Below are 141,181 nucleotides of genomic sequence, written 5' to 3' on the forward strand. Positions count from 1 at the left end.
CACTCACGGAGGGATATGAACTATGAAGCACATGATGGTAAGTACCTGCAAGTTTGCCGTTTATGAATATTCTAACCATATCACGCATGCTATGAATCTTAAGTGTTGGTCTAACTTCATTCTTCTCCCAAAACAAGACGTCTTCATCAGATACATATACCCTGCAGTTTGTCAGACATTAGAACAGACCTCATTTAGTGACAAACGTAGTAAAATTGTCAAATTACTTGAGCAAAGTAAACAACCAGGAAAATATATTCTTAAAGCAAAGAATGTGAATGCAAGCAACCATGGGGTAGGGGAAATCAGTATTTGTAGCAAGTTATCCTCTTTCATTACTGAAGTTCTCAGAAAATCAGATTCTTAAAGTTGAGTTACTACCCAATTGAGACTAATTTCCTTTGCAGACAACCAGAAATTTAATAGAAAAAGTGAGATATCTTTGCATCTTAAATGATGATCAAATAAGCATATAAAGTGAGAGATAATCGAAGATAAAAGCTAAGTAAAACCATAGTTTTCTCAAAGATATCTGAATCACATGAAGATGTACCATTCAAGGAATGACAAATGCATTTGCTCATAATACAAGTACAAAACTAAGTACATATAACAGCCACAAAACCAGTGCTTTAATCAAGCTCCAATAAAAATAAAACAATTACCTAATGCCAAAAAAAAAAAAAGAATTCCTTAAAAAGCTAAAGATTTTGCTATGGAAGTCGATAAGGGATACACATGCAGAAAGAATGAAACTTGACTTGGAGTCACCCTCGATCATTTATGGTCACAAAAGACAAACCGTAAGCGGGATATAACAATTGTATATCGTGAACTGGCAGAAACTAAAATTAAATCAAGAAAATGGCGACATCCCGGAATAAAAAAATGAACATCACCACTCTTGTCACAAGGAAAAAATGGCAAGTTCAATAATAGCAAATTATAATAATCTTGCTGATGACCTCATACTCTGGAAGTGCCATTTATCAAACCTAATCCCACCTCCTTACTCAGCAAAATTAAATTTGAAACTCAAACTAGATGAACACTTTACATTGTCATGCCTTTGAACAACTAAGTTTGTCATCTCATGGACAGCTTAAGCATCATTAAGTTCTAGATGTGAAAGTCAATTTTTACTTTGAGATAGACCAAAACTTTGACGACTCCAAGCAACTACTAGCCATATACTTTCTTCTGGACCTTTACCTTCATTATTTAGATGACACACTTATTTTTAGTAGCTAAATTCCTAGGATTGTCAGTCAGGGAACGATATAGTTGCCTCATATAATTCAACATTCTGCAATGTCAATCGCCTCTAAGCTTGTAGATACCTCTTATCGGAGCAGTAATGTCAAAAATACAAAAGACAAACCATATCATAATAGAGGAGACGTGTTACCAAGATAACTGAATAAAGCCTACAATCCATATCGAGAAAAAGGGTAAAAGTTTCAATTATCTTTAGCCACTAACTAAACCTAGAAGAACTCCACAATTCTTAATCCATTGCCTAAAGTGTTGTGTGCATTATTTTCCCCTAGCATAAACTTTTGTACTTGAAATGGAATTTTTCATTCAAGTTTAACAAGAAAATAGGTAAAAGAATAGCTGCAATTAGAGTAAGATAAATGAACCAGTATTAGTGGTAATAATAAAGCACATATACAACCACCACTTCAATGAAGACATGCATTACAAAGTTCCCCTGGCTAAAGTTTAAATTGCAAAGACCAATTACTTCTAAGTTTGTCCACTAAGCATGAATATTATTATGTTTTACACCTTTTGCTTTGAACAGCAGAAAATGGTTAAAGAGATGAATGCAAGTTCCTGCTGTTGAGATTGATACCCCATCTCAGGTATGCTGCTAGACATATGTCTAACGAATTAGTAAATGAGTAAATAAAAGGCATGAGATTAGGTTACAAAACCCACAACTGCAAGAGTTTAGAAAACGAAAGACTGATTTAAAATAGAAAAGAAAGATTGAACTCCATCCAAGCAAAAAGTTTCTGTTCATCTTACAGAGCCAAAACATTCAAAGTCCACAAACTTACCATTTAGTTCACTAGCTATATTCTGCAGAAGTCTTTTATTTCAAAAGTTGAGAATTCTAAATCTTTTAGATGGACTTTATAGCCTAATGCTTAAAATCCAGCACTAGTTGCTTGGTATCAAATTATTATGTTTACATTAGGGGTGCAGAAGATTCAAGCCACTCGCCTGAAAGCTCGCTAGTAGCTTAGTCAACAGCTCAACTGGAGCTCGGCATTGACCAAGCTCAAGTCGAGTTTGAGCTCACAAGTCGAGCTTGAGCTCCGAATTCTAGTACTCAAAGGCTCGACAAGCTCATTTAAGTAGTTGCATTTTTCTAATTAAATTATTAATATCACAAAATTACTCTTTTAGGTACATTGTTTGTGAGATTTACTAAGGAATTAGAACCACTAACTGAGCTTGAGCTTGAGTAATTGAGCTCGATTAGGCTCAACAACTATTTTGAGCCTTTTCGAGTTGAGCTCGAGCATGAGGAGGAACCTTTCAAGTCAAGCTCGAGCTTCAACTCTCAGGCTCATTCGAGCTTGAGCAACCCTCCAGTCATCAAGTTTGAGCTCAACCATAGTGATACTCGAGCTCGACTCGAATGCACCCCTATTTCACATTGTGTAAAACATATATTTTAGCTGTTTCCATTACACCCTCAACACAGGTGGGATTCTAATTTTCTTGGCGAGAATGTGCATTAGAATAACCAACTACAAGAAGACATGACCACAGCCAATGGAAAGTCATAGGAAAATTGGTCATCAAATTGACAGTATCCAACATATCCAGGTAAAATCTGGATAAACATGATAAAAAGTAAATAAATGATAGCTATTGCACAACCAGACCATATAACCGCTTGGGTAAATTCTACATACCTGGTTGTATACCATAAATAGTCAGATAAGTCTTTTGTCAAATTTAAATGTTCTAGGATGCCTTGGAAAGTGACATTGTTGTCACCCCACACACCAATGGGCTCTTCCAAGCTCAACCAGGATTCTGAGATGTGTGCTACCTTTTCCTGGATTGTTGATTGTGCCAAAAAAGAACCATCTTTTGAAAAGGGAACATCAAACCCGACTGTTTTTATGGAAGTTTGGGCCGCAACCTGTTTTAAAAGTGAACATAGCTATACATTAACTTTTGCTGGTCAAAGTAGAAGGACAATGACATGTGAGAGATGTAGTTTCTTACTTAGAAGGATGAACTACAGGATAAAATAAGTCAACAAAAACAAGCAGCAGGTGAAAAGTTAGCATGTGTCAACTGAAGAGAGTTAAAAAAAAAAAAAGGTTGGTTATGAGCTTCCACCAGAATTTCTCCGCTCGAGTCTCGAACAACAAAAAAAAATGACATTTTTTTAATAGTCTTCTATGCAATTAAAATTACCAGTTGGAGAAATCATGGAATTGAAACAGGGTGAAGCAATAGCCATGGAGGAGCTGATACGCGCTCTTCAAAGTAAAAATAGCTAAGACAGATACCAGCCCTCAATAAGTAGTATAGCATGAATGCTTTCCCTTCATAAGAATCATACCTACATCTACTAGTGATAAACAAGTCCGTATAGATTTTGTACCTTAAAAGAGATATATATATCCCATTGGCAGTAACAATCCCATAGCTAAAAAATAAAAATAAAAAGAAGCCCTATAGCTTCTTTTCTTCGAAATCTTTTTGACAACGTGCAACAGAAGTGAAAAAAAAAATACTAATTGATGCATGGTATGGTTATAAATGAAATTCCAAAATGATATTACATCTCCAAACCTTGGCAGTGTTGAAAGCTGTGTTTCGGCAGTTTGGTAAGATACTCACGGACCATGGTGGCAAAGTATATACTTGACCAAGAAATGTCACTGAAGCTGATTTATGTTCATCAATGTTGGCAAGAAACGCCGAGCAGCTCTCATACAAGGATATATTTTGGCCATGGCTCCTTATGTTTCCACGGTACACGTGTGCCTGAAGTTATTAACATAGGCCCCCCATCAAAATCCAAATTCTGAACAGAAATTGTTCAAAGGTTGCTGCCGGTTTGGTTGAGATTGAAAGATAAACACATGAAGGTAGAAAAATTTCGGGTGTCTTTATCACATAATTGTAAGGAAAATTAGCAATGACCAAAGATCCTCCATCTTTACAACTGTCAAATTTTCTCCAAGCTGACTGCACATGCTTACAGATTTATAAGAAAATTTAAAGCCAGATTATTGCAATAATGAGAGTTCTAGAAACTGTAGACATTCTTGAAACTTAATTGATGGTTTAGCAGTGATCCTGTACTTCTTGACGGAGTAACTTCGGCATGTTAAGTTTTATGACATTAATGAAGGCAATGATTGATACTGACAGAAAATTATAGGCTTTGTTAGAATTAGACAACAGTAAACCAGTAGTTCGCGTGGATCTCTGTCATTACTCTTTTTTTTTTGTTCAGTTTTAAGCTTGTCTTATGATGGACTGCTACAGCAAGGAAATATTGATATCTTCACCCAACTAAAGCCTTAGGAATACTAATACGCAACACGAACTTGGGAGTTTCACATGTCTAAAAGTACTATAAGATAATCATTTAACAACTTACCACTTCATTTGACAATCACCAACCATTATAAACTTTCAAGAAATGGAAGAAGAATATTACCATTCAATGTTTGACTAACAGCAGAAATGATGAATACACCATTTGGAGTTCATTAACACGTGAAATAAGCTCTTTTATGGTTGGTTATTATGGTTGGTTAGAGAAACTCCTCCTTTCTCCTCTACCATTCTCCACCAACCAATAACATTACCAGAAAAGCATAAGAGCGTCCTGCACAATCTCCATACATGTCCACTCACTTCTCAAATAATCTATTTCTGATAAACCTGTAAATAACAACTCCAAGCCTTCTCAAAGCAGGCTGAGCACTTTAGTTTGCAAACATACGCGTGAAAGTATTGACACAGGTGAAGGTCAGTATTTAACCTATGACCTCTTACCAATCAATTAATACCATCAACACCCCAATAAATAGGTAAAACCATTCAAGTATGAGAAAGGAAGAAGTGGTCAGAGAAAGTAAGGTAGTCTTAGGAACCATTACTGCCTTCAAGGCTCCAACTAACCAACAAGCCAAGTCAAAGATTAAAATATAGGATATCTAATGTCAAAATAAAATTAAGAAAGTGAAAAACAGACCAAGTAACAGTACTTAATTGCTGTATCTTGAATATTCTCCTGTAATTTGAAAGGAAGAATTTTTATCTCCAAGACTTCTTTCTAAGAATCATCAGGACTACACCATACTGAAGTTTTTTCTTGTCTCTCAATAGTTCATATTGCTGAGACTGTGTATCAAACACGCCATCTTAGATCCTATCTATTATACACCATAAAGTTAAATGCATAGTAGAAAGGAAGTCAAATGCAGGGATGAGTACTCTCAAGGAGAGAAATACTAAAGCTATACATTTTGCATGTCAGGTAACTACTCGTACCTACAGAAAAAAATAAAAAAAAATGAAAAAAAGAACAAGAAGAAGAAGAAGAAGAAAAGACTAGCAAGCACAATAATGAAGGAACATAACAATCTCAATCAAGAAACTTATACAAACTTTGTCACCCAAACTGTTCCTGTTCCTCTTTGATTTGAGAAATCAAGTATGCTTTAGCATACTTTTGGGTAATACGGTATCCCGACTGACCCAAAGCAAAACAAAAAGAAAATCAAAAACACAAAATCCAAATGATTCTTAAATTCCAAAGGAAGATATCTACTGCAGCATTTGTAATGCTCTTTCAAAACTCATAGAAAAAGGTTAGCAGGGAATTATGACTATCAAAATAAGAATGGTTCGACATATACCAACTGCTAAAGTTTGATGACTTCAGATCCCTACTCACCTCCTGCTTTGGCCCCAATTTAATGTAATGAGCTGAATCAGCAGCAGCAAGAGCTGGTTCACATAGCTTTATAGCAGCATGTAGATCTCTCAAATGACCCCATTTAGGTTGGCTTAGCAGTCCTAGGCAGAGAAGAAAGAGATCGTGTTAACTGCTTTCTAACTGAAACTGAGAAGGAAAATAAAAAAGAAAAATTTAGAGCATTCACCTAAGAAGGAAAAGCCTTAAAGTGAAAAGCAAAAAGTCACAGTCAAGCATTACAAAACCTACCATATTCATCAATTGGAGCATCATAGTCATAACTAGTAATCTGATTTGGGCCCCCTGAAGTACGTCCAAAATTTGTCCCACCAAAAAACTGAAACCACAAGCGAGGAAGCCATTTATTGGCTACATTCCCATTAATCTTTTGGTTAACCCCTTAGGAAACTTGCCATACAACTATCCAAATGTTTAAGAGACATTTAGGATGACCATGACAATAAAAGGCTAACTAAGTCAGCTTAACACTGCAAGTTTATAAGGGAAAAAGGCAAATGGTCAAGAAAAGTAAAACAAAGATTTCTTGTTCTTGCAAGTGACCACAGGTTACTATTGATTCTGAGGTAAATGTCAAAACGTTGATAAAAATATCCTTCTTTTGAACATGGATACTGTATGTTTTGAATATGAAAGAAGAAAAATCAGTTAAAAAATTAACTACCATGAGAAAAGCCTTTGTTGTTAGATGCATTAAACAACTAATCCTGCAACTTTGATGACCAGCACTCATATGTCATCCAGTTTGTAACTGTACCATATAATAATTCATAAGGCTTCCACCACGTTGAAAGAAACGAGCAACCGCAAAAGCAATGTCTTCAACAGGCCTGTGTGGGAGTCTCCCTCCCCAACTTGTATACCTTAAGGAAGACAAAGAAAGCAGAAAGAAACATCAGAGCCTTTATTTTATAATTAGTAAACAACTTTGCCCCAAGTAGGTGACAATCGAATTACAAATTTTTGGAAAATGTTTCAAGCACAATTTCATCCCCCTCCCCCCCCCCCCCCCCCCCACACAAAAAAAAAAAAAAGAAAAGCCAAGATTTTCTCTCTATAATTTTGATATTGTATTGCGACAAGCCTCTCATACCATGTCAAAGTTACAAATCGACCCTCTTAAAAGCATATATCATTTAATAAGCTGTCAATCTCCATCAACAAATCTGAAGTACATGAGAACTTTTTGTTGCTAGATTATCTTTTTTCTCTTGAGCCCATCCTCCTAGTCAGTTGCTCCAGCAAATCTTCATTCAAGTTTCTCAAAAAAAGATAATATGAGTACTTATGCAACAGCTCTTAATTAACTACCATTTAAGATATCAGAGCACGATCTCACAAACTAGCAGAGGCTTAATCCTAGAATCTCTTGGTCAACAGGCCTAATGCTGCAAGTATAAACACCATCAATGTCAAAATATCTATTCACCCTTTTTTAAGATAACTTGCTCATCTATCTTCTAATATGTATCTATTCTACAAATGCAAATGAATAAGGAGTCATCTTAAACAACAAGCAGAGAAGTTTACCTAACATAATGCAGTCACTGGACTTCTCAAATTGAGAATGGGGAGAGAGAGAACAAAGAATATGCATCCTTTACCTCATTCGAGACCACTCTGGCCTGTTGGGATGAATCCCAATGATTTCCCACCCACCCTTTCTGATAGAGGGACCCAAAAGATGACCAAATATGGTCAGCCGAGTATTGAAGCTATATATTTAAGCATGTAATTATTTGATTGTGCACTAGGACATGCAACAGTGTCTAGAATATTAGGGAACACAATCTTATAGTTGGCATCATGAGATGTTTAAATTTGGATTCAGCGTCTAAGAGGTAATTCCTGAAGCACTTCTCACCAAAATTATAAATTAAAAAAAAAAGGTGTCTTGATTTTGTGGTTATTTGTTAACAATAGCATCAAGAGATACAATGACAACATTCCCGGAGTCCTCCTCTTTTGGGATTTCTTTTTGTTTTGTGTCCCCAATTTAACTGTTCCATGTCTTTGTGCCCAAATTAATTAATTGCAACTTTCAAACAAATAGCTGCAATATGAGCTGAGTAATAAAAGTGATGGACTCAGTAATCCCAAAGTACATTATCATGTATATTACTCCTAAAAGGCTTCCAATGGAACCAGAAGTTTGAATTTGAGAAGCTGAAGCAAATCTGTTTCATCTCTCTCTCTCTCTCTCTCTCTCAATTTCTTTCCCCCTTTTCTTGGGTTAAGTACATGTTGGTGATGCACGCTGATAGATTTACTGATGATTACTACCTTAAAAGACACTATATTGCATATTAACCTGCAGTCTCGTACAAACTTTTCCCTATTTTATAACACCTAACCACCCCCCAATTTATCCAGCAAGTTATTGGCTAGGAATGATTTATTTAGGCTCAAATATGTTTCTCTCCATCAAGAGTCTATGGGGAAACCACACAAGAGGATTGAAGTGCTTCTAGCACTGGCCTATATTCCATCACCACTTGCAACATTTACAGCCTTTAGGCCTTAGCTGAGTTACCATTTTTTAAGACAAACTTAATAAGAAAGGATCCTTTTAACTCTAGTTGTGAAACAACCACAAGCAGATCTAAAATTTCTTATTCATATCCAACATTCTCCCGTTTCCACCATACATGCAAAAGTATGATATGAATGCTTTAACCTTAAAAACATCAGAAATACTCATCCTACCATCCATCCCAATTTTCGGTCCAAACCATCGGTTTGTTCTGGGAATTTGGCCTGAAACCATCACAGTAGTACCCATTGCAGGCATCTATCTGTCAGATGAAAAATTAAGCTACACAATCAGAGAAGTCAGAAATTTCAGAATCATGTCCAAGCAAGCCAAAGATCTATTGGTATGAGGTGCAAATGCAAAGACTATCTGGTCAATATTTGACCACTAACCCAAACTAAAGGTGTAAAAGCAAAGACTATCAGGTTATCGCTGACCAGTGACCCAGTACTAAACCTATATATTCAAATAAACGAAGAAATAAACAAAATCAAATTGAATGAAACATGTTAGCAGATCAAGGTCTTACAATGTATTCTGGCGCATCAACTTGCTTGCACATGACCCATGGAACATCAGCACCAAGGCCAACAGCCATTTCAGCAGCCCATTTCATATAAGCTTTCCCTTTAGCACCAAAAGAGCTCTCAACATTTCCATATTCATTTTCAATCTGATCAAAGACATTTACAGGTTACAAGAAGTTATATAACTGCTAAATTAGGGGCAGAAAGACTTGAAGTGTTGGCATTGCGAAGCTAACATGAGAATGTTTGAAAATTTTGTTTTTCTTCTCCAGTTCCCCCCTGCCCCCCCACCAAAAACAAAAAAAAAGTGATTTCCTCAGCAAGAAACTGATTGCTTCAGAGAAGTGTAACACAAGGACAGATGGACAAACTATAATATATACTATAGCACATGCTGAGAATGCACCATGCACCAGCAAAACCACAAATATAAACAAGCAGAAAGACAGACAGAGAGACAGAGAGAGAGAGGAAAATGACAGAATCCAACTCAATTGTATAATAAAACCACAATCACAAACACAGTCCAAGAGTTAAAGCCACTTTAGCTGAGCTAATGTGTGCTTTAGTTAGCAAGCACATTCAGTTATTTGACACGTAATATGTAATTGAGAAAAGATTCTAAAGGTAATAACTTTGTATACCACCTGCAACATAATGATAGGACCACCTTGCCATGAGAAGAGTGACTCTGCTCGCATTAGATCCACAATCTTTTTAACAAACCGCTGCATCTCCTCCTAGCAGAAGTATGACACTGTGTAAATCATAAATGGTGCCAATCCTAGGCTTACAATAGTCCATTCTGATTTGGACCAGGAAAATAGGGATAACAAGGTTCTCTTTCCCGTTGGACAAAGACCACCAATATGGTGATGAAGCAAAAGTAATATAGTAGAGAGCCAGAAGTCTTGTTCTGTTTCTATTTGACAAAGACTGCGATCATATGATGAAACTCGAGTAACATAGTGGAGAAAACCACAAGCAGTAGACATCCAAAAGCAAAAAGTCGAGTTATTACCAGCAATAACTAAGATGCCTAAATAAATCATGAGTGTTACTCGTTGCTTTTACCTTGAAGGGTGCATTATCAGTCCGAAATTCTATACCAGGGATATCGCGCAGCCAAACTGGAAATCCCCTGCAAAAAAAAAGAACATCATAAGCAATCGACATATTAATTGTTTAAATATGCTTTGCTTGGTGAAAATATTTATCATTGAGAGCTATAAACTGTCAACCCATGCATTTCATAGAACAAACCTTCCACTTTTTGCTAGTAGGTGTTAACTGTAGGCTCCAATTATTTGGGCATTATGCAAGTCAAAGTAGGATTTATTTATTGGTTGGGAGCAACTTTTACATATTTGACAATAATTGAAGATGGTTGTGGAGTTCCCTAGTAGGTAAGAGCCTTTGAAAAGGTAAGTACACCAGGTCATTCTTTTTTCTTTTTCTGTTGTGTTACATGAATATAAAAATGGACGACATTGATGATGTATATATAAGGTATCATATGCTCAAAAGAAAAAAAAATCATCAGAATGAGAAAGAAGGTGCAACCCAAAGTTCCATTCTGCACAAACATAAGGACCAATTCGAAGAAGGAGGTAGAGTCCACTTGAACCAACTAGCTTGGCAAATTTGACAATGTCGTATCTGCCTTCAAAGTTGTACTGAAAAGGCAATTCATAAATGTAAACAATGTAAACATGTATGTATGTCCATAAATCCTTCACAAGTAAAGCCATGCACACAAATGCCGAGACATTCCTACCTGTCCTTTAATTGGTTCATGAACATTCCAGAATGCATATGTTTCAATTACATCTGCTCCTCCTTCCTTGCTCTTTGCTATAAGATCTGGCCACATCTAAAATCGCATAACAACTCCCATAAGAACTCAATCAGGACATGAACAAACTTGGCTAACAAACCAGAAATATTACATCTGGACCACAAGGGGAAAGGTGAAAAACAAAAAATTACTAAATTGAGAAGTCAGACAAAGAAAGGTTTTCACCTCTCCAGTTTCAGTTAATCTTTAAATGTAGTTAATCCTTCGTTAGCTGATATAAAGCGGTACTATATGCGAGCACTAACTAATGGTTGATAACAGATATATTCCTTCCTTCCCTTTTCTCCAAGCCTCTCAACTGGATTCTCTAATAATGGTGAAGAAGCTAGTCATAAAAACTTCTAGAAATCATATTTGCAAAAAAACATATAAATTTTCATAAGGCCAGTTTCTACTTTTTATCTTACTATTTCTAGAGTACTCCATAATGAATTAGCAACCCATGAATTGTATTATACAGCTCCAAATGTTTGTGATTTGAATATGATTCTAATCCAAGGTACTAAAAATTCTCAGAAAAGCAAAAGAGAAAAGGAGAAAAATACTTAGAAGATTCAGTGAAAAGGATGCATTTGGAGCTCTATTCTAATTAATAATCCGCAAACAGGGCTAAAAGATGAACAAACTATTCGATGCTTAATTTTGAGCTCAGCTCGGCTATGTTACTGGGATTCTTCACTTCGCCCTGCCGAACCTGTGTCGGAGTCTACATTTTGCACTAGAGTACCCGTGTCAATGGACTCCCATACCCAAGTCCGAGTAACATAGCAGCTCGTTAAGAGCCCTTTCAACCGTGGTTTGCCAACTAATCAAGCCAAACATGAACAACATTGATTGTTCATTAAAGTTTCAAGCTTGGCTCAAGCTCAACTTGATTAGCATAATATTTGAATTTAATATGTAAACACTCAACCTACTTGAGCTCGCTTCAGGCTCAGCTCGATAAAAGCCAGCTTGAGTTTGGCTCCACATATAAAAAAAGCCGATTTTGACCATAATATCAAGGTCATTATAATAAACAAACTACTTGTTAACCTTGATTAGGCTTGTTAACACCCATAACTGTCCATGATGACCCTCACAACCAAATATCAGAAACTAATGCACTATTTATTGATTAACTAAAATAGCGCTCCAAGCTCAAATTTCCAATTATATTCTTATGAAAAAGTATCTAGCATAAATAAATAGCAACCAATTCAAGTGAGGTAATTCAAGCTACTTATCAAGAAAAAAGTAACTAATTCAAGCTGATGATCCAATCATCTAAGAAGGAAATTCACTACTTCCAGCATGGAGAATTATAGCTATGACTTACCTCGGCAGTGGCGCGAGGGTAGTGAATTCCGGCGGAGATGAGCATACGGCGTTTTCCGTCAATAATTACAGCTCTGTGATCGTAACTGACATTAAACGGCTTGAAATACTCGCCGCCGGCGAGGAGTGCCAATTGCAACGTCAACGCCGCCGTAATCATCAGCCATTGCAGCAGCATTCTTCTCCCAACCACCATTTTCCACTTCTGTCTTTTCTCCACAACGAATAAAACACACAATTTTTAGGATAGAATTTCGTAGTAGGAGTATTTAAAAAATGGAAAGAAAAAAAAGAGAGAGAGAGAGAGAGAGAGAGATTAGTACAACGTTACATCAGTGTCAGAGGAAGAGTTCCGGCAGTTGAAGTAAAGGAGTGACGTGGACAAGGAAGACTTGTGAAGTGGATAATGTTGATTGCCTCCAGAAGTAGCAGTACTAATTGACCAATTTACCCCGTCACAAAGAATTTCTTTTTTTTTAATTTTTTGAACAGGATAGAGATGTAAATGAGTCTAATCAAGCAAAATATTCTAATATTAAACTTATTTGATTATTTTAATGAAGTTAAAATTTTATTCAATTTTAACTTATTTATTTGTTGAACATAACTTAAACGAATTTTTTATCTAATTTAAAAGTTATTAAACATAAAATATTATTTATATTTGATTTGACTAGTTGGTAAATCAAAAGTGAACAAACTCTTATCAAGTCGAGATCGATTCGAGTATAAAATAATTGGATTCATCTTTCAGCTCTAATTAACTGGAGTAAAGAAAGAAATAATTTTTCTTTTTCTTTTATATATTAGTATCATATTTTAATTGTAGAAGCAAATGTAGAACACATATGCCGATGGAATAGGATCAAATAAACTTTCACTTCAGAGGTCAATTTTCAATTTTTTGTGGTAACGTTCTTCTAAGTCGGGTTCTAAAATTACTACCACGGGCCATGCCTACCCTCTCAATCCAAGTTGATACTCTCGCCCATTTATATTGCTATTTTCTAGACTTTTTATTAAAAAAAAATGTATATACCATAGGGATTTGATATATGTGAAATAAAAAGATAATTAAAGAATGTGTTCATAAAAAACGTAAAAATTTATTGAAAAAAAATTGCAATACAAACAGGTTGAGAGTACAATATATATATATATATATATATATATATATATATATATACACACACAATTTTTAAATTGAAATTGTATTGATCCCGAAACAATTGTACTAATAAGAAGTTCTTCTTGTTTTGATGCTAATACTCATCAGTGTCCTAGTACTAAGTGAATGTTTTTTTATTTTCGTTTCAATATTTTGTTTAAACAGAACTTTTTAGCACTTTAGTTGTAGTAATGGAACACGTAAAAGAACAAGATTGAAGTAGCTAACCTAACATGGAACTAGAAAAACGTTGAAGCATAGACAATTGAAAGTTCCAATTAAAGGTAGAATAGTCAAGGATGGCAACAAGTAGAGTAGAACAAAAAATAGAGGGTTTTATATCAAAAGTTACTCGTATTTTAGTGCATAATCGACGTAGATATTAGCACAATTAAAAGAATGTGATGACAAATAAGTTAAGAAATTTTCTCTTGTAGTAAGATTAATCTTAGATCACTCTTACAGCTACCAAGTACGAGTTGAAGATGCATGTTCTTTCTTGTGCTTGTGGAAGCTATTATTTACTTGACAAGTAAATAGTCTGTCAAGCAATAATTGGAGAAATATTCTTTTTAAGCAAGATTAGTTTTATTAATCTTTCTTTACATTCATTCTTGTTCGACTGATGTACACTTGAGGGTGCAAAAGGCTTGCCATCCTCAAGTAATGTGTAAGAAGGAAAAGAAAGGGCTGCTTCTGGAGGAAGTGGATGTGATGTTGGAGAAATGATTTTCACCATGTAATTGCAGTTGGAAGAAATTGAGGCACCAAAGACGATGGCTGTGCTTAAAAGCTTGAATGATCAGAAGTGAGGCAAACAGTTTTAATGGTTTCTAATGGGGAATTTGAGGTGTATTAGGTAAGTAAAGATAAATGTTGCACTTGAGGTTTCTATTGATTCACCAACTTCATTCCTCATTGACATCTTTATTACTTCTTCACTGCGTTTTTCCTTTCAATTTTTGCTGGCATAGTCAAGAACTTGCTTCCTTGGTAAAAGGCAAATGCAAAGACATCCTTTAGATGCATGGTCTATAAAATCCAACATATGAGCAGGGAAGGGACATGGTCATATCGATGTCACCCTTAAAAGTTCAAGAATGGAGAGCATATATCGTGACTTTACTCCCCTCAAAGAACAAAAAGTAGAATGAAACCACCACAAATCAATACCAGGTAATGGAGGAGATAAAGAAAATGCAGTAGATTCATTAGATAAAACGCTCAACGATGATCCGAAAAAGAATTAGCACCCAACTTTCCAAATCCCCTAAAAACTGAAGGAAACTGAAATGGATCAATCACATGCATAGAACTAGGTTCTTCGCTAAAGTGACCCCTTTCCTGCTGCAGATAACCATTTAGCTCTCCACAATCTAATTCTCTCACCATTCAGTCAACCACATCGCCAAAGAGCTCTCCTTTTCATCCCAGACAAGCGCTGCCTCCATTTGTTCCCAGCAAAGATAGTGGACCAAAGATTTGCTTGGGCGGTTCTCATGAATAATCCAGCTACATGCAGAACAAAAATAAGCTTGTCTTAGAGAGTACAAGAAGCCAATGCAGAACTATTTCTTGTCTCTGTTAATCTTTTCTTGTGTCTGCAGTGAAAAATATAATGTCATGAGCTTAAGAACTCTAGGGTACCTATAGGTGAAATAAAATCCAGGAGCAGTAGAAACAACACACAAACTAATATTACCATCTGTTTTTGCAGTGGTCAAATACATGTGCAAATATGATACTACCAACATGGTGAACTGCACCTTTCTTTCCAGAAAAATGCACATTTAGTTTTCAAAGCCTAAGATGTTGATGATAAGGGAGTTCCCATTAACTGGATAAGATTAAGACTCATTATGGTCTTGATATTTGTCTGCCAATCCACACTACCAATGTCAATAAATCTGTAATTGCAGAGGAACAAATTGTTTGAACAATAGGTAACCAACTCAGAGAGGCATAACAACATATTCAATGCAAAGAGATCTGCAAGTTCAAGCGTCTTTAACTGCTGCTATTTGGCTTACTGAATCATGACCAGCATATGACCAAATCATCTTTTTCCCCATGAATACTGGATATTCAGAGTCTTTTCAAGAACTATGTCATTCTTGGAAGAAACACTGCATTAAGTACAAAAAAGTAAGAAGACTGAAGTTCATAATACCAAAAGCAGACATTTAATTGCTCACCTCTCCACAATTCTTTAAAACAAGTTGCAAATATAGAATTGAACCATAATCCTTCCCTAACTTATCAGAATGTTCTGAAAGACTTGCATAAGCCTCTTCTGCTATAGCAACTTTCCTTGCAATATCATCATACCAATATAATAATTGACCGCATTACATAAAGAAACCACTAATCTGTTAGAAGTCATTGATAGTAGCAACAGAAACCACCAGTTATCAAGGATCAAGGCCCTGCTCTTATCTGCTTTAGAAGTTCAATTCAACAATTAAAACATCATTTTCCTACCAGCAAACAACCCTATGAATCTGGCAATTCCAACTACAATAAAGAAAAGGACAAAGAAAACAAAGAAGTTAGTCTAAACTGATAAATCTGCACAATCACCAAATCCAATTGAAACTTTGCAGTCACAGAAAGATGGAGCTCACATCATACCTTCCAAATATTGAATCTAAAGCTTACCTTCTGTAACAAGAACATGAATCCTGTCACTCTGCCCGGAAAAGATTATTCCTACAGTGCAAGGTGCACACAACATAACACCAACCATTAATTCGTATCATCTTTGCGTGAGTGGTCCAAAATCCCAGAAATGACACATACCAAATCTTCTTTTCTAGACCTCAATCTCAAATCAAAATTCTTTCTTTTACGGTTTAAAATATATATATACACACACACACACACATATACATACATACACTCTTTGATGAACTTTGATTAGTCTGTTAAAATTAGGTATCAAAAGGAATTGTAATTTGGTAAATACTTTACATACTGTCGCATCAGGAAAGAAATTTAAAGAAGCTTGATAAACCTGAACACTTCAAATAATCAAACTTCTTGACAAGAATTTCTCGTTTAAATTAAAGGGTCATCAATTAAATTCCAAATAAACATGACATGTAAATAAGCAACAAGAAATTTCAAGAAACCCAAAATAAAAGGCTGGTTTTGGAGAAATTAATGAAGGGAAATCAACTTATCTTGCAGGGATAATTGGGAGAACAAGAGCTGAAGGTGAAGGTGGGGAATCAGAGAACCACTGCACGCAAAAATGATAAGAGTTAGCTGCTTGGAAGTGTGAAACCCCTTTGCACTTCCACAGTCAAAGCTCCAGACTTTAGCCAAATGCCCAATTTTTCTTTCTTCCCATCTGCATATAATATTTATAAAAGGAGAAAGGCTACGTTCCACCTAACCCTAGTGGTTTAAGCCAAGGTTAACATGAAATAAAATTGGAATTCATTATGGTGATTCTGTCCATATTTGCAGACTTTGGAGAATTTTTCTTGTGACAGCTAAAAAGGAAGAATCTTGATTTTCAAAATTTTGCCTTAGTCTTGAAGGCGTGATAATATTCTCACGCCTTGTGGGGATAAGGGTATATCTTCTTTTTTTTTTTTTTTTTTTTTACGATAAGGGTTTAGGTTGGTTAATCATAAATACCAATAAGGGGTTATGTGTAATTATCACACATACTGGTCTCCCAAACTACATTGTAAAAATTATTATATAGCCTATTCGGTGACTTCCCATGAGAAAATAAGGCCAGAGAAAAGTTTAATTGGAATAGCTTTTAGGATGAACAATGTAATTTTATAGCCACATAATTATAGCTTAAATTTTTTAGATCTTTCAAAATCATATCCGGTTTGACAATGTATCCAAAAGTAACGTGATGACATATAAACATAATTATATATATATATATATATATATATATATATATATATATATATATATATATATATGTTTATTTGCAATTAAAGTATTTTTGTAATTATTTAGAATCATGTAAACATGGTTATCTAAGCAAAGTTCCACCTTTCAAGAGTAAACATGAGGTTGTAATTATAGAATACTCTATATCACACACCAAAAAAGTACAAACCATGAAGTTTCAACCTAGTTTTCATGAAAAATAAAATAAAATTTATTTTGCTCACATTTTAATTCCATCTTTTGCATCTATCACTATTTCCATGTTGTATTTTAGTTAATTGTTAATTCAAATTAAAACTTGTTTGAACTTTCATTATATTAGAGTTATATCGTAATTACCATTCAATGGTGCAAAATGGGAGTTACAAATATTAATATTGAAGCCTTATTTTCCTTTTTTTTTGTTTTTGATGCATTTCGTTTGCATGAAAGTCGAATGAATAGCTAAAAAAAATTCACTTACACTTTATTCGTAAATCTTTCGTATTTTAGACGATTTTAGGCACTTATATAGTTTTATTACTACCTATAAATTGCAATTTCTCTATAACTTCTTTTATTTGAATATGTTAAGCTATATAAATTTAATTCATTTTTTTTTACAGGCAAAGATGATTTTTTTTGTCCAAAAATTAGTAGTGGTTGCCTAATGTTTACATTAAACACTAACAACCACATCCTATTCTAATCAAAATCTTTTATTAGTTTTTTCAACTTTGCTCTATCACTTTCTAGTATTGCTTTGTTACCATTATCTTGCTAGATGCTTTATCTCCAATTATACTTGCAATGATTGTAAATTTATGCTTATGAAACGCTATATAATCTATCTTTTGCATGTAATGGAGTATACCATGTTACTACATTACATAATTATATTCGAAACATTCATATATTAGAGATAGAAAAATAAAAATAAGGGATCACTAAAAATAAAAAATTTCTTTGTAAAATCTAATATTGGGATATTCTACAAAATGCATTCAAGCTTTGTATCTTAGTTTCCAATGCTCAAAAGTTGATGTTAAATTAACATTTTGATGTCATTCTTTGTTGAGAGTATCTTAGAATAGGATATATAGGTCACTTGCATAAAATATGATCTTTCACTTGTACATACAAGTATTTATTTTACTAAAATATTTATGTGGTCCTGCAAATTTCTTAATATTTATGAGGTATATTAAGCTGACGCCCACTCTTGATTTGCTTTTGATAATAAAAAAAATCATGTATATCTAATATAAAAAATTAAAACATGGTCTTTGAAACAACAGATATTATTTTTCCAACTCTTTCAAATTGCTTATTTGATGAATATGTAAAATATATGCATATATGATAAGTAGAGAAAACTAGTATAACAATGAAGTTATGATTCTTACTACGCTCATGAAATGAAGTGGATTAGACATCGATCATTCAAGTGTAGAATTAATTAACAAGATAAACTAGATTCACTTTGTGTGATTATGGAAGAGGTACTTATTTAACTTTCAATTTTAATGACATTTACTTTGTAGTTTATTCATCTTTGTATTTATCAGCTTATTTCACACTACATGTTATTTATGCACTTGCTATCACCCTTGTCCAAAACCAAAGCTTTGTTTTTCGGAGTCAATAGCAATATTTTTAAATTTATAAAAATTTCAAATATCCTACTTAAAATAACAAAAACTGTTAGAATAATGTTAATGGAGACTTAAAGATTTTACACAATAAGTTTGATTCAACCTAATTTTGTGCATTAAACAAAAACATTTAAGAAGCTTAAATTGGACTACAAAATGATGTAATAATTATATGATCAATGACGAACAAGGTATAGAAGTGATCTAATATTAGAATTTAATTTTGTAACAGTGATCAAGATCTTAAACGTCACTTTTAATTGTACTTGAAATATAAACAAACAAAACACTAGAAGAATGAATATCCTTTATGTGAACTTGCATTTAAAAGAAATAAAATATCGGCTTGTTCTTTATTTTTATTTATTCTTTTCTTACTTTTATTCGTAATATTTTTGTGAAATGTAACATTGCTAAATATTTAGTTTAGCACCTATTAGACACATAAAATTTGAAAGACATTGATCATGCACTATATTATAACAAATACAAATCATATAAAATAGGCACCTATACATATAGAATATTGATTGTTTAAACACAAAAGATGTGGACATCTCTTTAAAGGTAAGACTTGACAAAAAACCATAACTTATAGACTTTCTATTTTTAATTCTATGGAAATATATAAGGACTATAGCTATTTTATATCGATAATTTGTCTAACATAGAGTAATGATCTATCTTAATTTCAAACCATACATTAACATGAGAAAATAAAAAGTATGAATCTAGAAAAATAATTTATTAATTTTCTATTATATTACAAATTCTTTATTATTATTATTATTATTATCACCACCATTATTATTATTATTATTATTATTATTATAAATTAGTAAACTTAATATGTCTAATTTTCATGTTTTATTTACAATTAATGATCCATTTGTTCTTTTCTTAATGATATAAAATAATACTAGTAAGGAATTATAAAAATAAGTTTCAACACGAATTGTTATTCACTTTTCATTTCTAAATAGCTATTTCTATAAATTACAATAAAAATTTTACAGCATATAGTTTCTCAAAGAATAACTAAAATTTGAAATAAATTCCTAAAATACAAACTATTATTTGAACATTTTGTTTCTTCTACTTGAGCTATTGATCCACAAACTAAAATGATGATCTTAAAAAGTCATATAAGAAGTTTGAATTTTGATGAAGAGAGATATTTATGTTTCATCTACGTATGAATCTATCTCAAAAGATTTGTATGAATCACATATTTACAAAGCACATGAGTTTTCAAGAAATATGGCTTTAATAGTAAAAACAGACCACTACTTCTATATCAAACACTAAAAACGAAATTCTTAGAACGAAACATGTCTTAAAATTGATCAAACAGCTTGATAAGTTTAAGTGAAACGAAATATAGTATCTAAATAGTTTTCTCATTATGGAGAGTTCATAAAAAGTTCAAGACAAATCAAGCCTTAATTATCAAAACTAATTAAACCTAGCTGTTTGATTTGACCAATTGATACACCTTTCCACTGCAACCTGCATGATCAAGTATTTAATAGTTTGTGTTAGTAAACAAAGAAAATGATACCAAGGCATTAAGATTTGTATATGAGATTCCATAGTCCATACATTGAAAAAAAAAATAATCAAGTAACTTACAGTATGATTGAGATTTTAACATTGCCAATGGATGGAGCTAGTTATTAGTTTTTGGAAGATAGACACGATGGATGTCTTTCTTTTTTATTTTCCTTCTACAAGTGGGGCATTTTCCTTGTTTCTCAATTGCAGTAGTAATGCAACCATTACAGAAGATATGTCCACACTTGGTTGTTGTTTCTTCAACCATTGTCCCAATGCAAATAGGGCAACGAAAAGTGATCTCTCTTGTTTTAGCCACCAAATTTGATGATTCTCCTACCTCAAAATTTTGGTTGTCCTGTAAATTAGATACTTTATTTATTAGTGATTAGTAAATTATGAAGAACACCATGCAAAAAAAAATTAATGAGATAGAATTAATGACACATATATTGATGCATGTGTACACATTTGTGAATGCATATTTGGATATTGCATAATTGTAAATCATCCCTTTGATTATACTAAATTCAAATTTGTGAGTAGAGTGTCACTGAAAAAAGCATAGTATAAATATGGTTATCCTAGTAGTAATGGTTTAAAGAAACAAATTCTAAGTAATTTGTTTATACTATATTCTTCATAACCATTACTATTATGAGAATTAAGAACCGTAAGATGGAGAGAAAAATAATTACGTGAAAAATTACTAAATTTTTTATGATATAAGATTTGCATTGGTGCGTAATAATATACATTGCAAATACATTATTTCTATGTTCTTCAAATAATTTATTAATAACATATAGTAAAAAAAACTTTAAACTATTGTATTAAAGACCAAAAGAGAAAAAAGAATCCAACTTATTTATAAAAGTAATACAAAAACATTGAAATAAAACTAAAAAAATCTCCATCTCACTAGGCCAAGTTCAGAAGAAAAAAAATGTCGGCACTAAGAATAAAAAGAAGTATATTTTAGTGGAATTGACGATTTAATGTACTTATAAAGAGAAAAATGCATATAGATTTTATAATAACTTAAGAAATATATTCCATATGAGAATCATAAAATATTGGTAATCTCTTAGCGCAATCTTTGTCCTGGATAATAATAATTATTAGGTATTGATGTACATATATCAGTACAAGTTGTTGAGCAAGATAACTAATTATTTACATATATCAATTTATACTCATCAACATTTATGACTAGGGATTTCTTGTTCATTTTATCATATTAGTCAGAAATACACATATACACAATAAATAACCAAGATACATAATCTCACAAAAATACCTTCTTGGATTCTTGAATATCTTTCATCGTTAAATTAACATTGCTTCCATGAACTCTTGAGTTGCTCCAACCATTGAACCTTGCTAGAAATTTTATTTTCAAAAAAAGAGTAATTAATTGTTTCCTTAAAATATTGAATGAGACATACATGTATAAAACATTATTGTGTATATAACATATTTGATAAAATTTAAAAATGTAACATTATACACTAAAAGTACTTTGGGTTAATTTAAACTACTTAAATTAGTATATAGGTATGGTTGGCAATTATATAAGGATAGCAAAAGTTGACAAGTACATACAAGTAGTAGATAGGCCTCTTGGTATTCCTTCAAACTCCATTTCCCTGTTAGGTTGATTAGTTGTTCTGACATTTCTTTCAAGGTTTTCCTAAAATAAAGTGTAATTAATAAAAGATAATTTCTATGTATATATGCTATATTAAAAAAAAAGTCCTTCTCAACATATGGAAAATTTTACCTCCGTCCCAAAACTATTATCAGAAAGAGAACTTAAATCTACTACTGAGAATACACTATCAGAACCAGTGTCCACAATGATGATTTCATGAGCTCCTGGAGGAGGATAATTGAGATCCCAATGGAAAGGCATCTAGATAATACAATGATGAAAGATAATAAGTATACAATAAAAATGACATGAAATATACAACTCAAACATGCGAACTAAATTAAAATGCAGTACTTCTTTATAATAAGCTACTAGAAACTTGGATTTTCATCTCTTTTTTTTTTATGTAACTAATTTAAACATAAAAGAAGTGTGAAGAACATAGTTGTAAGAAGGAGATAAAGAAAGTTAACTTTGTATGAATAAAAAAAATGTATGAAGCTATTCTAGCAAACAGCATTAGTGAAAAAAAAAATTAAAAAGTGCTATACCAAAAATGGGTTTACTCGTGATTACAAAAAATAGTGATTTTTGATAAAAACCCAATTTGAGTACAATTTTCCTAATTTCAAAAGCATATATTTAAGATTAAACTTATATTATTAAAAATTCTTGTTAGGAAAAATAAGTTTTTTGTTAGAATATTTAGAGACAAAAACATGGTGATGCGCATAGTAAGGGATTTCAAACTTACCCTTCTTAAGAACAATGAAATGGAATAAGACCAAAAGTCCCCATCTTGCTTTACTAATAAAAATATTAAAATGTACTAACTCTAATTTACGTAAACTCCATACACATAATTCAATAGAATAATTCATAAGACTATCATTATGTATTAGGTGTCAATTCTTATTAAATAAAAAATATAAGCAAATATAGACTATCTTGAGAAAAAATTCTATTTAAATTTCATATTAAGTGAATAATAAAGCTCAATCATCTAGCCATTTGTTTATGATGGAATTAGTTAATTATTTAGGATGTGTAGTTCAATCAAATTTTAAATAAATGTGTTCACATCTCATATTTGAGTGTATTGGTATTTTTATACTTATAGACAACTAAAACTCTCTTTTATATATATATACATGTGTGTGTGTGTGTGTTAACTATAATGGCACTCGCATCAATGTATAGCTGTACATTAAATTCAATAAGTACATTTTTTTCTAAAGACAATAAATCTACATTTATGATGCATCTCAATGTGTTTTATTATGTACTACAATCAAATTCTATATGCTATTATACTTTTTAGTTAGAGATCTACTAGTGCATATATACGAAAATTCATGGAATAATATATCATTCTAGTAAAAATAGAAAAAATTGATTAATGAGAAGTAATAGAGTACCTTAACCTTTTTGCAGCTTTTTATCTCTTCTACCTGAAAAAAAGAATTAAAACTAGTTAAAGAAAATTATAAAAATATGTAGGATTATAAAATAAATACTCTGAAAGTCCTGAAAAATGAGAAAAAGCACATCATATCTAATGGGTGTTAGAATCATATAAATTGTATGTAAATAAAACATAAATTTGAGAGAAAAAATCTAACAATGAATTGCAAGCTTGAGAAAATAGAGACCTTTTGATATGATACAAATTGATTGAGGACAATATAGGGGCAAAATCACTCAAAAGAAATTCAAGAAAATATATGTTACATACTTGAATTAGAATGCAGATCTAGAGCAGAGATAGCAGGAGCACATTCAAATATCAAGGGCTTTAAAGTGCAATATGTATAAGACAATAGAATTAATTACATACTATATTAGCTCATAAAGCTGGTGCTGATATGTATGTCAATAGTCAGACTTTGGTTTTTAGTAACACAATCAATGTACAGATAATAATAACAAAATTTTCCATTTTTGCATGAAAATATTATAGTACAATTAGGATTAATTATATTTTGCCCTCTTAAACTTAATATATATGCAAATTGTTCCCTAGAATGACTAGTCAAAGTCAAACATTATACATAAAGTTCTCATTTGAAAATTCAAAAAGATGATGGCAATGTCCAAATTTTTTAGCTACGTTTTTGTTTTGGTACATAGGAGGTCTTGAATTCCGAAATTCTTATTTACAATTCCTCCCATCTTACCACCTAATCCAACCTCCGCCTTTAATAAATGATGACAATGTCCACATAAAATTTTTGTATGGACACTATTACCCTCCCTTTATGTAGGATATCCAGCACTTGTTAAGAGGAAAAATATGGGTTTCGCAAGTTTAGATAACCCACCTATCCCCTACCTAGTCACCTAAAAGCTCACCCTGCCCCGCCACGTCCCCCGCTACCTCCATCACTTGACTTCAATCTTGCTACTATTTTTTTTATGTGACTTTATTTTATATACGTATAAAACTAATAAAAGAATTACTAATCATTCCTTTGAATTTTCTAGAAAAAATGTAACATGAGATAAAGTTTAAAAATTATTTTGATCTCGTGAATCCGTTTCTCTATATTTAATATTATATAAATTCTAAATCAATTATCATTATTTTTTATAAACAACATGCCATAACAAAAAAAAAGATCTAACAAAATTATCATTTTACCACAAAAAAAATAACAAAAATATTGTATTATATTATATTATCACAAGAAAATATCATATTATTCATTTCATATTACATATATATATAATTATATTTTATTATGTATTTTATATTATATTATGTGTGTGTGTAAATTAAGGGTGGGAAGTAGGATATGAGATGAGGCAAGGGTATCTTTCCTCACCCCGTTTAAAGCAGGCGAGATTTGCTCCCCACCCTGCATTTTACCCCGGTCTCCATTGTGATCTCGAGGAAAATGGCACACTTAGCTTACATTATATAAACCAATTAATGCGTTAATTAATAACAACATAGTATAGGGAATCTGGTTATATTTTTAGGCTATAAATGTTAAAAAGAATATCATAAAACTACTGTTGGATTCTTGCACCACTCCTCTTTAATGTCAATAACCAATTTGCTTAAATCCATGAAGTAATTGGTTGGATCCTATAATACTGATCAATGACTTTATACCACATTTGCAGCTTATCGAATAGGTAAAATACACTTACCCCCTTGTGGTTTAGCACTTTTACACATAGTTCCCCCTATGGTTTCAAAAACTATACATAACCCTCTTATGGTTTGGATTAAAATGTCAAAATGATAGAATTTGCATTCCATAATGGAATCGACTAAACTGTCAAAAGTACCCTTATATAAAGTTGAAAATTATTTATTAACCATAAGAGTTATGTATTTATTTTGAAAACTATAATGGGGTTATATGATAAAACATAAAATCATATGGGGTTAGAGTGTCATGTATATTATGTTTATATATTTTGGTCACTTCAACCATTTTAGTTTTTAAATAAGCGTAATTTCAACATTTTCATGAGTTTCGTTACAAATGATCATTTCCGTTATTTTGACTCTAAGTTTTTTTCAATTGCTTGAGTTAATAATTTATGGTGACTGAAGTTTGGGCTTTTTTGGTTGTTGTAACACATAATTTTGGATTTCAACAAATCTGTAGTGCATCATTAGTAAATCACAAAATGACTATCACTCAATTTTTAGCTTGTATTCCACATGTAAATCAATTAGCTTGGGGGTAGTTTTGGGGATATAAAAGATAATTTTATTCTCAGTCATTACATAATAACTTGCGCAAAGTGTGTATATCTTAAGTCCATGGCAATATATATACATATACATATATATATATATATATATATTACCCAATCATCAGTGCAATGGGTAAAGTGAACGTATTTTTGAGTTAGGGGCAAAGTATTACTCTATCCCAAGTTTAGGGAGCAAAGTGTAATTAACCATTGTAATTAAATCAAAGGAACAGAAAAAAAAAATATTAACATGTCACTGTAAAACTAGCTGTTGATTTTTATAAAGAATAGTTTCTTTATTTTTATCCTCCCGCCCATCCCATACCTATCCCACACACAAATAGTAAATTGCAGTTTAACTCCCTGAAGTTTGGGTCTTGTAACACATTTTACCGTGCTAATCTTTAGAACTATACACAATTAGAAATAGTATCTCCAAAAGCTAAATATTACTCTTAAGGAAAATTTATTCTTTAGGCACAAAGTTATGGTGGACATGGACAAAAACAACACTTAAATGTAGTGAAAAGCCCACATATTGCCATTTGATAAATTAAGGGCAGAGTATAAACATGAACATACTGTAAAAAGGGATAAGATATAAAAATATTACTGGAAATCTCACCATTTGCAAAAGTAGAAGTATTTCTTGAAGTTTTCCCATGAATACATTTAATTACTTGCAACCGTAATCTTTGCGTTTACTATGCATTCACTTCAATTGCATATATTTTGGCTTTTTACAATTAATCTATTCTTTATTAAAATCTACATTGAGTAATCATTTATACGGCTATCAATGGGGTCGGGCCAATTTGAGTTCGGTCAGTTTGGCCTGAAAAAACCTCAATGAGTCTAAGTTTTAATTGGGTTGGACAGAGTTTGGGCCTGAATATTAGTCCCAAACTAATGTGAGTTGAGGTTAGGCTATACTACACTTAGGTTCGATTAAAGTCTGGTCCATATATGAATATAATTATATAAGTAAAATATATAATATAATATTTATAATTTATAATTATCCATACTATATATAAAGGGAGAGGAGGGAGTTTGGGATAAATAAAGATCTATCTCTTTCTAAATTATCCTTGATGATGAAGGAATTTTTGGTATAAACAAAGATCTTATCTATCTTTAATATCTCCCCACTACTAATATAATATTTTATCAAGTAATATGTACTTTTTATATTCTATTTTTCAACTTATTTAGTAAATATTAAGTTTAATTAGCAACTACCAATTATGGTTATACTACCAAATAACTATTTTTTATAACTTTTATTTTGGTGAATTTTTTACATATGTATTTTCAAAATATAAAACTAATTTTCTTGAAAATGTTTTCAATAAATATACTCAAAATATTTTACAAATATTTTTTCTAGTAGTTGAACATACATTAGTGTGTGCCTTGAATACTAGTGCATATTACAACATAAAATATTAATAATTTATATGTAAATTTGTATTGATTCATAATTATGAAATATATATTATATTTAATTATGAGTTTGGGTCAAGCCCGATTTGAGCCCAAATCTCATATAATAGTGCGAGTTGAGCTTGAGACTTTTAAATATGAGTCTAAAGCTCGAAAGTCCGAAATTTGAAAATTCATATAACTTGTGAATCGAGCTTGAGTTTGCTAAGCTCAACTTAAAAAACTCGATTGACACCTCTAATAATTTATAAGATCATTTTCCACGTTAATTGTAATATTTCATGTAATGTGTATGATAGATGTGGCAATATTTTAAAATCAAAAGAAAATAGTTTCATTTCATGTAACATTTTAATGTGGAAAATTACTTTGAATTCTGAAATATTTGTTTTTGTTTTTTCATTTAAGTTTCTGTAGGCCAAATACTTCTAATGTTTAAAGTATTTAATAAAATTTTATCTTCAATATAGAAATTATTTACATGTGCACACATCCCTCAAGTATGCCGCGGTGAACCGTGATTACACTCAAGGACTAAGGGGGGTCAAGTGTAAATAACCCTATAATAAACTTCCATCAACTTTTCTTCCTATTTTCATTCCACTACATTGTCTTTCCCTTAGAAGTTAATATTTTGATCCTTCTCGGTTTTTCTTCTTTGGTTTTCTTATGTATCTCATCACGCATGACCTGTCTTCTCTATGAAATGGATTGGGGGGTTTCTAGCGTCCCACTTTTTTGACTTGAAGCACAGAAAAAAGGTTCCACAAGAGTACAAAGTCAAATCCACTTCATACATTTATTTACAGTTCTAAGAAAATTATTGAGACAAACATAAAACCAAAATGTGGAGGGGAAAGACATGATCACAAACACTAATGCTATTCTTACAAAAACATCAGTTCACGTTGAGTAAGAAAATGTATAACTAAAAATTTAAATATTGATTCTTTATCTTTACCATCATATATGATGTTAGATTCCTACCAGCTGGTACTTGTGGACATGAGTGTGGTGATACAAGTCTTCAGCTTGCAGATTAAAATCAAAGTTAAAGACTAGATGCATCATCCTCTAAACAACCACACAAGCAAATCCCTCTGATAATTTCCAGTCAAGTTGAAGAGCTGGCAAATTCTCTGTGCAATCTCATGCCAATGAAATTTGTGACACTTGCCACAAACATGCCAAATGCACCAAAAATCAGCTGTGCAAAATGCTCTTCAACTATCTCACTTCTGTGGTAGCTTTCAGAAAGCAGAATACCATCCATAAATCCTATGCCAATGAAAAATTGGTATTTTACACTGAGCAGCAATTTTGCAACATGGCAATAAAAGAAAATGGTTAAGCATGATTTGATGCAGGCAAGCGGTCCTTGGATGCCGTCAGGCTGGTTCGTAAAGGCCTAACATGTGGCCGTCCAAACACCTCATAGCAGCAACCTGCCATAAACATCAAAAGACAAACTACTGATAATGTAGTCGTGACACTGAAACACATAGAATATAAACCTTAAACATTAAGAAAAACAATTTTCAACCAAGGGAATACATATGCAGCAACTCAGAAGTTGGTTCACCTTTCCATGAATCTCATATTTGATTGGACCATCTAACTCCGCACCCAAAGCCATTAGTTTTGTCACTGTACTACTAATGTCGGTTACTGTGAAGGATAGTAGTGATGAGTACCCCTTCTGCAAACTGTAAAACTAGGGTCAGCTGCCACTGAACTTCAAAGGCAGTGGAAAATCATGAACAGGAAAAACAATTTAAGGGGAAAAGTCAAAAGGTCTAATGTGTATATACCAGGATGGAAACACTCCCATCATATGAAAACAAAACCAAAACAAGATCATAGTTCTAATCTTTGAAAATATCAAAATAGTAGGTTAAAGCAACCTTCAAAACATCCAAGGCTTCCTCCTCCAGTGAAGTAGAAAGCAAACAAAGGCCCACCACCAAAAGTGATGTAATCCTGCCTAACTACTACCACATACAGGAGGATACAGTGATGTAAAAGTTTATACTGGTGCTAATCTCCTGTTCATACACTAAAGTTCATGACTGAAGTAACAGCTATTCTTTATTGCTAAATGCTCCAGTGAGTGAAAATCTCAACTAAATAACTGCTATACTAGATTCGCATCTTGCTTCAACTACTGGTGAAGATGGAAGGGGCACATCTGACTGTATCTTAAGGACTATCTCTTCTATCATGATTTTAAGTCTATTACATGTATACGTAAATATTTTTAGAAACTCGTTTGGATTGACCCACAGAAGTGTTACACAAGAAAATCATTAATCACAAGGTGTTCTCATAACCTCTTTCAAACCAAAAGCTTGATGTGTAATCTTCCTCACTGTTAACATACTTTATCTCAGAAGCTCAGACGAAAGAGATTCTGCATAACCATCTATCAGCAAAACTGTAAGCTTTTTTCAAAGATATACTGCATACTACCGTTAAACTCTTGCACTAATGGATAACAAAGGGATGACTGACTTTCTACATTAGACAGCAGAATAATCATTACTCAATCATGCATACCCTCAAAGTTGTACCTACATCTGAGGCAAGGTGCAAGTGACAGGAGAACTTGTTCTCTGTTTGATATTCAATTAAAGTTTACATGAAGCTTCATAACATGAACAGAACTTGCAGAGTTTTCCTCATCAGAATTGCATTCACTAACTCCTACTTCAGGATGGCATTAACAACCCATTCCCTCAGAGGAAAATAGAAAAGGATTTACAGATACTAAAAGCAATGTTTTAAAGTAATAAAAATTAAAAAAAAGTAGTCATTGTAGGGACTTCATTTAAAAGGCATGAGTAAGTAATGATTCGCCTGTTTTCTACCAGCTGGGAAAAATTAAACCATAAAAACAAGAAAAATGAGGAAGAGACCATAGAGTAAAAAGACAGAAACCTGGATGTGGGAGAGTGCAAAAGTGCAAGCTTGAGAGGGCCTGGTTGGAGTTCAAGTTCAGCCCAACGGAGAGTGCACACGTTGACGGTGAAGCCCAATCCCTCTGAGTAGAGCTTTGCTGCTTTTGGCACGTCCTTGTGTAGCTGCAGCACCCATCTCAGTGTGGCTGCCATTCTCTCAATCCGACGTGGATTAATAAGTGATACAGAGACTATTGTCACTCTCCTTTAATCCTCTGCTGAGCTAATAAGTATGGGGATACCATCTTTCAACCTTTTTCATCGCTTTAGATTGACTGTTTCATTTAACAAGTAAAATATTTCCTTCCCTTACATGCAATTTATCTGCCTGTCAAACTACACATCAAAAGAGTAGCAGTTATGGAACAAGTCAAACCTCAAACCAATTTCAAAATGGAAACACCTGGTTGTCCTCCTTTCCCCCTTCCCTTCCTCAACCTTTATCAGGTACTCGATCAACCAATGTGAAGTATAGACAATAAGGAACTAACAATTCTGAAAAAGAGAGACCACACTCCTATAACCTTAGATATAGACTTGAAATGAAAGATGGAGATAAGTTTCTCAATGGTTTCAAACTAACCAAGCCAATCAGCTAAATTTTCAAATGGTTTCTCATAAGTTTCTCAATTTAAAAACCACAAATTGCCTGAAAGCAACATCAGTCTCTTTCTAAAGGTACATCAACCACTGAGCAATAGATGCTCGATTTATCAGCTCAACTTAAAAACCACATAATCAACCTGAATGTTCCAAAGGTACATCAACCACTGAACCACCAAAAAACTTCAGAATGCAACTGGGCAACAAGGGATTTTGTTACACAATTTGCTCCCCCATGGTGCATGCAAGGACTAAAATAAGCGAACTTTTCATATTTTCAGAATCAGAAAATCAAAATAATTTTTTTTTTGAACAAGTGAACTTTTCATCGATAAATTCTTAATGGGTTCACAATCCACATGGCAAAGTAACAAAGAAAAGCATTTCACTCATCCAACCCATCAAAATCAAGAATCAAGCACATGGACTACATAAATATGTCTGACCACCACTTAATTCCGGGACCATATTGAAGACAACAGAAGCCCATTTTGCAATTGATGAAGATCCAAATGTACGACACTAAAGTTTCTAAATACCAAGAATAACAACAATTTCCCCAATAACTTTATCAAAATAACAGGACTGTTGCACAATGACACTGTAAATAGATACATTAACTCACATTAACAGAGTTTCTGAACAATATTTCAAGAAAGTTTATTGGAAAGCAAACGAGAAACAAGGAGAAAGGGCTTACCTTAAAGAAATCAAAATACTTATCAGTCAAAGGGGATAGAGACCACTAGATGAAAAGGGAAATGAAAGACGGGGCTTTAGCCTTCTGGGGATTGGGTGTATTTTTGCTGCAATGTTTTTCGACAAGTGATAATGCCACAGCATAAATCTTACTTCCGCAGCCACCTGTTGCTGCATTACAAAAAATACTCCTCACTAGTCAAATATTGTGACAAAGGATTGCATAAAGGATTTAAATTTTACATGTTAATACGGTAAAATTAGCTCCCTACCTCTTAAAAAAAAGAAAAAGAAAAAAGCCCTGAATGTTAAAACAGGGTTCAAATTCTGCTGGGTACAAATTAGCTTCCCGAACCCCTTCCCCACCCCCAATCGACATAAAGAAAAACAACTCATACCCAAAACTTTTTTTGATTTTTCTGCATGTTTTGCAGCAGCAAAGATTATTCCTTTGTACTCAATCCTTTTATCTATTCACTCATCGAAATGAAACCTCCATACTGATAACAACTGAATGTGCTGATTTTTTATTTTGGTTTACAAATTGCAGTGGATTTGAACATAAAAGTAGAACAATGGGCAAAGAAAATCAGAAGGGAAAGGACTCACCGTAAAAAATATCCAAGTTTGCCAACACAAGTTAGCCGCTTGCTTCGGATTATCTATGTTCAATAAATAGAACTAACTAATCCGGAGGAAAAGGCATCGGAAAATAAAGAATCGCCGAAGAGGAGGCAGATTGAGTCGACGATGGTGAGGAGTGTGGTGGGTCCCTTGAAATTTGATGATGTAATCGGTTTGAATTTTGACAAGAGAAGGGTTTAGTATGTGCAATTTGGAAATAATTATTAATTTTTATGACTATATTAATTTTATTTTTACAAAATTAAAATTTATATGAGTTGGTCATGAAAAATTTTGTAATTTATTAGTAATATTTTTCTTTAACACAGTTATAGTTAATTTGGTAATTACAATTTTTATTTAAGTAAAGGAGTTATAGGAGATTATATTAGCAAATGTAATTAAGTGGTTAGGATAAGATTTAATTTTTTAAGAACAAAATTGAAAGTTCAAAAAAGGACGCAAACTATTTACCCCAACTGCCATCTCTCTCCCTTTGTTGTTGTACTAGGAGATATAAACCGCGCTGTGCGCGGTGGTATAAAAAAAAAAGATGCCCAGACGAGCATATAACGCGGAAATTAAATATCGGACAAGTATATGATTTGTTAGACCAATGGTTAAATTTTTTTTTTAGCTTAAGAATAAGATATAGGAAAGATAGCAACTAAACAGAATACGATATATAATTGACATAATTTTCATATAAAGAAAGATCTTAAGAATAGAGCAAGATACATAAAAGGAAGTGGAATAGAGCATAGTTCTAGTACTCATCAACTACAAATTGTTCTCAAAGAGTAGTGTAATATTCATCAACTTAATACAGGCTAAGTTAGAGGAATAGTGAAATTAAAATGCCATGGATATTGTCTTTCAATGCCAGCTTCGTTGAATACGATAACACCAAAAGAGGTTGTTGATTGTGGAATAAAAAGTAATATGTCTCCCGGGCAAAGAGTATGTTCGGCTGCAAAAGTGGCCCAATTCTTGTCGAAGGATCGGTGTTTCATGCCAATGTAATATGCTTTATAGCCGCTTGTAAGAATTATTGTTGGTGTTGTGCCTTCATGCAGTCGAAGGTCGGCGTATCGTGGTAGGGTCTATTTTAAAAGAAAAAAAAATTTTTGTTAGACAACTGAAAAAATACATTTGTGAAGAAAATTGTATAAAGGAAAGTACTTACCAGCTTGTGCTGTGAGCGACTTGTATAAAACTGATAGAAAGAAACAAATGATGACCAATCATGCTGCAGAAACTGATTTATAGAGGAAGTGATAGTACATAAACAGGCATGCTGGTTGAACAAGAAAGCAGATGCTTCAACATTGGGTGCAATGCTCGGAAACATAGGCAAAGGAAGTGTCCATGGCATGAGAATATGTGATCGGGAAGTGCAGAAAGCCATGGAATCGTAGGATAAAATTCCTTTGATTCTGAGGAAGACCATGTCATTCTCGCGGATTAAATTAGTTGTACAGTACAATTCCCAACCTTCTTCAAAATATCCGTCCTTGATTTTAATGTTCCAGGAGCGAAGGCCATGGTATACCGTAATTGTCATGCCATCTTGGAGTCTAATTGATTCAAATAGATCAGTAGAGATTTTCTATAGAAGGGAAAAACAGGCAAGTAAAAATTAGTATGTGAGAAACAAATAAGCAAAAAAAGAAGAATTTTTTTTTGTTTAACCAACCTGTTTGGTTCTATCTGAACAGAAAAGAACAAAACACCATGGTCGCCCTATTGGTACGTTTTCAAAGAAAGTGGTGGCTGTATCTATAGACAAGGTTATAGCGTGAAACACAAAGGAAACGTAAAAGTAACTAATACAGAAGATGAAAGATATAAGTATACCAGTAGCTGTAAAAGCTTCAGGAGAAAGGTCGATTATGTTCTGCAGCCATTGGGTAATAGAGGCAAAGGAATATAAAGATGGCTCTCCTGTATGGTTTAGTATTTTTGGATAAGTCGAAAGGAATTTTTTTTTGATATAACACATGTTCTGTTCTCCAGGGGTTTCAACCATTGTTGCAGCATGGATTTTTGTTTTGTTGAAAGTGCAGAGAAAGAACCTGGTTTTGTTGCGGTGGGGAACGGCTAACCATTTTTTGAACGGATTCTTTGGCGTAGTCATTGGCAAGTCAGGAAGCACAATAGGAAGAAAACGTGTGGGGAAAATGCTAAGAGGTGATCCACAATAAGAGCTGCGGCAAGGCTAGAGAAATCTAAGCATGCAAAGTGCAGATGTTCAGACATTTGTGTATCCTTATATGCTGGAGAAGTTTTCTGTCTTCAATCATGGAATAGCAAGGAGAGAGTAAATATGGTAGGTGAATGGAAGTACAAAGGAGTAAAGTTGCAGAGGCGTAATCAATGGCTATTGATAAAATGGTGGCAGGTGTATTCAGCTGTATGGTGCTAGACCTGTAACTTAGCTGGAGGTGTCTCTGGCATAGTCACTGAGACAACAAACTGGCAAACCTATATAGAACATGGGTGAAAGTCCAAGAGTGGATCAACATTAACCATGCAAATGGTTATATCTATCATGTTTGGTAAGAACCAGGCACGCTTCTGATGCATTTAATGACCATCTACACTATTATATTGCAGTGGAGTAAAGACACAAGTACCTGCACCCCGGGTAAACAAAATCCTGGGAAAAACTACTTGTTTAAGATCTTCCAGAATACATTGACAAAAGAAAAGGCTAAGGCAATTCCATAGTTTCGAAAAAAAACTGGTAGACTGCAAACTATCCCTAATGCTGTAACACAAGTAACCAGATGCAATACGATAGGAATTTTTAGATAAACAATTTAGTGCTCAGCATTACGAGCTTAATAACAGAAGTAGTTTGAAGAGCCTGTCAGAGATTGCTTCACAACAGTTCCTAATTGACAATCATTTCTTGCGCTGCCTCTTTGGAGTAGTTTCCTCAGATTCATCAAGACTGCTTAGAAGAGAACGGCGTGTTCTAGATGGCAATTCTTCTTTGTCTGCAAAAAAAATATTTCGACATTCAAAACAATTATTTAAAGAAAGTGAGTTAATATACAAAAAAACAAGAAGTACATACCTGGAGGTGAAGCAACACAAGAAGGAGCCTGATCAGTAGTGATTTGAAGGTAGCTTTCATTGGCTTCAAACGGAAATTATAAGGACAGTAAAATTAGGTATTTAATATACGGAAGCAACTATATTGAAAGCATCATATCTACACCCAAAACATAAGAGCTTTAGGGAGTATACCAGTGCTAGCATTTGAACCACGATGCAACTGATTTTCAGCAGAGGTAGTCTCAGCATTTTCCTCAAAATAATACACAATAGTGTAACGCTGATACGATCCATCATTCTTGGTGCTTCCTGGTTTAAGCTGTACAATGAACATCTTATTCTTCAACTCTTCATGGAGCTTGGCTAAAGGTAGGTCTTCATTCTATCAGCCCAAAAACAAGAGGTTCGCAGAAGTTAGAACAATGATATGTCATGGTTTGATATATATATATATATATGTATATGCTCAGCTTCTAGGCATATAAGAACTAAAACAAGCAAAGAAAATGCGAATTCAGACCCTGTTGAAGTAATGCATTGCTTGTGAAGCAGTAAATCCTAGCAATGTCTCAGCTTGTTCACCAAAAATTGAAGCCGTAATAGTGTCAGAATGATCGGTCAGGTCAATATCAAAACGACATCTGCAATAAATGTGCGGCAGGGGGGGAATGAACATCTATGCATGAAATTCAGTAGAATAAAAGAAACTCAGAAACTGCAATAAATATCTTGCCTTGGCTGAGCAGATTGCTTTTCATTGCAATGGTTGCAAGTATAAGTGCATCCATAGTCAGCGGAAGTTAGACGCCGGCACTTTACACATGCCATATACCAATATTTTTGCAGTATGTGCTCAAAAGAGAACATGCACTTGACCCATGAAACCTTTTAGAATGAGAATATTATGACCTAATTTATAATAAACAGTAGAACAGAATGGAAAGTTATTCAATAAAAGACAACTGGAACTTACCTTTTCAGTTGGCAAAACATCTCTTATTTCAGTTAGTTTTTGCCGGGGGCCATAAAACATTTTAGGAGACTGGTTATTGTACGGCTTATCACGACAGAGGGCAAGTAGTTCCTTTTCATTCCTTGATGCCCTGTGTATATATAATAATAGAAATCGGAGCAGATAGATAATCAGAGGAAAAGTATTGTTTGAGAACCTAAATGTGTATCTGAATACTAATGCTCACCAATTTTTGAGACTTCTAGCATCTCTAACAGGGGGATCAACAACAATGACTGAGTCATTTCTTGTTGAGAGTGCTATTCCTGTTACAACAGTAAAAATACAGTGAGTTCAATTAGAAAAACAGTAGTTTCTAAGGATGAACAAAACAGATTAAAGATTCTGTGTACCATTGTATGTGACAACTTTAAGCCTGCGGCATATAAGAACTGGATGCTTGTTGTGGTGATCTGTAAGCAGCTTTCCTTCATTTTCAACAAATGTATTCCATAGAGATAGAACAGTAGGGACCATCCTAGCATTCAAAACGACAGCAAGGAATACTTGCTAGATAAGATTGTTAAATAATTTCTTATTGATGAATGGAAGATTATGGATTGGAGAGAAAATGTATACTCTTCATTCACAATGAGAAATCTCTGGACAAAGGATTCCTGTGAATCCCTTTTGATTGGAATCACAGGCATTGAGTCAACAACCACAGCCATAATATCTGATAAACATTGCAAAGAAGTGAGCAACTGGATTTTCAATCAAAGTTCTTGTATCGATGACATTGCAATTGATTAGAAGAAGAACGCATACTGACCAACAGTTTGTGACTTTGAATCAGCGTAACTGGCCAAGTCTTTAAAGCTTATAGGGGTAAACTCGTTAGTCAAAACACAGCTTCCCTGTTCACTCAGCTCCTCAACCACAGTTTTTGCACTTATTACCCATTGAATAGTAAGGCCATTAGTTTGATACTGTTCCTCAATTTCTTTAACATCGGCATTTGATATCAGATACTTCTTAAAAGTATGAAGCTTTGACCCCATCTTTTCAATAGCAGCATTAAACATAATTCCCTCAACTCTTGATCCCTGATATTAGATTAAAAAAAAATATGCTAACTCCATGGGGTGACTTGGCTAATGCAAAGGATAGGACAGATAAAGTATTGCAGAGTTTGATTCGTACCTGGTTATCAGAGAAAACAAATTTTTGGTATCTTGTAGGGGATTTCTGTGAAGAAGCGATATGCATTTTTTCCTGAACAGTAACATGCGCTGACCAACCCCTCATTTTTGGCTTGATATCAGCAATGGAAAGCAGATTCACCATTCTATAAAAAAAGGGGAAGCTTTAATGTACAATTCATGAGACAATGTAGTAATATAATTGCTAAAGAGAACACAAACCAGAAAATAAAGCATTTAAGGGAACAAAATGACAAATGGGGAAAAAAAAAACAAACCAGAAATAAATGCTACTGTCTAGCTAATTCAAGAACTTCATGAAAGACAACATTTCTAGTTTTGCAAACCTGTAAGAAACCGCACACGGTCATAGCAAACGGTCAAAGCAAACCGGAAAATCGGAGAATTGTTTTGTGGGAATTGTAAGGCATTTAATCGAGACAATGTAGTAATATAATTACTAAAGAGAACACAAACCAGAAAATAAAGCATTTAAGGGAACAAAATGACAAATGGGGGAAAAAAAACCAGAAATAAATGCTACTGTCTAGCTAATTCAAGAACTTCATGAAAGACAACATTTCTAGTTTTGCACTCAGTAACTACGTCTCGATACGTTGCTGGAACTATCAGTGCTTTAACTGCAGATGAACTTTTTGCACGAGAAATGGCAACGTATAATTGGCCGTGAGAGAAAACAGGTTCGCGCAAGTAAATCCCTACATAATCCAGAGTTTGCCCCTGAGACTTGTTAATCGTCATTGCAAAACATAACTTGACAGGAAACTGAGTTCTCTTAAAGGGGATGCCATTCTTTTCGCTGTCAGAAGTTTGGAGAGGAATCTTTGGCAAGAAAACTCTTTTACCGCGGTACTGACCCACTGCAATCTCTGCACAAATAGTGTTGTGGCGCAGCTCTCTACATATAAGCCTGGTACCATTACAAAGGCCTTCCATTGGGTTCAAGTTTCTGAGCAGAATAATTGGACAGTTCTCTTTCAAGATCAACTTATGAGGTGGTAACCCCTTTGGATTTAAAGAATTGAGAAAGTCTTCATAGTCTCCTTGATCTCTTTCGTTAAGAGTTCTGTCAGAACTTATATAAGTATGCGGATCTCTAGGAAATCTATCAATAATGAGCTGGTTAACATCATCAACAGCATTATTTGTTCCTGATAGAATACATCGATTAATCATCTGATATGGATCCGAAGAATACACATTCAGATCACCAAAAACAGATTCGATTAACCTGGCAAGTGAAAACAAAGTCAGAACAAAAAGTGAGGGAAAACTGAAAGCTGTACAATCATATATATACATGATACAAAAATACTATACAAAAAGATGTTCACCTGTTAAGAGAAGCCTCCTTTCCATCATAAGGGATTGTCATATCCTTACATAAAGATATTTTGCCATCTTCGTCTTCTGGTTCGCGTCCCTCACCTATCCGCAGTAAGAATTCAGAGAAAGAATGATCCATGACAGCTCTCATATTTTCTGATAAAATAATCTTCTACAAAGTAGTCCATAGATGCGAGTTGACAAAACTTGACAGAACTAAAACGTCTCTTGTTGCATCTTTAATCACAGGTAGAGTCTGCCTAAAGTCACCTCCAAAAACAACCAGCTTGCCACCAAAAGGATCATCGCATTCCATTATGTCTTTCAGAAGCATATCAAATGCTTCGATTGTTTCCTTTTTAGCCATCGAAGCTTCATCCCACAATATAAGTTTGGCCTCTATAAGCAACTTAGCGGTTGAGCTTTGCTTACTAACTTGGCAAGACTTATTTCCTGATATATCAAGAGGGATTTTAAAGCGTGAATGTGCAGTCCTCCCACCAGGAAGTATAGAGGCAGCAACGCCAGACGATGCAACAGCAATGGCTATATAGCCTTGAGAACGCAAAGTAGCAAGTATTGACCGATAAAGGAAAGTTTTCCCTGTCCCACCTAGCCCATCGATGAAAAAACTTTGTTTTTTTGGTGAGAAAACCTGTTTCATGATAGAGTTGTAGGCAAATTTCTGACCGGCATTAAGCTTCGAAGACAGTAGCAGATCCTCCTCTGTGAACTGAATATTCCTTTCAGTTTCAATTTCTTTTGTAATTCGTTGATCTAATGTAACACCAAGGTAGTCAGGAACCAAGTGAAAGTCATCCATGCTTTTACCCATTTGCTCCAAAAATTTACTGATCTCCTGAAGTACCAGCATTCTGATGTACTGAGGAGTATATCCAGTGAGTGAACTATTTTTTTGATAATCCCTTGATAGCTCAGACTCGTATCTTTCCCACAAGTATTTGGGATTTGACGGGGAGCAGAAACTTAGCATCACAGCAAACAAGCTTCTAAGTGAAGAAGGCATCTGAAAAGTAGCAGCCTCATCAAGGGTGTCTTCGATATATGTATCAGATTGTAACAGACCCATCTGGAAAGCGGCTTCTCTATAAGAAGCCATACGGACTCCATTAACAATCAACAAGCAGTCAAACGAAGTAGGGCCACAGATACAGGATAAAAGCAGTCTCAAGAAATACCTTTCTCCTTCTGCTGGGCTAACTGTCACCAATCTTCCAACAACTTTTCGACGCTTTCTTTTAGACCACCGTTTCTTGTTTGGGCTCCATACAAAAAACTCAGGAAATTGTTTGTAAAGGAGATTGAGTTTCTGAGCATCTTTATTTGTCTGATTCATATAAAAGAACTCAGTTAGCATCGTTTTTGAGAAGTCAACATCAGCAACTAAATCAGCAAGATTGGTTCTTCTGTGAAAAGAAACCATTTGCTCTCCAGGAAGATGAACCTGTAATGCATAGACACTCGGGGTCATTTCGTTTAAAGTAAATCGAAATATCCGCCAAAAAGCCTCTGCAGCAGCCACCCAGCGGCCAGACTGAAAGTCTAAAATTTCATCAACATCTTCAAAGGTATTTTCAGAATGGATATAAAAGCTCACACGATCATGCCCTTTATACACATATTTGTAAAGATACTTAACCAACTTAACAGTGGAACATATCTCTACATTCAAGTGGCAGTCAAACAAAGCCAGAAGATACGGACTGTACGGAACAACCCACCTATTATCCAACAAATGATTCCTCACTCTTACACAGCGACAATCCATCCTTCTTTTATAGTGAGGATAACCATCTTCTGTATAAGTTGTGTAGTCACTAAAACTCTTTGGATAATGGTTCTTGCACACCCCATCTTTCATACAAACATTATCCTTTTTTAATGAACCACATGGACCATGCATCATGTGCTTCATAACCAAAGAGTATAAATGTGGTTGCTTAGAAGGATCTGGTATTTCGGCCGAAACTATCATGTCATAAGCTTCAAGATTGAGGGGCTTATATTCTGGCTTTAAAATAATCAACATATGAGCATGAGGAAGGCCTCTCTTTTGAAACTCAATCACATACACACAGGCAGCCACTTCACCAAATATCTTTTTTTTTGTAACTTCAGCTTTTAATAATTCCAGCTTTGCTCTAAACACTCTTGAAACTAAATCAGGTCTATCTTGAGCCTCTTCTCCATACTTTAGATTGTCCTGTATTTCTTTCCACATCCTATTGCAAGTCATAGTAATGAATATGTCAGGCTTACCAAATCTCTGGACCAAAGACATAGCATCTATATACCTCCGTCTCATGTCCCTTGGACCACCAATAAAGGAAGATGGAAGATAAATGCGTCGCCCAACTTTACCGCCGTTAGTCTGACCAGAAGAGATGCTATCTGTTACACCTTTAAGAATCTCAGTTCTGATTTCTTTTTGTTTTTTCCTATGGAATTCAAGCCTCGAAGTCTCGATCTTAACATAAATATCCACGGAGAATTGCTGCAATAGTCTCCTTGTGTGCAAGAGCATTGAGGTGTCATCATCTCTGATCTGTAATTTGTAGCAATAATACTCTCGAGCAGAAATAGTTTCCCGTTTTTTCTTTCCCTCCTCAGCAACTAAAACAAGAAAAGCAAAAGCTAAGACCCTCAGTTCTTTTTTTAAAAAACTCAGGAATCAAAGAAAATATATATTGAAAGGACAACCTTAAAAGAATTTTAAACAAGAAAGAAAGAATAGATTGAAGTAGCAGAAAGCGATAAGCAAGCATAAAAAAATAAAAGAGAAAAACAGAATTTAGCGAAACTTACCTTCATTTTCCTTTTGAATAAGATCAATAGCATTTCCTATCTTAGGTAAAGCAACATGGCTGTGATCATCAGTTTCTTGCCTTTTTCTTTTGTTAGCAGTAGTGTTTCTTGGAATGCCGTAGTGCCAACCAGATTCACCTCTGGGAAACAATAGTGGGTACTGCAAAGAGTCGTAGCATGCAAAATAGTGTTGGATTCTATGGCTTGTATTTGCATGACTATAAACCTGTATGTTGGTGCCCTTCTCTAAGGTTTCACTATCATGCTCTGTTCATATTGCAGCGACTTCTGAAGCTGTTGGCATATTATATAACCGTTGGTCAAGGCCTGGGTTGGAATTAAGAAATATGCTATGGTTATCTAGATTAGGAAGCTCTCTTAAAGACTTAAAAACTTTGGTATAAGGATTCTGCTCAAGAATACCCATCAGAAGCTTAAGAGTACTCTCCCGTAATCTTGGGGAAGTATTGAGTCTCTGTGACAATTCTTCATCTTGATCATAAAAGTACAGCTGGATACCAGTAGCAGGGTGGCCATTTGGTGTGAGACTATTAAGAAGATGATAAATTTGACCTTGGACGCGGAAAGTGTAAACTCCCTGAGGATTTTTAGTCATTTTTCTATCATATTTTGCAGCAAAAGTGGTGAAGGCAAGGTTGTTATTATAGGTTCGTGCATTCTTGCGGAAGTGAATACACTCCTCATCTGTACCAGAATAAAGGCGGAAGAGGGTATAAGGCATCACAGGATGAACAACAGAAACCTCTCCACCTGAACAGCAAAAATTTGGAGGTTCCAAATGGAATCGATGAGCCCCACAGTGCTGACACTTTGGAGCATCAGGAAGGACCAATGATTCGGTTGGAATCTGCTTCAAGCGAGAAAAACTGGTTTTTTTGGACCTTCGTTGCCTACCTAACACCGCACCAAACAATATATTTATCAATTTATAGGGTAAAAAAGGAAAAACAATATAATCTGCAGCATTTTTAAGGCATAGCAACTTTATACTATAGACTAAAACCAACCTGTGTTCGCAAGTTGGGTGTTAACAACAATTTGTTGGCCACTACTATGTTTAGAAGAAGCACATGGAGCAACATTGACAATACAGGTTCCTTCGTCTACCAAGGAGTTATCATGAACTGGAATAACAAGTTTATCGAATGCCTCATAAGCATTAGAAATGTTTATAAAGAAGGAATGCAAATAAGCAAACACTGCTTTGTTAAGAAACATAGGATAGACTGAGCAGCGTACCTTCACGGACAGTAGCCTGGTTAGTTGAAACAGGTAAAGAAGACTGGAGTTTTGTTGATATGCTATCAAACAGATCAGTTAATTCATTATTGCTAAGAATTGGCTGCGGTTCAGAGCTGCATGGCTCAGGTACTGAACTATTCAGACATTGCCCTGTTGAAGGTTCCTTAGCAGAGGAACTACTGTTTTTTGGGGAGCGGATAGACTTGGGAACATTGCATACAGGAGTAGAGGCCTCAGTAGGGGCAATCTTTTTCAGCTTTTCCAAAGCAGTTAACTCTTTTCTGCATTGACGTTTTCTATTTTTTTGTTCCTCTGGTATAGGTGAATAGACAGAAGCCTCAGCAGGATGCATATCAGTTGTCTTATTTCTAGCATACCGCTCCCGTCTGCGCTGCAACAACTCATCCTTTTTCTCTTTTGGCATATTAGCATAATGCATACGTCTAACGGTATTGCGGTCCATGAAAGAAACTAACTATAGTATTTCATATAGTAAGTTAATAGATTAGAGGGTAACTATTTTTTTAAAGGGTAAAACACTAAAGGGCAGCTATTTTAAAATAAACAATTAGCAAACGAATGCATAAACTGAAACATATAAATGCATAATCAAAAGTGTTTCTAACTAAATAGGAAAAAGGAAAAGTCAACTGGCAAAGTAAAACTCAAAATAGCACAGCATCAGTTGAGACTAAGGCATGAAAAGAGAGAAATGAACTAAGGAACCTGATGGAAAACATAAACAGTATATTTCAACTTAATAATACCTGATTGTCTTCAATGGGTCAAAAAAGAACATGAGAATGGAAAAAAACAAGTTTCAGCAGATTCTCAAGTTCACTTGAACTATGGAGAGCTATCTGACAGGGAAAACAAACAGGAGAAAATGCATGTGAAAACAGAAAAATTATAAGTTGGCAAGCAATCCTCTGTCTAGAAACAGACACAGTCATTAGGGACATTATCATGGCCAAGTAAAGCAAGAAAAAGACTTAGCATGGCAGCTTTCATAGCCAACAAATAGATTGTTTAACTACTCAGTGGCTAAAAAAAAAAAGAAGTATGATATCAGATATACCATGTAAAAAGCTCCAAATAGAACAAGTTGAAATCGTAGCCATAAGAGGTTCATTGATAGAGCAGCATGGTATAAAACAACTAAAGCAAATATATGCAATAGGTCTAGATAAATGTGTCTAAATGCATAGATGGTAATAACAGAAATACTTTCATCTATATTCTATAGAGAATGAACAGAAACAAACCTGTGTTCTAGGTAGGATAAGTATATTCCTGATGAACAAAAAAAAAAGGAGAAGAATCTGCAGGATTCTAACCTTTTCGTTTTCACACCTAACCACAATGGATCACCTAGCAATATCTCCCGTAGCACATACAGCAGCCTACACCATAAATGGGGGGAAAAAAACAAAAGTATCAGCAGGTAAGTACAAGCTGAAATCCATGTTCCAGGGTATTAAATGACTGAGTAACCAAAAGAAGGGGACATAGATGCAGAAATCAGTTTATAGTACCTGTATAACTGCAAGGGAATCAGATTGCTTTACAGGAAAAAGCTGTCTAACTGCAAGAAATTCAGGATACAGCACCTGTATAAGATGGACATTAAAAACAGGTCCATTCAAATTGTCCTTTTTTTTGTTGTTTTGTTTGACACATAGTTGGTCATTTCTTGCAAGACGTTTCTTGTAGGTAAAACAAACTTCTAAATAGATAAAGCTATTTTTATTCTTTTTTGTTTTTCTCTAAAAAATTCTCAAGGTAATCAGTCTATTTGTATAAAGCTTCTGTAACCAACTACTCTACGGGAAAAAATTGCATTTGAACCTTTTCTCCTTGATTCCTTGAACTCAGTTAACCAGCTAATCTGTCATAACTCAAGAGTTTGCACTTTCTAATTGGCTTAGCAGGGAAATATTGATTACGCCATTGCTGAGAATCTTAGTCATTATATTTGTTTTGTCTGGAAACAAACAAATTGCATAGGGATCGAAATCCACAAAGAATACAAAGATACCCAAAATATACTGCATTTGTTCTGATTACACCAATCCTTTCAACCACAGAGGAGTTGATTCTTTATAAGGAAACATAGGCCAATCAATCTAGCTCCTTGAACTCAGTTAACCAGCTAATCTGTCATAACTCAACAGTCTGCGCTTTCTAATTGGCTTATGAAAAAAATATTGATTAGGCTATTGCTGAGAATCTTAGTCATCATCATTGCATTTTCTGGAAACAAACAAACTGCATAGGGATCGAAATCCACAAAGGATACAAAGATACCCAAAAACATACTGCATTCTTCCTGATTACACCAATCTTTTCAACTACAAAGAAGCCAAATTGTATAATAGAAACAAACAGAGATAGAACAAAAGCATGGCCCAAATAACATCTAAGCCATGAGAAACTCAGCATTGATTAAGATCTAAAAGTGCAAAATTCCTGAGCAGTTACAAGCCAAAAAACCAACTCCACTACAAATCTACCATAAGTCAGCCTAACGGAAATAGCCAAACAGAGTTTGATACATTATAGAATATGAGCCATACATCCAAAAGCAATCTACGGAAGCATATACTAAGATCTAAAGGGAATCAGGCAGCGATCGCTTCAACTTCATCGATATCATAGGAAGTGACAATTGTATAGCGAGCACCCTTTGTAGCCCTCACAGCGTGGCTCGAATGCTTAACATAGAACAGCATTACTCTTCCCTTAAGTGCATTTGCCACATGATCAGTAAGATGAACATTCTGTTGACAAATTGGAAGCAATGGCTCATTACCATAGGGAAAAAAACAAAGTAACGACATTAGGGACTAAAACTATATGTACAGCAAGGAAAATAACAGTACCTCTTGGTCAGCTTGATACAAACGGTAAGAATTGATACCTATCAGCTTCTCGGCCTCGTCCCCCATGGCAATTGCATTGACTGAACCGGTCTCATCTTTGATAGTAAGAGTCACACAAGCCCTTACATTACAAACACAAAAGCAACTCAACAAAACAAAGAGGCCTCAAAAAACAGCAACACATAATAAAAATCGCAGGAACAAGCTGAATTCTAAAAAAAACATAACAGAGGCTACCACAAGAGCACTATACCTAGGAAAAGTATAAATGTCTCGGCTGCAATAGCGGCACATAATACCCCAGCTTGAAGAAAAATCATTAGGAAGATAACAATGCGGACAGGCTAGATACCATAGCCTACCCATCCTATATTCAAGAGAAATTGTGCCTTTTATCCAAGCAGTACCTATGTCCTGTGGTGAGTAATATATACAGCAAGGGGAAAAGTTATGGTATACTAAAGGTAGGCATGAAAAAATGTACAGAGAAAGACTATATCGTCATTCAAAAAACATAATAGCGAACTTACAAAGTTGGTTGCCTGACCAATGTATGAGATCTGACTTATACGATTAGAAGCAACTGGGGGAAGCAATACATATGGATTAGCATAACTCCTTTCGTGAACCATTTGTGTGAGCTCCGAACTATTAGCCTGAAACCTAATCAAATTATAGCAGTTTGTTAAAGCAAAGTAATAATAAAAAAAAAAGATAAATAGAGAACAAAAAATAAGGAAACGATCAAAGAAGCCAAAAGCAACAGACCATGACCGCAAGTTCCCAGATTCTTGCACAATCGGCGAGACCAATATCACAGACGAAGACTGAGTTGATAATGATAGATCTGAACATTGAGAGATCAAGAGAACAAAGCTCAGCCAAAACCAAACTAAAAAAAAAAAAAGCACAGATAAAACAAGAAAAGCTATCTATAACATAAAGAACCTTACAGTTATCCGTAAGCACCCTAAGGCGGATACATATCAAAACTGGATTCTGTGCAATATTAGCCATTATTTCAGAACCTTCTACGGATTCAAACTCATTCCAGAGAGTCAAGATTATAGGCCTAAGTCTAAACACAGAAGGAAAAACAAAGAATACTCATTATTAGCCTGAATACAAATGATACAATCAATACACAGAGGGGGGAGAAAAAGCAATACGAACTCATAGTTAACAATAACATAGTCGCGTGCAACAGATGGCCCTCCTTCAAAATACACTTCTCTAGCAGGAAATGCACACAAAACAATTCCCATGACATCTGTGAATCCTCAAACAAGATAAATTCAGAGAAAAGCAAATGTATAGGCACAAGAAATTCAAGAAAAAGAGTGAAAATAACTCAGCAAAAAATAAAGCTACCTATGAAATTTTCTGTGTTAGCAACAGTATCACATGAAGCAATAGAGCGCAAACGAAAATAAGATGGGAGCTTTGGAGGGTCAACTACGATCACCTCCTCAATCACAGTTTCAGCAGTTAAAACCCAATAAAAGCGATAAGAACCAACATCCAAAGAACAGTCAGGTATCTCATGAACACGAGCTCTTGAAATGCGATACTCCTTGAACGGCACAAGAAGATTGGTAACACGATCAATGTTCTCATCGATCGCAAGTGCAGTCACCTTAACACCCTAAAATAGACAAATCCAAAATCAGCAAAAGAACAAAAGAAAAATAAACAAGAAATAACATAAAACTGTACCTGAAAATCAGAAAAAACAAAGATACGAAATCTCTTTGCTAGTCCACTGCCACAAGTTGTCTTAACGTGCGATGCCTCAACAAGTTGGACTTGAGATGTCCAACAAACCATGCAAGAATTAACCTCAGGCACACGTAACACCCTATCAGCATGCTCAGACCACATAGTCTGAAGAAAATAAAATGGAAGTATAAATGTAGGCATTCAAGCAAACCATGAGGCAATAAAAATAGAACTAAAAGGTAAGCAGGAGAAAAGGCAATCAAAATACAATGACAGGCTACAACCTGCAGTTAAACGAACCACACCAGGTTAAAATTTGGGAATGAGTCTCAAGACAAACAGGCATATTCAGCCATACTAAGCATTCTGCAACTTCAAACAGTAGGGAGTTTAACAGCAAATATTTTTTTTTTTGTTTTTTGGTTCCAAGTCTTAAGACAAACAGGCATATTCAGCCACATTAAACATTCTCCAACTTCAAACAGCAGGGAGTTTAACAGGGGATGGGTTTTTCTATTTTTTCCCCTGTGATAGACCAGTTCTACATTTTCTGTAGCAAGTCTTTTGTTAGTCCATTTTTTTTCCCGGATCTAACTTATGCAAAATAATAATGCAGGCCATCCCTCAACCAACAGCTCTAAAAACAAATAGAAAAGTTACACTAACCAAAATAGAAATCCAAACAAGAGGGAGAGGAAGTAAAAGGTAAACGGGAGAAAAGGCAATCAAAGTACAATGACAGGCTACAACCTGCAGTTAAACGAACCACACCAGGTTGGGATTGCCTATCTTAAATGATGATTCGTTTACCATAATCAGCAAAATTTAGGGATGAGTCTTAAGACAAACAGGCATATTCAGCCATACTAAGCATTCTGCAACTTCAAAAAACAGGGAGTTTAACAGGAGATGGTTTTTTTTTTCTGTAGCAAGTCTTTTGTTAGTCCATTTTTTTATTTTCCGGATCGAACCTATGTAAAATAATAAATAGAAATCCAAACAAGAGGGAGAGGAAGTAAAAGAACAAAGAAAAGAGAAAAAAAGATAAAAGGAAAAAATGAAGAGAAAAAAGGAAAATATGTAAGAGCGAAGAACAAGGCAAAAAAAAAACCCAAGCAGTAAACAAAGCTATAGCAAGCATAAAAGGGAAAAAAAGGAACTACGTAGAAGCCAAGAACAAGGTAAAACATACCTGAGCAGCACACAAAAAAATCGCAAAAATACCAGCGAAAAATGTAGAAAAACAGAGCAGCTTTCAACACCGAGGGACGAATCTCTCAGAAGCAAAATAATAACGTCCTTTACCCTGCAACAGCACTCAAGTAATTAGGAAAAAATAAGACTAAACATTAGCTTAGTAAAGGCCGGAGGAATAGGTAAGCAGACCCAACCACCAACAGAGCTAATGGTGAACAGAGGAAAAGGAGGAAAAGAAAGAAAACCTGGGAGAGAAAGCAGCAAGGCGAATAATGCTAGGAGAGTAATAAAAGGCCGAAGAGAATAATGCTGGGAGAATAAGCTCGAACCCATTAATGTTCCGGCTGAAAAGCTGAAAAAAGGCTGAAGAGTAAAAGGAAAAGTAGTACAGTTATTAGATGAATGGGAGCGACCAAGGGCAGACAGGACGAAGGCTAGCTGGATTAGTGAAATGGGAGTGACCAAGTGCAGACTGCCTTTCTGATATACAACAGTGCCGAACGTCATGGAAGAAGAAGACAACAAAGCTAAACAACAACACAAAACGCAAAAGAGGCGAACAACACAAAACGACGTCGTAAGGAATCAATGCTGGGAGAATAAGCTCGAACCCATAAATGTTCCGGCTGAAAAGCTGAAAAAAAGAGTACAGTTATTAGATGAATGGGAGCGACCAAGGGCAGACAGGACGAAGGCTAGCTGGATTAGTGAAATGGGAGTGACCAAGTGCAGACTGCCTTTCTGATATACAACAGTGCGGAACGTCATGGAAGAAGAAGACAACAAAGCTAAACCACCAGCGAAAGAAACGAACAACACAAAACGCGAAAGAGGCGAACAACACAAAACGACGTCGTAAGGACTCACGCACAGCGCACGTGAGAGGACGACGAAAACATCCACGTCGGAAGAGCTCTTCGGCTCTTATTCTACTTATGTTGATAAACTAGTTTTTGGGCCCTGCGCTAAGCGCAGGGCAGCCTGTGTTGGGGTGTTGGGTTTTTTGTGTGATGGGGGTGTTGGGGATGGTAAATTTTGTTATGCGCTGGGGGTGTTTAACAAACAAAGGACGAAAGGACATGGCTTACAGAAAGTTGCAAAAAATGAGTCAAAGACCATACTATTAAATGAGCGTGTTTATTGGTTGTTAGTTATTTACAAATAAATAAATATTAGGGTACAAAATTTTAGTGGTCTCTAAACTATTGGTTAGCTACCAAACTATTTTTTGTTAGTAATTGATCATTAAACAATTTAGTTAGTGAATTTGTGATTATTTAGTGGATAATTGCTTAGTAAGTGTGTAATTAAATTAGCAAAAATCAAGAAATAAATTAAGCATTATATATATACTTTGGTAATATACAGATAACAACGAATATGTAGAGACAAGAAGCAAGAAACAAAAATATGGTATACGTAATAGAATAGATAAAGAAGAAATGGTGTATATATATTCAAAAACAGCATGATAGATATTCACGTGAGTAATGACTAACTATCATATCAAACAAAATATGAGACCAGCAGGTCAATTATTTGGTTTCCAAGCAGAAAAAAGCAATTATATGTACATGTGCATTATATGCCATATGTATCGTTGATGATTGTATCATTTGTAATATAGTGACAAAAATCAAAGAAATAACAATAAAATATTCAATAGATATAGTATCAAATAGGAACAAATTTGCAAAGAGAATAACTAAAATGTTGATGAGAATTTGACTATTCATAAATATTGAAAACAAATAGGCCGACAAAATGAGGAAGTAGAGCTATAAAAGGAGCTTTAACCCTTGATATTGTTTATTCATGAAAGTTTTCCTATGGTAGTATGGATGCGATTCTATCAGGTATGTTTTTGTCTAAGTTCTTACTCCTTGAATAACAGTTTATATATAAGATTATGCTAAATAGAATAAATTCTATTATACTTACTGAAAACCTGATCATCTACAGATACGGCTTCGTCGACAAGACATCAGATTGAAGAGCCAACTCCAAAATTATGCTTTGTAATACGGCAGAACAGCACGTTGAATCCGGTACTCATTGAACCCATATTCATAATTTTTTTGTGAGAAATGTTTGACATAAGTATATGACGTTATGATATTTACAGAAAATTCCAATGTCGTTCTTTAATGCTATTCAACAACAAATTCAAACGACAATATTTCTGAAGCATGGACATAGGGAATGGCAAATCCAATTGCAGGGACGAGATTTGACAGCTGGGTGGAATGCATATATAATGGATAATAATATACAAAACTATTATCTAATTTTATTTTTATATGATACACAAAACAGTTTCGATACAATAATATTTAATGAACACCAATTCGAAAATTATTTACCATGGACAGCTGCTTTCTCAGCAACAAACACGAATCCATTTCCTGTGAACGGAGGTAAGACCATGTTTGTCTACAAAACTATGAACTGTTTGCATAATTAACTGTGTGCTAACAATTTTATCCATTCATCTATTTCAGACCCAGCTGGAGGTTCAGCAATACATAGAACCTATTTCTCATCATTAAGTCCGAACTTTCACCAAGCACTGACAAAAAACATAGCTTTTTACCATGTATACTCGATCGAGGACAGATTGCAATTGGTAATTTTGCCATTTTTGAGCACATTGATAAGACAGAGTTTTTGACAACATAAAACACATCAGATACATTGAGGCTATTTCTCAATTTTTTTGCAGAAAATTCCCAAACCCTTGAGACAAGGAATAAATCCAGAACGGACAGCAGTTCTTAAGCTCACTACAGGCTGCAAAACGATTTCAACGATCGTAGAAGGGAAATATATCACAAACAACTGGAATGTCTTTATCGAGGAACATGATATGAAACCAGGCCACATTATTGTATTTCTTGCCACTGCAAAAGCTGAATATACAGCTTTGATATTCAAAAACACGAATGTAGAAAGAATATATCCTTGGTACCACTGCCATTATACTTGAATAACTACAAAATTCAGATATGCATTCAGCTATAATATGTGAATAGACAGAGTTGTTCGTAGAATAGGTCATGGATATATATATGTTCACAGAACTTGCAGGCAGAGAGGTGAGGAAATCTGAAACATATTTTAGCAAAAGATATGCTGTAAAGGTATTAACAGAGATTGTACACTATTGGTTGAAAGGAGCATTTTTTATACAACATTAGATTGTTAACGATGCTCACAAAAGTTGCAGTTAGAGATACAAGAGAGGTGGAACAGATTGTGGCAAAAGATATAGTCTAAAGGTATTAACAGAGATTATGGAACGTTGGTTCAAAAGAGCTGTTTATTAGATAAGATTACATTGTTAACCTTGTTTTGGCTGTTTGCTATCTTTTTCAGGTTCCAGTTGTAGCTTGCGTTTAGCAGAAGATGTTGGTGTGCATGTGGTGTCTGTGGTAGTGATTTCAGAATCTGTCAGCTTTGAAGTTGGTGTTGGCTCTGTCTTGTTGCTTGGAGGTTCAGCAGATTGTTTTTCAGATGTCAAATATGTGATGGATGGACTTGTGAGAGTGCTGATGGATGATTCTTCATGTGGATTAGCTTCAATTGCAGGGACAGATTGTTGGGAGACAGCAACATATGAGGAGAGAAAGAAGCTTGGCAATCCCTGTGGAGTGGAACGGTTGGAGCTGGTCCTTAGTTGGCAGTAGACAGGTTGTGCAAAGAGTCTATCATTGATTGTTTGAATTGGAATTGTTTGTCCCTGCTGAGGAGAATAAGAAAAGAGAGTTTTTTTGGATTATTGTATATATTTCTGAACTATTGTAAAAATTTGTTTGTGTAATTTAGTGATTCTCACAGATGCTATCTGGTCATAGATTTGTGTTGCTGTGAGCCCAATTATGTTCTCAGCATAACTGTCTTGAACAAATGCATCCAAATGAGCTGAATCATCAGATATTTGGACAAATAGTCTGGCCCTGTGTTAGAGAATTTTTTAGTGTGTTAGGGATGACAAGTAATATACTAATGTAGACGGAGATGTATAATAGAAAAATGATATGTTAATATATGAAAATGGATAATTGTAGATTTGTGTGTTTATAGAAACATTTTTAGACAGATGGATAGATATATGTATATATAGATATAGAGATATATATATGTGTAAGTGTGATAAATAAGAGGTGTTTTTTGCTGTGAATGGGATAATGACTTACTTGGGGATAGGTTTTGTTTGACTCTTGTTACAATTGTGACATGAGAATTCAAAGTCCATAGGTGCATTGGTGGTACAACCACAGTCGGCACAGCTAGCAATATAGAAGTGTTGGCGAGAATTCGTAATCTGAATTGTTCCTTTTATCCAGAAATCTTTTGGCTGGTCATATATAATTTAAAGTGAGTTTGATACATGTCTATAATGGTAGTATTTGAATATAAAGCAAACTTGATGGTTGGAGTTAAGTTAGTGTATTAGCTTACCAGAATGTATGCACCAAGAATTTGTGAGATCTGTCGAATATCTTTTTCAGGTGGTGGCTTGATCTTTTGGTTTGCCTTTTCGTACAGTTTTTGTGCTTTTATCTTGTCAATGTAGTTCTTGTTTTCTTCAATCCTGTAGCAAGCAGTGGTAGTAATAGTAATATATTTACTGATTTGCATTATTGAGTCATGGTTATATAGAAATGTAAGTAATAGACAAGCAAGTTTGAGTGTGAAAGCATGCATACCATTCTGCCAAGGTGCTGATCTGTGGAAATGGGGGATCAAGGAGTATATTTGTACTTCCTTTGGTCCTGAGAGAGATGCCTGTAAGGATATCAAAGCTGTGTTAGAATATTTGGTTTGTAGGTTTTGTAATATAGAAAGAAATGGTTCTGTTCTGCAAAATGTACCATAAAAGGTGGTTACTATAGGCCTGAGAATCACAACAATTGGGTAGGTATGTGCAATTTGAAGAAGCTGAGCTCCTTCATTGTCAACAAAAGGTTCCTAGAGTGTGAGGATAAGTGGACGCTGTCTGTAAAAGTTAGAGAAATAGAATGAAAGTTTAAATCATTTCCTGTTGATGAATAGGTAAGATGAAGTGTATAAAATCTTGTTTTGCTTACTCTTCATTGACAACAATGAATTCTTGGATAATTGATGGCTTGGCTCCAGCAATCAGTCTTTGAGGTAATGCTTGAATGACAATGCACATGATGTCTGTTGAATGGTTAGTATTAATAAAAATGAAAACAGGACATAAACTAATGATTTATATAAAATAAATGTTAGAAGGGATGTGTTGTGTACTGAGTCTTTGGTCATCTTTGCCTTGATATTGGTCCAGGTCCCAGAATGAAGTGAGTGGAAAATACGTTGGTAATGACATTGGTAAAGGACTTGCAGCTGGTTGTATGAAGGACCTTTTGTCAAAGGTTAGCTGAAGAGGTGTTGTACCCATTTGGTGGCGGGAATCTTGAATTTTGCTGATATATGCACCACCAACGTAGTATGATGTCTGGAGCTTGAATATTTCGCCAATGAAAGCCAGGTCTTGTTGATAGATGATGCCTTGAACCGTGTCATTCTGTGAAATATAAATTGTAGGTTACAGGTATATAGATAGATAATGGAATATAATGTTGTTGTATAATTTATAGCAAACTTAAGTACTGGTTTATTGTATATGTTACAGATATATATGTACCTGATCATCTGCAAATAAGAGCCGTCGGTATGCCTTTGTTCTTGGAGTCGGGTCAAAGATTCTTGTCACTTCTATTACATAAAGTTTGGCAAACCATTGGCGCTGTTTCTCCTGGAAGTCTTTTATTAAAATGCATCTGCTATCCATGACTACAAGGTAGAGCGTGGGAGCGACAATATTATTGAGAAAAGTAAATGGTAATGTGAATGAAATGGGATCTAAAATGTTAATATAAAACGCATAATTTAAGAGAGGAGAATAATATTTGTGTATTATAAGCAGCAAGCGAATAAAGCTAAAGTTAAATGTTAATGATAGAAGCTAAAGAGAGACAGTACTTAAATAACACCAGCAATTGATAGGACTTCATTGTATACTATGTTTCTTGTAGAAACTCTGTCAGTCTGCTCATCTGGAGAGGGCTTAACTAAAACTCTAACATCATTTGCTGTTTTAGCTCTAGATAAAGCAACATACAACTGACCATGACCAAATACTGGTTCCTTTAAGTACAAGCCCACAAAGTCGAGTGTTTGTCCTTGTGCTTTATTAATGGTCATGGCAAAACAAAGTCTGACTAGAAATTGTGTTCTCTTGAAGGGTACTATGTAAATGTTACTGTCAGAACACTGTAATGAGATTTTTGGGATAAAGACTTGCTTTCCAGTATGATTTCCCACAGCAATGAGTGCATGGATAACATTGGGAGCGAAATCAAGACAGATTAGTCGTGTTCCGTTACATAAACCTTCTTTTGGGTTCAAGTTTCTAAGTAATATAATAGGACTATTGACTTTTAGAATGAGTTCATATGGTGGTAGGCTTGGAGGTTCTAATGAATGTAAAAAGTCCTCGTGTTCTGCTTGTTTGGATTGGTCTATAGTTTCATCATAACTTACATATCTCTGTTCTGTACCAGGAAACTTTGTGATCAGGAGGTTGTTTATCTCGTGCACAAATTCATTTTTGGTAGTTAGTATAGCTTTGTTAAGTGTATGCAATGAGTGTGTACCAAATGCTGTGAGGTCAGGAAAGACACTGGTGATCAGAGCAGAAAGTGAAGATTGATCATCAACAAAAGGTATTGTAAGATAGTGTGGCAATGTTATTTTCGAGTCATCAAAGGAAGGTAAAGTTCCATTACCAAGACTCAGAAGAAAATCTGAAAATGGTTTATCTAAATGTGCACGCATGTTTTCAACCAGGCAGAGTTTTTCAAGATGGTTCCAAACATAAGATTTTACCAAGCTGGCAGAAATGTAATCTTCTTTGTACCCTTTGACGACAACAGGTAATGTCTGACGAAAGTCGCCACCAAATACGATAACCTTGCCACCAAATACTGTATCTGAGTCCATTTTATCCCTTAGTAGCTTGTCAAAGCACTCAATAGCATATTTTTTGGCCATTGTTGCTTCGTCCCAGATGATGAGCTTGGCTTGTTTGATTAATCTTGCACTGCTACTTTGTTTGTTAACATTACAGCCACTGTCATTATCCTCATGAATTGGAATCTTAAATCGAGAGTGAGCTGTACGTCCTCCTGGAAGAATAGAAGCAGCAACACCGCATGATGCTGTGGCTAATGCGATTTGGCCTTTAGACCTGACAGTTGCTAGTAAGGCTTTATATAAGAATGTTTTCCCTGTTCCTCCTGGCCCATCTATAAAAAAAGCTCCTGCTATGTTATTGTCAATTCTATCGATGATTTTATTGTAAGCAGATCGTTGATGATCATTGAGAAGAGCAACTGATGCTGTATCTTCAGCAGAAACTTTGATGTCGAGCTCGGCCTCTATTTCTTGTGTGTCTCTTTGAATGGAAAATGCATCAGTGTCAGGGACAGGTATGTTGAAATCAGCAAGATGTTTGCCCATATATTGCAGGTGAGAGTCAATGAGCTGGAGGACTTTGAGTTTTGTCTGCTCAGGTGATAAAGACTTGTCTCTAGAAATATCTTCAGACAGGTATGGTTCAAATTTCTGCCATAGCAACATTGGATTAGGAGGTATTACATGGACCAGAATGAGAGCGAACAAATGACGGAGAGTATAAGGCATCTGGAATGATACAGCTTCAAGTAAACATTGTTCTGCACTATCATCAGTCTTTAATAAGCCTAGAATTTCTGCAGCTTCTCTGAAAGTTGAAGCTGTTCTGGAACCAATGTGTTTTAGACTTTCATAGGACATAGGCCCTCTGACATGCATTAGTAACATCCGTAAGTAGTACTTTTCACCTTGAGTTGGATGCACTGCAGTTACTCTTCCAATTGTGCTCCGTCTTTGTCTCGGTTCCCATATTCTGTGGGTTGCATTCCATACAAAATGCTGAGGAAATTCTTTATAAAGACATTTTAGGGCCTGTGCATGTTTATCTACACTGTTCATCCGGAAAAATTCTGTTAGCATAGTTCGTGACATTCGTTCATCTACTGCAAGTCTTTCCAGAATATCATCCTCATTAAAAACCATTGACTGTTCTCCTTCTAAATGCATCTGTAGTGCCATGACAGATGGATTCAAGTTACTGAGGTCGAAAGCAAATATTCGCCATGCTGCTTCTGGTGCACATATCCAACGTCCAGATTGGAAATTTTTTATTTCGTCAACTGCTCCATCACTCTCTGCTGCATTGAGCTGATATAGGATCTTTGAGTGTCCTTTGTAGATATATTTGTAAATATATTTAACAGCTTCAATTGTGGAACAAACTTCAACATTGATGTAGCAATCATACTTGGCAAGTAAGTATGGATTGTAGGGAACAACCCAACGATTGTCAAACTGGAAGTGACGAGCTGTGACAGTATTTCCATCATGACGGCGCATGTATAGAGGATACGAATCCTTGTTATGCCTTGTGAATTCAGCAAACTCCTTTGGATAGGCAAATCTGCATTTTCCATTTTGCTTCATACATGGGCTGTTTTTATTAGCTGTTCCACATGGTCCATGCAACATATGAGCAACCACAACAGAATGGAGGTAAGGGAAAGAAGCTGGATCCGGTAATTCTGCAGATGTAACTCGATCATAAGCTTCAGGTGAGTCCAATTTCCATCCATTTGCAAGGATTATCAAAAAATGTGCGTGTGGGAGGCCTCTTTTCTGGAATTCTATAACATACGTGTATGCTGCAACTTTGCCAAAAAGCCCTTTTTTGATAATATCATTTCTGAGCATCTCTAGTTTGGCACGAAATACTCTTGATGTTACATCAGGTCTGTTGTGTGCTTCTTCGCCATTAGATAAATGCTTCTTGATCTCAGGCCAAGCTGGATTACAAGTCATTGTTAAGAATATGTCAGGTTTTCCATACTTTTGAACCAGCGTCATGGCGTCCATGTATCTTCGTTTCATATCTCGAGGGCCTCCAATAAAAGAGGCAGGCAAATATATTCGTTTACCAATGTTTGATGTAGAGGTTTCTCCATTTGAAATGCTGTCTAAAATTTCTTGGTAAACATCTGTTCTGATCTGTCGTTGCTTATTCCGATGAAAATCCAGCCTTGCTGATTCTATCTTGACATATGTATCGATACAGAATTGCTGGAAGAGTCTCCCACAGTGCAGTAATAAGGATTTGTCAATTAGGCGCATTTGAAACTTGTAGTAATAGTATTCACGACAAGAGACAGTGCTCCTTTTTTTCTTTCTTTTCTGCAAAACTGGTGTAAGACAATGAAGTTGTCAAAAGGTATGACAGACTATGTGGATGAGAAAAAGATAGTAGCAAGGACTATACATAAGACATATCATATTTTATTCATTACCTGCATTCTCAGCTCTAATTATTTCCTCTGCAGAAGAACAATGGTCTATATGAATATCATGGCCCTGACATGTCATGAAATCTTGTACAGGCTGCTGATCTTTAAAAATTCTTTGTATGCCTTCATGCCATCCAGTCTCACCTCTCGCAAAAATTAAGGGATACTGTAACGTGTCATAACATCCAAAGTAGTGTTTAATGATTTGTGGTCTACCACTCCTTGGATATACCTGTATATGCTGAGAAGAATCTACTATATTAAGGTCATTTTCTGTCCATATGGCAGCGACTTGAGAGACTGTGGGAGTGTTATACACACGCTGGTCTAGAGAAGGGTGAGAGTTTAAGAAAACTTTATGGTTATAAATGTCTTCAAAGCTTCTTAAACTGCGAAAAAATGCAGCGTAGGGATTATGATCCAGAATTTGCTGCAGTTGTTCCAGAATAGTTTCTCGGAATTTATCAGAAATGGCCATCCGATTCGCAATTTCATGCTCAGTATCAAAATAGTATAACTGTACATTTGATGGCTTGTAGCCGTCCATTGGAACCAGGGGATTGAGAAAATGGTACATTTGCCCCTGTACTCTGAATGTATAGATTCCTCTGTCTCTCTTATTCAACTCTTTATCAGAATGAACTCCCAGAGATGTGAATGCGAACATATTATTATAGCTTCTGATACATTGGCGAAATTCAATTGCTTCAGGAGTATTAGCAGTGTACAGTTTTGCTAGCTGAGCTGGCATTTCTGTCTCAACTAATCGAATTTCACCAGAAGCACAGCAAAAACCAGGTGACTCAAGGTAGAAACGTTTAGCACCACAAAAAATACAATCTTGGACAACAGGTAAAACAGAAGGTTGAGTAGGAATCCTATCAATCCGTTGGTTTTTTTTTTTGACCTTTTGTTGATTACCTAAGAATGGGAGACTGTTCAATTAGATGGCGCAGATATAGATAGATTTATTGAGTATTTTAGGCAATAGATAGAGTTTTCGTATGTACCAGCATTTTGTTTTGGCATGTTGCTGGTCATTTGAGAGCTAGGAAACACTGTTTGTTGTTGAACTGGATGTAAAAAGTAAAAGATGGACGAAGGTATTTAGGAAGATTTGCACGAAACAAATATTCAATAGTGGGAGAAGTTATAGCAGTGACAAAGGTATAAATACCTCCATTACTTGGTCCATTTATGACATCACAGCAGACATGGTTGTTAGAATATGAACAGGCTGCATTATTGGTGGACAAAGATTCTTAGACAAGACATGAATATAAATTTTTTTAAGAAAATTGGTGTACTGAATGTTTTGTTAGATGAAGTATATATGGACGACTAAAGGAAGTGTCTTACTTGCTGAAGGTATGTCAGATGTTTTGAGGACATGTTCGGATGGCATAGGAAGCGATAGGCTTATGTTTTCTGAAGCATCAGACAGCTGATTCTCAGAAAGTAGCGATACTGGAGTCGATGATACAATATTGTTGCTTTGAAGTTTAGCTGGATTTTTAGTATGAACCATTGGGTCAAGTATAGACGCCCTAGCTTCCCTACGACGATGATTCTTGTGCAGACACATTTCTTCATACGAAGCATATTTTCGTTTTCGCGGCATGGTTACAAACAAACTATAGGAAAGCGATAAAATGAATAAAAATAATAGTTGCTATAATTGGATAATAAAAAATATGAAGCAGAAGCATGATTATATGGTTTTCATGTGTAAGTTACCAAAACATTATATACATTAGATAAGGATTACATGCATAGGAAAAAAATAATAAGTAAAAGACGTTCGCATGATTCTTAAGAACGGAACTGCGCAGCAAAAGCAAACGTATGATGGAAGAGTTATGGGCAAGAGTCATGTGCATACCAGTTAAGGTGGGAGAAAACTGGTTCGGCTTCGGAGCTTTGAGTGATGAGCAAAAGATAATGGAAAGAAATTGGTTTCTCTTACTGATTTTTAACACCTAGCAAAACGTTGTTGTTTGATGACCTGAGGAAAAATACAAAGAATTATAAGGCGAAAAAAAGATGATATGTAAAAGGAAGAAGTAAATGGCTAACACCTAGACAAATATGCAATAGATAGAATATTCATTGCTGGAACCATGGGTAAGATGATGAAGATGAACATGTAGCAGAACTATAAAACATATAGTAAAGAACAGAATAACAGCACCAAGATGGAAGTCATGGCGAGTGGAGAAGCAAAAACGAAGATGAAGACCAAGGAACACAGAGACGGCTATTGACTGGGTGGCTTTCAGAGAAGGAAAAAGAAACGGAGTGCAAACAGGAGCGGTACAAGAAAGAGCACGTGGAAGTAAACATGTATAAACGGGAGGAAAAAAGCATTAGAGCGAAAAATTCAAAGGCCATGATGCCAACTGTGGGATAGAAAAATTACTGGATAATCGGTAATAGAAAAAGAAAACATATAGAGTACAGAAAACGTATATAGTGGGGTGAAAAAGGATAAATATAAGTGACTGAAAATGGCTACTTGATAGACCGTCACTATCAGTAATTAATGAGCAACATGAAAGGGTGTGCAAGGAATCAGCAATTGAGATTGTTGTACAAAGTTAGACAATTGAGGGAAGGGTCCGTGAAATACACACATGCACAAATGTACCATAAGGGCAAAGATCTAAATAGGCACACTAAAGTTATATAATAAAGATGAATATTACAAGAGGAGTAGTCAACTTAATATTCGACAAGGGCAATAGAGTCAATAGGTTCTACTTGTATATATGTGGATTGCATGGATGGAGCACAAAGTTGGGAAGATGGAAACACTGAAGGCTGCAGCGGCAAGACAGATGACAAAGGCACGGTACAGGGTCATTAAAGCGCAATATCTTTGTTGGCCATTATAATAATTATAATATATAATATATTATTTCGTGATTCTAATAGCACAAGGAATATAGAAGGAGAAAACAAGCAACAAACTATTGCAAGACATATACGGTGGAAAGACCAAAATAGGCCACGAAGTCACGAGAATTACGGCCGAAACCGGGCCATGGATGGACTGTAGCAAATGGGCGTTCCCCCTTTTAGATATGTTAGATATAAGATTTTATGACCAAGAATGACTTTGATGAGTAAAATATGGGCCGTAGGTCTGTGGCATTATCACTTGTCATGAGTGGAAATGTAATCAAATCGAGTCGAACGTTGGTATTGCTATACTCGAGTTCGAGATTGACTCGACAATAGAGAGGTATTGCTCGAGCTCGAGCAGGCAACAGAAATGGAGTTCGAACTCAAATTCGAAAAATGATTCAAAAACTTGAGATCGACCTGATTATGCTCGATTTTCTTGTGAGTATGATTAAGTTCGAGTACTTGACTCGACTAAAAGAGTAATTCTGGTAATTTATACAACTCTCAAGCCTAAAAGGGTAAAATTCTAATAACCAAATATGTAATTTTTAATTAATTACTTTCTGCTCAATAAGGCTCGATGAGCCACCGCACTTGAAAAAACAATACTCAAATTTAACTTGAATAATTATTAAGCTACTCGTACTCAATAAAAACTGAGTGCTAGTCAAGCTTTTGACCAAACTACTTGCGAGCTGCTCACGAAGAGTTCAGTTCAATTACATCCCTAGTCGTGAGGGGTTTGAGTTTAGAGATGCCAAATGGGTTAGGTAGGATGGGACTGGATAAGGCATTCAGTGAGAATTACAATTCTTACATAGATATGGATTTTATGAAGAATGACTGTGAAAGTAAAATATGGGTTGTGGGCCCGTGGCATTATCACTTGTCAAAAGGGGTTTTGAGTTTAAAGATGCCAAATGGGTAAGGAAGGGTGGGACTGGATAAGGCATTAAGTGGAACTACAATCGAGCCGAGTCGATTTTGAATTTGAGTTAATTTACCTTAGTCAAGGTTAATTTAATTTATCCTTTTTTTTGGCCAATTCAATTTATTTCACTTGAACTTGAGTTTGAGTTACATCAGATCTAACTTAATCAAAGCTCAAACAAGCCCAATTATGATATAAATCAATATATGATATAAGTTTAGACAAAGGATGAAATCTCACATTAATACATATATACATACATATATATATATATTTTTTTTTTGAAACTCGATTAAGTTTGATTAATCTCGATGAGCTTTCGAGTCTCGCATGTAAGACTCAAACTTGAGCTCATTGTTATATTCGAGCTACTAAAATTCCACTCAAGCTCAGTTAATGTGAACTAGAGTTCAAACATAACCAAGTAAGCTCTTGAATAGTTCGATTGAGGTCAACTCATTTATATTTAACATTCTAAGTATGCGCAAATAAAAAATGATACTACAATTTTTAAACTTGCTGCATTCAAACAATAGAACTGGTATGAATGATAAGTGAGTAAAAAACATGCACATATACTATTATGTTTATTTTGTTTATAGTATTTTTTTTAGCGGGGGAAGGTTGAAATTTAAGAAGTAAAAAGAGGAAAGAGGGATTAGAATTAAAGATCTTTAAATTCTCAATTTTCAACTTTAATCTTTAAACCAAGGCCTCTTTACCAACTTTGACTCTAAAGAAGAAAATATAGTCATTTTAAATATAAGGTTGTATAATCGATCAATCACTGAAATTGATTTTTGTGGTTAGAGAAGGGTTCTTAGAGTTCTCGCCATTATTGTTAGGTTTATGATTCAAATTTTGGAGTTATAATTTGAGAATAGGAAGAATGAAGGGTTTAAAAAGACGAAGAAGTTATAACCAACCAAAATCTAAAATCATTACCCATAGACAAAAGGTAGATAAGTAAAGACTTTAGATTGTCTTAACAAAATACTAACACGTACACTCATCATATCCTTTGATTCCTCCATTTTCTTTTGAGCCTTGACAATTGTAGTTCATGACATTTTCCTGAACATAATTGCAATCTTTATCCGGCGCACTTTGTTTAGTTACCCTAGTGATGGCCCCAATCCATTGGTTATCTTGAGCTAATTACTCAGAATATTGAAAAAAAAAAATTCGGACATTTACGGATCTGACAATGGTGTGATATTAAACTATTAGTAAAAGCAAAAAGTTGCGTCAGCCCGGCAGCCAATTGTGTCAGTGCTGCCGGTTGACACAGCCCGCCAGCAGCTGCAAAAAGTCAAAAAAAAAAAAAGCCCGGCAGACGCTTGAACAAGCACAAGGAAATTGGAACAAGGAGCTCATCGTAAAGCTACTTCCCTGTTCATGGCTTCATTGGGAGCCTTCTATATTCTTGATTCCTAAATTCCTGAATGCGGCATTTCATCATGTGAGATTTTCTAGCATCTTTTCGTTCGGTTTTTCTTCCCCCTATCGTACGATATACTACCAAATAGAGGCTAAATCGATGGTTTTCATTGCTTGATGTCTATACTTGGGATTATAGTTCATTAACCATGCACGTTTTTGTTAATTTTCCTCTCAGCGACCGTTATGCAGATAATGGCTCAGTTATTATTATAGATGCCCACATGTTAAAGTTTTTTACCGGCGCTTGGCACGTACAGTAACTAGAGTGCAATTTGTGCCATATTCTTTTTCATCGAGTATGCCAATATAATAGCCATGGCACATAACTTTTCCGATCTATTCATTTGTCCAAATGAAATTTTCCCAAAAAAAATTACTGTAGCGATTTGATATATGTGAGGTAAAAAAGTGATAGAGAAATGTGTTCACGGAAAATGTAGTAATTTTTCTGAGAAAAATCGCAATCCAAACAGGGAAATTAGTGTTCTAATTGCTGTTGTACTAATTAGACAGCATTTAATCCACAAAATAAAGAAGCAAAACTTCATTAGTTCTATTTTCTGATTGTTAGGACATGTAAAGAAAGGAAATGTCGTAGGAAACGATCGAGATAGGTACTAGCCTAAGAGCCTATACGAGAGTCCAGTATTTATCTAGAGCTGTGCTGTATGTAAAAATCTTAGAAGGCACTAGACTTGAACTTCATCAAATTAAGTACTTCAACCTAACTAACCACATAGTTTCAACCGAAAAGCTGTTTCAAACACATAATCCAATATTAACTGCGTTTAATTAGGCACCCTGGTGCCTAGGAGAAGTTTGTCAAACGCCTGACACGGCCGCACAAGTTAATTGATTACCTGCCAAATCATATTTAAGGAGTTGCCCGAAGTTGCAAGTTCTAAAGTTAAATACAGGTCCCAAGCTTCCTAGACCATCTCCTCCGCTCTAGTTGAGTACAACCTATTAAGTTTCCTACAAAATTAAAAAAAAAAACAGGTCCCAATCTAATTAAATCAGTATCATCCTACTCATATACTATTAGTTTGTGGGTTCTTTGTGGGTCCCCTTAAATTGCTTTCGGGTCGTTCTTTCGTTAACTGCTTGTGCGTGTGTATTTATTAGTTTGTGTGTGTGTGTTATTTGCCGTAAGGGAAAAAAAATACTCATATAAATTATAATTCTCAGCAACAAAGCATCAGACTGTTATTAGGACGTGGATCATAAGGTCATTGTCATTTAATTAGTGCTAGTTAATTTACTTACTAGAGAAAAGCTGAATGGCAGGGAAGGATCAGTTATTCTGCCATCTAAAATTTATATAATTATTTAAATTCCATTTATATTCTCGGTATTCTCTTCTAACAAATGCAGACCAAATGTGTATCTTAGTGTACATTCCTTCAAAAAAAGCAGCAGCCCGGCAGACGCTACTTTTTTTTTTGTTTTTTTTGACTTTTGCAGCTGTAACAACCAGGCAGCACTGACACAACTCGGCAGTCAGTCAATTTTTTTTTTTTTAAATTTTTTGCTTTTACTATCGGATTGACACAGCTCGACAGCAATAGTTTAATACCACACCATTGTCAGAGCCGTAAATGTTCGATTTTTCTTTTTTTGATAATATTCTGAGTAATTAACCGTTATATTGTTTGTCATCCGAAGCTGAAAAGGGGAAGGAGCGTACCAAAAGGATCATGTCATTTCCCATCATTTCTGCGTATACTTTTATCTTTCTCACATGGCAAGTATTAGGTAGTGGAGCATCTTCCATAACTTGTGATTTATCACAAATTTTCCTGATTCCTTTATCTCATCAAACCGTATCTATAACATATATTTTTATTCTATTAAATGCCTTATATAGGTCAAATATCATAATTAATTACTACCCATTAAGTCCTTTTAATTGCATGCACTCTTGCAGAAAAAGATTTAACGTTTTAGGGAAAAAGTAAAACTGATTTTTACACATTTTTTTAAAAAAAATAATATTGAACCTAATTATTATCGGGTGTCCATAGGATACCAAATAGAGGAACCGATTATTAGTTACTTATATATTCCTAAAAATTCTTGTAAATTTGATACAAGTAAATTGTACATTTTGAAGCCCCAATTAAATGAAAAAATTTCAAACTGTTGCCCTACGGACAATTGGATACTGACTTCAACTTCCTTTTGAAAAAGGAAATAACACCTGAGGCTTTTTATTTATTTATTTATTTATTTATTGTTAGTCGTTTATTGACAAATTCACAAAGATTTGATTGAATAAAGAAAGAGCGTGAACCGTTGACTCTATTAAATATGATTAGGTGAACATCGAACAGATAAGCTTGCATCATTAGTTGGTTCAGTTTCTTGGTACTTGTATATAAGTTAAGTTGCAGGATACTTAACAAGATGTCTCATCTTCTGAAAGTCTGTTTTTAAATTCTTCTGTGCTTCATTGGTTCCTGTAAGATAATTGGAGAAGTAAGTACTTCAACCTCAGTTTCTTGAACTTCTTTTCTTCTTGATGAGGTAATAACTGCAAGACTTTAGATACTTTCTTGAATTTCCATCCAATTCTGATTGCCATTTCCATCGATGATGTTGCTGAATGTGATGTATTATTGGAGCTGCATCAAATTTCTTGATTGTTTCTTGGTTTTTGTTTTGTTGGTAGGATTGAGAATGCTGTGATGGGGAGGAAAGGGATACTTCAGAAGATATTTCTTGGGATTTTAGTGGTTCATCTTCTAGTAATAGCAGTTGCTGCTGGTTATAATAAGGGCTTGAAGATATGGCCCATGCCTGTCTCAGTGAGCCATGGACGAGGTACACTTTATCTCAGAAATGATTTGGAGCTCAGGATTGATGGGAGAATGTATAGTGATGCTTCAGGAATTTTCAAGGATGGATTCTTCAGGTTCCTTGAAATTCTAAAAGGAGATCATGTTTTTCAAACCAATATTTCCAGTTTTAATTCTTCCCTTATAATCAAGGGAATTCATGTGGTCATTGTTTCGCCAAGTGATGAGGTAAACCATTTAAGTTTCAACTTTCCCCGCTCTCCTTTACTGCAATCCAATTGGACCACAAAGAAAAAATAGATATAACTGTGCACAGTACTGTGGGATTTTGGAGTTATCAGTGTAGTTTCTATACATATCTTTGCTTCAAAATGACGAGCTTGGTGTGGTTTCCAACAACTTTACTTTTTCTGAATATCACCCTGCTAATTTAGTACTAAAAGACTTGAGGTAAAATATCTTTCCTGTCCCATTAACTTTACATATGAGCTTTAAGATGAAGATAATGGAACACAGATAAGGAGTGAATTGCTTCTTTTAGCCAATTATGCAGAGGACTCGGTTGAACTTATTCACTTAATTTGATTGTAGATTCGGTGACATTTCACTGTCCAAACCCCAGACTAGTGAAGGAAACCAGATTTCTATTTGTCACGGGCTTTGAATAACTTTATTGTGAAGCTTCTTTTCAGAACAGAATGTTCTATTTGCAGTTTGGCTTCTAGCATGACGATTCATTTACAAGTTTGTTTTCACCTTAATGTGATTTGAAACTGCATAGGATGTTCTTTTAATGCAGTTACAGCACGGAGTTGATGAGTCATACAAGTTATCTGTCCCAATGCTGGGAGATCCAAGTTATGCATATATTGAGGTGAGTTTGAGTTAGTTGCTTGCAGTAATTAGTTGCAATTGCAATAAGATGAATTCTGGTTTCAAGAGCAGGATGTGCTTTTCTTTAGACAACTCTGCTGTCTTTACATAACTATCGCCTTTTCAAATCTGACCTTTAAATGCTAGGAACTGTATCTTGTTTTAAGTAGTGAGGCTGCAAATTTTGCTATCTAGGGTCTTAAGGATGTGGAGATTAAATTAAAGCTAGAATAACCCTTAAAAACATTGATCATGTGGAGAGAAAGATCATAAACACAGGAGCTCTATCTTAGCCCTAAAGCTAATTTTTGAGTAAAAGAGAGTTTTCAATATCAACATGTAAACTGTCTATGTCATTAAAAAGCTAACCAAGATGTAGGAAGCTTAATAGTTTTAGGTTCAATACTCAATTGCCAAACCAAAATAACCACTTGCATTGAACCTTTCATGAGAACTTTTAACTTCTAGTTAGTTCATTGTCAGCTAGCATGAAGTGGAAACACCCTTGACCCTCTACTTTAGCATGACCAAAAGTGCAGTTGTCCACTGTTCTTGCAGTAGAAATTTACAAACATGATTATCTCCTTAAGTTGTTTAAGGCAATAAAACTTTTGCAGGATTTTTTTTGGTTATACTTGGTTAATGTTGGGTGATAGTAAGTTTAAACCATGCCAGTACTTTCTCTATACTATATTTGATACATGAATTGGAAGTTTTCGCTTCTATGCAGGCAAAAACAGTTTATGGGGCATTACACGCACTAGAGGTATGATTTTCACTCTTGATACTAAAATAGTCTTTTGATATATATATATATATTTTTTGAAAAGAAGATCTGACGTAAATGTTTACTTTCAATCGATCTGCTACAGACATTTAGCCAAGTTTGCTATTTTAACCATTCATCCAGAGTAATTGAAATTCATCAGGCTCCATGGATCATTTTCGATGAACCAAGGTTTTCTTATCGTGGGCTTTTGATTGGTGAGATGCCTTTAAAAATTTTGCATTGTTTAACATTATTTTGGTTTGCCATTTCCTCCACATAATAAGAAAGAACAAATAAAGCAGAGGATTGTGAATTTTTGTGTGTGTGTTTCTTTATTTATTTTAGTAAAGGAGTGGTGGAGTTGAGCAGTCAATATTTTTCACAAGCATTCCAAAATTTTTTGGAGGTTCCCAGAAAATAGTGAAATTTACATAACATCTGAAGGGTTGAAATGACCATGGCCAACATTCAGAAACCACCATAGACTAGTAGTCAAATGCACTAATATTCTTTGTCAGCACTCCCTTTCTATTCAAGGTGCTAATGTTTATATTCTGTTGTCACATGTACTTTGTGTAGATACATCTCGGCACTTTCTGCCAGTGCCCGTGATAAAGAAGGTCATCGATTCTATGACGTTTGCCAAATTGGTATGCACCAGATAATTTCATGCAACCTGTTTTGCTATTTTCAGTTTGACTACATAAAGGAATTTGAGTTCAATGATTTGTCTCTCTAATAGTTATGTGCATAAAGGAATCTATAGCAGATTATAGGGGAAAAAGAAAAAGATTATAGAGTGCAATTGATTGTGTGTTTGAACCAAAGCTTTTGCGTTGTCTAGAGAAAATAGTTTCTTGAATACATGCCACAAAAAAAAAAAGAAAATCTTGTCAAGTGACTGAATTGTGACTAAAATTGTGTCATACACACCAAAGGAACAAATGTAAGCATAATGCTCACTTTTCTAGAGATATATCAGATATTCTTACAAGCAAGTCCTAACTTTTGAGTTGCGCCACCCCTTTTCCAAGTATTTACACTGTCACATGCCTGGTTCATGAAAAAGAATCAGGCATAGATATAAGGAGCTCTTTCAACAGACATAAGCATTAAACTACTTTTCAGTCTAATGGATGCTGTAAGAATTTAGCAGCACTTCACTAATCTGACAATAGTTTATGTTTCTATTTGGCACCTTTGTTTCCTGGTTCTTTGAGTTACTGCTTCCATTTAGGAAACAAATGACATTGTGCAGAAATGTATCTGCCAGAATTTTCTGGAGCAGGAGATAATTTTATACCATAAGCACTGTCTTCTTAGGTGTCCACTGAGTAAATTGCTTTGTGTAGCAACTGACAGATCCTAGTTTGCATTTCAATTTGCAAATAAATGATCAGATTGATCTGAGCAAGAAGCTACTGTGGCATAGGAGAACTTCTCATTGGATGCTTAAACAAAGATAATGAGAATAGATAATGAGTTAAAGGGTCAAGCGTCTACCATTTTGGAGGCTGTTGGTGGCTAGCTATCCAGTCTTCATTTGGTATCCAAGTAAATATGGACAATCAATCTGCCATCACTTACACGCTGGGCCAAGAGTTCACGAAAATAGATGTGGTGGATATTATAGGGAAATTCACACGAACCATTGGGATTTGGGGTTTAGTTGAGGACTAATCCAATAGCTGGAGTCACTGTAAAAACTCTTTCATATAAGCTGTTTAGATCTTCACTGCATGTGCAATAAGAACAGTAAAATTTATTGCTATTGGGTTATGCATTAGACTGGATAGCTAGTGCACTTATAGTGTCTATAAGATTTCCAGTTTGCTTTAACTGATCGAAGTAGGGAAATGGTAAACAGGAAAGGATACTTTCAAACTGTATAAATTTTTGACATGAGATTGATGAACCGTTCTTATGGCCTATGAATGTTCTAGTCTTATTTATGGATATTAAATACTCCACAATTATTGACATTGAAGCCTTTTTTCCTGAGAAACTCGAGCAATACAAATCACCATATCCGTATGAGAAGGACAAAAATTTCATAAAATGGAGACATTGAACTCAAATAGAATGAAGTCTTCCAAATTTTTGGTTGCTTTAGAGAATGTCAACAAATATAACAAAGAGAACGCCAACATTGCCCTCTATTGAGATAACCTGGCACCATTCCATGATGGATTCTCAAAAGCTGTTTAACATTAGTATTTTGACATTGGTATTCCTGTGGCGCTTCATCTGATTTGCTTACAAGCATGACTCTGTACTGGCATTACCCGCACCATTGATGCTGATGTGAGTATGGAAGCCAGGTTAATGCTCCTAGGAATCAGAAAATTCAAATAAATGGTTTACAAGAAAATTTTAAGGTAGTCATGTGTAATGTTAGCAACTTAGCATCATCTTTACTGTCTGCTCCCAAGAATGTGAAAGTTGCCTTGAGAATCAATAATTTGTTTATACTTTGGATGATAGTTTTCGTTGGTTTGCAGAATGTGCTGCATTGGCACATAGTAGATGAAGAATCTTTTCCTCTTGAGATACCTTCTTATCCAAAGTTGTGGAATGGTGCTTATTCTAGTTCAGAACGATACAGCATGGCTCAAGCTGCTGAGATTGTCAGGCAAGTTATTATTATGCATCTTTTCGGGTTAGGTCCATTTTGATATCTTCCATGACATATCTTTTTGAGATTTGAAATTGTAATGTTGCAGATATGCTCAAAGACGAGGAATCCATGTATTGGCTGAGATTGATGCGCCGGGACATGCTAAATCCTGGTAACTCATCTGCTTTCTGCATTACTACTTTGCTAAGAACCTTCTTTTCAAGAACATGAATGATACTGGATGAGTTTAATGGCAGAAAAGGATTTTCAAATTATTTTAGTTCTTTTCAGTTGTTTCTCCAATAGCATGCTGGTATATAATGCCCGCTGTGCAACAGCTATGCTTGTAAAAGCATCATCATTTTATGTTTTTTTTGTTGAGATCAACAGGTTTGTTGCATCTCCTTGCAGAAAAATAGTTGCATTACTTGATAAATTTCACATTTAACTAGTTGATTAAAGTCTTAATCAATTTGTGACAAGAAGAAGGGAAAAAAAAAGGATTGACTCTGTTCCCCTACCACCCCGCACCTCCACACCCCCTTAGGAGTGAACACGCTAGTGAGGTGTTCACTAGCATTAGCCATCCACTAAAGAAGTAATGTTTTTAAGCTGTTTGAATGTATGTGTCATTTATGGAGTATTTTTTCCACCGAAGAAAGAAGGGAGGTGCTTACCTGTTAGTAGTTTGAACTTTATTGTGTGTTCTTATTTATAATTAGGTTGGTCATCCTTTGGAGATTTGGCATTTTGTAAATGTTCTTTGCAGTAACTTATTGAAGAAATGAGAATAGTTAAAACCTCAGAAACAGTCATGTTACCACCTTTCTGGTTTTGCTACATTTGTAACTCTATAAGGAGGATCTTGTGATTATATTTGATATGAAGCTTAGGAGAGTTGTAATGGTGATCATAAAGTAATCTTTTAGTAAGTTTGCAGTTTTCAAATGCCAATGATCAAAAGGAACAGAATCCTGGTAATTGAGATACAGATATAATGTTGAAAAGCCCAATCAATCTGTAATTTATTCTAAATTGTTTGTCAAACACTTAAAAGTATGTTAGTGGGTTCAGAAACTTGTCTTTGAAATTTTAGGACCTGAATTAGTAGTCATCAGTTTTCCTTTTTTATTCTGACTTCTGCAATATAATCTCTAGAACTAACTATTTTCAATTTGTAGGGGTATTGGTTATCCTTCACTTTGGCCATCAATAAATTGTACACAACCTCTTGATGTTAGCAATGATTTTACTTTCAAAGTTATAGATGGAATTCTCTCAGGTGATACTTCTTTATGAAAAATTTTCATGTCTATTTCACTGCAAGACAAAAGAAAACTCGACCTGATGAAAATCTTTTTAATTTTCAGATATAAGTAAGATCTTCAAGTACAGATTTGTTCACCTTGGAGGAGATGAAGTGAACACAAGTGAGTTTTATTTTTTGTTATGTCCATATTTACATTGTATGAAGCTATTTTGTGTCATGTATGGAGATGCTAATCTTCTGGCCTCATTGATTGAGATGTTTTTGCAATTCAAAAAATTCAATGACTCGAGTCTTCAAGACTGTACTAGTTGGATCTCTTGTGTCTTCTGTATCTTTGAGAAGATAAACAAAATGACTGTTGATCCAATAGGTAACTGCTTTCAGCTAGCACCAAGATTGGCTATCTTGTCATTTGTTCAATGCAAATCTCGGTTATTTACAATAGTTATTTGTGTATTCAGTTCAGTGCATGTTCATGTCTGTTTAGTCTAGCTTATAAAGTAATTATTTCTTTCTTCTTTAAACAAAGCTCAGTAATCATATGCAACTGATGTGAGTGCAGGTTGCTGGACTTCAACTCCTCATGTAAGCAACTGGTAACACTTTCAAAGCATTACTTGTTCTTTTGATTGATTTTGTCTCAGGGTTCCTTAACTCTCTGAAGCTTTCAGTAGATATTCATGGATGTTAATATGTATTAGCATAATCTGTCCATGCTAAGTTCACTAGTTTCAAATGCCATAGATATGACATTGTGGCAAAGGGAATGTGCAATGGTCAATATCTAAAATTGTTTTACTGGAAATTGAGGTTAATATCAGCACATCTTTCTCTTGATACATGTTATTCTACATGACATGGCTGCGGAAATTTCAACAAAACACTATAGTATTGATCTAATACATGTTTTGTGCTAGTGTCTTTTGGATCTGATATACAGATTTTAGTGTCTTGGGATTGTATCTGTGCAAGAGGATGATCTTTTATCTTAAGAAACATGATTGTGCATTTAAGAATGATTTGGACATTTCACATTTTGGAAAGAGTTCTAGCTTCATTTATTAACTATAGATAACTTGGGAGTAATTATTAAAGCCTAAATCACTTCTGAGGAGAAGTTACTGGTGATTCCTCTATGTTGTAAGTAAACCCATTTTCCTAGATAAAGGATAAAGAGAAGAGGTCCTATGATCTCAACTTGCTCAGTTTTCACGCTAAATATGGTTTTGCACCTTATGTTAAACTTCCTGTCATCATCTCTTGGGATCTGATATTACTTGATTTTGAAGACACCATACTAGAAGACCCTTAGCTTCCTCACTTTAGCTAGCATCCTGCTTTTGATACCACAGCATCATGTTGTCAGCAGATATCATTAGTCTAGAAAGAGGATGCTTTTTCTGTCATCCTGCCTAGTTAATCAATAGCAGAGAGCTTATCTATTTAAGGAATTGAAGAAACATGTGGAGATGCATTATGGATATGGCATTATGTGCATAAAATCCTTCAAGTTGTGGACAGCTAATTTCTTGACTTTAAAACATTTCGGACTGATGGTTTAGCCTTAACAAGTTGCTAGGACTTAATACAATTAGATTGTCGTTTTACTGTTATTGGGGGAGCTCGTTGAAGAAGGAGAAGGGTTGTAGTTATCTGGCAGATTTGGATGAGAATTGATCAACCTTATCAGTAGTTGTGCAGTTTGATAGAATAAAAGAGTTAAAAGTGTTAAAAGAGGGGATCAGGGGAATTTGTGAGATAAACATTTTCAGCTCACTCTTGTTACACAAAACACAAAAGACAGGCAAACTTTTTTATTACAGAAAGCACAGGCAAGCCTTAGGACTCTTGGGATGCGCATGGGGATAGATTTCATCCCTGCTATATCATACTTCAATGTCTTGTTTACTAGATTGACGTCTCTGTTTGGTTGTGTTTATTAGAATCAAGTTGACAGTGACTCTTTCTATGCTGCTGAAAGAGCTATCTGATGCAACAGGTTAAAGGAGCAAGGTCTTAATGGAGATGAGGCTTATCGGTACTTTGTCTTGAAAGCACAGGAAATAGCTTTATCCTATGGATATAAAATTGTGAACTGGTAAAATCATCTACTTGAGGAAACTTTTCTGCATCAATTGGATTTAATTAAACTTTTGCTTGTAAAATTACAGGGAGGAGACCTTCGTCAATTTTGGGAGTAAATTGAGCCGAGAAACTGTTATCCACCACTGGTAAGGATCTCCTCATTTTGATTTTTGATGCAAATGTTCTAGGTTCAAGTTTCAACCTAACCTGTTATTGAAATATACTGTGTTTATGAATTAGTATTTCATACATTGGGCTAAATGGACATGTATGAATTCTCTAACAGGCTTAGAGGTGGTGTTGTTCAGAAAGCAGTTGCAGCTGGATTCCAATGCATTGTAAGTAACCAGGAAAGCTGGTACTTGGATAATGTAGGTACAACATGGAAAACTTTCTATGCCAATGAGCCCCTATTTAATATTAGAAAGCCTCAGCAAAAAGCATTAGTTATGGGGGGTGAAGTATGCATGTGGGGTGAACGTGTTGACGGGTCAGATATTGAGCAAACAATATGGCCACGAGCAGCAGCAGCAGCAGGTAAATCATATCTGTATTCCATACTAAATAGAGATTCTTAATTTTGCTAAATATTGTTTTTGGTTTAAGACTGCATAAGGTACAAGGATAGAGTCATTATGCTGTCTGTTTACAAATGAATCTCCTGATATGTGATGTTATACTATATCCCTAAATTGGTGGATCCCTTGTCGGGTAAGGGTAAAATACTGATTCGGCATCTGATGTCTGTCATTCACGCTTGTCTTATAAGATATGATCTTAAAAGCTTCTTGATCCGAAAGAAGTAAACGTGCGCATTTCAAAGACTGTTAAGCATGGCAGTCAAGAAACCATATCCTACTTATGATTTCAAGAGCTATTATGCTCCCATGATGTCCTAATCACTTCTTGTTTGGACTTTGGAAAGGATGCTTCAACAAACAGAAAACCAGGAAAATCTTTCGAAGTTATTTTCTTCTATTAGTCATTCATGCAAGTCACTGATCAAATAATTTTCGAAGCCATTGTTATGAAATAATGATAAAGATGGCTTCACATCAAGACATCCAATTTGTTTACAAGCCATCTTTTGCTGCTAGTGATATTAGACTAGATTTATGATTTCCATGCCTTGCCAGCTTCTATCTTGAAATATATGGTACTACCTCTACTGATTGTTGTGTTTTGTTTCCTAATGAAGAGAGATTATGGACCCCTTACGACAAAGTAGCCAAGGATACAACAGAAGTTACCGAAAGATTAGCACATTTTAGGTGTTTGTTGAACCAAAGAGGAGTTGCAGCTGCGCCATTGACAGGATGGGGTCGAGCAGCTCCCATGGAGCCAGGCTCCTGCTACAAGCAATAGTCTGCTAAACACGTCTCTTACATGATGATATTATATTGAACTCTATACATGGAGACGAGAGAGATTGAAAATTGGACTTGTAAGTGAGAAAAGCTACAGCAGGAAGAAAGAAGAAGAAGAAAAAAGGTGTAACAGTGGATCAAAGGCTCATTTCAATCTCTCTAAGTCCAATTTTCATGGCACTGAAATATTAACAAGCATCTAATCGAACAAGGGATAATTTCAGAAACCTCCCCTGAGGTTTCTGACACTTTCACTGACATCCCCTGAGGTTCTCAAAATTTCACTTACCTCCCTTGATAAAAAATTGGGCCCCTTTTCTGACGTCATCAGGGCCAAAATTACAGATATATCCCAAGTAGTTGGGGTTAATTACTACCGTTTATGTTTAAGTTACATAATGAATTTTCTTATTCTTTACGTACCTATTCTTGTCATGCAAGATTACACGCCTGACTTCAAATTACGTATTTTGCAAGAAAATGTCTGTGGAGTCATTTGTTACAAGACAAGAAGTTCAATCAAATAAGAACAATTTATGTACACAGGTGGGATTGGGAATTCAAGCTTGTCCTTTTTGGTATTTAGGATAATGTTTTTATATGAACTCAAGGAAGATGGATAGCCTATTTTGCAAGGTTATTAGGTAATTTACCTTTGTGGAATTCTTGATATCAAGCCATTTGATTGCTAATGTGGACAGGTGGCTTAAGCGCGTAATAAGTGCCATGGATTCGAAGTTCGGCTGAAATATCACATATCGAACGAAGTCTTTATTAGAAACCTAATTAGAAACCTATTAGAGTTCAGTGAGCTCTCGTACTAAGCTCCACCGCCAACCCTCCATTTCGAAAAAAAAAAGACAAAAGCAAAACAAAAGCAAATACACGAAGCGCAGAATAACGTTGAAACCCGCAAGCGGGATTATGTGTTTTTTCTATTTCAAGGTTAGCTCGCATGCGGGTTAATGTTATATTTGAGCGCGAGAAGAAAAAATTGGTAATTAGGCTCTTTGGGCATTATAAGTAAATATTTAAATTAATGGCAGTTTTATTACACCAATATTATTGTATTATCATTATTATGATTATTGTATTATTTCTTATGCAAATATAACATTTAATTATTTAAATTTGATTTTATTTTTACAATTTATAAAATTTTTATCACTTATATAATATTTTTAAAACCCTAATACATCTAAATTTGATTTTATTTTTCAAATTTATAAGATTTTTATTTAAAAAAATGGGATACGGATAAGATATCCGGTTGGTTCGATTTGCATAGGTGCATATGAGAATATCCGAATACTCCTGAAACCCGCAAGCGGGATTCTGTGTTTTTTCTATTTCAAGGTTAGCTCGCATGCGGGTTAATGTTATATTTGAGCGCGAGAAGAAAAAATTGGTAATTAGGCTCTTTGGGCATTATAAGTAAATATTTAAATTAATGGCAGTTTTATTACACCAATATTATTGTATTATCATTATTATGATTATTGTATTATTTCTTATGCAAATATAACATTTAATTATCCAAGCAGTTTGATTTTATTTTTACAATTTATAAAATTTTTATCACTTATATAATATTTTTAAAACCCTAATACATCTAAATTTGAATCTAATTTTCTACAAGTCATACTTATAAATGCGAAATCTAACAAAAAAGTTAAATACAATTTTTGCAGGTCAAATTTAACAAATGCGAGCTATTTGCAAAATTTTAAATATTTGCAACATTTTTTAAAACAAAAATTAGAAGCTTTCTGCAAATAATTCCCTACCTCTCAAAAAATACCAAAATAAAAAAGATAAGAGCTCGCATTTGCTTCCTAGAAATAATTCCCTAGCTCTTAAAAAAGGAAAAAAAAAATTGAGAAGAGCTCGCATTCGTGGAATGCGAGCTCAATAACCAGAGCTCGCATTCCACGAATGCGAGCTCTTGTAAGCTCGCATTTGTGAAATTCACAAATGCGAAGACCCCCCTGACGGAAATTAAACCCAAAATCACCCCTTTTGTAGAATTTTTTTAAAATTCATCACAAAGTTGGAAATTTCTCAATAGAAATACAACTTGTCTGGATTCCTTTCACTCTCTGATATCATTACGGTTGCTTTGCGATTACAGCGGCAAAACCTGTTTTTAATGGAGAAAGATGTAGGTGAATTCCATGATTCTCCCCTATGGCTTGAAGAGGCCATGGTTGCAGCTAAAACTTTTTACTCAGAGCTCTAATTGTAGCACAGCAAATGCACTTGTTATCACTCCAAATTAGTAGCAAAGAATGTTAATAGCTTGAAACCTCAGAGGTAGTTAAGTTGCTTTGCTTTATATGCTATTGCTACTGAAACAGCAAACCTTCTGGCCGTTGCAATTTGCAGCTAGCCGTTGCAAAATCTGCCAAATAACTGTTGCATGGCACATCTGGTGCATGCAATTTTTTGTATTGCACTTACCCCCCCTCAACTTTACTAATTAGTCCAAATCATTTATTCTTCTTTGAATCTTCTACTAATACAACTTCTGCAAAGGGTAGCTATGGAATAAAAATACCTTCTCACACATGAAAATAATATTTTAATCTGATTTGGACTGGATTGTTACCACAAAATCAAAAGCAAGGGAGGTAAGTGAAATTTTGAGAACCTCAGGGGATGTCAGTGAAAGTGTCAGAAACCTCAGGGGAGGTTTCTGAAATTATCCCATCGAACAATCCAAGGTTTCATCACAAGAAATGAAATACATCATGAAACTGAGGCAAGAAAAGCAGACTGACAACGGCAGCACTGGTGATGATGGCTACATCAGAATAAATTTTGAAGGAAATTACTTTGAAGTAGATTTTAGAGAAGGTGGTTTGGTCCAAGGGAGGAAAGAAAAGGAAAATAAATGAAAAAAGGTGGACTTGTGTATTTTTTTTTTTTTGAAGCTGAATAAAATTTTGTTGGTTTGGTTGGATTGAGCATACAAGTCATTGTAGGAGGTTCTTGCTTAACATAACATGCAATTAGGCACTTTCAATGACAATTGCACTAAGTAATATGTGTGCTAATATTGTAAACGTAAGTACTGAACCAGTTGAAATTTGCGCCTCATACAATGATCGTTAGCCGGCTCACGCTTTTGGCCCATAATTATGAACTGGATAGGAGTTTCAATTGAACTTTTCTCACGCCTTCATTAGAAAGGTCCCTTGGGTAGAGTTGCCATCAATCTTGAATTAAGAAAAGTGAGGATTTGGAAGATAAATTTAGGTTGGGGATCTTTATCAATGATAACCTGCTTTAACTCGTGGCTCTTTCTTACTAGCAATAGCCAGTTTGTAGAACTGTTAATGAGGTCGAGTTAGTCCGAATTCATTCAATTCGACCCAAAAAACTTCATTGAGTATAAATTTTAATTGGGTTGGGCAGAATTTGGGTCTAAATATTAGGTCTGAATTAAATGTGAGCCGAGTTTGGTCATATTAAGCTCAGGTTCGATTAAAGTCCGACTCATATATGGTATAATTATATATGTAAAATATGTATAATACTAATATGTATAATTTATGATTATACATATTACAACATACAATATTAATAATTTATATATAAATTTATATTAATTCACAATTATAAAATATATATTATATATAATTATGAGTTTGGGCCAAGTTCGATTTGAGCCCAAAACTCATTTAATAATATGAGTTAAATTTGAACATTTTAATATGAGTTCAAGGGCTGAAAATCTGAAATTCAAAAATTCATATAATTTGTAAGTCAAGTTTCGATTTGTTAAAATCTGACTCAAAAAAGCCAATTGATACTTCTACCCGGTTGGTAACCAAACTCTTTGTTGTTTTTTTTCAGTCAAAATGGTCATTACCTCTTTAAACAAGCCAAAAGGACTACAAGTACAAACATTACAAATATATAGGCAAAATCAAAGAAATTCAATTGTAGAAGGCTTAATTGACAATTTACCAGTTTAAAATTCAAAAAGGGTCGGATCCTTATCAGATCCGAAATCTAAGTCATCATTAACCAGGAACCCGCTCGGATTTATCACTCTCATGGCGGGAGATATTTTCTACAGTCTAAACTGAGAAAATTGAAATTATCAAAAATTTCCAGAATATTTCGAGGATAAAAAAATGGAAATAGATTCAACTGCAATCTCTCCTTCATCAGAAACCCTTGATCTCGATTCCCTTCAAAGGTACTTTTGATTTACAGTTTACACACACAACACACACTAAATTGTGCATTTGCAGTTTAATTAATTAATTTAATTTTTTTAATGGATTTTCCGTTGCAGTCAAATTTTGGAGCTTAGAGAAATCCTGAGGAGTTGTAATGAAGATTACGAAATGGGCCCTTCAGAAGTGAAGGAGTTATTCCAAGATCAAGCTCTCGAAGTCCAGGTAAAAATGGGAAAGGAAAAAAGGAAAAAAAGATAGTAGCTTTTTGTAATTTGTCATTTTCTTTTTTAGTTTAATTTGATTTTTTTACTTGGGTTTTGAATGTTATGTCTAGAGCAATATGGATCAAATTATGGCTGATACTTCGGATATTAACTCACTATCCCTTGAAGGTTTAGGTATATAATTTCTGACCATTTTCTTTTTTTTTTTAAAGTATTTTCTTTACGTTGTAGATGTCTTTTTTGGTGATATAGTTGATTTATTGTGTTACTAATATAGCGGAACTTTCGGACCATTTGAAGAATGAGCTAAGGTCAGTGGAGAGTGAGAATGCAAAAATCGAGAATGAACTCAATGAGCTTTCAAGGAGATATGTTGAAGGTTGGGAAATTGAAAATGGGGTTTTTGATGTTTTAGACAGACTGATTTTTTTGCTGATTTTTTTCTTTAATTACTTGATTTACTGCAGACTCTTGTCAACTTGAATCTGAGGTTGAAGGTTTAAGCAGCTTCTTGGATTCTATTGACAAACAGGCAAGTAAAATTTATTTTTTTAAATGATCAAATTTTAATGATGCTGTAAAAGGATTGTGCAAGCACGAAAGCTTGTTCCTATTCATTGTTGAATGGATTAATTTTGTAATACAGGGTATCCTATTTATTGTTAAGGGTGAAAGCTTAGGACTGATACTAGTAACTCATGACTGAGTAGTTACTTATCCAAGATGGTGTCTGTTTTCTGGAGACTTTAACATATATAAGAATAAATTTTTTTCCTTGTTCTTTTGGTGTGAATAGCACACAGTTAGGCTGTTTTTTGCCGGGGCAGTATTAGTCAGTTGTCACCATTTTGTCTTCGATATCATAAGGTATGCGTGTTCAATTGTTGAGGACATTATTCTCCTCATTCTTGTTTCAGTTATCTCTTTTCAACTAACTGAATGGTAACAGAATGCCCTGACTTTAGCAAAGAAGTTGTATGGCTATATGAGTTAGGAGATAAAAGGCTAAAGGTAGTCAATTTGTTGCTTTATGTGACCAAACACATTTTGTTTTTTTGTGTCTGTTTAAATGTTCATCTTTCTAATAAGAAAAGAAAAGGTGTCTTCTTTTGTTAATTTCTTGCACAAAGTAGCTTAACTTTGCAAAGGATGTTTCTTTAGCACCTGCTACATTGTTCTTTCTCTCCGCAACTGTTATCTATAACGTTGCTATCAACGTCTATGGGTGGCTAGCCCAATTCTACCAACTATATTAGTATTCCAAAAGTATGATAACGTTCTTACTTGTTGGCTGAAGCAAATGTGGTTCCTCCATGTTTATATATGTAGGTATGCTATTTCCTTTTCAGTTATAATTCAACAATCATTGAAGTTGAGTTAGACTAGCAGTATTTAGTGGTTTAGATGTAGATTTTCCTTTCTGTAGTGTCACTAATCAGTTTGAAAGGGGTAGTGATTCTGACTAGATAGTACATTAACAGCTTTTTCATTAATCTTTATGGCTAAGTTTAGACAATTCAACAGTAGCCAAGTGCCTTTCTGTTGTCGCTTTGCAAATTTGAAAAGAAAAATAGTCTTTTTTTGTCATGTCTTTTAGGGCATCCAGAGAAGAGATGGGGACTTGCAGGTTGATTACTCTACAAATGGCAAGGATCAAGCCAATAGGTTAAAGGCATGCGATGGCTCTAATATTGAGGTCCGTGATCTCTATATCCATATCTAGCTATACCTTTGTGTCAAGTTTATATTACTGTTTTGGAATTAAGGTAGACAGAGTTTCATGATTTGTTTTTCCCCCATAATATGAAGGATAAAGATAGGAATGTCTACATTAATTTGTTGATTATATCATCATATTCTCTTAGCAACTGTGACTGTTATTGATCCCATTTGCAGCTGGAGCTAGGCAGTTGTTGTTAGCACCAAGATTTCTAATCATTTTGAACTTTTTGTTGGTGGATTTTTCCAGTCATTTTGGTATCTTTTAGATATAGACAATAATTCAAAAATGTTTCCCTGTGTTGAAGATTCTGGAACTAAGTCATCAGATTGAGAAGAGCAAAAGCACTTTGAAGTCGTTGCAGGATCTTGACTATCAAGTTAAAATGTAACTTTTTAAAGTCAAAATACTTTAGAATTTTTATGATCTTTCTTTTCCTCTAAGTTGTCTCCTTGATTTTATTTCTCTTTTCAGATTTGAGGTTGTAGAAAAGATTGAGGATGCATTATCAGGTCTCAAAGTACTTGAATTCGAAGGGAACTCCATAAGATTGTCCTTGACAACATACATCCCAAACATGGATAATATGATATGCCTGCAAAAAGTAGAACTTTCTGTGGAACCATCAGAACAGAATCATGAATTGCTTATAGAAGTTGTTGATGGGACCTTGGAGCTAAAGAATGCTGAGGTGTGACTCCCTTTTAATTTTTAGAAGTATAAAGTTTATCTGACATCTGGTTCTCCTTCTAGTTTTACCTCTTTTTTTTTTTTTTTTCTTTTGAGAACAAACTTCATTTCCTACTTAATTGGAGAAAAAAAAAAGCATCTAAACTTAGTATTTATATTCAACTCTATCTTAGTAACCTTACATGGTCAAACCAAGAGATGTAATTTGGAATGAATCTATATCTCATTCTTTTGGCAAAGTCTTCAGCAGAAAGTGATAAATAACTAGTAGCTTTTCAGTTGAGGATGAATACTTTCTTTGAACAATCAGCACAGACCATTTTTTTTGCTTTCCTTTTTTTGGTAAGCTTCTGAAGATATCTATTCTTTACATGCTTGTTGATATCTGTAGGGTTACAGCCTCTCCTCTAAGTGTATGAGTTTAATAGATGTCACTTCCTTCTTTTGGAATTATTGTTTATGCCGATTCACATCACATGTAGACAACTAGTTTATAGTTTTTAAGCACAATACCACCTACAGATTATAGTGAGAAAAAGTTTCTTATTATTTTGTTTTTGGAGAATGCTGTCTTATGATGTTTGCTGAGAAATGTACTATAAGTTTAGGCTAGATTATTAGAATTTTATTGTCGGAGGTTTCTCTATATCAATATGGGATTGTGGTTTGGATTCAGTTGTAGGCAGTCAGCAATTTATTCACAGTAAGGTTTCATATGATTACTTCCCCTAATATTTATTTCTGCACAATTCTTTGCTGACATGTGAATGTAAATGAAGAATTGATAGTTGTCTTTAAATATCTTCCTGGTTGTGGATGCCATTCATGTTAGTGTTTCTTATTCCAATATTCTTCATGAAATCTCCAGATTTTCCCAAATGATGTGTATATTGGTGAAATTGTTGATGTTGCAAAATCTTTCAGGTTAGTTTCTGCTCCCTTTTCTTCAATACCATTTTTATGGTATCTCTATCTGTCATGAAATTATAAATCCGTAATGAATTATCCTCATCTTTATTGTCCCTTGATGTGCCTCCTTTCTAACTTATAACTGGGTAAATCTTCTTGTTTCTGTGATTTTGTTTGGAGTTTGTTGTTTACAGTGTTGAGAAACATCTTGGTCCTCCATGACATGCCTTGGCCAACTTAGATAGGCAAATGATGTCACTGTCTTTCATCTTTTGCTTTTTCCTGAATTATATTGATTTTCCCAAAATATTTTGCAAGTAATGTTCCCGAATGATATTGATTTTTCCATGCTTCCAGGCAACTTTATTCACCTTTGCCGTTACTGGATAATATGTCTTCTCTGGAGTGGTTTCTCAGAAGAGTCCAAGATCGAATAGTTATTTGCACTCTCAGGCGCTTTGTGGTGAAGTGTGCAAATAAGTCAAGGTCTGCTGTATGGATTTTACCTCTATTGCCTGCAATCTTACTTGCATGATGTAATCTTAAAATAGGAATTATCTTGGACTTTTGAGCAGCATACTGGATCAATATAGGCTTAATCTTGTAATTCAACTATTAAGATGCTTCCCAATCATTTTTTCTAGAAGCCTTTTGAGTTCTTTTTAATAAGCTTTCCATCCAGAAAATCAGACACTTGTTTTGAGTTATTTGACCTCAAACTATTGAAGTCTAGATCAAAGTCCTATGAGTATATTTACTTTTTCTTCGGTACAAGGCATCAAAGTCCTATGAGTACACTCTGTTAATTGTGGGCTGTTATTAGTTTTTGCTTGTACTACTGTACTGAAACCAAACTTTAATGCCTTGTACAGCAAATTATATTTCATTTATGAACTGTGGCTCTATCATGTGTAAGTTGCTGCCTCTTTGTCCGATACTTAGTTGTCAAGCAAAAATCTGATCCCTTGAGCCTCCATTTTCGTAGTTATTGTGAATGTACATTGAATCATTCATCAACTTTTAAGGGTAAAATTGCTGGACCACATCACCACTGGAAGTCTCATAGGACTTATGCTTATATTTTGTGTAAAAGAAAGTTCTTAAATTTTCTGCATTAGTTTACGCTGTGAATGGGAAAATCATTAGAAAAGATATTGAGCTTTCAATAGATAAAGTAGGAATTGGTTGTTCACCCTTGTGCTAGAATCAAGAATAATAAGTTAGAACCAAGTGTGCTCAACTCTCTGGTTGGGGCATTGTTTTTCTCCTTTCTTCATGCGTTTGATGTTCCAGAGTTTGTTTGTATCAAAGGCCAATTATAGATCTTGAGACTGAAGTATCTGATTTGAGGAACTTTTGTGTTGGTTTGTTGCACCACCTGAGAGATCTCATATAGTGGACACTTTTTATCAATGCAGGCACTCTTTTGAATACTTGGACAGAGATGAAATGATAGTGGCTCACATGGTTGGTGGAATTGATGCTTTCATAAGGCTGGCTCAGGGTTGGCCCATAGCTAGTGCTCCTTTGAATCTATTGACGCTTAAGAGCTCGAGTAACTACTCTAAGGAAATTTCTCTGAGCTTCCTTTGCAAAGTTGTGGTAAGTTTTGCTTCATTTACTTCTTTCTTTCTGACTATGTTAGTATTTCAGAATTGCCAATTTGTAAGCAGCTGAAACCACCAATTCTGGAAATGCACTTTTTTCTTAATGTACTAATTTGATTTTTCTGTAATGTTTTGAGTTCAAGTTTGACATACTTTACCCCTTCAGGTTGCTTTGTTCTGTGAGAACAAGCTACAGTAGAATGCAAATGGTAAGGTTTTGTTGATAAGTATTAATAAAAGGAAAGCATAACCAATTATGAGAGAGCATGAGAGATGTCTTTTGGCTATCTTTGAGTAATCTTCTTGACTCCATAAAAATGAAAAGAGCACTCTCCCTGCTGCTTCTTGGTATGAAGTTATACCGCAATGTCATGATTCTGATCATTAATCTTCCATGTTGCAATGAGCTCCTCCACTTGGGCAGCAAAAAGTATCACTTATAGCCGACACTTCTAAGATTAATCGTCACTGATTGCATTGGTCATAGAGGTGTTTGCCATGTGAAGAAGGCAGCATTCTGTGCATAGTTTTGAGTAGGTGGAACCAGCCTGTTTTTGTTCTTCTCCACATAACTGGTGTATGCTCACAGAAAAGAGATATGTAGCACTAGGTAGGTAATTCTTATCAGTCTTTTTCTGTAATTAAAAGAAAGCCTATCTTCTTTTTTTGGGTCTCAGAAAAAAAAAAACAAAATCTGGTCGTGCTTTTGTTTGTTATCAGACACTCTTAAACTTCCCCATTGAACTCTTGGGTCATGGAATAATTATTAATATGGACTAAAATGGTGTAGTAAATTTTTGTTAGTGAGCTATGCACTATTTGTTAAGGAATAAAGTTAGGGGAAGCCTTTTACTAGAAATCAGAAGAGCACCAATTCTTTTTAAGTTTATTTTTTCATTTCTTTATGCTCTCCTTCAGTCATTATCACTAGCTTTCAACACTAAGATTTCATATAGATTGGTGTTGATCTGGGCTCATTTATAGTTGTTAACACCTCAGATAGGCTTAAGTTGATCTTGCTTAGTTTTTTCGTTGTTTATGTTAAACATTACTAGTTGACAATAGGTTGAATCTTAGTTTTAAAAGCTTTATGCGCTTATAGATACTTTTGAGTCTGTAAATAAAAATGTGATTCTGAACTTCAGAACTTAGGTCTGAGGCCAAGCGCAACTTGATCTTTCAGCTCAAGTTTCGTAGGAAGACACGTGAGTTGTTATTATGTGGTTAAGTTTTGGACATGTTTATCTAACTCTCGGAAGACAGGAGGAAAATCTGGAATCCTATGCTATGCTAAATGATAAATGTGGTCATGTGCAAAACAATAAAGGTAAGTTTGGTGCCAAAACGTGGGTTAGGTAGCTAAGAATTGCAATCAACCAATAACCTATGTAGTTTTGTGTCCCTAAATTTCGTTGCGGCCTGCCGATCAGCTTGGACAAGGAATCAGTATCATATATTTTTTTTTATTTTTCAGTAACACATGTCACTGAAAGGAGACTTGCTAGCTTGTTTCTAGATAGTGATGGGAGTAGAAGGTTGCCCAGTCAGTAGACATTTGCTTTTCTGCCTTCATATTTAAATCCTTATAACTGGTACCCTGTGTAAGCGACTAAGTTCCAGTTGGAGTACATGTTAATTATCCTGAAAATTTTGAAATCATTAAATTTGAAGTTTTATACTGTCAATTACGTTTTCTCTTCAGTTTAGTCCTTGAAGAAGCACAAGATAAGCAGTTAACCACATTGTTCTTTTAATTAGGATGTGGCAAACTCCTTGGATGAACACCTACGGCATGATATTTCGAGTTTTGCTGATGGCATTGAAGAAATACTTTTGCAACAAATGCGGACAGAAGGTCAACCTGGTGATACCATGGAAAAGTAGTTCACAAATTTAGTTCAAATGCTGTTTCTGGTGATGGCCACTCATGCTTTGATAAGGTTAAACTTATAGGCTGTAGCTTAATACTTTGCATGCATCTTTATATTGTTGCTGAGAGTTTGCATTTGTAATATCACTTGGTTAACGATTCAAATAGGCATCAAATGTTTTGCAAAAGTTGAACTCGAACGTTACAGAAAAAGTTTGCAGCTTAATACTTTGGATGCATCTTTGCATTGTTGGCTGAGAAGTTGCATTTGCAGTATCACTTATTCAATGATTCCAATGGCCATCAAATGTTTTAAACTGAAAATTTCTTTTCTGGGGTTCACCTTGGACTTGTTATTGCTTGTTACACATAAAGATTGTGTGTGTGTGTGTTTTAATTATTGTTTTATTTTTAATATAAAGCTTATTGTTTGTTAATCCCTTTATATATTAAAAATAGGCTGATTAGATGAACAATACATAATACATGGTGTGGTACTAATCTTTTAATATGAGCCTCCATGAAATAGGGATTTGCCAAATCTGTTGAATTAAACTGTAAAAACTTCTTCAGCCATTGGGAGGCTTATACAGTTAATCTCAAGAAAAGTCAGGTAACTTCTTCTTTAAACAAAATTAGCCAAATTAGTATTTGTCTTTTCAGTTGAAAAAACCCCTTTTTTTTTTAATAGAATTGAATAAACTTGATAATGTGTTTTGGGTCCAAAATGCAGTCTTAAGCAGCTATTGTAAGTGTTGGCATGGCACAAAAAGCTGGACACAATATAGTTTCCTTTGATATATAAGGATAAAAAAGAAAAAAAATATCTCCTTGAATTTCTTCTAATTAATCAAAATGGATGCTTATCTGAAATAAATAATTCATCATGCTGGGAACATGTCAGACAAAGAATTAATAGCTCGATTAATTGGGAAAAAGGTTGTGATTATAGGATAATTCTGTGGTCCCCTACTTCTTTTTTTTTTTTAATTATGTACTATGGATTTTTTTTTCCCTTTTTGATTGCTTGGGGAACAATATAAATATTAAGGTTCATAACAGTCATTAAGAGTTTAAAACACGAACCACATTCTATAAAGTAGGGTAAATATTGAGAGGCTAGAAGACCTTTTGTTGATAGTTATATGGAAATTTTTTGTTGCATCAAAAATATATTTTTTTTAGTCACCTTTTTTATTTGTGCAAATCGCAATTGTATCTAACACACTTCATTCGAGGAAAAAGCGTGATAAATTTATTTTAATTTTTTTTTTCAAATAATCTTCAATCCAAGGGGACTTAGTGCTAGGGAGTATCAGACAAAGTAATACTAAAACATGGAAAATCCATTTTCTTTTTTGATGGTTATGTATTTACAACTCAAGTTATACAAGCAATAGTAAAAGCAAAAGGTTTTGTAAACAAGTAATTGAAATTGCTCATTACACTCATGTAATGAGCAATATTACATATTGTAACTATAATAAGCAACCAGTTGATTAATCTGCTACATATTGTATTTTGCTACATCCTAAATTCATCATAAAAAAAAGTTGACCAAAAAAAAAAAAAACCATAATGAAAGCTGTGTAGTACTCCAATAGTCAATACCACATTTAATCCCTTTTAATTTTCCTAAAAGATGTTGCAGTAGAAGGGAAGAAAACTCGATTCACAAACTAAAATGACAATATTGGTACCCAATCAGTTTTTTTTTTTTCCCATAATAAGATAAAGAAAGCTATTATAGTACATCTTATATATGGAAAAGCAAGAATTTGCTTTAGAAATTTAAGCAGGTCACTTTCAGCATGTTATTGCCAACTTAATACATGAAATACTACTAAAGTTGATGATCCAACAGACTCTTTCTGTTTTTTCACAAATGAGGAATTGTTGGCTGGCAACAATTTTATGTGCTGCTTAATTTTTCTTGATTGTGGCTAAATCCATACATTCACAATCTAAATTCACACCCTTGTAACCAAGTTGACCAAAAAGCGCATAACATTTATGGGGTTTGGTATAAACTTTTTCAACAAAAAATTAGTTTTTTTTTTTTTTTTGGTGAAAATAGATGGTGCTATGATGCAGTAAAATAATTGAAGTCCCAACCCTAATCTAAATCCACACCCTTATAAATAAGATGAACAAAAAACCTATATCATTTATGGGGTTTGGTACAAACTTTTGCAATAAAAAACTAATCTTTTTTTTGGTTGGTGAAAATGGATAGTGCTATAAGGCTGTAAAGCAATTGAAGTCTTAACCCTTTTTCCAGAAAGATGAATGAACACCTTTTCAAGAAAATAGGCAGTGTATTGGATTGATATGGAAACTACAGATAGGAAAGCAAATGTGTAGTTGTTAATGATCATGCCAGCTTTTCTACTCCTGCCTTGCTTATTTATACAGGTATCTAACTGACTTGACACATCCGCAAAACCAGTTAACAGACTGCTCACTTGCCTAACAACTATAATGCTCGACAACCTAACTATTACAATCAATCAAACAGCTCAATCATTCATCTAATCAACTAGTCCTTCTGATCAAAGGGTCCTAGTGTTCCAATTGAAACATGATAATTTAGACTTAGAAACATCATTATGAATGGTTTTAAAATTTTTGACATTTTTTTCATTCACTTTGATGGCATTTATTTTTATTTTTTCTCTTATTTGGTGGACAGAATATTTTTATCCTTTTCTATCATGTAAGAGGATATCAGAGGTTTTTTTTTTTTAAAAATTGTGTTAAAACATATTTTTACCTTATTGGCATGTTTACATCAAAGTTGACTGAAATATAATTTTAGAAAATATTAGCGGATCAATAATTAGGATGACGGTATCAAACAATTTCAATTAATTAAAATTTGTAATTAATTTGTTAAACATCTCTTGTTGTATGAAAACTATAAGTTTTTGTATTGAAAAAAGTTTGTATCAAACTCCCATGGACTTTGGCCCCATTTGACAAATGAATTTTTTGCGTGCTTGTCTAAAATTTTACTGCAACTTACTATAGAATTTGTAACTTTTTAGGGTAAAAGGGCAAAAAATCCTAGTCCGTGTTGTAACTTTTTAGGATACTTGCCCGTGTTGACTTTTGACCACAAATTAGTCACTAACTAACTAATCAACGCACTCGTGACCATTTCGTCGACTATTACTCTTAATTTACAAAATAATTAGAACCGTGCTTTGACAAAAAAAAAAATATTCATGGTGGACAAATATGCCTTTGCATTTTGACACACATTCTAATTATTTTATAGATTAAGAGCAATAATTGATGAAATGGTTACAGGTGTTCCGGTTAGTTAGTTTAGTGGCTAATTTGTGACAAAAAATTGTTTGATGATCGCGAGTAACAATTTAATGGTCGCCGATATTTTTACCCATGTGTAAAATTTTTTTTCTTTTTCTTTTTCGTTTCCTTTTCTTTTTCATTCTTCCTTTTTCTCCTTTTCTTTCCTCTCATTTTCTTCTCCCACACCCACCATTGATCTTAGTCTCTCCCGACCACTAGCCACCGACACCAAAACCTCAATCGGTGACTAGTGTCAGCAACAGGTGGAGGTTTTTTTTTTTTTTGGGCGTTTTTCTCTCTCTCCCTTTTCTCCTTCCTTCTCCCTCCTCTCCTCTCCTCTCTTCTCCTCCTTCCCTCTCCATTGCCACCTCCTCCCCCTTTTCTCTCTTTCCACCACTCATCTAGGGATAGTAATTTTTGACACGACTTGAAAACTCGATATGAACCTAACACGAAATTAATAAATTTGGGTTGAAACTTTGTGGGTTCGGGTCGAACTTGATGAATCCAAAAAAAAAAAAAAAAGGTCGAATTTAAGTCACCCCAAAGGTTGACCCGATAACCTGTTTACGAAATAAAAATAATTTAATAAATATAAAAGTATTTTATATAACTAAATTAAGTTATTCTTTTTCCCCAAAGGTATTAACCATTTAATTCTAAATGAATTTGTTTAACTTGTGTGAAGTTGGAATTATTATATTTGGACAAATGATATATTACATTATTTTTTATTTTTATAGTATCTTAATTTATTTTAGATCTGGTTTGGGATAAAATACTTTTACAATGTTTTAATTTATTTCAGATTTGGTTTGGGATTGTTTTATGGAAATTTTTATTATTTGATTATGTAATTAGTCTTGTGCGAAATTAGTTTTGTTAGAAACTACAGTGACAAATTAGTGGAAAGGTGGCGGGGGAGAGAGGAGGAGCAGAGGAAAGACAGAGCGAGCAGGAAGAGGAAGAAGAGAAAGAAAGAAAAAAAAAAAAGAGGGGGTCGGTGATGATGTGAATAGAGGTGCTAGCCAGTGTTGGCCGGGGACAAATGAGGGAAGAAGAAAGGAAAGAAGGGGAATTTTTTTGTGTGTTTTTAGGTATTTTGAGGTGTGTATTTTAAAAATTTTGTGCAGTTTTTTGAGGTTACATTAGCTAAAATTGTTATAGGAGAAAAACTTTACAAAAAACTCGGTTGCCAATTTAGATGGTAGGGGTGTGGATTTAGATGGATTTAGTCCTACCTATTTCTCTTTTTCTTCGAATTCGTTCACTAATAATGCTTTTTACTGGGTCTCAAAAGCTTTGTACTCTTAATTTAGAAAAACATGTTATTAAATATTATTCTTTAATTTCATTTTATTAGCTTTTTGAAGTAAATTCAATTATTAGCTAAAATGAACAGGTGACATGATTTTCTTTTTACGTAAATGACTATTGTATCAATGTAATCCTTACTAGCTTAATTTTCCCCCTACCATTTTTTTTTGCTTTTGTTTTTGTTTTTTTCCCCCTCTCTATAAACTTTTGTTGAGTCAAGTTTGAGGCTTTATTTTTTCTCTCACCAATCAACACATGTCTAGTGAATTTTAAATACGATTGCAAATGCAATTTGAGCCACCTTAACGCTAATGGTTTAACTTTAACGCTAATAATGTATACAACTAAACATTTTATTTACAAAGGAGGGTTGGGTTGGATTAGATGGTAAGGAGGAGGAATTATAAATAGGAGATTATAGGTTTAAGACCTTCTACTTCCAAAAAGAAAAAAAAAAACTAAACATTATTTATATGGAAAATAATCTTTCTCTTCTTCCTTCGTCTTAACAAAAATATAAAAAGTAATTCCAGTAAATATCTAAAAATCTTAAAATTAAAATCCCAACAATTATAGGTTGTGATCTAAGCCATTTTCTCAAGAAAAAAATTTAAAAAAAAAAACCAAATAATCAAAGGAAATGCACTTCTGATTCTAAACATTGTTTATATTGAAAATAATTTCTCCCTCCTTACTTCGTCCTAACATAATTATAAAAAGTAAGTTTAGTAAATTTCTAAAAATCTTAAAAATAAAATCCCAATCATTATAGGTTTTGATCTTAGACAAATTTTTGTATTTTTTAGGAAAGAAAGAATTTAAAAAACCAAATTATCGTAGGAAAAGGACTTCTAGAACATTCTCTGGCCAAATCCTCTATGTAATCAATTTTCCTCTCACTCATCTATAAATACAACTCCTTCCTCCCCCTTTGAAATTATCTCCTTCAATCAATTATACTTTTACTACTTCTTCGGGAACCCCTAGTAAATCCTGTCTCCGACATTCACCAATGGCGATTATCTCCGACATCAACGCCGGCGACGACCAACCCCAACAACAGCAGACTTCTCCGGTCGACCAGTCCCAACAGCAGCAGACCCCTCCAGTTAACCAGCCCGAGCCGGAGGAGGAGAAAAAGGGAGAGAACCAAGAGCCTCCCAAGCCGGAGCGTCTAGCTCCAAACAAATCCAACGGGCTCGACATGGAAAACTACACATGGGGCCAATCTCTCCAGGAAGTCACCATTGCCGTCCCCGTTCCTCCGGGAACAAAGTCGCGATTCGTCGTCTGCGATGTGAAGAAGGACCGCATCAAAGTCGGACTGAAAAACTCCCCTCCGATCCTCGACGGCGAGTTCTTTGGCCTTGTCAAAGCCCAGGACTCTATCTGGAGTTTGGAGGATAACGATATCTCGATTTTGCTGACGAAGCAGGACAAAACCAACTGGTGGAAGAGCTTGTTGAAAGGCGGGCCGGAAATCGATACCCAGAAAGTTCAGCCGGAGCCGAGCAAGCTTTCCGATTTGGACATGGAAACGAGATCGGCGGTGGAGAAGATGATGTTTGATCAGCGTCAGAAACAGCTAGGGTTGCCGACCAGCGAGGAAATTCAGAATCAGGAGCTGATGAAGAAGTTTAAGGAGCAATTTCCAAATATGGATTTTTCAGGGTCTAAGATTTTGGGTGGTCGACAGAAATAGAATTTAGTTTTTTTTTTTTAAAAAAATTTAAGCAGTTATTTCTAATGTAGTTTAATTAGGGTCTTATTATCAATTAAACTATAATTATACAGATAGGCTTATGTTAATTTTGCCAAATTTGGTCTATTGTGGTTGGATTTTGTTCTCTTTACACGCAATTTTTACTGCTTTTGATTTGTTTTGTTTATTTTAATTTTTTTGGAATCCTTAAGTTGGATTAATGTGGTGGTTTATCTTGGTTTGATGTTATTATTATTTTTATAGGGTTGTTTGCTTAATTTACCTTGGCCTTGGCAAACTTTTGTTTTAGTTGGCTATGATAAGATCATAATTGAAAATTTGATGCAAATATCAATTTGTGCAATTACATTCGTTTGGTTTGGTAATCCCATTTTACGTGTCTTTTGGTTAACCTTTTTTATTTATTTTTTTGGTAATGGGCTACTAGATATTGTATTTTGTTTTGCAATTTGAAGGTTTGTATTGCTGTAATTTATTACATGGGGTTTCTTTTTACGTCCATGAAGTAAAAGTTGGCTCTGAAGATTCTCAGATGGAGTAGTCTTAATCAGTTCTTTGATGGAGTAGTCCTAATCAGTAAGTCAGTTTGCAGATTAAAGCCTTGTTACTTTTCTGGCCTTCGTTGTTTATGATCATGTAGGGAAAGTACAACTTAGTGGTCAGTCAGTTTGCAGACTAAAGCCTCGTTGAGGTTCTACATTTTATATGTACTCTATAATTTGGGCAATTTGTAAAATCGAGCATCCTTTTCTCCTAATCTTTATTTACCAAAAAATAAAAATAAAAAAACTAAAGTTTGATGTTAAATGTTGCAAATTAAGCCTTAGGTACATGTTAATGTAGTAACAAAATAAGCCATAGTGAACTTTCACTGCAATACCAACAGCTAATTGCACGTTTTTTTTATTTTATTACTAAATTTGCTGAAAATCGTCCAACATGAATACAAAAGTAGGAGAGTACGTTTCACAGGAATTTAACAAAGAGAGATATTTTAATAAAATTATTAACTTCCTCGGGAACACAATTTGCATCAATTAAACAAGGATCATGCATAGGTTGATATCCTACATCGGGGATAGGGGGGATTTGGGATAGGTTTATAAGTCTCCTGCAGGAACTATAAAAGTTACTGGTTTTTGTGATTTTCTACTGGGTTAAGGTTTGTAAAGTTATCAAAAGTCATTTCTTGGTTTTGACAAAAAAAAAAAAAAAAACAAGGATCATGCAAAGCATTGATCCGTAACTCTTCAATGATTGTGCCAATGGTAGAGAGATCATCATTTTACGATTGATAAGTTGGACAATCCTAGATGCATCATCACCTATAAAATTTGGAATCATCAAGGTCTTTGTAAAGTGAAAGCATCTCTTGCAGTGACTACTTCTGTGATAATCCAATCACAAGCATGGTTTTGAATCACTATTGCATGTGAGATTGCTATATCGAAATTGGCTATTCCAACACCATAAACATCCTTCGCATGTGAGATTGCTCCATCAAAATTGACTTTGAATTGATTATACAAAGAAGCCTCCCATTTTATAGGTTTGACAATGGAAAGTTGATCTTGAATGGTTATTATCAGCTTCCTTAAGAACTTTAAGGTACCTGGTTGCAAAGCAAATTAGTGACAGAAGATCTCTTCTGTTACATAAGCTTTGGTTTTTCTATTAGTTCTTTTTTTTTTCTTTTATAAATTTTTGGTTACTTTGAAAATTCATGCTTTGCCCTTGACTGTAATTTGTATGGAAAAAAAAAAAATGCGAGCCATGTATCATTTAGGAAAAGTGGCAAAAAATGATCACAAATTACATATACATATTTGCTTCCAATCTCACGAACTCAAAAACTACTCACCTTCTACCAGATGGGAAATTTGTCTACACGAAACCATCAAGATCCATTCAGTTGCACTAGCTGTGTTTTTCATGAAGAACTTGGGATGCAAGAATTAACCTTTGCACGTGTACAAATTAATCAAATTAACTGTTTCTAATTAACCACATATAAAACCTAAAAGCAAGAAACCGCAAATATGGATGTTTTGCATTTTGGCGTCTCCTTTTGCCAAAGGAGGAGAAAAACTACAGGCAGTGGGAGAATTTTTACTACACTCCCCACAAATTAAAATTTGTATGGCACTCGAGAAAATTCCTAAATCCACAAGAAGCACCACTACTAACTAGGAGAGCGACCAACTTAACTTTAACAAATGACAGATATATCGAAAGAAAACTACAAAAAGTTTGATATATTCATGAAGCAAAAGGGTAAAGGCAACTTCAAAATCTATACAATCAAAGTTAACTTCAATATATATGTATAGAATCAAAGTCCTTGAAGTCTGTTTTCAGTTTTCCTTGGAGTTCACTATACTATACATGAGAAAAGTTTTTCCAATTTGCTCCTTAGATCAATGCTAGCCGATTCTCATGTACGGGTTCACAGGTGTGAGTATTTGGTGTTTGGGTACAGGTTGACATACACAAGGAGATTAATCATGCAAGACAAATTCGAGAAAGAATACAATCACACCATAAAACTTCGAGCTAGAGCGAAAAAATTGAGATGAACGGCTAATTAATTGAAGTAAAATTTAGACAGCATTCTTTAACAGAATAAAAAGATTAATCAGTATTAAGCTTGACAGGGGATATAAAAACGATTTGAATCATCTGTTACACTTTAGGTGTTACCTTCCCTGTTACTAAGCCCACTGGAACCAGAACAACAACTTCATGTATTATCCAATCCAAACCAATATCAAAACTTTCAAAGAAACCATCCGTCAAAAACTCCCAATGTAAAGGATCGTTGACGATAATCTGGTATTTCGACTGGAAATTCGATCTTCCCAACCTCAGCAGCTGACAAATCGTACCAAGCCACAACATGCCTAGGTTTTTCATAAGCTGGCCAATGGACGATACCATTAAGGAAGGTACCTCTCGCTTCCAAGACCATCCATCCGTGCAATGAAAATGTACCCCATCTCTCGTTGTATAAACCTCCATCAGATTTCAATACATGCAATTCTCCAGAACTTGATCATACTACTAGATTGTAAGTACCATTTTTTGCAGTGAAGCTCTTGCAGCCAAACCAATAGAATTCAATTATGCATGGAGGTGCATCCACATTCAGGAACTCCCTAGAGCAAGGATTCCATATAAGCATACGATGTCTTACCTTGTAATCATAACATAATAAGCAAACTAAGCCATCGCAGGAACCCACAATTCTCGGATGCTATGGCGGGTCACCCGGAACTTGTGTAGTTGATATTCTATTCCATCTGCATTCATTTTCACCCCAAAAAGAATTGTAATCACAAAATGCCTTATAATCACAAAAAGCATTGTAATCGATGGTGGCTAGTCGGTTTGTTCGGAGAATCCGGTGATGGGATTTTTCAGGGTCGGCTTTTGATAGCTCCGGCTGCCGAAAGGCCAAACTAGGGTTGGAGATCAGGTCACACCAGCTGCGGCAGACGCACTTGAACCTCAGGATGTTCTTAACATCAAGCCTGAGGAGAATTCTCTCGCATATGTCCGGAGGAATATGCCGCAAGTTCTTCTTTTTCCTCATCAGTGGAGTGATTTTTGGGTCTGGAAGGAAAAGGTGACTTTAAGGTCCGCCGTTGAGTTGACTAAACCCAACTCTTCCCTCAGTTTAATTTTGGGAATTTTTGTGATTTGGTGGGGCAATGATGCAAAAGTCCCATCCCCTTGGGCTTCACATGCCCAAATTAATTTTAGTTATGATATATTTAGCGTATTAGAAAACTTTGACCCTAATCCAATCTATTAGACTTTCATGATGTCGTGCCGTATCATTAACTATTTGTTAACGGGTAGATCCAACTCAACCGGTGTATAACCTGTTATATATTTTATACTATTAAAATAATTTTGATATTATACACTATTTTGCTAAGTCATCCTTTTAACTTACTCTAGAAACACTCTGGCATCTTAATCACTTATTTTAATTCATTTCATTGTGTAATCAATTCACTGTTGCTGTTGTTAAAACATAAAACAAATTTTAGAAATATGTAGTTAATGCAAAATTTAAAGTTTTCAAAAAAAAAAAGAAATAATAGATCAAGTTTTCCAAGTATAATATAAGTTACAAAGTTGGTCTTGTTCGGATTGCTATTCTTTGTTGAAAATTTCTCCATTTTTTGTGAAGAGTTATTCTACACAATAAATTTTTTTCCAAAAACTCTTTCGAAAATGTGATCCAATCACTATTTTAGAACCACGATTAAATAGCTTCATATTTGATAAGATATAAAACTTGTGAGTTTTAAAACTTCCAATAGAAATATTCAAACCAAATTTGATAGTTCTTAGTTTTTATTAAATATTTAAAATGGTCTTTGTAGTACTGTTTAATTAATATCATAAAAGAAGCACTTTATCAGGTTAGCGTGCCAACTTATGGGTTGATCCAACCCAATCCACTTACATTCGCGTCACTAACAAGTTAACCCAATAATGATCTACCGAAGTTTGGGCTGTGTTGATAGCTATTAATTTTGGATCGTACTTCAGTCGTGTTATCGTGTCATACCAGTAAAAGGAAGAGGAATAACAGGCTTGGGATTGCTTAAAGAGAGCTGTATTAGGAGAAAAAAAATGTTGGCAGTAAAGAAGATATGAGAGTGGTGGGAAAGGGAAGATAAACGAAGCTAAGTTTGTTTTACCATAGAAGGGACTTTGCGGAAGCTAGTCTCGTTTTTGGCGGGTAATAACCCGTTTACTTGAAAGCTACCATGTGGTTGAGATCTGTCCGTAGCTACAAGGAAAATTACGGCTGCGATCTCAATATTCGGGTTTAAATGGAATTATATTCAATATTCGGGTGTGACTGGGAGTTATTTGGGAACTTGTTAATGTGAATCCGGTTGCTGTTCAAACTATTCAAAGATTGAGAAAATGATCAAGTGACAGTTCCAGTTGGTCTTCTTGTGAATACTCATGCTCAAAGTCTAACTTCAAGTGTTAATTCAAGCCCTATTTCGTTTGCTCAAAGATTATTCCGCTGCTCAAATTTAGATATCTTTGGTATATATATATATATATTGTACAAAATAACCCACTTAATTCTTTAAAGTGATTATTCTATTAATTTTTGCCGTAAAGATAAACATAACTTTTTCGTGTAACCCCATTTTGAATAAATAATTCTATCATTTCACACCCAAAATTTTTATGTCCAAATCGATTAAAATATTTTATAACTTTAAAAAAATCCCCTGAAAATAATTTTTGATATGGGGTTCGTATCCGGAAAATCATTTCAGAACTAATCTCTGCTTGTGTTTAGTGTTGTGTTAGTTATAGGGCCTAACATGTTTTTTTTTTCTTTTATTCTTTTTGTGTGGATATGTGCCTAAAATGTTAGTTTTCTTCCTAAAATTTTGAATTTATTTTTTCAGGAAAAAATTGTGTCAACCGATTTTATTCAAGATGGGGAAAATCAATTATTTAGGTTTTCGAGATTATTCTTTAACCAGTATGGGTTTTGTCCTCAAACTCTTTCATTAGTTGATTTAGTCCTTTTAGCAAGGTTCAGTAAACTAGATCTTTTTCCAACAACAGTAGTTTGGCATCTTTGAAAAGCGCCCGCCTTGAATCAACCATCCTCTCCATTTATTCAATCAATGACTTACATCTTTTTTCTTTTTTTTTTTTTTTGTCAATTGTCAATTGTCACCATTTATACTACTTCTATTCCTACTCCTACTCTTGCCTGTTCTATGGGAAGATCCAATTGAATTAAAAAGGGAACTGTCAGAAATTGAACCACCATCGGACTAAACATTACACTATACACCCATATGAACTTGAGGAACCCACATTGTGATAAAGCGATTGGAGGTAAGGTTTGAATCCTTAACTATCTACTCTATTAAGACTTTAAGTCATTGGTGGCCAACAGTGTTCAATGACTCAATCAGATTAAATGAAAAAGTAGTATAATTATGGAATTTGCTGTAAATATAATCAATCATTGGTCCAGGGAATCCATACCATGGATGAGTTGTGTGACGGTACTACGGAGAGAAAACCATATGTGCATACAAAAAAAAAAAAAGTTACGTACTTTTTTTCATTAATTTTGCGTGCACATGTGGTTTTCCCTCTACCTTTGATATATCCAACAATTGATCCAAGAGAGTAACTTTAATGTAGAGCATCCTTGAAGCACAATTAATATTATCAAGAGTATGTTTCAGCACTGCTTTGGTAGGCCAGTTGACATTAAGAAGGTTAAAGAAATCAAGAGGGACGACAAGACGATATGCATAAAGAATCTACAACACACAACAAGCTTTGCATTGGACGTAATTAAAAGTGAGGAAAAAAATTTTGAAAAAAGGTGAGGAACAAATAGAAACTCGGTAATTTAAAAAGAAAGCTTTTTCTAAAAAAATTAGAAAATTTTTTTACTAGTAGGGAAGAGGTAGGATTTAAGAAATGTGGAAGGAGCAACGAAAATAGAACCCAAGATTCCTAATTTCTGGACCCTAAACCTTATTCTTATCTATTAGACCAAGGTTCCATCGGCAAATAAAGCGAAGGAATCAGTACATCATGGCAGTACAAGTCTCAGTAAATGGTCGAATTTGCTCAAGTTTTCTAGAGTTCTAGAGGTATCACTTCCAAGAAAAAGATTTTTGAATAAACTATCCTCGAAGAACCATAATAACAACTTCTAATAAAAGCCAAACTAATACGAAATATATAAGAACATCACAATTGGAAAAGAGTGAAATTTGGTATCGCCTACTTTACAGGTAATTTTCCATTGTCTTGTGGCCTGGATGCTTCTTGTCTGCTATTTCTTGGTGAAATCAGGCTCTCCACATGTGTAATCGCACCAGACTTTTCATTATTGCTGTGAGTTTGAGTTGTCTTTGCTTTCCGCACATCTGAATCATACCTTACCAACGTTCTTCCATCAACATCCAAAATTAATTCTCCTTTCTTCAAATACCCCTGCGGCCTCAATAGTATGCATCTAGAGGTGATAGTTGATTGTTGATTCAAGTAGTAGTAAAGATATATTTCTTGTGCTTTCTTGATTTTTGCCTCAAGTGTGGCAAAGACATATATTGCAATGTAAATTTCGGATTAGGAGAGAAAAGATGATTTGGAAAAACAGAAAACCTGGTAGAATTTCTGGAGCATGTCACATAAACTGGTGAAACAGAATTTGCTGTGAAGTGTACCAAACTCTGGTAGAATCTTAATTGTCCGCAAGAAAGTGATAACAAAAATGTCATTAGGCCTGCCTTAGCTAAATTAGTTCCTACATCCACTTTGATCATCATTATGGCATGGAAATAACTAATCTATACTATTTGTTGGTGAGCAAAAGCTCTCAACATTAGCAATGGATCAAACATTTGACAATCATCGTGAGTTTAGACAACTTTGTATCTTCCTGCCAAAATTGAACCTTGCTAATGCTGTCGACATCCAACATCAACCTACAAAACTGGAAAAAAGAAAAGGAAAGAAAATTCACCATCAGTTCTCTAAGTTTAAACATTGGCATGAAACTCTTCTAATTTTGTCAACTTATAAGCCTAGGATTCTCCAAGTCCCATCCCATATTCTTTTGTGATCCATACCTCAAAGGCATCCTCGGAAACTCATGAAGCATTAGGTGCAGGAGTATTCCAATTATCCCCGTTGAAAAATTATGCTATAATATGTACCATTTATATTGCAGCATTGTTCTTCAGATGTTGGCCAACGAACACTTCGACCAGAAATCTAGCCCTCCTTTCAACTGCTTCCATTATGTTCACAGGGTTATGAGTCCTTCTCCAATCATATAAACCTCCATTGAACTAGAAAGGCCTGTTGGCTGCTACAAGTTCATGAATTGGACGTGCCATCGCAACTAAACCAATGGAACTCGGTACCAAGTAAAAATAAAAGGAATGGATCCAAAGCATGTTTCTTGAGTCCATATGAATGTATTTTCCATTATTACTTGATAAATTCGCATAAGCACATTAAACCATGTTAAGAACCCACAAGTTTCACATAGTTACTGTCTATTGACAAAAAGGGCTATTAAAAAAAAAAGATGTTTCCTTCTGTTGTGACTTCTGCTTCGTGAAAAAAAAATAATGAGTGTAAAAAAACTGCATTTTCTTCATAATTAATTGTGAGCCAAAGATTATTATCAAAATTAGCAGTATACAGACAATGTTATGAGTCAGTTGAATATTGCCATATAGATTGTGGAGAACTTGTCAACTATAACGATAACTTAAATTCTGATACTTGGAGGGAACGATATTGAGAAAGATTAGCAGAAAACTAAATAGAATTTTTGCTGCGTTTCCAAAGGATACAGAAGACACAGTGACTCCAAAAGTGTTTAAGAACAGCTGCTTCATCAAAAGGGTGAAAAAACTGAAGTGTAATTGAAGAACCAAAACAACAATTTGAAAGTCTAAACCAGTGAAATATTATCAAATAAGGTATGAGGTTGCCTGTTGTACAAGTTGATGCCCTCTCCATGATCCAAATTACGGCATTCATTCCTGGCTAGTTGAACACTTGCGCTTTAGGTGAAACCAAGCTCTCCGCATATGACTTGTGCTTTAGGTGAAATCAAGCTCTCCACATATGTGATTGCATCTGAGTTTTCGCCATTGTGTTTTTTAAGAACTTCAGCAGCCTTCTCTTTAAAACTATACCTTACATATGTTTTGACGTGCGCGTTGTCATCAACATCCGCGATTAGTTCTCCATTCTTCAAAAACGCTAGCGGCCTAATTGAAAAAGCTTCCAATCCCTCTAATGTCATCGACATTGTCCAAGATTCTTTCACCCCATATTCTTTCATCATCCATACCTCAAATCTATCCCACCAGTATCTTTTATGGGGGCTAAAATTAAAAATTGCACATAGGCATTTCTCAAAAACCCCGATTGTGAAGCCATTATTTCGATGTAACATGTTGGGCACCGGTATTGTCCCAAACTTTTCCTGTGACAAATCAAACGTAACCACAACATGACTAAACCAGGAACTAGATGATGGCCAATGAACAATTTCATTCAGATGGGTACCCCTTGGATCGGAAAAAGATCTTATTTCACTCCCAAATTTTGTTTCAATCCCTCTCCATTTGTAAATTCCACCTCCACATGAGTACAGTATACGGATTATAGGAAGGTCCTCTGAAGAATATATTTGGGTACGAAGGCCTATAACAAGTTTGTAGGCACCAATAATATTGCTATCGCGGCCGAACCAACAGAATTCAGGATCAACAAGGCCAAAAGGGCTAGGTATAGTCAATAATTCTTTCGTAGAAGGATTCCATATCAATATATCCTTGCTATTAAAAAAAAGTGAGGGTGCAGAAAAATTCAGTAAGCATATTAAGCCATCGCAAGAACCCAAGATCCTTAAGTAATGGGATGAAAATTGGGGAGGAAGAGGAATCCGTTTACTTATTCTATGGCCACCACATTCATTAAATTCGACGGTGGCCAGCGGAAACGTTTGCAGAATCCGATGATGCTTTTCCTCGTGGTCGGCTATTGATAGCTCTAGTTGTCGCTCCGCAAAACGAGAACTGGAGATTAGATCATTCCAGCAACTGCAGACGCACTTGAATCTCAAGAGAGCTTTCACGTCAAGCCTGAGGAGAATTTGCTCGTGTAGCTCTAGCGGAAGATCATGCATTTTTTTTTCCTGTTATGTGTTTCTTCTTCACTCTGAAGACGATAGGTTTAGTTATATTGGGCTTTTTATTTTTGTGCCCTAAAGTATACTAATCAAAGGAGTAGGTTTGATTAAAAAGTTATCAGATTAGTACCAACCCCTTGAATCGCATAAATAGAGATGGCAACGGGGGCGGGCAACCGCGGGCACTCACCCCGCGGGGGTTGGGGCGGGGGGCGGGGGTATACTCTCCCGCCCCACCCCCTGCCCCACCGCCCGTTTGAAAAAATATATATATGTACATAATTATATATATAATGATATTATTAATTATACTACTAATTATACATGTCTATTAATAAAAATTATTAAATATTTACACTAAATTTATTAATATATTTATATTAAATCCTAACTACACTTATTACAATAACACTTTTTTTAAAAAAAAATATAATAATAATTTAGTGATTGTATTTGTATCAAAAGTGAAAATTTGATTACTTTAGTTATATTTGTTTTATCATATTAGATTGTATTCAAATAACCTTTGTTTAATTATTTTTATGAGTTTCAATTGTAAAGTTACAATGAATAATAATTTAGTGATGTGCTGATATTTTAGTACTTGATTATTTGCTCAAATTTAATTATAATGAAATTATATAATAAAATTTTTTTAACTAGACGAGTGCCCCCGCGGGGGAAGCGGGGCGGGGGAAGCCGGGAGCGAGGGACGGGGCGGGGGCGGGGGGAATTAAAATGCAACGGGGCAGGGGTTGGGGGAGGTGTCTCCCGCCCCATTGCCATCCCTACGCATAAACTCTCACGGAAAAAAAAATTTTTTTTGGTCATTTTGACTTGTGAGAAAAAGAGGAGGACCCACCCGAATGATAGGTATCAAGTACTAATTCTCGTTCTAGGCAGTTTCCAAAATAATAATAAAAGAATGACAAATACAAATTCTGTCAAAGTTGAATGTTAAGAAAAAATAATCAATTAGAAAATAATTGATTAAATATTAATACCTAAAGATGAATAATATAATAGATAGAATTTCTAAAGAAAAAATAGCTTTAGAACTTGCTTTATAGGTAATGGAATCTGGAGTTCTTTAGTTGAAAACAAGAATCTTTAATACAATAACATTTGAAGTTGTATTTGTTACAAAGACAATTTGACCTTTTTATGTTGATTATATTTTCCTTTTTGTAATCTACTTCTATTTCAATTGAACCGAGTGGACCTGCTTCTCTATGGTAACTCTTAATTCTACTTTTTGAGAACAAAATGTTATTTTTTTTTATCAGACGGCAACAAAATGTTAATTGGTAGGGTAGAAATATAAAATATGACTCACCTATCCACACGTACTATTTCACTGTATTCTTCCCCTTTTGAAGCTGTTTGCATGGATTCTAATCTTTTCTCTTTTTCCTTTCAAAAATAAAAACCATTTCCAACATCAGGAGATGAAGTTTCACAGGTGTGAATTATGTAGAATAATAATATACTAGTGAGCATAAGCAAGGAAGAGTAGATCTTGACATTTGTAATTGAAGTTCTATTACTACCTTAAAATCCTTAATCTCACAGAATCTACAAGTGTACAACTGAAAACAAGTGCATATATCAAAAAAGGAAAAAAAAATATTAGGCTGGCTGGTATCATATATACTTTGATGGGGTTGATTCCTGGCTATTTGAACACTAACTGCCTTAGGTGAAATCAAGCTCTCCACATATGTAATCGTATCTGAGTATTCGGCATTGCGTTTTTTAGCAACTTCTGCAGACTTCTCCTTAAAATTATACCTTACATAGTTTTGATTAACATCCACAATTAGTTGGCCATTCTTCAAAAATCCTAGTGCCCTTAAAAAACTTGAATTGGCTTCAAATCCTTCTAATGTCATCCATATTGTCCAAGATTCTTCAACCCCATACTCTTTCATCATCCATATCTCAAATTTCTCACCAGTCCTAAAAGTTGCATATAAGCATCATCCAAAAGCAACCGTCGTAAAGCACATTGAGCGCCAGTATCTTCTCAGTTTTGTCCTGTCATAAATCATATCCTAGATGCTTCTTCTCGTGGTTGGCTGTTGATAGCACCAGTCGTGGACAGGCGAAACGAGAACTGGAGATTGGATCATTCCAGCAACTGCAGAGTGCAGATGCACTTGAATCTCAAGAGATCCTTCAATTCAAGCCTGAGGAGAATTTCCTCATGTATGTCTAGCGGAAGATGCATTTTGTTGGGGTTATCTTTTCATGAGTTAGGATTCTCTCCATTAGATTTCTATCCATTCATTTATATCCAACTTTGTGTAATGTTGTAAAATTATGTGATTGTGTCATTATTTTTCTTTTGATCTCTAGATCAGCATACTAAAAATATATATTTTTAAGAATATTTTGACATTTAATTTTCATGAAATATTTGAATGGTGAAAAATAAGTCAAAATTATGACAAAATTTGTAATGATTAATCAGAGGGCAAAACATGGTCAACTTCGTGTGAAGTTTTATGTATAACTAACATTGAGTAATGAAATATATTATGGACGGTGTTGATTTTTAAAAATAATTTTAAATTAATTTTTTTGGAGTGTAATGGGGAGAAGTTTTCTCCAATGCAATGATGAGGAGTCTAGTCCATTTATTTTTTCTTTTATCACTTTGAAAACTATTGGGATTAGATAGTGGGGAGTTCTGCAATACCTTTTGAGTATTGTACCAATATAATTAAATTCATCGTTAGATATAGAATAAGAGTTATCAATCGTTAGATTATTTCAAGAATTTAAATCACTGACTAATGTAACAAGATATACGTCGATTAAAATCATGAGTACTATATTTAAAAAGGAATGTAGTAGTTTCCGTAGTTATGTATATACTTATCCCTTGTTATTATTATTGAGCTTCATATATTTTGTGCCCTAAGTGCACAGAAGATGTGCAGCCTATTTCTTGTTATTTTTCTTCTCTTTTAAGGCAATGGGGGCCTTGGGATCGGTTATATGCTTCTTTTCTTTATTGTTATTGGGCTTTGTATATTCTTTGCCCTAGGTTCACTAATCATAGAGGAGGCCTCACTTAGGCATAAAAGCTTTGAAATTAGTATTCCTCGAATCTTATAAACCCATACATTATCAATAAAATGTAAACCTATATATTATCAATAAAATGTTATCGTTTTGGGGGGAAAAAAAAAGAATCTTATAAAACTTTGGGTAAATTACATTTGTCTTCCTTTTGTTTTGGCTAAACTACAACTACACCCCCTCGGGTTTAAAATGTTATAGTCACAATCCTTGGACCAAAGAATTGTACGATGGTCTGAAAATAGCCCCAAATCTTACCTTTTCAAATAATAATAATAATAATAATAATAATAATAATAATAATAATAATAAACAAATACTAAATTTAAAAAATCATGATGGGTTTAATTTCAGATGCCAAGAGGTCATGATCTATATCCACTATCACGCTTCGGAAGCTGCAGGCAAGAAGCCATGATCAGGCAAGGTGAGGCAAAGAGATCTTCTACTCTTTCAAGTGATTTTCATCATATCATTTTCAAACGATTGATGTTCTTGGAACTGAACTGTACCCAAGTATCTGCCAAACTCTCTGAATTGAATGCTAGTATATATATGCAACTCCATCCTACATGTACACACGCAACTTAGTTTTCCCTTGCAATAAAATACAGCCACAAAATATATCTTTTTCTAGCTTGTACTAGCTGCTAATACTTTGTATACAAATCATTCAGGGCTTCCATACATGAATATATTATCAAACAAATTGATAAGTGATAACATGGCTTGAAACAAAAAAGTCATACTACTAGAAAACTTCTGTTTTAAACGTTTCCCCGTAATAAAATATCTAGCTCAGAAAAAGTGAAGAACTATTAGGAGTCATCGATCGTCATCAAATCTTTGGAGGCAGGTCTTGACTTACTTATTCTAGGTCCGGATTTTGGAACCTCTTTTTTTGAATGAAAGATTATTCAATTCCACAACAAAAGAAAGGCAGCCTATATAAAACCTCTTCACACCATATATTTGATCTTCCTTGTCGATTCCCACTATATACCCTACAATCTCCTACTAGTTTGACAAGTCTTAAACACTTCTACTTTAATGATGATAGGAATTTTAGACATTAAACAATTGATTAGCGGTAGTTTGGTCTTCTAATTGGGATTCCATTGTATAATCTTACTAAATCTTGAAGTTGGAATACCAACTAGATTTGCTTGAATCGGAATTCTGTGATGTTTAGACTACTGAGAGGAGAGTTTACTAAAATATGATTAGGATGAGAGTTTGTAAGGCCACGCCATCAGTTTTTATAAAAAACCAATGTTATATTAAATTTGATAGACAACTTAGGTCTTGTTTGATAGTTCAATTCAGCACTTAAATTTAATAGGCTCAGATTTTAACATGTTCAGATGCATTTGATAACCAAAACTAAAACATCTAAATTCATTAAGTGGCACTGAATTTTCTAAGTAAAATTTGCTCCAAAAAATAAGTGAAAAGTTATTCACTTATCATTTAATGTGATATGCACTTAATATATCAAATTTAGTACTCAATAATTTACTAATTTAATGGATTTAGACTTTAGATTTCAATTTTCAAATTTCACTTTTATCAAACACACCCTTAGATTGAAAAGGTCACGTCATCAGTATTTATCGAAAAGCCATGTCATATTAATTTAGGCAGGAGAGAATTTGAAAGCCCAAATAATCAGTTGTTATATAGAAAAGGAAAATGGTTAAATCACAGTTCTTGACCATTGATTGCATTTAGTTAGATTGAGACATGAAGGGCTGCTGGTTTGTCCCGTTAAAATGTGGAGCAAATAGTCTTACATACATGCCCTTCCTCAACTTCTAAATTCTCAACACCCCTCTTTTCCAAACCTCTCAATTAGACACCATCTCTGTTACTTCTATGCTGGATAAGTGGATAGCCATGGACTTTTTCCCCCTTTTTAAGGTACAAATTCCATGACTTTATGGACAGTTTAGAAATCAAATTAACAGTTAATAAATCTTATGATTCAAGAGAACTCCTCAATTGATCAAATACTTCCATCTCAAAGTCACTTTTTTTCTCAAAGCACAAATGCACAATAATACCATTCGTCACACCCTGCATATGAAACCAACAAAGACAGAGATTTGACATGAAAGACATAGTTAACATCAAGTTCAGAAGGAGAAGAAGAAATAGAGACAACCAGTGTTTTTTTTGTCGGGGGGGGGGGGGGGATTGTAGGGTGATAATAATAGAACATGGGCGATTTGAACTTGGAGGAGAGCAGGAATAGATTGGGATATGAGAAAAATAAAAAGTGGTAAGACGCAAAAAAAATGGAGATGAGAGTATCACTTGTGGCTGCAAGAAGGAGAGAACCTAGAAATTGGAGGTTGAGGGAGGGATGGGATCGGATTGGTCTATTTTTTGATTGATAAAACTATAGGATCCTATTCAAAATATTCAAAATTGAAAAAACAGGCATCTGCAAGTGTGAAGTTACAGACGTCTGTAATGTTAAGAGTAGTCCAACTAGAAAAACAATGTCGTATTAACTTAGACAGACAACTTAAGCAAGAAAAGGCCACATCATCATTGTCATATTAATTGAGACACACAGCTTAAACAGGAGAGAGTTTGAAAGGCCGCGTCATCAGTTTTTATAGAAAAGCGATGTCGTATCGTATCAACTTAGACGGGTTCAGGTCACCTCATCAGTTTTTATAGAAAAGCGACGTTGTGTTAACTTAGACAGGTGACCTAGACAGAGGATCTGGAGTGCCATAGTCACGGTCTCTTATCATTCATCCTCACTAGGAATAAAGCCTTGAGAAAATTTGGTAAACGGCAACAGGAATAACTATGAAATAACTATTCATTCACGTATTAAAATAGCTATAAAAAATTCATAAACTTCCTTGTGTCTTGACTTCCTAATCAATGCAATAGTGATAGCTCCATTAAAAGGGAAAGGTATGACGGGAAGGCAAGTTAAAGAGTGTGACAATATAACCCTCATTGTAAAGTGAGGTTAAGGAGACCGCCCATGGCTACAAATTTTCAGGCGTTCAAAAACATCTAACCATATAATAATGGTTAAATTGCAGTGATCGAGGATTCAGTCATCTAGAATTACTGCATGAATAGCCAATGGTACTACTATATATTCAGTCAATTTTCTTTTCAAAAGATATTTTAATTTCGTGCACGTAGGAATTGAGCAGTGGTTAGTGAACTGGCTAGTTTTAACTTTCGACCTTTAAATGGACTGCGCGGGGCAGATACTGTATACATGGCCAGCTCCTGTTCCTATCTTCATCTGATACTCTTCGGCCTAATACTCCTGTTCCTTCACTGCTATCACTAATGCCTTCTTGTCATTGTGTTGATCCACCTCCACTACAAGATTAATATTGCGTCGCGAATTTAAGCTCAAACATGAATCTGAATGACTATCCTTGCAAGAATCCTTCTGATGCAACTTCAGACGACTTCTGCTACAAAGGTTTCATGAATGACAACAAAGTGTTCAATATCTATGGGCTGAGCATCAGCCAAGCAACAGCTAATAATTTCCCGGGGCTAAACAGTCTTGGAATATCCATGATTCAAGCGGAGCTGCTCAAAGGAGGAGTTGTACGCCCGCATACACACCCACGGGCATCTGAGCTAGTTGTATGCACGAAGGGGAGAATCCTTGTAGGCTTTGTGACAACAGATAGCGTTTTCTTGTACAAAATTTTGAAGCCCAAAATGGTGTTTGTGATCCCTCAGGCGATGTTGCACATGGTAATTAATGTTGGAAAAGGGAATGCCCTCCTTTATGCAAAGCTTCAACAGTCAAAATCCAGGTCTCTCTTCAATTCCACTCCTTCAGTTCCTGATGCTGCCTGAGCAAATCATTTCAAGTAAACGATTCCATCGTTGGATTCATCAAGTCCAACATCAATGTTCCACTAATTCCGTCATGATCATGTTTTGGATCAAATACAAATACATACCATCGTATATACTTATAATGCTTGCTCCTGTAAGATACTTATATGCCCGCGTGCGCACACATATATTATGTATGTATATGTATTCTTATGTACTGCAACAGCTAGAATATAAATAAAGGCCAATTACTTATGTATCTAAGCGTGTGATTAGAATTTCTTTTGCTATGTGGCAGCAATTCAAGTGTAAGACGTACGAATTGCAGAAATGGTGCCTTCCATAAGTGCTCTGATCAACCAAAAAAAGAAAAGAAAAGAAAAGAAAAAGAAAAACTTTCATGACACTAAACCGTCATTACTGGAATATAAATCCCCTGTCCAAAAAGTTTAATCTTGTCCTCTGGCAACACTTGCAACAACAATCTCTAGAATTATATGTCAGGTTCAAGAACTTAACTGAATTTATTTACGTCAAAAAAGTTTTTATAGTATTATGTAGAGAGGCCTCCTACTAAATATCAGTTGCACTGAAATTAAGGTTCTAGATAAACTGTTTACTGAAACAAAAATTAAAAAGCATCCTAGTATAAAGATAATCGAATTTTTTTTCATTTTTCTTCCAACTCCGAATATATAGTAACATGATTATAGATTAATGGTCTCACATACATTATAAAAATATATAATTTGTACTAAAAATTCACATGCAGTGAGAGAACAAGAAATTATCAATATGGAAACAAAACTTCATAAAAACTATTGATATATCTGCTTCAAGGAACCGAAAACAGAAATCACTGTCAAATCACACCGAACTAAACGAGCAAAAGAGTCTGAAAACTAAATAATTGCAACAGTCGGAAACAAAAATAGGTAGTCAATCCCAAGGGCTAGTTAGTCGAACACTAGTTCTACTAAATCGAACTATCCACATATGTTATTGCATCAGACAAATAATAAATGATCTTGAATTTGAATTACTTTTTGTATGCTCCCATGTAAGGCATGCTTCACATATGTTCTACTGGAATGAAACATCGCCATTCTTCAGAAATCTTGAATAATTGCAGTCAAATTGTTCTAATCATCACAATGTAGTACGAGATTCTTCACACCCCATTTCTCTTCATCTGCAAAAACCTAAAACCATAACAGCAAGTTCAAAACCGAATCAATAAATATATTTTTTTTTAGAGAAATAAAAGACCAACCTTACCTAGTTATTTATCTAGCACAGCCATGTGCCTCATTCGTCATCCGCAATTGTTGTGGGCCAAATTGTATACTGTCAATGGGTGAAACCAAACTCTCCACATATGTAATAGCATCCGAAAGCATTCCATGGTTAACATTGTGTGTTTTGACAATTCTTGGAGTGTTCCCATTGAAATAGTACCTTTGCAAGGTCTTTTGATCAACATCCACAATTAAATCTCCATTCCTTAGAGCTCCTAAAGGCCTCAACATATTGGAATTGGCTTCAAATCCTTCTAACTGAATCAAATTAGTCCAATAATATTGTCCCAAGCTACACTCTTTCATCGTCCATATCTCAAAATTCTTATAGGGCTTACAAATTGCACAAAGGCTTCCGTCAAAAACCCCCAAGGTAAAACTTGCATTCCCTCTGATGATATCGGGTGCTGGTACTCCCCTAACTTCCGCGTTTGACAAATTGTATGAAACCACAATGTGCCTATTCTGCAAGCATGGCCAATAAACATTACCGTTGAAATAAGTACCCCTCTTCTCGAAAGCTCGAGTTGGACGTATTACTTCGTCCTTGTGCTTCCTCCAGTCGTACAAACCTTCATACGGGCTCAATTCGTAGATTTTGTGGTACTTGCGATGGCTGGATACAAGCAATTTGTAGCCATCAGACATGCAGTCACGGCCGAACCAATAGAAGCCAAGGTCAGCATGGTTAAAAGGCAAAGGTGAAGTCACTAACTCTTGGGAAGATGGATTCCATATGATAATGGATTTGTCCTTAACTCCACTCAACAAACATATTAATCCATCACATGATCCTATAATTTCCAGATAAAACGGGGACATCTCCCTCGGATAACGAAGAGGTTTGTCAATAATTTTATTGCAATATTTTCGCTCAACATGGAAGCCAAAGTATCTGTAATCAATAGTGGTCAATGGAAAAATTAAGAAAACTCGATGATGGTTTTGCTCAGGATCTGCTATTGAAAGGTCTAGGTGACGGCGGATAAAACGGGAACTCGAGATTAGGTCATGCCAGCCATTACAGACGCACTTGAATCTAGAAAGAGCCTTGACATCAAGCCTAAGGAGAATTTTTTCACAAAGAACTAGTGGAAGTTTGGTCCCCGCTTTTTCTTCTGTCTTACGTATTTTTCTGTCGGCGTCTTCCATGAAGATATGCTCTTTTTTTTTTCACAAACCCTATACCTGAACGGTTTTTCTCCTTGTTTTGCTTTGTTTTGTGTGGGGGGTAGATGAAGGACTCCTAGTTTTAATGATTTGTTTCTATTGATTCTATGGACTCCCAAAAATATTTACTATTAGATTCTTACACTTCTCAATTTTAGAGATGTTTCCTTAAACTTCACACTTTCTATTCATCACCATAACGTATAACTTGAGGGAGTATTAGAGTCCCTTTTAAGGTACTGAAATCAGGGTCCTATAGATATATTGGACAACTAAAAGGGAGGTACGTGTAACCTTATAATTTTGCCTGGAGGGAACTGTTTGTAGTTGTGACAAAGCCCAATAGAGGTTTGTGTACTTATCCCTTGTTTTCATTGGTTGTCGAAGTAGTTTGAGCACCACAGAATTCAACTTAGATAGGTTTTCTTCAAGTTGCTGCTGATTCATGTAGTGAAAGATCCTATAAAAAAAAAAGTAGTTCAATATTTCAGTTGATATATATGTCAAGTTGAACTCAATTCTCCATTATTAAACTTGATAATTTATAGCAAACCAAATTTCTTGGAATCGCTTTTAGATTATTTTGATATACATGCCCATTACATAGTCAGAAAATTTTACTCACAAATTTCTGTACTTTGGAATATAAATAAAAAAAAAATTTTATTGAGTTTGTTCTCTCCCCATTGGGTATAGAGATTGTACTAATCCAAGTTCGGATTCACAATACTACTACATGTTTGTAAAGAACTTCCTTCCCACTTACTCAAGAGGAAATTTTATTATTTGCCGGCCTTGAGCATAATGCTGCCATATTATTCTGAAAAAAATAGTACACTATTTATAATAGCTGTTTTTTTTTATCTTTATAAAGATAAGGAACTAAATTGGTTCCTGATGATAAATGACACACTGGTCAAGACGCGAAAGAGGAAACAAAATGGTCATTTTCCTTTGATAAGCTACCTTTAGGTATATCGGCCAAAGATATTTGGTCTAACATTTAGGCCTCCAAAAATCAGAAATGCAAAATATTACTCCATATCCATCTATTTTCCCTCAAGGTAAGCTACCTTCAAGTGAAATCCAAGAAAAACAAATAGAATTGACCAGGGAAAAAAGAGGAGGAAAATATATATATATATATATATATATATATATATTTAAACATAATTAACAATTTCACTTCTATTTCGTTCATGGATTTGTCAAACGGGTACCTCTCTCTGAGACACTCATCACCACTTGCCACAAGTATTATCTTTTCATAAGAGTGAAGTTAAAACTAAAATGTGTCCAACTGCAGTAGAGCACTAAATGTGAATGTACAGTACAGCAAGTTGAATATACTAGTAATTGCCCAAGAGATATCGGCCAGGATTATCCTTTCCCCATCTCCAACTCCAAGAGTCTAAGTACTTAAAAAGTACCATGAAATGTCAGGTGTTATCGATTGGAGTTTTGCAAAAACAGAAAGAAGGAAGTCAGGGTAAAGAGAAAATAACGTAAAACCATTAATTGATGCAAAAGTTGATAGCTAGACCATTAGATCTACTGGCTTCCAGAAACTGAAAAGAGAACTAATTAAAGTTGTTCCCATCCGAGTTCAGTTGCTCTATTTTAAGTGTCTAACTAATTGAACTCAATTTCTTGGAGATCGAGTTCAATCTAATTTGCTAATGTTTAACTGAACTGAATTGCAGAAAAGCAAAATTAGTTATTTTGTACTGTAAAAATGTTTAGAAGAACATGGTTAATTTAGAGGAAGTCTAGTTCAGTTTCTTGGAGATTGAGTTCAACCTAGGTAATTTCCCACTTACCGTAGGGGGAATTTCATATTTTTTGTCTGCCTTGAGCATAATGGTGCCATATTGTTCCAAATAGTACACCCTATTAGCTGTCTATTACCTACCAAAATAAGTTGTATGTGCAGGAGAATCAATTTCCGAATTTATTCCAAAACAGTCTTGTACAGTTGCACTTTATTTTCTTTTCATTTGCTTTGAGACACTCATTAGAGAATCAGTTTCCCAGTTTTCTTTTTCTCTGATAATGTTCATTACCATTCTATTTCATCTTATTCACGGTCAGCGAATAGATGCAGTACCGTAAGATTATGATTGCAGCCTGAGTGATTAAACATTCATCAGCTGATTGCAGCCTGAGGCATAATATGAGCACATAATATGAGCACATGGGATCCTCGGTGCCACTTTCCAGCGACAACTTAGTGTCATTTCCATATTTATACCAAGTATTTCGTTTATTTAAGTTGTAACGAGCTCTTTAATCTTTTAAGTTAATAAATCAAATTGATTTGATTTAATTTAAGTTTTTTTATCTTCACGTGATAAGTGGAATTAGTACTGAATTTGGCATCGAATGACGACACCAGAGATCTCAACTATAATATGAATATATACTAAGTAGGGTTGTTTAAGAAACAATAACATGTAAATACGTAGCAATTTGACGGTTTCTAATGGCTCCAGGGAACAATAAAAGATACCTCCAGGAAACAGCAATGAAACTGCATGATTAAGTGATTTCTGATCAGAAAGAGCTAGTTTAGGAAGCTTTTATAAGTGATTAATTACATGATTAATTCCATCTTTGCCCGTTAGGCTACTGAAAACTTAAATCTATAGCTCGAGTTAGATCTTCTCTGTCAAAGCGTGATAGGCTTTCAGGTTGCTGTTGTCAGATTGCGTCCTCTTTCTCTGTCTTCGTCCAATCATACAAGCTTAGATTAATTTTTTTTAAATTTTTTTTTTTTGAAGTTCCACTCGGTCCCCTCGGAACTTCAAAGAAAAAAAATTAAGAAGATCGATGCCAAGGAGTTAGCAGGAAGTTTCTGGTAAAACTAGCAATCAAGTTCATATGTATTTCTTGAAAATGAAACAGTGACTAATGTCTTTCTGGAAGTAAAACAATTTATTCATTACTAGCTTGCTTTTCAATACAAGATGCATGGCCGCTTTCTCCCTCTCAAGATCTGGTAGAGAGTAGAGGCTGGAAGACTGGAGAGATCGATGCAGGTGACCCCAGAACTACAGGGAAAACAAATGGAAATTGAACAAATTGAAGGCTTAGAAGTTTTTGGCCTTCAGTTGGGATTAGTGGGAAAACATATCCCATAAAAATCATCTACACCGTAAAGCATACAATACATGCTTCCGTTACAGTTCTTACAATCATCCCACTCATAGTAGGATGCTTGTGCTATGCATCGAGATCCAAGCTGACACAGTGAGCAATCCAGCGGATCTCCAAAGCTCATACATTGCCCATTAACGCCCAGCAACGTCATTTTTTGGGAGATCTTAGGAGCTGCAAAACAAATTATACAATGAACTGGAGTTAATTAGTAGTCATGATACATAAAGAAACTCTGGATTATAAAGAAAAGTTTGTTTGCTTTAACTTGCAAAATGTGTCTTAAAACAAGACAGGAAGCAATCTCAAAAATTGAAGAAGCAGAGCGCAAGAGACTAACAAGCAACAGAGAGCAACAAGATTGCTATGGCAAAGAGAGAAAAGGAAGGTTTTCTCGTCATCTTTTTCTAGTTTTTCTTTTTTCTTCTCTCCACTCTTCTTTTGTGAATCTGCACTTTTCTATGGTAGATCTACATAGGGATGACTGGCTATATATAGAGTTTTTTTTTTTGTTTTTTGAGTTGGCAAAGTTGACTTTCAAATGCAGGAGTAAAATTACCTTCAGGCGTGGCAAAATTGCTAGTGGAATTTTATCCTTACAGCTCCAAGATTTCGACTTGCTAGGGAAATTTTTTGCTTCTACAGAGTGCCTAAATCTATACCCCACCGTTCTGAATTCATCCTTTATAAAGAGTTTCAATACTGATGTGAAATTCATCAATGCATTAGGATAAAATGGCGTGAATTTAACCACTAATTGTCAATAAATTATGAACAGATAGTTTAGTAATTGATTCGCTTATACTTCCTTTCTACGAGCTTATGATTTGAAATAAATGGTCCCATCCTGCTAAAACAATTTTGATGTGTGTTCAATATGGTGCCTTTGGCTTTGCCAAAATAAATTTAATCATTGAGTTTACTTCTTTTGACAAAAGAAAGCCACAACTAAAGTCTGATAATCAGTAAGAGATGGGTGAGACTTAAAAAACTTGAATTTACTTCTTTTGACCTAAAACAACTATAAAACTGAACTTGAAAAATATAAATATATATAGAATAAATCTTTCCTACACTGACGGTATATACACTATCATCGTTGGATTCATGACATGTGTGCAAAAATTGAATATTAAATTCAAATTTTGCATAGTTATCATTCATCCAACGCTAATAGTGTATACATTATACACTGTCGGTGTAAGAAAGATTAATCCATATAAATATATATATATATATATGGATTATGATTAAAATAATTTGAGTTAGTTTTGACTTAAAAAATGGCACACCACTAGCAGAGACCACTACTCCAGTTAAAAGTAAGGCTTGTCCCAATTCTTTGTTTTTCTTTTTCTAATTGTTTAGTATTTAGATCAATAAACAATCACATATACTCGCACTTTATTAATTAAATTTGGATCTAGATATACAGACACTAACATGTACTCACACATACAAATGCAGACTCCATGAATTCTGTGGTCATATGGGTAGTAGTGAGCCATTAATTGGGCCATTATTTTTATATCCTTCTTGTTTTTGTCAATAATATTATTGGGTAGTAGTGACTAGTGAGCCATACGGAATCTATGCTTTTATATTACCTGCCTGGTGTGGTTTTTAGGTTTAGCTACTTCTAGAATGTTACTTAAAGTTCCCCTTGGTTGGAAGTCTAGTTATGTTTTGTTTATCATGTAACATTTAATTGACCAATTCATATAATCATGTAGTATTTATCACTTTTCTTTTGTCGTTCATTGAAATCATCAACAATCAATTATCAAAGCATCCCCACCCCACTTGTGTGTTGATTCCAGAGTGTATATATATATATATATTGATTGTGATGGTGTTAAAGAAAAAGGTAATCTGTTCATCTCATTTTGATAGTCTTATTTGACTTTTCATTTCTCTAAAATTCTTTTATTTAATGTATTTTATTATCATTGAATATAACCTACTTTAGTCATTAATTGCTTTGGTTCATGCCTTAAATGGTGCAATTTTTTATCAATATTATTGTTGCAATTAATGTAAAGTTATAATGATTAATTATACTACTAATATTAATATAAGAATATTTTAGAAAAATAGCAAGGTAGATTTACTCTTCCAATAAATTTAACTAATTTTTCTTAAATTTTGTAAAAAAAAAAAAATCAAAACTATCAAAATGGGATGGAATGAGTATAAGGAGGTCTCGGGTTCGAGTCCTCCTACTTACACTAAAAAAAAGGTCGGTGGCTATATCCAAATCTTCCCTCAGTTGTAAACTGCATTCACTTGTAATTAATACCATTGGAAAGATAATTAATCTCTTATTCAACTTAAAATAATTATTCCATCATTCAACTTAAAATAAACACGGCGCCTAAAGTAAACCAGAGCAAGGACGATAACAGCATCGAAGTTCAATTTTCTTCAATTAAAGCTACTAGTAAGTACGTTGAGGGAAAATTTTCTTGCACATGACATAGGGGGTGAAATCCTTTATTTCAAATATCTATATTACAATGTATTCTTAATAATTAACTGAAAAGTCCTCCAAAGAAAAAAAAATTCAATCGTAAAATTGTGACAAAGGTCACAATTTTTAATAGTACTTCTTTCCGGTGATTATAGGTTTTTACGCTGCAAAGTTCAAGCACAAAACTTATATTTGAACACTATCAGCTTAAGGCTGCAAATCAATAAAAACTGCACAAGCAGAAAGTTTTGCTAACAGTTTATCATATTGGCGAAAAATTTAATTATAAGTATCATTAGTGCAAAGGGAGGATTACCTTCAGAAGAATCATTATTACCGTAGGCGGGTCCGATTCTCACCCAATTATTGGATTCATGCTCTTAATTTTACGAAGAAATACAGTTTTTGTTCTGAATGTCTAGCACTTGTCTGATTTTAGGGTCTGTTTGAAAATGTTTTTCAGGAAAATATTTTCCTAATTTCCCGTGTTTGGTTGCACAAAAGTTACTGAAAACATTTTCCTATGTAAAATATTTTCACTCATCTTATGGAAAACAACTTCCCTTCCAAAGTTACTGAAGTTGTTTTCCGAAATGCATGTATCCCGCCTGTAGTATGTTCCAAACTTACTGAAAACATCTTGTTGTATGTTTTTTTTTTTTTTTTTAAGTGTAAACAGGAGGACTCGAATCCAAGACCTCTTCCTTACACTCCCTCCCCCGTACCACCTAACCCAACCCAACCCTCCCCCTAGTATATTCAAAATAAAAAAAAATCTCATCCTGCTCATCCTATGCTAGTATAATTAATTATGTATAATAGGGACATTCTTTTCTAGAGCAACTTTTAGCAGTGAGAGTGCAAGATATATGTCACAATAAGCATTGCATGTGATTGATATTTGACACTAAATGGCCAGGAATTTGTTTATTGCTTAAGGAGATATTTTTTATTCATATATACGTTTCTCCAAGATTTTTTAAAGTTAAACAATGAGATAAATTTTCTTATTTTGCATGGGAAGAAGTATGTAGTTATAATGTGTAGAAAGTAAAGATAGAGATAAAAGTGAAAATATTTCAAAAGTTAAACAAACACCAGAAAAATGAAGTAAGAAAATATTTTCAATAAGCTAACTAAACACCTGAAAATGATGAAAGAGAAATGATTTTCATGGAAAATTACTTCCACGGAAAATATTTTCCCAAGGAAAACATTTTACTTCCAACCAAACAGATCCTTTCATCACCCATGTTTGAAATTTGTCCCCAGTCAGCTTGCAAGTTGCACAAGGCTTCCATCAAAAGACCCCCAACGTAAATCATGGATCATAATATTGAAAGAAACTCCATGCAGGTGGATAGAATTCCTTCTTTTTTTAGCAAGTGGATAGAATTCCCTCATCCTGTCCACAGAGGCATGATTAAAAACCAATATCTAGAGTTCATGATTATCGTTTAAATTATAAAACTAATCAATTATGGAAGTAAACTCATATTTGAAACAAGTCTAATACTCCCTCCCTTTTTTTATAACTGACGTTTAAGAAATTTGCTCTAGTGTACTTTTATCTGTCGTTTTATTATCCCCATACAGTATTAATTATTTTTTCACAATTTTACCCTTTTATCTCTCTTTTCCAATACATGGTTCTTAATTACTACTCCTAGTAATTATTGCATTGCTTTTGGCCTAGTAAAACAGTACCATTTAGTACTCTGGTGAGAGAAAACATTGGTGAATTGGACAATTAATGAGGGTACAAAAGGAAAGTAGTATACAGATTTAAACAATGAAAAACTTTTTTTAATTGGTGTGCAAAACCTTAAACGTCAGTTATAAAAAGATGGAGAGAGTATATATATATATTCGCAGGCAATACACGAAATCTCGCTAAGCCGTAAACTCCTATTCATGTTATGGCCAATTGGCCCCACCTTCGGAAGAGGGAATTTTATAATTTGCCTGCCTTGAGCATGATGCCGTCATATTATTCCGAAAATGTACACCATATATTAGCTGTTTCTTGCCTACTAGAATACATTGTATATATCCATAGGAGACTCAGAGGCCGAGCTTTTGTACACTTATTGGTGAAGGCAAATAATAAGGCAACCAGCAGCAACTAACTAATCTGATGGGATTTTCTCTGATCTGTGTCATAATTCCGCAATGATTTAACAATTCTAGACTGATTTCTGATCTCTGTCATTTTAGTATCTCACTCACTAGTCATTTTGAACAGCTTGCAGCAAAATGGGATTGTAGATGTTTGGGCTAAACTTTGTAGTTTATCAACGGGTGCTGGTTTTATAGTTTGCCACCGAGTAGTGGCATAGAGGATTCCAACTGTACCTTGAGAGCATGATGCTGCCACATTATTCCGAAATTGTATGCCATATATTAGCTGTCATTTTAGTATCTACAAAATGGGATTGTAGATGTTTGGGCAAAACTTTGTAGTTTGTCAACGGGTGCTAGTCTTATAGTTTGTTGTAAGCACCTCCCATCTCTTGAAGCAGGAAATTACAAAAAATAAGAGAAAAAAAGAAAAGAGAATTTCAGTATCTTGTTGTAAGCAACTTGCATTTGGGTACCATAAAGTATATATGGACAAGTTGACCTTGAGCTCTTCATATTAATTTATCTTGAGGAACATCTTTGGACAAATGATAAAATGGACACAATTATTATAGAAATATATATATATATTTTTTAGACACCAACCCTTTAATTACAAGTAAGGCCTGTCCCCTTCCCCTTTTTTCTATAATTTTCCCCTAACGTTTAGTACTTAGATCTAGATATAACTCAAAACACACTCACACTTTAGTAAGTAGATAGACACACAACAATACGTAGTCATACGCACAAATGCACACACCATTTAGTTTGAGGTAGCAGCACCTTAATTTTTATGGAAAAGAATAAATTGGGCCATTATTCTTGTATCTTTTTGTTTCTGTCAATGATTTTAAGGGTAGTAGTTAGAGGTGGCAAAATGGGCGGGATGGGCGGGATTTGCTTAGGTTTGTGATGGAACCGAGTCATATGGGTTTGGGCCCAACCTTACCCATATGTGTTTTGGGACTAACTTGGGCGGGATCACTTTGGGATGGGTTTAAATTGATCCCGCCCAATACCCAAATCTATTTTCTACATATTTTTTTTCCTTTAATTCATTTTTATTTTTTATATAATTTTAATATTTTTGATTTATTAAATTTTTTTTAGTTTTATTAAATAAACATGCAAGTGCTTTATACTCAGGATTCCCATAAAAAATTGGATTAACAAATAAAGGAAAAAATAGATATACAGTCATATTCCAACATATATCAAGATGACCAAGGTACTTAAGGTGTTGAATATTTATCCTCATCATTGTCCAAAGATGACAGGTCTAAATTGACTGAAATGTTGAAAATTCTTGTGGATAATGACTAGGAAAACTACTAGATTATATTCTCTAGTATGACTATAAAAATTGTTAAAGATAATTTTTTAATCTAAGACTCCGTTTGGATTGGCTATTTTTTCAAAAAATAAGTTTTTCAAATACAATGTTACAGTAATATACAATAACTCAAAAAACATCCCATCCATATTAGTATATCAAATATTTCAAAAAAAATTTATAGTAAAAATTTTTCATATACACTGCTATAATAAAATATTTCAAAAATACCCCCCAAAAATAGCTAAACCAAACAGAGCCCTTGTTATTTGAGCCCAATAGGTACCCAAGTATTTCCCAAGTATTCCCATCAATTAATGGGTACAATTGGGATTTGTCCCATTTTAAACCCAATATCAAAATCCAATACCCATCCCGCCCAAAGTCCCCATGGGCATGGATAACCCATTGGGACTTGGGACAAATTGCCACCTCTAGTAGTAGTGAACCATATGGAATCTAATTTTGGTAATAAAGAAGTTGGGTTGTTTAGGCCTTTAGCAATTTGAGGTTTAGACTTTAGCCGGTTTCAGCTGTCCTAAATGAGCGAATTATGGGTTCTTGCGATGGCTTCTTTTAACCACTTTCAATATATTGTCATTGATTTGTATGTTCCACAATCACTGATATGGTTAGTAAAATTAATGAGATAAAAAAATTACAAATTAAAGATAATGTATCATTTTCTTATAATTGTGGTACCTTGACTCCTTTTGATCGCTTTCAGCAAAGGATCATTGATTTGTATGATCCTTTAAATCGTTAATTTTGCTAACGTTATCATTGATTGAATTTAAATGCGATGAACTTGTGAATTTAGGGTGCCAAATATCCAAATTGATAGTTTAGAGCGCAAAGTGTTCGAAATTGAAGTTTATGGCGCAAAGTAGAAAAATGGAGGTGCAAAATAAAGTTACTCCGTAAGATAATGATAAATCTTTTTAATTCTATCTTGCTAAAGGACTTGTCAAATGACGCTCATCAACACAAACCTCAATTACTATTTTTTCATAGAAAAGTCATTTTGCTATTAAGACGTGTCCAATTGTAATGCACCAAAGCATATGAAAACTTTTGCCAAAATATAGCCTACATGAAAACTTAGTGTCGGTCTAAATCACAAACAAAGAAAACACATGGATGGATTAAAAAAAAAATTGAAAGACAGACATTTAGATAACTAGCTTCCGGAAACTAGAAAGAGAACTTAATATAAACTCAGACCAAAAAAGGTAAAAGTTCCAATAGAAACCAATTAATTCAATCCAAAAAAAAATTTAAAAAAAAAATCAGATAATATACCCGGTCTGTTTTGTCTTGATAATATCTGCAAGACACCATCTCCACGATCTATGTTATGTTGTTCAGCCAGCACCTGCTACTTGAATTCAATTTCCTTCGGTGAAATAAAACTTGGGACGTATGTGATTGCATCTGAGTCATTCGACCTGTGACTGTGAGATATAACAACTTTTCCAGTCTTCCAATTATTACTATACCTCACCAAAGTCCTGCCATCAATATCCACCATCATCTCTCCATTCTTCAAAAACCCTAGTGGCCTCAAACATTTGGATTTCGTAAACCATTCTACTTGCGCATACTTAGTCCATGATTCACCAACGCCGTATTCTTTCATTATCCATATTTCGAATTTATTCTCAGGCGGCTTACAAATTGCACCAAGGCATCCATCAAAAACCCCCAATGTAAAGCATTGATCCCAACCATGACCATCACCATGATTGATACTGGGCACTGCTATCCTCCTAACTGTGGCTTCTGATAGATGATAAGCAGTCACCTCGCAATATGATGGCCAATGAACTATGCCGTTTAGTAAGGTGCCCCTACATCCATGCAATCTCCGTCCATAAGGCATTTGTGATATTAGTTGCAGTTCGGCAGTCCTTGTCCAGTGGTACAAACTTCTGCTCGAATTCGAGTTCGAGTTCGAGTTTGAGTTGAGTACATATATTGTATAAATAGGATTATACAAAGTGGTGCGAAGGCATAAAACTAATTTGTAACTACCATTATTACTGCTGCAATCATTGTGGCCAAACCAATAAAACTCATGACCATAACCAACGGATTCAGATTCAGGCACATCTAAAGTAAGTAAATCTTTTGTGGAAGGATTCCACATCAATATAACCTTGTTTTTATTGTATTCACTCATCAAGGATACTAAGCCATCGCAAGAACCCATGATTCGCAAAGAACCGAAAGAAGACGGCTTTGGATAGCGAACCTTTTTATTCATCAGATTTCTGCCGTCGTTGTATTTTTGGCTGCCAATACAAGCATTCATATCAATGGTGGCATGTGGGTAGATCATGAATATTCGATCAGGGTTTCGCTCGGGGTCTGGTTTTAATAGCTCAAATTGTTTCTTGGTGAAACGAGAGCTGGAGATCAGATCATACCATCCATGGCAGACGCACTTGAATCTGCAGAGATTCTTGACATCCACCCTGACGAGAATATTCTCACATACTTCTGGAGGAATGTAGAAGTTAAACTTGACAATTCTTTTCTCCTTTCTTTGGAGCCTCTTTGATGCATGCTTCTTCTTCGCCATTAATTCGTGTCTCTGCTGCTGGCAGATTCAAGGTGAAGATCTTCAGATTCTGACTCCAAAAGTGATGATTTTATATAGTACGGAACCTGTAGGGTTTATAGGGTGCGGCTATATGATTAAGTTGAAAAAGCGGGGTTTCCTAATCCTTTCCTTGGTTTTATATGCTTTGCTTGGTTTGGCGGGTTTTTTTTGTGGGGGTCGTGAAGAAGGGTTGTTAACAATCCAACTACGAGTATATTCAGAATTATTTGGAAAAGGAAAATATTCAAAATAGGTAAACCATAGATCTAGCTACCCTTATCAAAGTGTTTCTAACAAATTTTTTTTCTGTTTAATAAAACGCTCCTATGTGTCGTTAGGAGGAGTTAAATCCAAATCCCTCCATCCTAAATTTATATCCATTGCACAAATTCCAACGCTAATGCTACGAGACATTAATGCATCAGATTGTGGATTTAAGAATGAAAGTGTAAATTTAATTAGCTCCCCACTTTATTTGTTAAAAATGATTTGGGATGGAAAGGCTTGAATTTAGCCCTTCACTCCATTTGTTATTAGAAATGAAGTTTGAATACTGAAATTACTTCGAATTTATTAGATCTTTTAGTGCATCTAAGATTATAACACACCTAGCAAAATCACAGACCTCTCACTCCCCCAATCCCCTTTTTTATTGAGGCAAATTAGTTTGATTTTCTTACTTTTGTTTATTCAGTGTTTATTTATTATTTTATGGTTTGTAGGATGAGGATGAAAAGGTGTATTGTTTTGGATCTATGAGGTTTTTTTTCTTTTCAAAAAAATAGCATTTTTTTCAACTTAGTTTGGAATACATAAGCATGGGGTGAGTAAAATAGTATACAATCCAATACGTTACAACAAAAAATTTAGGATATAAAAGTCAAACCACAAGAAAAAGAATGCAATAAAAGTTGCAGATATTGTTACCAATCTTACATAGCTACCATGCAAAACTAGGTAAATGATTATAAAGACGTGCAGGTAATCAGGTTTCTTAAGGAAAAAAAAAATCAAGTTTCTTAGGATGTTTTAGTTAGATGAGCAACGAAAAAATAATAAACGTAGATTATGATTCACATGCAAATTACATTGAACTATCCCTCTTCTTGTTATTTGATTCCCTCTTAGTGACCATCTGGTTCATAGTGAGTATGATTTGGCCTCAATTAAACATAAGAAAATAAAAAAAAAATATTTTTCAAATTAATCAACACTGTATATATTGTTACAACAACACAAGGAATTGAATAACACAATTTGAAGAGAGGGAAAAAAAAATGTGCCCCTTGTCAAAAGAGTTTTTAGGTTATGAAATTGCCCTAGTAGAACTGATGACTTACCATGTATACACTCGAGAAAAAACAAGAACACTAAACCTAGGTCCCTCGTAACCCAAAAATGGTCATGTATGAAATTGTCATCTTTCACGGGATGGAGGATACACAAAATGCCATGCACTTCTGAATCAAGGAGAACCTACACAAACTTCTGTGGCCTATTGTCACTTCCCTTGTTTCCTTCCCCTTGGTCCTTGGACTGCAAAACAACAGGATAATTGATATGACGTCAAACCAAAATATTTGAATCCTACTTAGCAAAAAAAACATCCAGTTGTCGGCCATGATATTTTTATCTGTCAACTAGACTTCTTTATTTCGATTGAGGAATTTGATGAAGGTTTCAAATCTTTCGTCAAATCCCTCGATTCAAACGCAGCCTTGGTGAATTTTAATGATATACGATGATTAAGTTTTCATTGAGATGAACAAGATCTTCAAAATTAGCAAAATGTGTTTACCTTTGTCTCCGTCGAACTGGCTATCTTAGATGATATAGGATCCACTACAAAACTTCTATCTTGTCCAGGATTTAGTTCTTTGTTGATATCCACAGAGGGGAATTTTTCTTCAAGACATTTTGCAATATTCCCTGTTTCCTTTAGGCTTGCCATTTTCTCCGTGAAAGGCCTTTAATGTCAGTAACTTTCTTTTGTAAGACTCTCGTCTCTGAAATAAGATAGAGATAGAGAAACACAGAGGATATGGGACAAGTATCTACTTGCAGTGAATATATAGTGTGCTAAGAGAAGAGGAGAAAGGGTCTTATGAGAGAGAGGCAAAGTACACAACAATTGTGTGATTTTGGGACAGTGAGGAAATTATGCTAGAGGAGACAATTGTAGGAACAATATAAATGATCCTATTCTTTTGGAGGATAGCCCAATGACATTGACTTTCCAACAACACGAGCAGAAATGGAATTTCTCTTCATGTTGCTGGTTTAAATTACTAGTGTGTGTGTGTGTGTTTTTTTTTTTGGGTAATAAAAATTTCATACATCAAGATAGATATTAGTGACCCAATGCGGGGTAGCTCGTGTGGTGTGTTGCTCCTCTTTAGGATATGACCACCAAGAATCGAATCCCAGGTTAACGTGTTCGAGAGGAATGGACATCTTCTCTCGAGTCGCAGGGGATTAGTCGCACCAAAGGCCCGGATATCCCTGTGTCAAAAAAAAAAAATTGATTTTAGTGTCTTATTGAGTTGAATGTGAAATTGTTGTACCATTTGGAGATAGGCTAGTTCAAAGTTTATGGTCGTAATTGCAATAAAAAAGTATGAATCATGTTTTCATAAAGTTGTTGGTAATCATCATCTTTTTAACTTCTTAATATCATAAGCTTAATCTACTCGTTAGTTGATGATGAAGGGACTCATTTTCTCGAATGGAAGTAAATACGCTAAAATCCTATGTTGTGCTATCCGAGGTTAACTTATTAGCAACTTTCAAGAACTATCATTTTGCACCATATGATCAACCAAACAAATGTTTTTTTTTTTTTGTTTCAATTTCTCCAACACCCATCAAAAGTTGGGGACATCATGCATCAAAGTCGCATATTATCCAACAATTTGCCATGAAACATCTTGGTTGAGATTGCATTTTGTAAGATCAATGTAGATTGACTCTTGAGGGGCAAGTTTCAAAGTCTAAGCAAAGCTGAAATTTAGATACATGCCCTCATCAAGGCCTTACCTCCCTATTCAGTTTCTTGATAGTTTGAACAAAGCACAATCATGGTTTGGATGGTAACCAAATGCAAGCAATCGACTAGAGCAGCACAGCCAGCAGAAAAGATCCTTAAGCATCAATTGAAAGTCAGCTAGAAAGGAATCAAAGGATTAAAGACAGAATGGGCCGCCAAACAGGCAGAAGCAGCATGCTAACTCAACCAGAGGTCTGATGGCAAAAGTGCATCGTGCATCGCTTTATATTAAAACTTTCATAAGGTACATCTAAGAGAAAAGAATAAGCATAATGTGAATGCCACATGCCATAGGCCAAAACAGAAATTGAACCAGACGCAGGACAACAGTTCACTTGGATGATCTACAAAATTCAGTATCATGAATTGAATGCAGATCTATGATATGGACACGAAACAAAGACTGTGAAACAGAGATCTTAAGCATGAGAAAAGACCATTTACATGTAGACACATAAGAAAAAAATCGCATTTAAATCACAGGTCAACTTGTTTAAATGGGAAAAGACCATTCCATCTCCTGGAAAGCAAGTGAAGCCTGTAACTGCTATCTCATTCGGCTCTGCACAGGAGCAAAGCCAACAAATTGACAAATTAAGTTGGGGTCCAGATGGAAAAGAGCTTCCCCGGGTAAATATATGACCACGACATCGCCCACTGTACTCGAAGCAAAATCAGAACACAAATCCCAAATCACACAATAACGAGAGCTCACCAACACGGTCATGCTAACTAAATTATATTGTTATGGCTTCAAGTTTACAAGGATACAATCATCAGCGTATGCAACTCTGTAATTGGGTGAACAGCAGTAAGAATCTATGTTTCTCATCCAAAACATGAGTGACTCACTGTAATCTATGCTAATTCAATCAAATTGAATAAGCCATTCAAAGAAAGCCTAAAGTAAGTAAATCAGGTTTAAGGATCAACTTCCACCAAATGGAAATTAAGTTAAAGCACAGCCTAAATATTGACAACACAGGCATAGGCTTTGCTCCAAACAAGAAATGCCTTTCAGACTGAACTTCTGCTCCAGGATGGAGTACAAATAAAAATGCTAAAACCAATCACTTAGAAAATAATGAGTCCTCAACCAATACTTCATTTAACTTTTGTATGGAATATAATAGATCTGCCTGAGAGAAGGGAACAAATAAAAAGAAAAGCTACTGCAAGGGTCATTGGATAAGGTAACCTTTGTGCATGTACACTTGAATTGAAGATTGTCTCTGAACTCCATTCATGAATAACATATTCACATCTTTTCATGTTCGGGATATATAGTGTAAAAAAATCTACTTGATTAGATCACTTAAAAACAACGCCAATAACCTATGCATGAAAGAGTGTCATTTGTCTCAAGGTATTTCTGCTTTCTGTAATATGCTGGACCACAAAATATTAGTAATCTCAGCTTCAAATATGGCAGAGCAGCCAGAGGCCCAAAGAATTGCTCAAAGTGCACATAACTGATGCTGGAATACAAAACACAGATGTGGTCTTGTCAAAAACAACAAATTTAAGTCAAATTAGGATACCCAACAGAAAAAGGTACAAATTTAAGTCAAATTAGGGTAGATGTTACTTTCACTGCTTAGTAAAGCCTTATAAAATGACAATATCTGATATAATCACCTTCAGACGTCAGAACAAACAAGACTTAAGGCAATATGACAAGTGATGGCTGCATTGTATAGAAAACACAACTGGCCTTTTGGTCAGCTTAGAACACTAGTTACATCAAAAAATTGGAGCAGAGAACATTTAACCTACACTAAAATAGGCAAGAAAAGAATAAGAGAAAAAGGGGAGGATACAAAGAACAAAATGTAATAAAAGATCTTGCAAGATTACAGACCTCTACAATTCTGCAACTCTGTATTTTTGTGTTATATCAAAGGGAGCAATGATACTATCAGCCATCCACGATAAATTGATCTTCTTGGTTATCACCATCAACCCTTGCATCACCATGCACCAAACCATTTACATGGTGAAGATTTTGTATCATCTGATTAAGATAATGGCTACTAGCACCAGTGTGGTCAGAGAGACCAGTTGGATGACCCGTCCACTGTGAAACAATACCAAGCAACTGACTAGTGAGACTCTGTTGTTCGTGAACTAATCGAGTCTGTATCTGGCTCATTTGTGCTCTGTGCTGACTTAACATGTCATCCATCCTCTTCTCCCATTCCAATCTACTCCTATTCATCCTTTCCTCCCATTGCCTCTCAAACATTAAGTCTTCATCTCGTCTTCTCCTTTCCCGGTCTTCAATTTCCTTTTCCATGGTCTCCCATTCAAGAATCCTCTGTTTTCTCAGCTTCTCCCTAGATATTTCCCTTTCTTCCCTCTCCTTTTCTCTTTCTTGCCATTTCATGTCTCGTTCCTGCTCAATTTCCATGAGAAGGCGTTCTCTCCTCAACCTCTCCCGTTCTCTATCAGCTTCACGCTGCTCAAATTGGGTTTCCATTTCCCTTAGCTGTCCCAATTGGTTTGCCAGAAACCTCCATGCCTTCTTTTCCAACCCTTTTGAGACCTTACTCTTCTTCCTTGTATCAGAACCAGTAGGCTCAGTGCCTTCATAAACGAATCCATCATCCCCATCCTCTTTTACATGACTATTACTTTTATTACCTCCATTAAAATTCTCCTCTCCTTCCTCACGCTCATAATGGAACCCCAAACTGATAATCCCATTATCGACCCCATCAAGACCAGGTGCAAAATCATCATCACCCACATGACCCAGATGATCAAACTGAGTCATATCCATCCCATGAACGCCACCATCAAAACCCCCATCATTATCATTACAATCTCCGACAATCGCTAATGAATCGCAACTATTGTGTACAACTGACACGTCACCAAAAACCTCCTTATAGCTAAGAAAATTCGACCAATACGTCAGCCCCTCCATCCAATCAAACTCATCCCCGCAACCCGAATCGCCAACAGACTCCATTTTCTTAATCTTCTGCTTAACCAAAGCATACTGATGCCTCATATTCTGCACTTTTACTGACACATCTTTCCAAGTCCACTGCCAAGGGTATGTAACGGGGTCCCTAACATGGTGTACAGAATTAACATACAAGGCAATAGGCTTAAATTTTTTCTCCCTAGTTTTCATTTTAGCTAAAGTTCCATCACAGACCATCTCACCATACTTATCTATTAAAGTCCTCTCTTCTGCCTCAGTCCATTTCTTTCTTCTAGAAGTTGGTGGTGCCATCATTGAAAAATAACCCAAAGCCTCTAATACTCATTCAACAGCCAAAAATTTCTTACAAACACCATAAAGATCAAAATTTTCACAAAACCCACATCAGAAATCTTGCAAAGTACAAAAATTTCCCATCAATTATAGCTACACATGTATACAAGAAAAACAGGAATCAACCAAGAACTCACCTTTAGAGCAAGAAACTCTCGAAGAAGACTTCAAAGGGTATCCAAGGTTTGCATTAGAGAACAATTTTGGGGTGAAAATTTGGGGTTTGAAAGGAAGGAAAGTTGGGGAATTGGGAAAGGAAGGTGGAGTGGAGTTAGGGACTTGAAATGGGATTTGAGTGATTGTCCGAGGCAAAGATGGAATAGCGACTTTTGTGTTCGAAAGTGGTTTTGAGTACTTCCGGTTGGTATGCACGGTCTACTGTCTTTTACTCATTGGGAGGATTTCTTGGATCCCCAAAATATAGAAATGATCATAGGTGTCGATTACTAATTATTATTATTATTATTATTATTGCAAAAGATCCCACCCTAAAAAAATAATTAGGAAAAAAATAAGACCCTTTGATTCTGCAACATCCAAAATTTTGATGTTAAAGCATATTTTTGGATGTTACCTTTGCACGAGTCAAGACCTTATGAATAAGAGTGATCATGATTTAGATTTGAATCGAAATCGAATCGATTTTGATTCGACGACTTGTTGAACTAAAATTGGAATCAAATTTTAGAAACTAGAACTATAACCCTAACTAGAGGTTCAGAGATTCGGAGGTTTATCCAAATTTTGAATCAAAATTGGAATCGGCGATTTAGAATCTATTCAAACCATCTAAAAAAATATCTACTAAGTCAGCATCTAATACCAACAATTCCAATCCAAACTCAACAACTCGTTGTCCCATTCTTTTAATAAGTTTATACCCCATGACTAATGTACATCTAAGCCAATCTAATCTAATCAACAATGAAATTTTTTTTCATGAATTTTGCATCTTTTTTTCCTTCCACATGATAATATAATAAAGTTCTTATTTTTTTTATATCCATTGTCACATTTCTTAAAATCAATGGGAAATGTTATTTGCACTCCTATTTTTGTTAATCACACTTCTATTATCATTTTAATCAAATATTTTTCATTTATTAAATTATATGATAAAATAAATGGTAGGAGTGCAGATAACAAAAAAAGAGTCCAAATTACATTTCCCAAATCAATTTTATAAGAATAAGTGTTTAAACATAACTAAAAGAATTGAAACCATAATCGGAAGAAATCAGAATCGTAATCGGAATAAATCGGACTAGAACCAAATGTTCAAGAACTGTCACCGACTCACCGTAACTATCCTTATAAGAGCCGATTCTGGTTCAAGTTCCACCTTTCAAAAGAATCAAAACCATTAGCTTTTAAATCGAAATCGACGGTTTTGGAGTTGTAAACATGTCTATATATGGTTGATTGGAAAGGTAATTTAAACAATTAATGCAAGAACTATTGTCACATTAAAATATTAACCCTGACAATGTTGCTTATTCAAACTAACTAGAAAGGATTAACATCAAAAGGAATTGTATCCCCCATTGAGTCCACAAATATAAAGAAATTGCTTCATTTAAATAGAATGATTATGATTCATGACCCAAATAAATGGAAAAAATAAAAAAATAAATATTCTCTTTCGTATGCTTCTTTTAGTTCTAAGAAGATGTCAAGTTTGGATATACGACGATTAGTAAAAAAAAATTCTAACGTTATTCTTAATATAAAATATTCAGTAAATTGAGTTAAGCAAGCGAGATAATTTTCGGGTTGAGGAATTTTTGTCCAACAAAAGAGTGAAAAATATAATCTACTATAAGATTTTTGTTAAATATATTCTAGGAATAATCTACAAAACAATGAATTGATGCATGATTCACGAGATGGACTAATCTACGTACAAGCGCAACTGCACATGGTACAACCACTCGAAAATTAAGCAACCATTTTTTTGAGCGGTAGTCCAGCAGCCATAAGGCATAAGCTTACAACTTCAAATTTCCTAACCTTCTCTATAATTTTTGGTGCGGATGACCAAACACTTAAAAGGACTATAATTCAATTAGACGAAAGAAATCGTACCCCAAAAAAAAAATGGACAAAAGAAAAGCTTATACGCTTTAGCAAAATCCCACCAATTTCTTGGTTTCAAATCTTTGTGGGATTGAAGAATCAGAATCAGCACAAAGGGTTCCACCTTTCCACCCTTTTGACAGGTTTTTCTTGTTGTATTACTTTTAATCTTCTTTACCACTTTTTGGTTTTTTGGATTTTGGGATTTCAACCCAACATATACTTGTTTTCTTTTTATTTTACTTCATTACAATTGGTCAAGATATTGCTAAGTTTCAAATGTTGTTAGTACTAAATTAGCGTCTCTTTTTGTTTTCCTTTGAAGCAGCATAGCTGAAAATCCAGTTTAACCATGGAGCGCAGATTTCAGTCCATATCAAAATCATGGAGGGCAAAAATTGACAACCCAAAACAGTCGGAATTTAGCTGGAGTTCGCATTCTAATGGAGGGCTTCACTATGGCAAGTACAAACTCTACTGTACAAATGTTCATTGATCTTTAGCTTTGGTTCTGATGTTGTTTGCGATGAAAAAGAAGGCGAAAAAAATCAACCTTTCTTTTGAAGTTACACATTGTGCTGTTACGAGCTTGGTGATTGTTATGGATGTCAAATGTTAGGATCATGTAATGGCCTAGTATATAGTGGTTTATTCTAGCAAACTTCACCATTTGCTGTGTTGTTTTGGAATTATGTAACTCGAAAGAAAAGGGATTTACAAGGTTTTGTGGAGTTCTTGAGTCTAGGAACCTAGATATGAATATGGTTTTTGGTGCAATGAAAAGTCTACTATTGACTATAAATTGTTAGTTTTGGCTCAAATAGCGTTAGCAGACATCCTGTTACGTCATGGTTTATAGCCTAAAATGGGATTCTGGAAGGAGCCATGGTTGTGTTTGTTGATAATGCTTTGATTGGATTATGTGAGATTCGTGTTCTCTGGCTGCATTTGTTGCTGCCTTTTGGTCAATCAACTTTGCTATTTAGTCATGATCTGTCACCTCAAAATCACAATGGTAGCATCTAATGGAGTGGCAAATAAGTTTAAGGAATTTGGATGTTAGTCTTTCTGTAGCTTTCCAGAGTAGGATTGTACATTTTTGTTGCGGATTTGTTGGTGATGAAAAGCATGGAGTTGATGATTCTTCAATTAAGTTTATGTCACAGCTGTCAATGTATTGGCATTATAGCTCTGTAATTCCTGTTTCATAGTTGAATGATTACTGTCAGCAAGTTCTTATTCACATTAACTCTAACTATCTTCTACTATATGACTTGAAGATGAAAAATACATCATTCTTGTGATCCAGTGGCACTTTTAAGTATCTTCTACTATATGACTTGAAGATGAAAAATACATCATTCTTGTGTTTCAGTGGCACTTTTTAGTCTGGTGACGTGTTTTTTCCAGAAAGCCTTCTTACACCTTTGTGTGCTATTGGCAGAAGGACGAAGCCTTCTTTATGGTGGTGGTTACCGCGGTGGAGGAAGGTGAAGAAAAGGAGAAAGAACCGAAAGCAGTACTGGATAAAGAAGGAGAAGAAGTAGTTGCTTTTGTTTATGGTAGTAGTAGCATGCAAAATAATGTTGTGGTAAGTTCAATTGCTTGTCAGTTTTTTCTTTTGAATGTTGTCATAAATGTTATATTTCCATTACCTTCTGTTTTTGAGGGAATTGGGGGATATGATTTTAACTTGCTTCTAAATTAAGTTTAAGAATCTTCTTGTGGCCTAAATATCAGGATTCGAAAGTCATCACTATTAGTTTGGAGAATAATGCCCTTTACCATTGTATTTTGCCAAAGAACTCTTAGCTGAGAGCATTCAGCACCTCAAGAAGTTAACCTTCGTTGCCTATCAAAGGTGATAATAGGCAAGCTTTTGTATGAATAAATGATCAATGAATCTGGAAACTTGAGAAATATTCATACTAGTGTGTTACAGAGCATGCCATTAATTTATATTAATGAGTGTGAGATTTAATATTATGGGTTTCTGTACTAATTGATATTAGGAGACAGGTAAGAGGCTTCCAACTATTAGATTTTTGTTGCATGTGTATAAAATAAATTTCTCCAGGTCATAGATGGTTATGTTTTTGCTATTCAAATGATTGTGGAATTTCAAATGTTTAACCAAACTTTAGTGCCACTTAATTAATGGGTTTATTGGATATTTGTTAGTGATACACAAATCTGAAGGGTTCTGAATCATGAATCACATACGAATACAATCTCTATCATTACTTGTTACGCAAACCAATTCTACTATTTTAGTTAAACTAAGAGGGCTGACCATTTTAAAATTGCTGAATGAAACTTTGGTTGACACCTCTCCTATTAACTCTTCGAGTTAAAGAGACGTCCTAATTTCGGAAACAACACAAAACTAATAGCTTAAGTTACAGTTGAATTATTAATCATGAACAATTAACAGTCCTTAAAACCTTTGGTTTCACATAGACGAAGGTGTTGGAATGTTTCAATTTTCCAAATTTGTTTCTGCTTGGTTTAGGAACTATTTATTACTTGTATGTCTTCATTATGGTACAGTAGGATTTGGAATCTTCTGAATTTGGTCTATATATTAAGGAAGAATCACCATACTTGTTGTCCTTCTTGTTGCAAAGCTGAAAACTTCAACCATGTCTGACAATATTCCTAAGAAATTGCCATTTGTTGAGGTGCTCTTAAGGTTACAAGTCTTGACTCTTGGACAATTTTGCATCAACATTATGCTCTTCTCAAAATTATAGACCACAATTTATCAAACTTCATTACTGTAGAAGAAAAACTTTAGGCTCCTCTGAAGTTGATAAGATTGTCGCTGGAGCTTGTATCAGGATTCACAAGTTATAACCATCAAAGATTTGCAACAAAAATGCCAAAAATGGTCAAACTTTTTCCTCAGCTCAAGCAATGTCAAAGATGGAAAAGACTTCTGTTTCTCAAAGTGGCTTTATCGACAAGAAAAGAGAGGCAGTGGTGTTTAGTGCTAATCAAGAGCATTTTCTCGATTTACGGAAAAGTGAGTACGTTCATAATTGGCAACCGTATAAATTATGATTACCTTATGGTACTTTATCTCCTTAGATGGAACTTCCCAAGAGAAGGAAAAGAGAGGGGCAACAAATCTCTGTATATGAAAGACGTAGAAGGAAAATTTGCAACTAGTCAATATAAATGAAAAAATTACTCCATAAAACTTAAAATGTTTAACTATCAATAATAAGACCTATATAAAGAAAAATTTTGAAGACCTTTATAATTATAGGGAAAATAAAAGATATAGTGACTGCTATGTTGGCTGATATTAATTTGAGGAAAAAGAAGAAATATGTGGATTCTTTTCTCTTGTCACAGGAAAATAATAACTCAAAAGTACTCCTCAAATAATCTAAAATATTTAGTTATTGGATGCCTAGCCCCCTTTTTTCAGAGGAATCTTCGTTTAAGCTTTGGAATCAAAGAGCTAGTGAACAATCACACAAAGTGCAAAGTTATACCTTCTGCTGGGTAATATGGAGAATTCTTACACAGATATGGTTCACATGATTCAATGTGAGCTGTTGTTTCATGTGCTTCAAAGTTTACATTTGTACTAGGAAAAAAACGTTTCAACTTTTGGTTAACGTGAATTCAGTGATAAGGTAATACATAGTTTACATACTTAATTTTATTACTTTGACCAAGCAGAACATTCTTAACGTCTTGCAAAACCTCTTGAAAACAGTAGATTATAACTTCAAATGTTTATACTGTTCTAATGGGTGTAAACTTTGATGGACAAGGCACAAACACATACGTCATATTATTATGGGATGCAAAAGTTTGATGAAGTGATGAAAAGTTGGTTACTTTTTTTTTTTTTGAGTGTTTTGGTATGCAGAAAGTTTGTTATTTTTACTTGTTTTCATGTTTTGTTTGCTTGAAGTTATATAATTTTACTGCATTTTCCAGCATTGTGTCCTGCAAAATTCTGTGTTATAGGTGAATAGTTGGCTATAATGACTACGAATTTACCCATTTTCTCTCAATCTGGATTTTTGGTAAATCAACATGGACTAGGCATTGATTTTAACTGTCCTTACCTCTCTTTCCTGCACTTCACTTCCCCATATGGCTTTCTCTCTATTCTAACAGAGCCTTAAAATCCTGGTTGTTAAATATTTTCTATTTGTACTTCATCTGACTTTCCTGCCTAACATGTCCAAAGAGGACCGACACCTCAACAATTGCATAAGCATCTTTTGTTTCATCTGGAAATCCTAGCCATTGATTCCAAACTTGGTCATCTCTTGGCCTTAATTTGTTTTTTATAATTGGAGCTGTGATTGTTTACATGCGTCCCCCATGCCAAAAATTTTATAAAACTGACGCACATCAACAATAAATTTAAATACTCGTATTTTAACGGATTAAACTTGTCTTCGACGAGTGTTTAAGTTTTTGAAGCTATCTTATTGTTCGCTCTTCCCTGTTATCTCCTATAACTCCCTTTTGTACTTTTCCCTCAGGCCCACCTCCACCTCTATCACTCTCTTCAGCACTTTTCTCCATTGCCCTCATTATAATCTTCCTCTGTTGCTCCCTAGATTCGGTTTCTTTCCTGCAACTGTACTTCCTCACAATGCTTCTCTTTATCCAAACTAAGATTGAGAATTGTCTTTCTTACTCTCTGTTTCGAAGTCCAGAGTGGACCAAGGGCCTTGACAATTGTATAAACAATAACCTTTGTTTTATCTACAAATCCTAGCCATGCATTCCAAACTTGATCACATCTGGACCATTAATTATCTCCTGCAATTGGAGGTCTGACAGTTTATACCTGTCCTCCATGCCAAAAATTCTTATCAATCTGATGCAAGTTGACAATAACTTTTAAGTGCTCTTACTTTAACGGATTAAAACATATGCCTTCAAATAAGTGTTTAAGCATGTGAAAATATCCTTGTCTTCACACTTCACCTGTCATCTCCAACAACCCCCTTTTGTACTCTTCCCTCAACCCCACTGCCACCTTCTTCACTCTTTTGAGCAGCTTTCTTCCCTTCACTTGTCATAATCTACCTTTCTGTTCCTCCCCAAATTGTTTTCTGTCGTGCTTCCTCACACTGCTCTCTCCCAACAAAGGCCTAAAACTGTAGCCTCTGAATACTTTCCTTTACCTCGGTGTACTGTACCTCACTTTATTAGCACTTCTGTGTCCAGAGAGGACCAAGAGCCTCAACAATTGCTTAAACAAAATCTTTTCTTTTATCTACAACTTCTAGCTATCCATTCCAAGATTGATCACGCCTGGACCACTTATTGTCTCCTCCAATTGGAGATGTGATTGTTTACGCCCCTCCTCATGCCAAAAATTCTTATAGATCTGATGCAAATCAGTACTAACTTTAAATGCTTGTGCTTTAACGGATGATATCTTATGTGTCCCTCAAGTGTTTGAAGCCAGCATTTGAAACCATCCTTCTGTTCACACCTTTATCTTCAACAACCATCTTTTGTATTTTTTCCTCAATCCCATCTCCACCTCCTTTATTTACTAAAGCAGTTTTCTCCCTCGCCCAATTTTCCTGTCTTCCTCCCTAAATTTGGTTTCTTTCAGTCCCTTTGGAGGCACCTAGCAGAAAATATTTTCAGCATCCCCCCCCCCCAACCACCCCAAAAAAACAGAAAAAAAAAAACTCCGAAGCACCAATCAATCTGCCCCATTTCTGTGTTTGAGGATCATTCTGTGATTAAAAGAGCAGAAGTCAGAAACTTCATACTGGTAAGAATTTTCCTTTTCTTTTATCCTTTGCTTTTCTTATTTTTCTAACCTTATACCAGAAAAAACTGTTACTGCTTTATCTTATATGTAGCTGCCTTCTTGCTTGCTTGTATCACAGTTGAAGTCTGCAACCATGTCTGCATATATTCCTCAGCTCTTCACCGAGGTGCTAATAAGGTTACCCCTGAAAGCTCTTGCACGATTTCAGTGTGTATCGAAATCATGGAAAGCTCAGATTGACAATTTGCAATTCGTCAAGATGCATTATGACAGAACAAAGGAGTCTGACTCGGCTGAAGTTCGTATTCTTGTTGGAGGTTCTAATTATGGCACTCATAAACTCTTCTCCATAAATGTACATGATATTCTTAGCTTTGATCTTGATGAAGTATGTGGAAGAGCTAAAAAAATCAAGATCTCCCATAAACTAAATCATGGTATTTATGAACTTCATGATTTTTATGGATGTCAAATCCTTGGATCATGTAATGGCCTAATATGTCTTGGTTTACTATTTGGAACTGCACCTTTAGCTCTGACCTTTGTGAATCCTTTAACTCGAAAGAAATGGGATTTACCGTGGTTCCCTAAACATTACCCTGGAGGAACTAGTCATCATTATGGTTTTGGGTACAACGAAGTTACTGATGACTACATGTTGGTAGTTTTAACTGAAAATCCTTCTATAGAAGTCATGGTTTATAGCTTTAATTCAAATTCTTGGAAGGTTTTGGATTCACCATTTGAGGGTGCGACAGCTTTTGATGATCAAGTTAGAGGTGTTTTCATTGGTAAGGCTTTGCATTGGGTCATGAGAGATTGGAATTCCATGGATGTTTTTGTTGTTGCCTTTGATCTCCAAACTGAGCAATTTTATTCCATGCTATTACCTGAGTACCCTGGTGGTAGCATTCACTGGAATGTATGTTTAGGGAGTTCGGGTGGTTGTCTTTCTGCAGTTTTTATTGGTAGGTATCCAACTTATGTTGTTGATATGTGGGTGATGAGAAAATATGCAGATGAGGATTCTTGGTTTAAGTATACTTTGAAGCTCCCAATTTGCAGACTGTATACTTCTGTTGTTCCCATTGCCTTGACCAAGGGTTATAACCATCATGTTCTTTTACAAATTATGTTTGATAGTTTCAATGAAGGCTCCAACTCTCTTCTCCTATACAACTTAAAGGGAAGGTCTGCAACATTCCTCCGTAATCCTGTTGCACTTTCAACTTTGGCTGCATGTGTTTGTTCTGGAAGCCTCCTCCTGCCTTCTGGTGGTCGCGCAAGAAGAGGAAGCCTTCTTTCCGGTGGTCTTGGACGTTGTTGAGCAAAACTCAGAGCATGGAGAAAACCAATTTGCTTGATCCCACAGCAGGATCAGCAGGTGAAGGTTGACAGCAAATTTCAAAAAGAAAAATGTTTCATGTAGTGTCTGCGGCATCTTGTTTGAGGATTCTGCTTATTAATTTTGCACAGTTTACTTCATGTATGATCAATAATGTAACATGATTTTGGTTTTTGTGCTGGCCTATGGAGTATGATTCACTTTCTACGCTAATGTACAAATAATTCCTGTTACATAAAGATTTAGTTTTGACTGATGGGGCTCTAAAATTACTTTGGGTCCGAATATTAAGCCACAAACAGCTGCCAATGAGAAAACATTATCGTTGGGAAGATATAGGTTTATTGATAGGTTGCAATTTGATAGTTAATTTTATTATTAATTTTCCCTATTACTTAACCCAATGTGAATTAATTATTAGATTCTACTCACTTTTCGTAATTTGCATTTATTTCAGGGAGTAGAACAAAAATATCACAATAAAGGCCAATTTGACAGTTATCGAGAAAGAGTTCACATAGCAGGCAATCGAGGGCATTTCTGGAATAAGGAGATACAAGTCCTTTTTGGTAATTCGCAGATGGCAGCATTAAAAGGAGGAACGCAGGGCTGAAGTGAAAAGTCTTCTTCTTCCCCTAGGGGAGCCGCCGCACAAGGCAAGAGCAGCAGAGGACTGAAGACGGCTGGCTTCCTTAGCCTTTCGTCCTGTAGCTTAGCTTACACCTTTGACTTTTCCTTCCTTTGCTTCTTAGTAGTAGTTGCCTCTCGGATGTCAGGAGCCATTGAAGCATTGAATCATTTCCCTGTAGCTTTTTCATTTGATTTTTCCTTGCGGTCTGTAGTGAATTCCTCCTACCACATAATGGCCGCAACTATCACTTCAGCTTTGTATGGGGTTTTTCCATCAACGATGAGCTAAATCCATTTTCTCTAGTCAAGGAGTAACGGATGCTTTGAATCATCTAAAATTATGAGATCGATTTAATTTTATCTTTTTCTCTTATTTATTGGTATTTGCATATTCTCTGGTTGCAGTGCTTATGGTTGTTTAATTAATTGATTGTCTTGGATCCGGATAATTAATTGATTTGATAATCTATTATCATTTGAGGTATTAAATCCGTAATTGTTTAATTGCCTCAAAATAGTGACAACTGGCACGATTAGATTCGTGTCAGGGGAATACGCGGGCTAATCTAAAATAACCCTGGTAGTGTGTTATTTGGTTAGAATAGGACTCCTCTAATACGTAAGGCAATTGGGGAATTAAATTCTATGGGCGTACCTAGGATTATTTCTCAATTAGAGCAGTGATTAACGGGCGTACCTTGATCACCGACACAGTAAGGAGGGGTTGACTGCCATCGCTTGTTTGGTAGTTATAACCTATTTATTAGTAAATAATTGGAATTGCCTTTGCTTATCGATGATCAATTGGGTGAACCGTTGCTGAAGTTATTTCTTGGCTAGATCCTTAATTATCACTCATTTGATTTCAGTAATTTGTTATTTAATTTTTAGTAGCTTTTTAGATTTTAGTTGAATTTCTTTGATTGTCACATCCTGCATAAAAACACCCCATTGTCACTGTGAATTTGAAAAGAAACAATTACTCCCGGTCCCTGTGGATTCGACCCTGCTTACCACTATCTACAGAAATTACTTTTAGTTTGAGCAGGTTTTATTATTGCACAGGCTTCGACAACCTGTCATTTATCCACTTGAGCCTACCCCTGCTCTCAAGGGCAATTTAACCTACATTAATGGAAGCTGAAATTTAACATACTCTGTATTGAAACTGATATAAAATTTCCACAAAAAAAAAAAAACTGATATAAAATTTGGGTTGGATGGTTCGAGTGAATTTAAATTTCTATAGGTCACTTATATTTTTGTTGGGCTAAATTCGGTAACTCAATGAAACCCAACTATTAAGATTTAAAAACGCTGATAGAGGTAACTCAACAAGATCCAACTAGTAAGATTTCAAGAAACTCGAGTATTGAGTCACTTGTAATTGGTTTGGATTAATAATATGCGATTAAGTTTGATGTCTTTAATCACCTTAAAATGTTTTATTTCTCTTTTGACCAATGTCAAATAATATTTCCAAAATATTTTTTTT

At 34.8% G+C, this 141,181-nt stretch overlaps 15 protein-coding genes and 3 long non-coding RNA genes across 37 annotated transcripts in view; 5 read left to right on the forward strand and 13 right to left on the reverse strand.

Annotated features, from left to right (window-relative positions):
* Positions 1–12,657, reverse strand: part of LOC113736349 (beta-galactosidase 9-like) — a 21,569-nt gene extending 8,912 nt beyond the window's left edge. Inside the window, exons 1-14 of one of the 2 annotated variants that reach the window (XM_027263278.2) lie at positions 12,548–12,657; positions 12,226–12,433; positions 10,827–10,922; positions 10,613–10,725; positions 10,124–10,190; positions 9,697–9,789; positions 9,052–9,195; positions 8,696–8,784; positions 6,747–6,852; positions 6,221–6,308; positions 5,951–6,072; positions 3,829–4,023; positions 2,934–3,166; positions 46–161 (exon numbers count right to left, since the gene is read on the reverse strand). In XM_027263278.2, coding sequence (XP_027119079.1) covers positions 46–161; positions 2,934–3,166; positions 3,829–4,023; positions 5,951–6,072; positions 6,221–6,308; positions 6,747–6,852; positions 8,696–8,784; positions 9,052–9,195; positions 9,697–9,789; positions 10,124–10,190; positions 10,613–10,725; positions 10,827–10,922; positions 12,226–12,420 — 1,657 coding nt within the window. In that variant the 5' untranslated portion in view covers positions 12,421–12,433; positions 12,548–12,657. The remainder of the gene's footprint in view (positions 1–45; positions 162–2,933; positions 3,167–3,828; positions 4,024–5,950; positions 6,073–6,220; positions 6,309–6,746; positions 6,853–8,695; positions 8,785–9,051; positions 9,196–9,696; positions 9,790–10,123; positions 10,191–10,612; positions 10,726–10,826; positions 10,923–12,225; positions 12,434–12,547) is intronic. The other variant, XM_027263279.2, reaches the window with a different exon arrangement.
* A 1,924-nt stretch (positions 12,658–14,581) lies between these two features.
* On the reverse strand, positions 14,582–16,925 carry LOC113736351 (uncharacterized). The gene is made up of 2 exons (XR_003459681.2): positions 15,095–16,925; positions 14,582–14,993 (listed from the first exon to the last, which is right to left on the reverse strand). It is a non-coding gene; the product is annotated as an uncharacterized lncRNA (long non-coding RNA).
* Positions 16,926–28,163: 11,238 nt separating this feature from the next.
* On the reverse strand, positions 28,164–32,412 carry LOC113736685 (uncharacterized). Of its 6 annotated transcripts, XM_072084647.1 has the most exons (6): positions 32,184–32,412; positions 31,576–31,745; positions 30,649–30,767; positions 30,253–30,547; positions 28,898–29,021; positions 28,164–28,760 (listed from the first exon to the last, which is right to left on the reverse strand). In XM_072084647.1, exons 4-6 carry the CDS (start codon positions 30,423–30,425, stop codon positions 28,704–28,706), a joined length of 354 nt encoding a protein of 117 aa, XP_071940748.1. In that variant the 5' UTR covers positions 30,426–30,547; positions 30,649–30,767; positions 31,576–31,745; positions 32,184–32,412; the 3' UTR covers positions 28,164–28,703. The 6 variants fall into 6 exon arrangements, with proteins under 6 accessions (XP_071940748.1, XP_071940750.1, XP_071940749.1 ...); XM_072084649.1 differs by lacking the exon at positions 30,649–30,767 and having other exon boundaries at positions 30,253–30,608; positions 31,576–31,739; XM_072084648.1 differs by lacking the exon at positions 30,649–30,767.
* Positions 32,413–34,988: 2,576 nt separating this feature from the next.
* On the reverse strand, positions 34,989–36,518 carry LOC113737265 (uncharacterized). The gene is made up of 7 exons (XM_072083680.1): positions 36,490–36,518; positions 36,235–36,364; positions 35,995–36,146; positions 35,782–35,902; positions 35,454–35,643; positions 35,281–35,343; positions 34,989–35,200 (listed from the first exon to the last, which is right to left on the reverse strand). The coding sequence occupies exons 1-7, from the start codon at positions 36,516–36,518 to the stop codon at positions 35,106–35,108; spliced, it is 780 nt and encodes a 259-aa protein (XP_071939781.1). The 3' UTR covers positions 34,989–35,105.
* A 132-nt stretch (positions 36,519–36,650) lies between these two features.
* On the reverse strand, positions 36,651–37,100 carry LOC140038628 (uncharacterized). The gene is made up of 3 exons (XR_011842204.1): positions 37,046–37,100; positions 36,853–36,949; positions 36,651–36,751 (listed from the first exon to the last, which is right to left on the reverse strand). It is a non-coding gene; the product is annotated as an uncharacterized lncRNA (long non-coding RNA).
* An 855-nt stretch (positions 37,101–37,955) lies between these two features.
* Positions 37,956–43,290, reverse strand: LOC113737266 (uncharacterized). Its single transcript, XM_027264518.1, has 7 exons — positions 42,849–43,290; positions 42,617–42,733; positions 41,903–42,503; positions 41,589–41,728; positions 38,970–41,396; positions 38,771–38,864; positions 37,956–38,667 (listed from the first exon to the last, which is right to left on the reverse strand). The coding sequence occupies exons 1-7, from the start codon at positions 43,288–43,290 to the stop codon at positions 37,956–37,958; spliced, it is 4,533 nt and encodes a 1,510-aa protein (XP_027120319.1).
* Positions 43,291–45,242: 1,952 nt separating this feature from the next.
* LOC140038629 (replication protein A 70 kDa DNA-binding subunit B-like) lies at positions 45,243–47,353 on the reverse strand. The gene is made up of 7 exons (XM_072083995.1): positions 47,105–47,353; positions 46,687–47,003; positions 46,502–46,580; positions 46,264–46,396; positions 45,987–46,147; positions 45,734–45,854; positions 45,243–45,631 (listed from the first exon to the last, which is right to left on the reverse strand). Exons 2-7 carry the CDS (start codon positions 46,748–46,750, stop codon positions 45,473–45,475), a joined length of 717 nt encoding a protein of 238 aa, XP_071940096.1. The 5' UTR covers positions 46,751–47,003; positions 47,105–47,353; the 3' UTR covers positions 45,243–45,472.
* A 7,305-nt stretch (positions 47,354–54,658) lies between these two features.
* Positions 54,659–59,713, reverse strand: LOC113737267 (uncharacterized). The gene is made up of 5 exons (XM_027264519.1): positions 59,452–59,713; positions 59,270–59,329; positions 59,103–59,165; positions 58,096–59,013; positions 54,659–57,990 (listed from the first exon to the last, which is right to left on the reverse strand). The coding sequence occupies exons 1-5, from the start codon at positions 59,711–59,713 to the stop codon at positions 54,659–54,661; spliced, it is 4,635 nt and encodes a 1,544-aa protein (XP_027120320.1).
* Positions 59,714–65,512: 5,799 nt separating this feature from the next.
* Positions 65,513–75,693, forward strand: LOC113736426 (beta-hexosaminidase 3). Of its 3 annotated transcripts, none has more exons than XM_027263381.2 (15): positions 65,513–65,899; positions 66,045–66,399; positions 66,971–67,045; positions 67,775–67,810; positions 67,974–68,028; positions 68,393–68,463; positions 70,315–70,445; positions 70,537–70,602; positions 71,612–71,712; positions 71,801–71,860; positions 72,263–72,296; positions 73,700–73,798; positions 73,872–73,931; positions 74,072–74,322; positions 74,984–75,693. In XM_027263381.2, the coding sequence occupies exons 1-15, from the start codon at positions 65,895–65,897 to the stop codon at positions 75,148–75,150; spliced, it is 1,566 nt and encodes a 521-aa protein (XP_027119182.2). In that variant the 5' UTR covers positions 65,513–65,894; the 3' UTR covers positions 75,151–75,693. The 3 variants fall into 3 exon arrangements, with proteins under 3 accessions (XP_027119182.2, XP_027119181.2, XP_027119180.2); XM_027263380.2 differs by having other exon boundaries at positions 65,513–65,851; positions 67,917–68,028; XM_027263379.2 differs by having other exon boundaries at positions 65,514–65,899; positions 67,917–68,028.
* A 3,490-nt stretch (positions 75,694–79,183) lies between these two features.
* Positions 79,184–86,623, forward strand: LOC113736694 (uncharacterized). 3 transcript variants are annotated; one of them, XM_027263768.2, is made up of 12 exons: positions 79,184–79,359; positions 79,459–79,564; positions 79,677–79,740; positions 79,844–79,945; positions 80,034–80,098; positions 81,164–81,262; positions 81,594–81,673; positions 81,761–81,977; positions 82,845–82,900; positions 83,243–83,371; positions 84,304–84,487; positions 86,251–86,623. In XM_027263768.2, exons 1-12 carry the CDS (start codon positions 79,295–79,297, stop codon positions 86,374–86,376), a joined length of 1,293 nt encoding a protein of 430 aa, XP_027119569.1. In that variant the 5' UTR covers positions 79,184–79,294; the 3' UTR covers positions 86,377–86,623. The 3 variants fall into 3 exon arrangements, with proteins under 3 accessions (XP_027119569.1, XP_027119570.1, XP_071940751.1); XM_027263769.2 differs by having other exon boundaries at positions 81,173–81,262; XM_072084650.1 differs by lacking the exon at positions 83,243–83,371.
* A 5,300-nt stretch (positions 86,624–91,923) lies between these two features.
* LOC113737195 (protein BOBBER 1) lies at positions 91,924–92,822 on the forward strand. The gene has a single exon (XM_027264458.2). The coding sequence runs from the start codon at positions 92,007–92,009 to the stop codon at positions 92,694–92,696; it is 690 nt and encodes a 229-aa protein (XP_027120259.1). The 5' UTR covers positions 91,924–92,006; the 3' UTR covers positions 92,697–92,822.
* An 8,293-nt stretch (positions 92,823–101,115) lies between these two features.
* LOC113737268 (F-box/kelch-repeat protein At3g23880-like) lies at positions 101,116–102,617 on the reverse strand. The gene has a single exon (XM_027264520.2). The coding sequence runs from the start codon at positions 102,448–102,450 to the stop codon at positions 101,320–101,322; it is 1,131 nt and encodes a 376-aa protein (XP_027120321.1). The 5' UTR covers positions 102,451–102,617; the 3' UTR covers positions 101,116–101,319.
* Positions 102,618–108,939: 6,322 nt separating this feature from the next.
* On the forward strand, positions 108,940–109,395 carry LOC113737269 (germin-like protein 1-2). Its single transcript, XM_027264521.1, has one exon. It carries the CDS (start codon positions 108,940–108,942, stop codon positions 109,393–109,395), a length of 456 nt encoding a protein of 151 aa, XP_027120322.1.
* A 1,268-nt stretch (positions 109,396–110,663) lies between these two features.
* On the reverse strand, positions 110,664–111,827 carry LOC113737270 (F-box/kelch-repeat protein At3g23880-like). Its single transcript, XM_027264522.1, has one exon. The coding sequence runs from the start codon at positions 111,825–111,827 to the stop codon at positions 110,664–110,666; it is 1,164 nt and encodes a 387-aa protein (XP_027120323.1).
* Positions 111,828–114,709: 2,882 nt separating this feature from the next.
* Positions 114,710–115,456, reverse strand: LOC140038630 (uncharacterized). Its single transcript, XR_011842205.1, has 2 exons — positions 115,342–115,456; positions 114,710–115,175 (listed from the first exon to the last, which is right to left on the reverse strand). It is a non-coding gene; the product is annotated as an uncharacterized lncRNA (long non-coding RNA).
* Positions 115,457–122,306: 6,850 nt separating this feature from the next.
* Positions 122,307–123,512, reverse strand: LOC113737271 (F-box/kelch-repeat protein At3g23880-like). The gene has a single exon (XM_027264523.1). It carries the CDS (start codon positions 123,510–123,512, stop codon positions 122,307–122,309), a length of 1,206 nt encoding a protein of 401 aa, XP_027120324.1.
* Positions 123,513–124,714: 1,202 nt separating this feature from the next.
* LOC113736352 (uncharacterized) lies at positions 124,715–130,297 on the reverse strand. Of its 5 annotated transcripts, XR_011842460.1 has the most exons (4): positions 128,441–130,296; positions 126,570–126,673; positions 125,332–126,035; positions 124,715–125,069 (listed from the first exon to the last, which is right to left on the reverse strand). XR_011842460.1 is itself a non-coding variant. In XM_072084652.1 (2 exons), the coding sequence occupies exon 2, from the start codon at positions 129,824–129,826 to the stop codon at positions 128,498–128,500; it is 1,329 nt and encodes a 442-aa protein (XP_071940753.1). In that variant the 5' UTR covers positions 129,827–129,924; positions 130,003–130,297; the 3' UTR covers positions 128,243–128,497. The 5 variants fall into 5 exon arrangements, 3 of the variants coding, with proteins under 3 accessions (XP_071940753.1, XP_071940752.1, XP_071940754.1); XR_011842461.1 differs by lacking the exon at positions 126,570–126,673; XM_072084652.1 differs by lacking the exons at positions 124,715–125,069; positions 125,332–126,035; positions 126,570–126,673 and having other exon boundaries at positions 128,243–129,924; positions 130,003–130,297.
* A 1,473-nt stretch (positions 130,298–131,770) lies between these two features.
* LOC113737043 (F-box/kelch-repeat protein At3g06240) lies at positions 131,771–140,046 on the forward strand. Of its 6 annotated transcripts, none has more exons than XR_011842463.1 (5): positions 131,774–132,084; positions 132,270–132,402; positions 133,386–133,532; positions 137,830–139,101; positions 139,514–140,046. XR_011842463.1 is itself a non-coding variant. In XM_072084654.1 (4 exons), exons 3-4 carry the CDS (start codon positions 133,404–133,406, stop codon positions 139,036–139,038), a joined length of 1,338 nt encoding a protein of 445 aa, XP_071940755.1. In that variant the 5' UTR covers positions 131,771–132,084; positions 132,267–132,406; positions 133,386–133,403; the 3' UTR covers positions 139,039–139,310. The 6 variants fall into 6 exon arrangements, 4 of the variants coding, with proteins under 4 accessions (XP_071940755.1, XP_027120096.1, XP_027120095.1 ...); XR_011842462.1 differs by having other exon boundaries at positions 137,830–139,095; XM_072084654.1 differs by lacking the exon at positions 139,514–140,046 and having other exon boundaries at positions 131,771–132,084; positions 132,267–132,406; positions 137,830–139,310.
* Positions 140,047–141,181: the final 1,135 nt, after the last annotated feature.

Source organism: Coffea arabica, chromosome 3e (genome assembly GCF_036785885.1).
Source record: "Coffea arabica cultivar ET-39 chromosome 3e, Coffea Arabica ET-39 HiFi, whole genome shotgun sequence".
NCBI lineage: Eukaryota > Viridiplantae > Streptophyta > Magnoliopsida > Gentianales > Rubiaceae > Coffea > Coffea arabica.

What these genes read in the sequence shown, in the direction of transcription:
- LOC140038629 (XM_072083995.1), bottom strand. Translation starts at nt 46,750, where the DNA reads ATGGCTAATATTGCACAGAATCCAGTTTTGATATGTATCCGCCTTAGG. An exon ending in TTGGTCAGGCAACCAACTTT is followed by an intron (nt 46,148 to 46,263) that starts GTAAGTTCGCTA and finishes TACTCACCACAG; the next exon opens with GACATAGGTACTGCTTGGAT. An exon ending in TGTATCAAGCTGACCAAGAG is followed by an intron (nt 45,632 to 45,733) that starts GTACTGTTATTT and finishes ATTTGTCAACAG; the next exon opens with AATGTTCATCTTACTGATCA.
- LOC113737271 (XM_027264523.1), bottom strand. Translation starts at nt 123,512, where the DNA reads ATGGCGAAGAAGAAGCATGCATCAAAGAGGCTCCAAAGAAAGGAGAAA.
- LOC113737269 (XM_027264521.1), top strand. Translation starts at nt 108,940, where the DNA reads ATGAATCTGAATGACTATCCTTGCAAGAATCCTTCTGATGCAACTTCA.
- LOC113736685 (XM_072084649.1), bottom strand. Translation starts at nt 30,425, where the DNA reads ATGGCAGCCACACTGAGATGGGTGCTGCAGCTACACAAGGACGTGCCA. An exon ending in TTGCACTCTCCCACATCCAG is followed by an intron (nt 29,022 to 30,252) that starts GTTTCTGTCTTT and finishes CTAGTTTTACAG; the next exon opens with TTTGCAGAAGGGGTACTCAT. An exon ending in AATATGAGATTCATGGAAAG is followed by an intron (nt 28,761 to 28,897) that starts GTGAACCAACTT and finishes TGTTTATGGCAG; the next exon opens with GTTGCTGCTATGAGGTGTTT.
- LOC113737268 (XM_027264520.2), bottom strand. Translation starts at nt 102,450, where the DNA reads ATGCATGATCTTCCGCTAGAGCTACACGAGCAAATTCTCCTCAGGCTT.
- LOC113737270 (XM_027264522.1), bottom strand. Translation starts at nt 111,827, where the DNA reads ATGGAAGACGCCGACAGAAAAATACGTAAGACAGAAGAAAAAGCGGGG.
- LOC113737265 (XM_072083680.1), bottom strand. Translation starts at nt 36,518, where the DNA reads ATGACTCAGTCATTGTTGTTGATCCCCCT. An exon ending in CAATGCATTACTTCAACAGG is followed by an intron (nt 35,644 to 35,781) that starts GTCTGAATTCGC and finishes TTGGGCTGATAG; the next exon opens with AATGAAGACCTACCTTTAGC. An exon ending in TGGTTCAAATGCTAGCACTG is followed by an intron (nt 35,344 to 35,453) that starts GTATACTCCCTA and finishes TTCCGTTTGAAG; the next exon opens with CCAATGAAAGCTACCTTCAA.
- LOC113736426 (XM_027263379.2), top strand. An exon ending in GGGCATTACACGCACTAGAG is followed by an intron (nt 67,811 to 67,916) that starts GTATGATTTTCA and finishes GATCTGCTACAG; the next exon opens with ACATTTAGCCAAGTTTGCTA. An exon ending in CTATGACGTTTGCCAAATTG is followed by an intron (nt 68,464 to 70,314) that starts GTATGCACCAGA and finishes GTTGGTTTGCAG; the next exon opens with AATGTGCTGCATTGGCACAT.
- LOC113737267 (XM_027264519.1), bottom strand. Translation starts at nt 59,713, where the DNA reads ATGCCGCGAAAACGAAAATATGCTTCGTATGAAGAAATGTGTCTGCAC. An exon ending in ATCTGACATACCTTCAGCAA is followed by an intron (nt 59,330 to 59,451) that starts GTAAGACACTTC and finishes CCAATAATGCAG; the next exon opens with CCTGTTCATATTCTAACAAC. An exon ending in CATGCCAAAACAAAATGCTG is followed by an intron (nt 59,014 to 59,102) that starts GTACATACGAAA and finishes TCCCATTCTTAG; the next exon opens with GTAATCAACAAAAGGTCAAA.
- LOC113737266 (XM_027264518.1), bottom strand. Translation starts at nt 43,290, where the DNA reads ATGCATTATGCTAATATGCCAAAAGAGAAAAAGGATGAGTTGTTGCAG. An exon ending in CCAGGCTACTGTCCGTGAAG is followed by an intron (nt 42,734 to 42,848) that starts GTACGCTGCTCA and finishes TTGTTATTCCAG; the next exon opens with TTCATGATAACTCCTTGGTA. An exon ending in AGACGTTTTAGTTCTGTCAA is followed by an intron (nt 38,865 to 38,969) that starts GTTTTGTCAACT and finishes TACTGCGGATAG; the next exon opens with GTGAGGGACGCGAACCAGAA.
- LOC113737043 (XM_027264295.2), top strand. An exon ending in GCATGCAAAATAATGTTGTG is followed by an intron (nt 133,533 to 137,829) that starts GTAAGTTCAATT and finishes CTTGTATCACAG; the next exon opens with TTGAAGTCTGCAACCATGTC.
- LOC113736352 (XM_072084652.1), bottom strand. Translation starts at nt 129,826, where the DNA reads ATGATGGCACCACCAACTTCTAGAAGAAAGAAATGGACTGAGGCAGAA.
- LOC113737195 (XM_027264458.2), top strand. Translation starts at nt 92,007, where the DNA reads ATGGCGATTATCTCCGACATCAACGCCGGCGACGACCAACCCCAACAA.
- LOC113736694 (XM_027263768.2), top strand. Translation starts at nt 79,295, where the DNA reads ATGGAAATAGATTCAACTGCAATCTCTCCTTCATCAGAAACCCTTGAT. An exon ending in TGGATTCTATTGACAAACAG is followed by an intron (nt 80,099 to 81,163) that starts GCAAGTAAAATT and finishes CATGTCTTTTAG; the next exon opens with GGCATCCAGAGAAGAGATGG. An exon ending in CTTGACTATCAAGTTAAAAT is followed by an intron (nt 81,674 to 81,760) that starts GTAACTTTTTAA and finishes TTCTCTTTTCAG; the next exon opens with ATTTGAGGTTGTAGAAAAGA.